Raw genomic sequence first — 132,078 nt, forward strand, 5'->3', positions numbered from 1 at the left:
TTCATATCGCTATATAATATTTAGTTGTGTGATTTTATAACTGTATATTGCGAAGAGAATATATGATAATTTATTAATACCAACTAAGTAGAAATTAAAAGACATAAAATAAATGTTCATTATCTTTTCCCTTATACAAGTATTAATGAAACTTGCAATTGCCCACGCTACAGTAGTAAAACATTAACCAAACACTTATTTACACAAGTTTAGTTGTTATAAAAACATACTACATTTTTTGAGAGTATTGTCGGAATAAAAAATATGTTTTATATAGTAAGTGTCCTCTGGTTACAAATATTGTTTATTAGTTTTTCACTGTGTAGCTGCAATGTTTCTCTGTAGGCGAAAACACTAAACTTCTCCAGGGCGTAAATGGTATCGTATAACAACTTAATAACGTAAATTTGTTTTACTGATTTTGTCTTTCATAGAAATTTGTCGACGTCATATTTCTGTAGCCAATAAAAATTCGAAGAGAGTTATGACGTTAAAGAGCGATGTTACAAAGGCCCGTGAGGCGGCATGACTGCAGTGACTGGGATGGAAAGAGAGTAACGAAATTGACGGTAATTATTGTAACCTAGCTATCGTGACGAAAGTTTTCTCGTTATAGAATTTGTCTCCGTATCGAGATTAAACACGCACAGACGTTTTAGGTCAACAATTGTTGGTAATTCTAAATATGGCAAGAGTGATATTTCTTTTAGCTTCTCTGTTAGTTCTGGTATCGGCTGGACCTACCGATAGGAAGACGGAAACTCCGGGCGATCTAAAACCGGTGAACGATGCCGCTGTGTGTACTGACGTGCGGCAGATATTTGTTTCAAAACAGATAGGCATTTCTCGTCAAGTGCCGGATAGTGAAATTAAAGGTAACGAAAAAATAACAACAAAAAATCTTCTATTTTAATATTTATTAAGTGCGATTTCAAAATGGTGCAGAAATAGGAAGCAATATAAAGGAAAATAATTGGTAATTTGTTTGTTTAGATACGTTTCTAAGGTCAACGTTAATCTCCGAAAACAATCTCGCCATTTTGTTCATCAAAGTCGTACGGTAAATTCTTATTTGGTGGACACATGGAAATGTTCTCTTACTTTATACCTTCCTTTGTTTGAGACAACAAATATCCATTATTACATTTAGTTAAAGTGTATGTGTTACCGTTCGTAGATTTGAACATGTATAATCTTTTTCACATTAAGTATCGTAGCATCGTGTTTGATGTTTCATAATCAACATGATATTCCAGGACAGAGTAACAAATTATTTCTCGTAGGATAATTCCTTATTCTAGAATTGAATATATATTATGTGACGTTAATGATTCACCACGTTCAAAATAAGGGTTTGATTAACATCAGTGTTAATGTGTATTGTGGTAATTACAGGGGACAATCTGGAACTTTGCCCCTCCAACAGGTCATGTTGTACCAAAGATATGGAGGAAAGCTACAAAAGGGCAGTGAAAGTAGATTTTCAGCATAGCCTACAGAGTAGCAGTTCATATCTCAAGACCCTGATGTCGGCCAGCAGTGATCAGTTTCTAGGTTAGTTACAGTTTTTGTTTCAATTGTTTTATCCAATTGCGAAACAATGCCAACATCACGTGATAACTATCTGTTACCTATCCGTTACTGGGTAGATAAACACTAATTCAACAAGTATATATCTAGTTTGTTGATACTGATATGTTATCACGTGAAAATACTACAAAAGTGAGTTATGTGGTACACAAAATCATTATACTTTGACACACATAAACACATCAGTTTTATGTAAGCGAACGAGTTTTTGAACTGGACAACATACTCAAAAAAATAAAGCATAACTTGTTCTATATATCGTTTTAGATTATTCCTTTTTGTTATATTCCTGATTTCTTTTATCGTTTTCATTAACAAATATTTTACCAAAGTGTGTGAACACACAGAGTGAGGTCTGAAAACCGAGACTGGTTTTCTGTTATCTTTCTGTCCGATGCTCCTCGTTGCAATATTTTATTTATTTGTATCATTCAATTTAAAACAATTTTCTTAGTTTGTATAACGATGTGTGACTGGATGACTTCCCACCGTTTCAGTATAGCATATCATCTTACCTGTCACATGGCCAGGTGGGTTAAGACGTTCAACTCGTAATCTGAGGATCGCGGGCTCGAATCCCCGTCGCACCAAACATGCTCGCCCTTTCAGCCGTGGGGCGTTAGAATGTGTCAGTCAATCCCACTATTCGTTGGTAAAAGAGTAGCCCAAGAGTTGGCGGTGGGTGGTGATGACTAGCTGCCTTCCCTCTAGTCTTACAATGCGAAATTATGGACGGCTAGCGCAAATAGTCCTCGAGTAGCTTTTGCGCGAAATTAAAAACAAACAAACAAACTTGTTACACATGACAGGCGCGTTTCCACAAAAAAGCGAAAAATATTTAGGTCGTATCACTTTACCTATCAATTGAATGTAAGTTTTGTCTGTTTAAATTTCTAAACCGTGTAAATTATTTTCGTTTTTTTTTTTTTTTATACAAGTAAACGAGGTATGCTTCTGTTTTGCTTACGTTTAGATGTTGTTACAGATTTTGAAAGATATTTATTGTGCGTGTGCAGACTGGCTGTGGTGATTACACGTGAAAAACGTGTGCACGTTTAGCAGTACTTTTCACGGTTTCATTGACGAAAGCTGATATATAACGCTTGAAATCTCCCACTCGTCGCACTTCCCCAGACCCCGTTTCAAGCCCATACCCTCCTGGCCAAATTCTCTAGCTGACCACAGTAAGTTCGGCCTGCGTACTATTTGTATCTTGTCCATTGCAAATTTATTGTACACAACAGAACATTTCGTTGTTTGACCAAAACCGGTCCGAGTAGACAGCCTGTGTTAATAACCACACAGCCGTGTGGGGATCTTACTTAATGTTCTTCGGCAGATATTTTCACGATGATTAACATGTTGTAAAGAAACTGAAATACTAGGATATTCGAATTTTATCAAATGATTATGTTAGTTTCATTGTAACTCTTATAAACTCAAATTACACTGATATATTGTGACTGATGTTTTATATGTAAAGATATAATATAAAACGAATAAATTGTCAGTTCTAGCTCACTGTTGATGTTTTTACTCTGTTTTTTATTTGTAAAAACTATATTTTTCGAGTAATTTGATTTTTTATTCGTTTTCCCCTCTTTAATATTCAGTGCACTTCATATTATAAGTTGTCTTCCGGGAGTGAAATGTGTGTATACGTATCTCAATGCAGATTGTTGTTTTTCTGAGAAAATAGACAAATGGTCCCTGTTCAATTAGTGTGAAAGTGACCTCTCGTGACGGATTTAGTGATGATTACACTACGTTGTCCCCCAAGAGCAGAAGTTGTCTTCAGGTGTGTCGGCCTGAAGCGCTTCACGTGCTTGCAGGATGGAGATGTCCATCTCTTTGTAGTCTGCCCGCCCCGTGGTTCTGGTAAGTTCTTTGGCAAGCGCAGGGGCACTACCCCCCAGGTTAACACTGATGGTGGGCGCAATTTCAAGTATGTGTATACATTGTTGGTTTTCTTTAGTTAAAGTGAATCAATTCCAAACCTCGAGGGAATTCAAAAGAACATGTTGTGTCGACTTACATTTTATTTGACATCTCTGTTAACCGCATGCCCTTATGATAGACCTGTAGGCATACATGTTATAAAGTTCTTTCTCTTGTGATTAAAATCATTAGATATATTGCTACATAGTTATAGGTTTGAATGAATTGAAAAGTCCCGCCTTCCTTTTGTGAATTCACTTACTTAGCTCCTTGAAATACAATGTTATTATTAGACCAAAGCAACACTGCAGCGGACTCGTATATAGTATTTTTAACTTACTACTGCAGTAGCCCTCTGGTGGATCAGTTCCAAGTCAGGTCTTATAATTCTAAAAATCGGGTTTTAATAGCCATAGTTGGCGCATCATACATAGATAACCCATTTTATAACTTTGTTTAATTATAAACAAAGATACTGTAGTAACCAGAATATTAAAGTTTTAAGTTAATTTGTCGGTATATGAAGATGTGTTATCTGTTACAACGTAACAACCAACGAAGCATCTGATAATATATGATTACTTTGCTTTTGTGAAATGTACATATATATATATATATATATTTAAACCCGATTAGGTTTTATAGTAGAGATTTCTATCATGAATTATATTCAGATTACGGAAGCTAGTATTCGTAATTGTTGTATTCACCTCTTAATTAACCAGGCTGTGGTTGGTTCGTTCTTACCGTTTCTACGAAATGATTGATGTGATTGTGGGTGAAGAGGACGAAGGGTGGGTGGATTACCTTGGCTCCTTAGCTTTGCGGTTATAAGTTGTTTTCGTTATTTGGCGGCACGACTCATTTCCCGTAAGTTACGGGCCCACTCAACGGGGATAAGTTTTACCATTACCGTCAAAGGTTCAATCGTCTTGCTTGGTTTGTGTGTAGGCGGTCTGTAGTGCTCACAATTTACGATAAGTAGTCTTTGAAGGTGAAGAAAAACAAAAACGGGAAATATATCGACAAAACGCATCTCTTTTTTTAAAAAAATCGTCTTGATATATGAAGAATAATTAGTATTTTTGTGGCAATCTCTTCCATGTGTGTTCTTCGTCACCAGAAGAAAATTTGTAATTCACGGATGGTTGAAAACGGTTTTAAAAACAAGAGTACACCCATTAAGTAGCAAAATTGTAATACTGGAGAAACAGAACTTGAGTAAATAATTGAAATATAATAATATAACGTATAATTTTTACATAAAGAAATTTCAAGAGCATTATAAGACATGGAGTAAGGTTAAGACTTGTTAGTGTTGGAAAGACGTGATGTCAGGTATTAGATTTTATGACATCTGTTTATATTCAACACATTGGATCTTTTTTTCCTTCAAAGAAGCACATATCTCTCATTATATTATATTATTATATTACTTATTTATTGTTTGGGAAATCCTGTTTTTGCTTTGAAGTTGGGGCCCGGCATGGCCTAGTGCGTAAGGCGTGCGACTCGTAATCCGAGGGTCGCGGGTTCGCGCCCGCGTCGCGCTAAACATGCTCGCCCTCCCAGCCGTGGGGGTGTATAATGTGACGGTCAATCCCACTATTCGTTGGTAAAGAGTAGCCCAAGAGTTGGCGGTGGGTGGTGATGACTAGCTGCCTTCCCTCTAGTCTTACACTGCTAAATTAGGGACGGCTAGCACAGATAGCCCTCGAGTAGCTTTGTGCGAAATTCCCAAACAAACCAAAAGCTTTGAAGTTCGGCATTACAAAACTAATGTTCTTATAAAATACACATGGTTGGTGTACAACATCTTGAACCAAAGTTTATTATGTTAAACAACATTTTTCTCAATTAATTTAGTCGACAAAATAGTAGCGTTGTTATTCAGTGCCTATTAAATATGAATCTATTTTTAACATGAAATTTACCTACGTATGACGTGTTCGAGACATGAATCTTGGGATGTGAAGGCAGCTGGAAGAACTACATGATTATATAAGTACTTATGAACAGCTGAGAACATTATTCTTAATTTTATAATGTGATTGAAAAGACGAATTTTTCAATATGTTTTAAAATGTTTTTATTTGTGAATACAGTTTTTGTTACCGTGTAATCAGCATTCGTTTTGAGGTTTCAATGGCACTCATACAACCGGTTTGGTAGAGCTTCTGTTATAGGCCTTTCTCGCATACATTTGTCTTGTATTAAGAATTCGCAAAAGACCACGTGATTTGAGACAGTTGCCTGCTCGACGCAACCTGTTCGCGAGCTGACACGCTAACAAAAACTTGTCTCGTGCTATCTAAACGACAGCATTGTTGAACGTAGTTGTTGAACAAAGACGACTGAATGCATCACTGACACACTGCGGTAAGAGTGATCCGAAAGTAAATGATTCTGTGAAACTTTCAATGACGTCAGCACCACAACAGTTGTTTGTAAATACATTGTATTTGAGAGGCTATTGAAATAACGTTTTCTCGTACGGTTTTGAAGAAAAGACTACACATTCTTTTTAGAACAAATAATATTGCATTATTTTCATTTTTTGAACGTGGAAGGTGATGTGAAGGTGTTACTATAAGCTGTTCTTTCATATAACAATATATATCTAAAACAAGTTGTGAATATACCTCTATTTCGTGACAACTAAACTGTGGCGCTACTTACTGGGTAACCAGCTGTGATTACAAGAATCATGTTTGAGTTCCGTTGTCACGAGAAAAACTCTCCTCATTCACGGACCTTCAGTACGCTATAAAAGTGAAAGTGAAATTCCGCTATTTGGCCAGACAAGAGCAGGCTAAGAGTTTGCGGTGGGTGTTATTGACTAGTTGCCTTCTCTTTGTTCGAATTTAATGGCAGCTGTCTAAAAGTAACCTTTGTAAGGCTTTGTGCACCAATTCAAAATTACGAAAAAAAACAAACCAACCACAATTACAAATAAATAAAAAAGATTTTGTTCACATAAAAAATAATTAAAACATTAAGTTCAGAGTTCAACATATAACAGCTTACTCTACGAGTAACCTAATTTTTTTTTATGAAAGTACGTGACTATTCAAGAACTCTAACGCGGAGAAATGGGGAAGGGGGCTAAATGGTGATTTAAAAGATACATTTAAAAGCAGCCATTTACGACTCTGGTGTAATGAGGTACTTGACCAAACAACTTTTCAAACTATTATCAGTTCAGTCTTGGACCGAGATAATAATCTCAGTTCTGAAACACGGAGAAGGGGGCGCTGTTTTCCGCTACATTCAAACTCGATGTAAACAGCTACTAGTAAACCGAGGCCAAGTTGAGTGATGACTGAAGTTATCAATTTAACAAAATAAAGTTTAAAAATCCTTATTACATTTGTACAACTGTGACTTTAATAAAGCCTTAGAAGTAAAAACGACGTAGATGTAATAGGGTATTATCGTTGGTTTGGTATGTTATGTATTTTTAAAGATATATAGGCAGATAATGTTGTATAAATGCTGATTTGGTAAGTTTCAGCAGAACGTATTTTAAGTTTATGAATATTCTAAAAAAAGCTGATCATACCGTGTTGTGTTAGCGTTCATAGTGCCTAACTTCGTTCTGTGTTCTATAGAGAGCTAACTTTACTGAGTCTTCTAAAACGATTGTTTTATGTATTCTTTTATAGATTGGTTTATGCTTATACAGTGAAGGTTCATGTTAGTGGGTAAGTATTAGGTTGAGGAATAATTCGTGAGCGTTTTTAAATAATTTCATTCAAGCATTACATGCAAGACTATACAATACTTCAATGCATGAACACATTACACCCAAAACATTTATTATGATACTTTATTTCATGTAATACCTAGGTATATAGTATGCATTGTTTTAAACGAAATTGCAAGAAATTAAATGCGAAAAGCAGATGGTGTCGAAAATGCTCGACTTTGTCCACTTGACATTCCATTTAATGAGCTGAAAATGAAAGCAAAAATTAAATACATGAAAATCAAACACACCATCTATTAGAGCAAAAAATTATTTACCAAATGACATGAAATATTTTGCGAAAGCGTTTCATTTATGAATATATTTTTTTAACTTGAAAAAACGCTCACGAATTATTCCTCAACCCAATATTTTCTATCAGGAATAGTCCTGTAACTGACGTAAAAGAGCTAACTTGTTTAGGGTTTGTTTGTTTTTCAACTGAGGTAGTTTTTATTTGACACTGTTTAAAATGGATCCAGCTGCGATGGTAAAGAGTGATGCACTTCGAAACAGCGTTTATCTGCTAGTCAGTTTTTATGTGACTATTTAAAATGGGTTCCATTATGCTGATAATAGTCCTCAACTGGTCATGGGTACGGGTTTAGTGGTTAACTATATTTTCATAGTACAGAAGCTTCAGATGAAGAAGGAAACGAACAGTATTAGATATCTAGATTGAAAGTTAGACTGTTGTTACATAGAGATAAATATCAACAAAGAACTAAAGAAACATCTCTAACAAGTTATATTCAGTTATACACGATAACACTGTTAGAGTTGTTAGAACTGATTTGTATTAAAAGTGTAATTCTGAAGTTTTGAAACTGTTAAATAAGTTTACTATGTTTTTACATGTTTTTACAGAAAATTTTATAAACTGGTGCATGAAGGAATTTCACTTTTACTGAGTTGAAAAACAAAGGGATTGTAGAGAGAACGTGACAGTGTAAAATAATCTTAATTTATTTCAAAAACAATCCGTAACAAGAGCGTAGGTCGAATATGTAGTAATCACACTAAAGATCTGATGATACTCTCTAGATATATTGTTCTAGATCGAAAAAGCATAACATTGTATCTAAGATTATAGAAGTTTATGCCTTTTAATGCGCATGCGCTAACATGTATTTCACTGTTGGTCTTCCCAATAAAAAAATAATGGATGATATGTCCCTAAGGTATCACCTATCTCAACAATTAAAAGATCTTTTATCTTATTTTGCACAGTACGTTCACTTTATAACAACCTTTTCATTAGCAAACTGAAAGCGACGTCGGAGTGAAACGACCCAGACCGATAGGTAGCTGGAGTAAAAGGAATTTAGCCGTATTCTTCGACATTGTTCTATTATATGTGCAAACATTTTTGTATACCGTTGGTGAACATGAAATGTCTGCTTTCTGGCTAAAGAAGACGAGAAGTTCGAAGCATGTGTTGTATATCACAGTTGTACAACTCAGTTTGAAGTCATTACTAGAGACCCATAAAAAAAAAGATGTCTCGTAAACGAGACAGTGTAAATCATAGTTCATTTGATACAGTTACCAAGCAACTTCTGTTGCACCTGGACGTGTGTTATGCATTGAGTATAATTATTAGGTACTTATAAGTATTTGGTACAAGGTTCATAGAAATCTTTCAGAAGTTGCTAACCTGTGTGGTTAAGATAGGTTGGTAATGTTTTATTTGTTTCTTGGATAACTGAAGTAAACGGATCCAATCATTTACAATTTTTACATCAATATTACAAAGTTTCGAATAACATTTTTTAGGTACGAAAAGGAAACCTTGAATATGGCGGTTTTGTACTTTTGAGATATCTTAAATCATTATGTGTTAAATTTGATATTTTAAAGTATTAAATCGAATGAAATGTTGGTTTGATGATATTTTTACCAAACATGGTATTTTTGGTATTGACCACTGCCACAAACCGATGACTGATGTCTGATATTAATTAACTATTTAACCTGTTAGGATGTGGTGTCTCAAGAACTACTTGTCGTAGAATTAAGCATTGGATTTGATTTCTTTTGAGTTTCGCTCAAAACCACGAGGACTAGCTGACTAGCCGTTCTTAATGTAGCAGTGTTAGACTATAGTGAAGGCAGCTAATTAACACCACCCACCGCCAACTGTTGGGCTGCTCTTTTACCATCGAATAGTGGGATTGACTGTTGGATATGCGTTCCCGCAGCCCTCAAATTGCGAGTCGATCGCCCTCATTACCAGGCCATGCGAAAAAGTAGCCTCTGGTGGGACAGTGGTAAGCATTCGAGTTTAAAATACTAAAATCAGGGATTGAATTCCCCTCGGTGGACAAAACAGACAGTCCAACATGGATTTGCTATAAGAAACACAGACGAAAGAGTTTCCTTTCACAGAAATGTTATGTTCCACGCCAGAACCGTTTTGCTTTGAAAGACTATTTGTATAATTCGTTACAAATGAGGCCAGCCTGACCAGGTGGTTAGGGTACTCTACAACACCAAACAAGCTCGCCCTTTCAGCCAAGCTAAATTACGGACGGCCAGCGTTGCTTTGCGCGAAATAAAAAACAACAACACAACAACAATCATCACAAGTGGCATTTTTTGCGAAAATTTTATTAATTTTATGAATAAGTTTTAAAGATGACTAAGTAAAATAACCACGAATTCTTAGACGTCTCTGTGGTATGAAATAAAATAGTGTAATAACTTATCATTGGTGGACGCGAGATTAATTTGTTAGCTTAAAGAACAAACACAAAATGGAGTAGTTAGTTGTATTAGGTTCGAAAATGTAACGCTGACTGATTCTACACCTTTACAGATATTGTGGTTCATAGTTAACCTGTTGGGAACTTGCACGCTCTTTCTATATCTGACAGAGGTTCCATGTTATTAACCTACTGTGTTCTTCTAACAATACTTGTATTTATCCTCTCTACTCCTTGCGTAACGCGCACCAGTTATCGACACTTAGCATGAATGACCACGAAATACGTGAAGTTCAACTGCGTTCTGAATAAAGGGGCAATACTACAAATACAAAGTATAGCACAAACTAACGTAGCTCAGAACTTGTAGAACCAGTCCCTAAAGCGAAAGCTAAGTAATTAAATAACTATACTTGAATGTAGAAGTAACATCGTGTGTCTTTTTAGAAAATTAACGTGCTGAGCGTCTGAATTAAGTGTAATGAAAAGTTAGAAAGATCCTCATCGAAGAATAACTTCTTTTGATGTCTTGACAGAGAGACTTGCTGTTTTATCGTGTCTTTTTCTTCTAACAAGTTTCAATGGACCACCATTCCTTCATTTATCGGCAGATTGACTTAAAACTTGGATGATACTTTGGCTCAATACACTCGGACACCTTTTTTATTTTTGTATTTAGGCCTAATTGAGGATTTTATGAGGTCAAAAGTGATAGAACTATTTTGGGATCCCATACGGTCATATTTACAGGAATCAAGATGAAAACTGGAACAGATATAAATTTTCATGCGTCCAACACACTGACATATAAAAACATTTGAATTGCCCATTTTGAGTTTTATAGGAGGTCAGAGCTCACAAAAAAGCACAATTTTGGGGTTTGGGGTCAACTACTTCGTCCTATTTTGATCAATTTAAAGAGGGTTTGGTACAAATATACTGTTATACGATTTCCACACATGGACTTATCCATTTTTAGTAATTATAGAGGTGCCAATATTCTAGAAAATTCCTAGTTTTAGGGTATTTCGCCCAATTTACAATATAATTTTTTTACAATTCCTTTACGTATATCTACAGATATTTGGGATATGCCATTTTTGGTCATTTTAGGGAGGGTCAAAATGTTAAATGAACACAAAATTTTAGAAGTTTGGTTAACTTACTTTGTGACCAGTTTACATGGAATTTAGTAAATGTTTGGTTTTCTTTTTTGAATTTCGCGCAAAGCTACACGAGGGCCATCTGCGCTAACCGTCCCTACTTTAGCAGCGTAAGGCTAGAGGAAGGTAGCTAGTCATCACCACCCACCGCCAACTCTTGGGCTACTCTTTTAACAACGAATAATGGTATTGACCGTCACTGTATATCGCCCCCACGGCTCAAAGGGCGAGCATGTCTGGTGTGACCGGAATTCGGACCCGCGACCCTCTGATAATGAGTTGAACGTCTTAACCCACCTGGCCAGAATTTAGTAAAGAGATACCTTTTAAAGGTCCCAAACAGAGATATAAAGAATTATAGAATTTTTATCTTTTGCTCAGTTTTTTAGTGAGGAAAGTAAAATATGAGATTTTCGTGAACTATTCGTGTTTATGTCAACCAACTTACCTGCAATTTGGTACAAAGCTACTTTCTTGTAGGTACCAAGAGGTGATGTATACAGTTTTCTATTTTCTTTTCTTCTTGGCGGTTTTTCTGGTGTCAGAATTGGCCATGTTAAGATTGCGTAGCGGAAACATGTTACATCCGTCTCTTTAATTAATCTGATTAACATTTTCCTTTAAATACGGTTTGAAAACAGATGTTAAAAATTAAGTTTGTTTATTATCTCATTTGGTGCTTCTCCTGAAACATGTGATTTCCACTAAGTTTGTTTATCAACCCATTAGCAGCTCCACCTGTGTTTTCTTTTCAAAAATATAATTTTAATAAGAAACAAGTCAGTTTATCAGCTCATTAGTTGCTTCGTTTTTTTTTCCTTTAGAAACTTCATATTTCTGTATCTTGCAGGAAACCTAGTCTGTATTTAAAATGATGAATATTAAAATGTGGGCTCCTGTATTGAAAATAATGAATAGTAAAAGTTTAACTTAAGGGGCCTAACCAAATTACTTGGTTACGTTATCAACACAATGCTGATAGATTGTGTTAACAGCTCCTTCAAGCAACGTGTACAATGTACAGAAAGTTCATTATAGTCCACACTGCATTTTTCTGTTTTTCCTACCTATACCAACGTTAGTCGAAGAATTGAATTTTAGTTCCTAAGTTTTCTTTGTAGCTTTCACTCGTCTCAGAAGCAGCGGATATTAATAACATTTCAATCCAAGTTTAGTAAATTCAAGCGAATTTGTAGAATCATATGGACAACGAATTTGTATCTCTTGTATTTTAATACAGCGTATGTAATAGAGTTATAAAAAAGCATTGTTATTATTGTTTCTTTTTCGCCATTGAAGATTTTGTACTTTCTCGAACTTGGCATAATTGCGCAGTATCAAATCTTGCCAGGCTCGTGATGGTGTCTGAAGTGATATAATGATCCTAAATGTTTCGCTGATCAAGCACTGTATTTTCAAAAACCGTAGAAAATGCCTGAAAAGTTGCAGTGATAAACAGAATCGTACCAAGCTATATTCGGTCAAAAATATCGTTTAAAACAAAACTGATAATTGACATTCCGAAGGTCGTTACAAATTAATAATTAATCAACTAAAACTAACGCACAAGCTCACATGACCGCGTTCTTTAGGCCTACGTTTTTGAAGAAACAATTGAATGAAATACAAGGAGCAAGCAAAAGTTTCGGTTTTCATTTGATTAAACAAGCTTTTTATCCGTAAATTATACTAGTCATTTATGACGAATAAAAAGAGTTGTTTTGGGCAAATAGTGGAATTGTTGTAAGCCGATAAGGGCTTGGTGAGAAATAGCTCAGAAATTGTCTTCGTCTTTGAAATATTGATTTATAATTCACTTGGCGTCACTATCTACTGACAGCCTTGACTTATTGTCAGGTTCAGCGAGTAGGCACATTTTCATTAACGTCTTTGTTGCTGACTGAACAGTCAATCTTCGTTAACTATGACACAAGCAATATTATTCATGTTAATGTTTTTTTTTAACATTAGTGCTTAAAAGAACTCTGAATTTTTATAGTCTGAGAATCGTTAGACTACTAGAAAAGTGTGGCTAAATGGTCGATTGGTTATTCTATGCTTAAAATGTATGGTGTGGAGAGTATGAAGCAGATTTTGTTTCAGTTTACGTTATACTTAACGTTTTTATACAATGTCCGTATTAAGTTAGTAGTGTTCATATTGATATCAACGCGGATAGATTTGTTTGTTTGTTTTGAATTTCGCTCTAAGCTACGCGAGGGCTATCTGCGCTAGTCATCCATAATTTGCAGTGTAAGACTAGAGAGAAGTGAGCTTGTCATCACCACCCACCTCACCTTTTGGGCTGCTCTTTTACCAATGAATAGTGGAATTGATTGTTACATTAAAAGCCCCCATGGCTGAAAGGGCAAGAACGTTTAGTGCCATGGGAATTCGAAATCGCGACCCTTAGATTACGAACTAGCACTCTAACCACTTGGCAGACCTACTTAGAAAGGTACATTCACAAGTAGTTCTCATTACTAATGCGTATTAAAATACTGGTGGATGTATTATGGTGCTGTAGTTTGTGGTTGTTCCACCCTATGCATCATTAACCCTAGAGACAAACAGTTAACGGCCAGTGGCGGAAAAAAAATAAAATAAAAAACATTCAATGGAAAATAAGACAATCGGGGAAAAAAGGTTAAAAAATTTATACAAACAATTAAAAACTAAAAAAAAGAAGTCATGATTTAAGAAAGGTACAAATTAAAGAAGTCATGATTTAAGAAAGGTATAAATTAAAGAAGTCATGATTTAAGAAAGGTACAAATTAAAGAAGTCATGATTTAAGAAAAGTATAAATTAAAGTTCGAAATAAGCATTTTACTTTTTATCATCACTTGTGTGGGTTAACTCTGTAAGAGAGAATCACAAAAAGAGGTAAAAAAGCAAAAAAAATTCCATATTTTACGGATTAGAAAACTATAAAAACAGATCGTTTATTAAGTGAATTGGTTTACATGGTTTCAATAACTGGCTTAGGCTTAGTTGTTACTGATACCGTTGTCCAAACTGCTTTAGTTGACTTTTTAACCTGTCTGTATAACTTTTGTATTTTTGCGATTGACATTTTTTTCATTGTTCTTTTTTTTTTTTATCCTTGTATTTATTAATAACCTAGATTCGTTGGTGGCAATCACAATCTTAATAGAAAATAAACGTGTGGAATACGCTAACTAGGGTACTCACATTCCTGTTAGTCTGACCAACCCAAAATTATAACATGAACTAATGGTATCGTCTTCTCCCATCTATCGTAGTCTTACTTAACCTGAAGTTGCAGCGTGCACTTGAGCTAACACAATGAAAACTCTGGACTCGCAAGTTCATAGTTCGTCACACTAACAAATAAGTCACGCTCTATTCCCATTACAGACCGTTATGGATACTCTACGGAATATAAAACTAATTGATTTATCAATTGAATTTCATACTTGGAGAGCAATAGATTTTATCAAAATTAATTACTTGAATAATGTATTTTTCTACATTGTGTGCTCTTCAAACTTATCTTAATCACCTTGAAATCGCCCCCTTCATATCGGACGATCGTTGGATTTTTATTAGACGTAATTTAAAGGATTCGTTGTGTTTCTCGGGAGAACCTTTGAGGAGAAGCAATAGAAAGTTCACACCAGTTTTACTAAATTGCTGATCTTCAACAGTAATTTCCGCTCAGTTTCAGTTCAATGTTTATACTTCAAACGCGAACACTTAAAGCTACCGAGGTTCGTAATTATAATATAATTTCCAGGTTAGGTTGCCGTGAGGGTCATGAAAACACAGGGGTGATTCTTGGCTGCAGAGATAATGACAACAAAAATGTTGTGATGAATATAAAATGGTTTTTAAATTACCTTGGTGTAACTTCTGTCAGAGGGCCACCCTTCTGGGGTTAAGTCCGAGGTCTTGGTCTTCTGACACACACACAAACATATGTAATAATCCAAGGATAAAAAAAAATATCGTTGAAACACTATTTATTATTTCAGTTAAGAGTTTGATGCATTCTTTTATTTTCAAATAATTGTTTTACAGTTATCTCTATTCCATTGCATGGACGATTGCTTGAATCTTTAACTTTTGAGTCCGGCCCGGCATAACCATGTGGTTAAGACGCTCTACTAGTAATTTGAGGGTCGCGGGTTCGAATCCCCATCACACCAAAGATACTCGCCCTTTCAGCCGTGGGGGCATTATAATGTGACGGTCAATCCCGCTGTTCGTTGGTGAAAGAGTAGCCCAAGAATTTGGCAGTGGGTGGTGGTGACTAGCAGCCTTCCCTCTAGTCTTACACTACAAAATTAAGGACGGCTAGCGCAGATAGCCTTCGTGCAGCTTTGCGCGAAATTCAGAATAAGCAAATAAACATATTTGAGTCACAATGACAGTTCGTTACGGTGGGTGAAGGATAGAAATTATAACCGTCTAAACAACTGATGCAAATAAAAGGTATTTGATACCACGATAGTAGTAGATAAAGATATTTATAATCGGCGAATAAGTCATTTGCAGAGAAAATGGTTTTAATAAACTATAAAACGTTACAGGTGAACACAAGTGTTTAAATGAACAGCGGTGACAACAAATGGGGGGGGGTTGTAATGGGAAAGTTATGCTTCGATGTTGAAAGAAATAGATTTATAATTGTATACGAAGAAATGCTTATATCAAATTAAATAAACATAGGTCAACCATTAAGATTATTTCATGCTGTTCTCATCCAGTCATGTCGCTCTTTTCTCGTAAGGCGGCACAATGAAAACGTAACTGGGAGTTGTTTATTAAGCTTTTTAATTGAAACATTTATTTAATATGACATCTAAATTCATTTTATGTGAAGTATTGGGAGGCTCTTGTATGGTGAAACCTGTTTCAATCATTATGTGAAGTGTCAGAAGGCTCTCATTGTATGGTGAAACCTGCTTTCGACATTATGTGAAGTGTCGGTAGGATTTCGTTGCATGGTGAAACCTGTTTTTGACATTATATGAAGTGTCGGGAGGCTCTCGTTGTATGATGAAACCCGTTTTCGACATTATATGAAGTGTCGGGAGGCTCTCGTTGTATGATGAAACCCGTTTTCGACATTATATGAAGTGTCTGGAGGCTCTCGTTGTATGATGAAACCCGTTTTCGACATTATATGAAGTGTCTGGAGGCTCTCGTTGTATGATGAAACCCGTTTTCGACATTATATGAAGTGTCGGGAGGCTCTCGTTGTATGATGAAACCCGTTTTCGACATTATATGAAGTGTTGGGAGGTTCTCATTGTATGGTGAAACTCGTTTTCGACATTATATGAAGTGTTGGGAGGCTCTCGTTGTATGATGAAACCTGTTTTCGACATTATGTGAAGTGTCGGGAGGCTCTCGTTGTATGGTGAAACCTGCTTTAGACGTGAGATGTATCACGGTGTTTGGAAGTTGTTTCTTTACGATAAGTTTATTTTAAACTAGAGGGCACTCAGTAGAGTCCATACCCCAGTAGAGTCCATACCTCAGTAGAGCCCATACCTGACTAGAGTCCATACCCCAGTGGAATCCATACCTTAGTAGAGCCCATACCTCAGTAGAGCCCATACCTGACTAGAGTCCATACCCCAGTGGAGTCCATACCCCAGTGGAATCCATACCTCCGCTAAACAGCGTTGATCATATTCGACTTTCAAAAAAATACGGATATGTGTCTGTACGTCCGTCGTTATCAACGGATATGAACCGTTCACGAAACGACAATTTGGAATAATATTATATACACGTTCACCATGACTTATTAAAATCCGGTTATTATAGAGCAAAAATAATGAGAAACATCGGTCCACTGTTAAGGGATATATATATATATATTTATGTGTGTGTACATCAACTTTCGTCTGAATCCATTTAGCCGTTTTCGATAAATCTTACCAATAAATCCACAAACATACAGGTGTAAAAATATCTTCTAGTCCATTTTCGCTGGTCCACAGCTGGTACAGCGTTAAGTCTACGGATTTACAACGCTAAAATCAGGGTTTCGATTCCCTTCGGTGGACTCAGCAGATAGCCTGATGTGGATTTGCTATAAGAAAAACATACACAAACACATTAAACTCGTTTTAATTAACTACATGTTAACTATTGTTTGTACTATGAATGCTGTTGAGTAATATAAACTATATATGATAAGTAACATGAATTTCCTGTAGTGTTCAAAACACAGACAGGCTATTGTGTAGCTTTATACTTAAATGCAAAAGGAAAAAAGAAAATCAAAATTTTTGCGCCGCGGTTTCTTACAAACTACACATACCGGTACGAAGTAAAACAAAAATATGTTGTTCTATTGTGACTACGTCTAGGTAGTGTGCGTCGTCTATTTCATTTTTAACGGTGAATACAAGCAACCCGTGTGGAACACAATACTTTTTCAAACAATTAAGATCAGTTGCAAGATCAGGCGTTACGACCGATAGAAAGGGCCGAATAAAACAACGGCATACTTTATAAACATTTGAAAACATTTCTTTCTTAATTGCATTGATAAAAAAAGTCAAAACAAGATTATTACTTTAATAGAGTTAGGGTTAGAGAGAATATTCTTGTACATGTATCTGATGTTTGAAAATTTTGAAAATAACTTGAATTTATTTATTTATATTTTGAAAACTTAAATGCCAAAACACCGTTATTAGAGAATTGCGATTTAGAAACGTCCTTTTTCATGAATGCGTTGGATTGATTTTTTTTTCTGGAGATATTGTACTAAATGCGCATAAACCTTAGACATGAGGATTAGTTCGATTAATCTATTTGTTCCATAGCGTAACGTCAATCAGAAAAGCAGACCTTTGAAACGTTGGGATTTTCTTGTTCGTGTTTCGTTATTAAGTAGTACAAAGCATTTTCTAGTCGTAATTTTTGTTCCGGTTTGTTCATATTTAGTGTACTTTTGAATTTTCAGTTACAAAATGCACGATTAGATAAAACATAAAAACAATGTGAAGGCAGAAGGCCCGGAATGGCCAGTTGGTTAAGGCGTTCGACTTGCAATCTGAGGGTCGCGGATTCGAATCCCCGTCGCACCAAACATGTTCGCCCTTTCAGCCATGTGGGCGTCATAATGTTACAGTTAATCCCACTATTCGTTGGTAAAAGAGTAGTCCAAGAGTTGGCGGTGGGTGGTGATGACTAGCTGCCTTCCCTCTAGTCTTACACTGCTAAATGAGGGACGGCAACGCAGATAGCTCTCGCGTAGCTTTGCGCCAAATTCAAAAACAAACAAGCGAAGGCAGAAAATGAGCTTTAAATTTATCGAACCATATGTAATTATTAGTATCCTGCCTGATGTAACCATATGTAATTATTAGTATCCTGCCTGATGTAACCATATGTAATTATTAGTATCCTGCCTGATGTAACCATATGTAATTATTAGTATCCTGCCTGATGTAACCATATGTAATTATTAGTATCCTGCCTGATGTAACCATATGTAATTATTAGTATCCTGCCTGATGTAACCATATGTAATTATTAGTATCCTGCCTGATGCATGTTCTTAAGGCACTGGTAGATTGTTTTGCTCCAGTTAGATAATGAACATTTCCATTTGACCATCCATAAAAAATACAGTGTCTTAAATTATTTATCTCGTAATGATGCAGACCTGGGAATGAATGTGCAGTCTACAGTTAGCTTTTTTTATGTTCTTTCCATTTTTTTATGTATCGTTTACGTACAAACGAAATATATACTATGAAAAATGCTTGTATAGTTGATACAAAATTGCATCATTATTTATAGGCATACAATGTATCAGACTTAGAAAACTAGCATAATCCAGGAGTAAGTTACCATTCTTCTGTACAGTATTGTTGTATTAACTATTAGTTACATACACAATGTTTTTACATGTATTATGTTTACAGATGCCACAGTTATTCAAAATAAACCAATTAACGCTGGGAATATTTTGTATATTGAAGACGATTATACCTACAGAAACAAAAATCAAAGACAGGTTTTATTGATTAAAAGATACCTTTGATTTCTAATTACCCAAGTCACCGTAGTCGTATTGTACAGTAAATTTATACAAGTAACCATTTGCGGTTCCGTCGAAAAGTGGCCATTTTATACAAGTGGCCAACTTAACAATGAAAAACAATCCCTTTTGCAATTAGTTGATTTCGTAATTTCTAATTAAGCTACCATGAAAGAGTGTTTACTTTTTGTATATTCTGTATTAACAAAATAATGCAACACATATACAGTGGAGCGCCATTAAGCCGCGGACCAGTAAACCGCGAAATCGCTTAAGCCGCTGTAGCAAGTCTTGTCCCAAAATTTTTGATGTATTAAATCTACTACCTGGCTTTTTAAAGTTTCTCACACTCTTCTTGTCTTTATAACTTCAAGGGGATATTTAAAAAGGATTTGCTTTAATTTGGGAAATAAATAAAATATATTACAATAGAAATCGACCGTTAATCTACCTTATTCGCTCTCTATGTCAGCTTTATGGAGGCCGCCATTGTTATCGAATCATACCTCTCCATACATTAAAGTTAATCCGCGGTAAATACGGGAAAAAAGTGATCAATAATTAAAGTATTATTTTTAATTCGATAATCCGATATTTTTATGGAATTGTATAAATATTGGCCACAAACCCAATAGAAATCACTTCAGTTTCTGAATTAATAGTGAGCATATATTGACATGGCGGCCCGCATGTAACAAGGGAAGACAAAATTTTACAGGGAAAAGCGAACCATTGCAATGCATTGGTCGTTTGTGTTAAAACGGCACTTGTCAATTGTATCTGAATAGTCTATACATTAATATTATAATGATCACGCAATAGCCCAGAATGGCGGAGCTGTTGGCGACTTCGGCTTTTCAGTCACAAAGGTTTAAGCCGCGGCTAAGCAGGTTGACCCCAAATATCGCGGCTTAACGGCGCTCCACTGTACTATAGAAAAAAAAAGTTAGTTTAGGCTTATAAAGAAATGCTAAATAATTTGTATTATGTGTTACATAGATTACTGTATCTCTTTTTTGCTGGAATAAAAGATATTCACTTGTTTTAGATTGCCTAGTTTTAGTTTTTGCTGGAGTTTACTGTGACTTCTTATTTGTATACCTATTCAAAAATGTATCCATCGTTCTTGGGTGGTAGACGGAAATAGACCACTGAAGGGAGTTTATACCTTAGGTACAGAGCTAGTTAAATTATAACAGTTACAGGACATTGTTTTATTAAATATCTTAGTATATAAACTTTAATGGTTATTTTGACCGACTTCGTAAATACAATACAATATTTTACATATATTATCACATCCCACAACAAAATCGACAAACGCCTCTTGCTGAGAGACGGAGTTAAAGAGGATTGACTATGTGTAAAATCACAGGATAAGTATAATTTAGATGGCCATGATTAGGCTAGACAGTTATAGTGTTTGCATATCATATGTAAAGTAATAAGATTTTGACGGTTCCGTGAAAACATGGTTAGATTAGGCAAGAGGGAAGTGGCCTGCCTACTCGTACAGAGGTGGCTAACTTCACATGTTTTGCTATATGTTAAAACAAGATCATGCAGAATTATTTTTACGCGATTCAGCGTCAGGTTCCCAGTATCTTAATGTATCGATAAATGTCTGTAAATAACGTTACGGTCGCTCTCCAACTATCTTATTCCTTTTATTACATTAAGTTTATTGTATAGTAAGATAAGTTGTTCTACTGACGAGGAAGATTCGTTCATTTTGCTTTCTTCAACGGCAATTAAAACGCAATGTGTTTAGTGAAGTAATAGTTTTTTTCCGTTTTGATATATACATTTGTTATGAAGTTTCTTGCTCAGTATGAATACCCCTTATCACAGAAGAATTATTTACTGTGGACATACAAATGAGAACAGAAAATAGACGAAATCGAAGTTACCGTAAATTGTCACCAGAGGGTGGTATCAGCTAATTGTGGATTATTTCATGTCAGCCATGGTCTGTAACATTGGGACGATGAGAGAGACAACTGAAAGAAGCTTTCCATTATTTAGTATGCGTTTATATGGAACTCCAGATTTCTTTTTGGGAAGGGAGAACATACTTAATATCAGTTCTCTATTGTGGAGCGCCTCTTACGTTGATAAATAACATCCGGCAGGCCTGGTGATTAAGGTGTTTGGCTCATAATTGGAGGGCAACGGTTTCGAATCCCCCTTAGTCGTGGGGACGTTATACTGTAATGGTAAATCCCATTATTCATTGGTGCCCCCTATGGCACAACGGCATGTCTTCGGACTTACAACGCTGGAATCCGGGTTTTGATACCGGTGGTGGGCAAATCATAGACAGCTTATTGTATAGCTTTGTGCTTAACTTCAAAACAACAATTATTCGTTGGTAAAAGAGTAGTCTTAAAAGTTGACGATTGGTGATGTTGACTAGATTTATTCTCTCTAGTCTTTCACTGCTAAAATAGTGACGTCTAGTACAGATAGCACTCGTGTAGACTTGCGCAAAATTCCAAACAAACCAACCCAAATCATCGGGCAACAAAATATGTTAAATATTGGAAACTTCGTTCAGATGTCTGTTACGTGAACCCAACGATGTAGGTCATCGTTAACACGAATTGTGACTATTCCAGTAACTAACAATCTAATCCCCAGTAGTTTCTTGGTATATTTGCCAATAATTCTTGCTCTGTAGCGAAAAATATTTATTTTACTGATGTTTTAACACGGAAACAAGAGCTTATAAGAACTCCTGGGTGTGTGCTGAAGAAACAATTCCAGTTGATATGAAGTGATCTTTTCGCCTATACGCATCAACTCCTTCCTGTAGAAAGCTGTATTTAAATATTCTATGTTTAAATAAAAAGATTGATTTATCTAAGAGAAGTTGTCAATCACGTAACAGCTCCTTCGAACTTCAAGTATCTAAGGTCAGTCTTCAGAAATATAAACAAAGCATCGAATTACTCCAGTTTTAACTCTTGTATCAGTTAGTTAAACTTTAGAGTTTAAAAAGAAACATGTATATTAAAAACTATGATATATAATAATAAGTATGTATAAATTAGTAGAGGATTATCGTCGAGGTGGGTGGTCGACAAAGTAGCAACATAGCTGGGTGGTCCAGCAAGTAGCAACATGTGGTTGCCATGATCTCACCTCGAGTGGAATCGAAAAATCAGCAGTAGTTCTATGTAAAGTTCGACACTGAATTGTGGTTATGTAACTTAAAGGTTAAAATATTTTCTGCTCCTTCGAGAAGTCCTTTCTTTCTTTAAACTCAGAGCCGGGAAGGACTGAAGCAGTTCATGAATGTAACAAGTCGTGCGAACAGCACGTGTCAGAGTAAATGCACACAAGAAAGCCTTATCTTCCTAGTATGGTACCTCTGTTGGGAGGGGGGGAGACAATTATTTTCTAGAAGTCGATTGACATTATTGAAGTGTTAAAAAAATGACTGCATATACAGCAAAGGTCTGTGAATCAAATTATATGGCACAAAGACAGGGACTTAAACGTATACATAAACTGATTCAGGGGAACCAGGAGGAAGAAAATATATCTATATAGAACAGTGTACAAACTTTCATAAGACGACAACAAAAGCGATTACAAATACCAAGTACAGGTAAGTAATTTAAGACCTTTAATTATCTGTATTTTTTGTTTTATAAAAAAACGAACAACATATTTTCGTAGCTTTAAAACTTTTTTGATTGGGCTCGGTATGGACAGGTGGTTAAGGCGTTCGACTCGTAATCTGAGTGTCGCGGATTCGAATCCCCGTCGCACCAAATATGGTCGTCCTTTCAGCCGTGGGGGCATTGTAACGTGACGGTAAATTCCACTATTCGTTGGTAAAAGGATAGCCCTAGAGTTGCCAGTAGGTGATGACGACTAACTCTCTTCCACTGCTAAATTAGGGATGGCTAATGCAGATAGCCCTCGTGAAGCTTTGCGTGAAATTCAAAAGCAAACAAACAAACAAATCTTTCGATTGATATGAAGCTTCGTGGTAAATCGTAAATTCATATTTATTAACACACGCTATAGCATTATCTATATGCAGCATTAAAACGGGTGACATATTTAATGTGTTAAATCATCTGTGTTCTGTTGTGTGTTTAAACATGCTACATTCTAAACCAGTGGTTCCCAACCAGGGGTGCGAGATAACATTTATTTTGGCCACCTTCATCTTTATTCTTAAATAAATAATTACTGTTAGGAGTGCAAAAACATTAAAATTATTTAGGGGTGCGGGGCATAAAAAAGGTTGGGAACTACTGTTCTAAACAATCCATTTTAACTAGTAGCTTATGTGCAGAGGGTTCACCGAACTTTACTTGAGCGATTTGTATGTGCTAGCTAATACAATGACGTGCCATCGCAACTACAAGTCATGACGCCATGGGCATCATGTTTTGTCTTATTCGACAGTGCACTAACGAGGTTGGTAGAATTGAAAACAAATATATATAGACATCGTTAAACGGTGTAGACCTGAGCTAAATGACACAGCAGTTAGAAGAAGAAAACCAGTGTTCTCCAGTGAAGTGGAAAATTCGCATACCAGAACGTTTAGGAGAGCAATTAGCTCCAAAACCACCAATCCGGAACAAAACCTTCACTCGCAAAACGAACGTTGTAGTTACAGAACCTAAACCCTCAACCAAAAAAAAACATTTACGGTGAAGCTGGGCATATATATCTGCTGGTGCATTTGTAATATAACAAACAAGGAGTTCACTTTGACAAAGGTTTATAAGGTTTAACCGCACTTAAGATATGAAGGGCTTTTCTTTTATAACAAGTATGGAAGAACAGTGATCTCAAGCCATCACATATCGGTTGACACTGATGCAATTTCACCGGATCAAAGGTCAGTTTAAGCACGGTCTTTGAAGCCAGTGTCCACGTACAGTAAAAGGGTTTGTGGATACGTGTGGTCTAAGTCTGACCTTACTGTCCTTTGCATAAGCTCATTACAATGGGAAGTGCAGTAAAGAACACTACTGTGTCATCATGGCTGTTAAGACAGCGCGCGATCGAAAGGCAGCAAGGGACCTAGAACACAGTACTTACAAATAGCTTGTTAACTTTAGTCACTCTTTCATTACGTAGTTATTACAGTCTTGATACGCATAACAAGACTTCATGTACATAGTTATTACAGTAGTCTTGATACACATAACAAGACTTCATGTACGTAGTTATTACAGTCTTGATACACATAACAAGACTTCATGTACGTAGTTATTACAGTTGTCTTGATACACATAACAAGACTTCATGTACGTAGTTATTACAGTAGTCTTGATACACATAACAAGACTTCATGTACGTAGTTATTACAGTAGTCTTGATACACATAACAAGACTTCATGTACGTAGTTATTACAGTAGTCTTGATACACATAACAAGACTTCATGTACGTAGTTATTACAGTAGTCTTGATACACATAACAAGACTTCATGTACGTAGTTATTACAGTAGTCTTGATACACATAACAAGACTTCATGTACGTAGTTATTACAGTAATCTTGATACACATAACAAGACTTCATGTACGTAGTTATTACAGTAGTCTTGATACACATAACAAGACTTCATGTACGTAGTTATTACAGTAGTCTTGATACACATAACAAGACTTCATGTACGTAGTTATTACAGTAGTCTTGATACACATAACAAGACTTCATGTACGTAGTTATTACAGTAGTCTTGATACACATAACAAGACTTCATGTACGTTGTTATTACAGTAGTCTTGATACACATAACAAGACTTCATGTACGTAGTTATTACAGTAGTCTTGATACAAATAACAAGACATCATGTACGTAGTTATTACAGTAGTATTGATACACATAACAAGACTTCATGTACGTATTATTACAGTAGTCTTGATACACATAACAAGACTTCATGTACGTAGTTATTACAGTAGTCTTGATACAAATAACAAGACTTCATGTACGTAGTTATTACAGTAGTCTTGATACAAATAACAAGACTTCATGTACGTAGTTATTACAGTAGTCTTGATACACATAACAAGACTTCATGTACGTAGTTATTACAGTAGTCTTGATACACATAACAAGACTTCATGTACGTAGTTATTACAGTAGTCTTGATACACATAACAAGACTTCATGTACGTAGTTATTACAGTCTTGATACACATAACAAGACTTCATGTACGTAGTTATTACAGTAGTCTTGATACACATAACAAGACTTCATGTACGTAGTTATTACAGTAGTCTTGATACACATAACAAGACTTCATGTACGTAGTTATTACAGTAGTCTTGATACAAATAACAAGACTTCATGTACGTAGTTATTGCAGTAGTCTTGATACACATAACAAGACTTCATGTACGTAGTTATTACAGTAGTCTTGATACACATAACAAGACTTCATGTACGTAGTTATTACAGTCTTGATATACATAACAAGGCTTCATGTACGTAGTTATTACAGTCTTGATACACATAACAAGACTTCATGTACGTAGTTATTACAGTCTTGATACACATAACAAGACTTCATGTACGTAGTTATTACAGTCTTGATACACATAACAAGAATTCTTTACAAACTCATGTTTCAAAGAATATTAGTTAGCAGGAATACTCACTACATTTAACAAATCAGATTTCGAAAATATGTTTTTATTTTACTGCTTTGAGTCAGACATACTTAAAGAGTTCATTGGCATCTGAGTTAGAGGGGGTGGAGCATGTGACCACGGGAATAAATTCAATGAGAAAATTAATGTTCTAGACACTTTAAAAAGTGTTTGTATACATATACCTTTTCAATTACAATAACTTAAACAAGGATTACGGACGAGCCTAAGATAAAGCTGGCATGTTCGTATTCTGTGCCATATGTTGATAATGCTTGTATATGCGCTTGTTCTTTCACAAACTAGTATGTTTGGGAAGGAAAACAATGAAAAACAGCAGTGCGAAATTATTTCTTATATTAAGTAAGAAATTCAATTTTCAAATAAAAAACATGGCCAGGCCTTAGTCTATGCGGGTTATCAACAATTTTGACACATTTCTTTTTACCCCGTTACATGAAACATGCCCGCCCTTTCAGCCTTGGGGGCGTTATAATTAAACGATCAATCCGCCATTCGCTGGTAAAAGAGTAGCCCAAGAGTTAGCGGTAGGTGGCGATGACTAGCTGTCTTCCCTCTAGTCTTACAGAGCTAAATTAGTGACGGCTAGTGCAAACTGCCCTCGTGTAGCTTTTCGCGAAATTAAAGAAAACACAAAAACATTCTATCTTCCGTCTAACAGAGATACTGATTTACCTTTTCGAATACGTAAAGCAAATAATGTTGATTTTAATTAAGCACAAAGCTACACAATGAGATATTTGTGCTCCGTCCACCACGGGTATCGTAACCCGGTTTTAACGTTATAAGTCCACAGACTTATCGCTGTGCCATCGGGGGGAAGGGAGGGGACGCAAATAATATTACCAATACGAATAATCTAGGCTATAAATGGCGTTCAAAAGCTATGTTAACATCACACCTGATATGTCTGCTGACGACTTAGAGCATCTAACATCTGCTTTCAGCTTATGTTATTTACTTCTCTAGTATAAGATGATGATGAGTAAAATCTCATGTTTTTTGCACATTGTAGTTGGTGTTTTTGTTGAGCAGGATCAGAGGTTTTGAACACTGTTGAATATGTAAATAAGTATGAATACTTTGCTGCTATATTTGCTCAGATACAGCACCTAATTCTTTCCAAACCGCCATTCGTACTATTGCAAATATAAACAGTATTTTCAAAACATTTTTCTTAATAACCCCTTCTGTTAGTATACTAATCTGGCGCTATCAATGGTTTTTGTTGTTGTATTTTTAATATCATGTTCGGCAGATGGTTATAATTCGGGATCTTACATAAGTCGCAAAAATCAAACCTATACATTACTTTAGTATCTACTTCAAAGCTACAGTTCTTTTCAAGTTGTGTGCCGCAAACATTAAAAAACTCGTGTATCTGAATAAACAATATGAATTACTGGAATACCGATTTTGCAATTTATTAAATAACATAAAATAGGTCATGTGGATTCGGTTTACAAGGCGGCATTACCACTGCTTTCCTCCTTGAACTCTAGGGGGCTTTATGAACAGCTGTTGATCGCTTAACTGATGAAACGCAATATGCTTCTGAGTTAACTAGAACTTGACATATGCGGTAGTGTTATTTTCATGTGTTTAAGAGTATATCACATCGGTGTAACGCAATACCAAATGGTAAGGGTAGATGTTGGAAGATATGGGTGCGGACTTCTTCAACAGTCTCTTAGTGGAATACTGGAGTGAGTGAGGTGGTCGTAAACGGGTTTTTGGTGATCTGTTTGTTTATAACTTTCGCGCAAAGCTACAAAATGTCTGCTTAGATCATTAGCGGCAATTTGTCGGTGTCCGTACTCACAGAAAAAACCAACCAGAAACAACTCAGCCACAGTGTTCTTTGTAGTTAATACTTAAATTAGTGAACTCAAATCACAAATATAACGACTTATTCTGGGAACCATTTTTAAAATGAACCGAATGTTTCTTGATGTATATACGATTATGATATAAATACTAACTATCGTTTTAATGAATGTAACGAACTTAGTAAACATCGTGTGCAACATAGATATAGTTTTGTTTGTTTTGAATTTCGCGCAGAACTTCCCTTGGTTACCTGTGCTAGTCGTTCATCATGAGATTAGCTAGAGAGGAGGCAGCTAGTGTGTATCAGCCGCCGCCAAATTTCAGGTTACTTTTTTTACCAGTCGTCTTTATACCACGCTGAATGAACGGGCATATTCGGGGATGAAACTTAAACCCGCAACCCTCCCTAACCACTAGGCCACTTAGATGATGCTTACTTTTAAAGATTTTATATCATACGAGCATTGAAAACGGGAAAACTCAAACATAACTTTTGCCTTCTCATATATACACAACTGCAATTGTATCACTATTGTTCATAAGCAGTAGTTCACTTAATTGTTTGAACCGGTTATATTGTTTTCAAACTGTGCCAGTATTCTGTTAATCCTCTTTAAAACTAATGGTTCGTGGTAATCCAAATCTTGATTTATTTTTGTTGGAACGATACTTTGTGTTAAACAGAATGGTTTTAAATTAGCGTTTTCTGTTGGTTATTGAAGTTTAAATCACGATAAGTTTTAACATGTAAATTTTGTTATGATAGGAATTTGTAAAAAAAAAAAAAAAGGTTTTAAAAGTTTGGACGTGTGGTGTTTCGAGATTATGGATGTAAAAAAACCCAATCATCGCAGTAATGAGATTCACGATCTACATGTCAAGTAAAAAGCTGGCTGGTTTGTTATCACGTAAATAAAATGAGCAAGAAGCGGCGTTAAAATAAACGCAAGCATTTGTTAAATGTTAAAACAAAAGCAGACCGTGGCGGTTAAGCAAACCTCTTAGATTTGAACAATAACAATTCCAAAACAAAATCTTGAACTGATCGTTTTTTTTATTGTTTTGTTTTTCAGTTATTTACTAAAAATGAAAACCGTAAACTGGAATATTCGAGACAACATAAACGGTGTACTAAAATGGTCAAATACAGCAGCTTTGAAATATGTCTTAAGCAGTTTCTGATTTAAGACTAATCTTTTGAAAAGCGCGAAAATTGCACTTATGACTCGCACACACTCACCATAGCTGGTCAATCAAACATAAATTTTTAGGAATTTGCTGGTATTTCCGCCTGATGTGACAGTTTTATAACAGCCCTTACACTGCACGACGTTTCCTATACAATACCACTATCCCATAAAATACTAACCTTGACAGAGTTCCTCCATGGTGTGCAAATGCCTAGAGCTACTTGCACACTTAACTAAGACCGAATTTATTTATTTATGAACTACAACTAAGTAACATTAAATTTTTTGAACGATATTAAATTTAAAGACAGCGTAATCTGTAATATTTGCACACCACACCATTACAATGGGAAATATTTCATTTACTTAGATAAAATATATGCGTGTTCTTCGACATTTTGGAGCTTAAAAGCTTGCACCACTCCTCGTCGTCCTGGAACTTTTAAGCTCTTGTTAAGCATTTTATTGCTGTCTGAAGGGGTGGGAAACATCGGTCGTCAGGTGCTACAATAGTTTCCCCAACCGTAAATAGTTTAGCTTCAAGCCACTGAGAGAAAATAAACAAATGCTTATATCTCCATATTGAGGATCATCTTTTGAGAGCTTTTTTAATTAGCAGAACACAATCTGTCAAATCTTTGTAGGAAAACTGACATATAAAAACGGAAACTGCCCGATATTGTTGTCATAATCGTTTGTTTTTTTTTTTTGGGGGGGGGGGAGGACTGGCATGGCCAGTCGGAAGGTCGTGGGATCGAATCCCCGTCACACCAAACATGCTCGCCCTTTCAGCTGTAGGGGCGTCATAATGTGCTAAGTTACGGAAGGCTAGCGCAAAATTCAAAAACAAACATAATCTTTTTAGTGGTAAATGCGGGTTTAACTCGACCACACTGAGGAACTTGTGGACAGAGCTGGATAAATTATCATTAAAAATGTATCTTTCCACCTTAACTTTTAAGCTAGTTTTTCGAAGATAAAAGTGAACAACAGTATCAAGTTTGTTTCCGATTTTCTGAAATAGTGAAAAGTCATACTGATGTTATGGGTTTCGAGAGTGTAGAAGTACAGGAAATTTGACGTTGGCTCTCCTTTTATAGGTGTTTAAGCTGATTGCAGAGGCGTAATTTTTACAAAGGACTTGGGAGGGGAGGGGCAAAAAGGGCTGACTTTAGACGGCCCCCTCAATTTAGCTTGGGAACCCTACCTATACTATAGCGTATTTGCGTATATCATATGTTAATCAGACTTGACGTGAAATTTGTTTTGGAAACTGTAATTTGGGTCCCATTTCCAGTGAAGTCTATAGCTGATTGTATCATTTATTATTTTATTTCTTCACCTAGGTTTTTATATGTGTGTGGTATAACAAAAAAAACCAAAAAAAACGTAGAGTAATTACCGAAAAATTTGACTCTCTGAACTTGTAACTGTACTCAAGCATTAAAAGGGTAAAATTATTGGTTCGTTTTTATATTACTAGTAATCTCATATGTGATTTTCGAGAAATTAGGCTTAAAATGTCCAATGTAATTCTAGCATTGACGTTTAGGGTGAGAAGAAATTTAATTACAGTTAAACATGTTTTCAGGCTGCCTGGGTTTCTTTAACGGAAACATATTACAGGTCAAGAAAGTAATTTCCGCTGTCAGTTTGGTAGCTCTAGCCGCTGGCCGACATATTTCAGCCACCCCTTGGGTAAAAATGCAACATGCAACAGAATTGTTCACGCTGTTACGAATCGAAAGCGACTAGCCAAATAACAAACTTTTCCTCCTGGCGGTGAAGAATGATGACTATTTTACGAGACGTCATTCGTTTACTTATTTTATGGCCGTTGTTCAAATAGTTTTGTTGCACTAGAAGGTTGTTGGGCCTTTTACGGGCCTTTCTTTAACCCACATACTTGCATACAAACAGCAGTTAATACTTGTTCGGAAATATTGGCCAAGTCATGACAGCTATCTATCGCACGTCAAGGTTGCTGGTCAGCAGGAGGCCCTGGTGACCTGCTGACATTTATATCCCAAATTTTTAACCATCATATGTTTTAAAACGCAGATGCACGTGCTCATGTGAAGAATTTTGTCGAATGTCTTATATTTAAACTGTAGTGCCGAAATTCGTAGTGCTATGCCTAATACACAGATTTATAATTATAACTTCTGTTATCCAGAGACTGATGATAGACGCCATCGTTTGTGTGTTCTACCATTCAATACCATTATCCTGTTTTCCAATGCAACATTTTTGTTGTTTTCTGCTTTGTATTGCAGTGTCTCTACTGTCCTTGTTCCGTATTCCGGTGGTAAGTCTGTAGGCTTACGACGCTAAAATTCGGATTTTGATACCTATTGTGGGCAGAACACAACCCATTGTTTAGCTTTAACAAAAATCATGTTTTTGAATACAGCATCTCTCTCTTGTCCATATTTTTAAAGTCTGCTTATACATATAACTTATCACTTTGTAATGAGTATATTTCGTATCTGAGGCCATCTTATTATTAACTTCCCTGCATTAGATATAAACGTTATTAGGCGTCGTAGTAGTCTGTCTCTATTGGCAAAATTACTAATTCTAACAGGATAATCCGGATATAGTTTATCCTAAATGATGTAGTGAATCGATGTGTTATAATATTCTGGTTATTTATGTTATTACACAACAAGTTTTATTTAATTTCTGTCTGCAAAATGACACGATTAACGGCTATGAGGGGGAAAAGGTTCCCCTGATATGCAAAGCTTACAGAAGTGTCAGTGCTATTTCTTGCCAACACATGTCGACGTAATTAAAATATGAGGAAAAAACAACAGCTAATGACTGACTATATAAGATGCGAAATGATGGATGCTTGCAAGTAAAGAAAATTCGAAAACTTTGAAGTTTTCTTTTTATATTTGATATGCAGTGAAACCAAATCTCCATACGGTTTTGTTGCTTAGCTTTTGAAAATTGTCTTGTTTCTAAAGGTTCTGAGAGTTTTATGTAACCTCTGTATAGATGCATACATATAATGTTCACACAATTTATGATGAATGTATAGTTTATCTCCTTCCTCACGTATTTTAATAATTTTTAATGTAAAGTTAAAACTAGCTTATCTGCGGTTTGTTGAGCACAGATAACCCATTGTGTAGCTTTGTGGTTAATAACAAACAATCAAATTAATTTTAGATATAACAAAAACTTGTAAATTTATTCTAAAAGGTTAACTTTCCACCACATGGCTGCGTACTGTGGCATATATTTGGTCTGATTTGATGTTTATATTTCGAAATACTAGTTTATTTGCCTAAGGATCTGTATCCAAATAGTTCTGTACGCTCTCGATCAAGATCACAGGGTGTAAACTGTGTATTTTGGCTCTTTCCCAAAGCAAATAGTCTCACCAACTAAATTACTTCAGACATGTTGGTTAGGCTAAGTAAATACGATGAAAAATGGTTTGATTAAGAAGTTGAATATATGTTTTAATAAGTTTTAACTGTGTTAAAAGTTGACATAAACTGAGCGGAAACTAATGAATAAGTAATATTGGAAGTGATAAATCTTTCGGGATATGTTGAATGGTTTTGAACGAAAGTTTAATCCCCTGAAGTAATTTCATACTGTCTTGTGACTATACTCTGTGATAAATGGAATATATTTAGCGGTACAATGAAATTGACATATATGCGTTGTAAGGAGTTTCACACGCTGTAGTGGACATTGGAAACAGTATACATCCTGATGAATTAACGGTTCAACAAAACTTAACAGTTCCTGCAAAATCAGGGACTTGGTAGTGACTGCTATCTGATTAAACAATATAAGTCAAGTAATAAATAAAGTAGTGACTAATGTAGTTCAACAGTGACAGGAAAACCGTTGTATTCCAAGTGAAATAATAGTTACGGTCAAATAGTTTGCCGTATTAATTGCTGTTGCAAATTTTAACATCAAATAGTTTGCCTTATTAGTTATTGTGACAGGATTTGAAATCAGATAGTTTGCCTTAGTGATCAGTGCTTCAAGGCTTAACAGGTTGGATTGAACTTGAGTGAAATACAGATAAGCAAAACACATCAGACTTCTGTATTACTGGTTTAATTTACACAGTAATGTCATTTTCTACGTTTTTAATCTTTAGAATTCTGTGTTTGATGCAGCTGAAATACGATTATTTGGTTTCTTTATATGGAATTAATATTTTATTTAAGCAGATAAACCAAATGTGATGTAATGTCTGTTTCATATTAATTTAATTATTAGTTATTGAGATGAGGCCTAATACGCCTCATATGTGGTTCGCCCAACTTCTACGACGGATTTTAAAGGTTCTACTTCACAGCTCTTAACTATGTATCGTACATTCATTAAAATCATCTTCCAGCAAAATGTTGCATTGAAGGTGATTTTAGCATGTATCGCTGTGTTTGATCGACTGCTTGTTTTTTGACGAAGAGTATAATTCGAGTGGGCTGGTAATCAACCTCCGCCAGTTGTGGTGCTCTGTTTGCACGTGGAGCATACACACCCACGTGAGGGCGTGCTTTCGAGTGTGTAAAGAAAGGTGTAATTAGTGACGGTACCTGTCTGGCGGAGTGCATCGCTAGCAGACTTTCACTCGACAAAATTGAATGTGAAACCAGAGACGGTGCAACGTAGTAGAGGGAGAGATATATAACCATCTTTTGTCTGTTAGTTTATAGTTTTGTTTCTCACGTGTCACGGAAGTATGTTTGACACTGTATGTTTAAATCATTTATCACACGCACACGTGCTTAGTTTCATATAATGAAAAATTTGAATAACGTAGGAAGATTATATAATGAATTGACGCAGCTTTTAATTTAATGTAGAAAGAAGAAGATAAATTAATTCAATTAATAGTTTCTGGAATTGTAATTATTACATGTTTAATATAGATTGTTAAGAACGGATAGAACGCTCTGCTTTATAGTTTTATCATGTCGAGAGTGTAATAATAACGAATCATTTCTCCTGTTACCATCTTTTTATTTATACATTTAAAAAGCTCAGGCTTTATAACGCCTGTTTTCCTTCATATCCAACTAGATCGAAGGTCAGGGAATTTCTGAATGATAGTGATACTTACTCAATCGTGGGATATTATTATTAGATAGTCTTTAACCCTCCCGAGTGGATTAGTGGCAATTTAGTAGGCTTATAACACTAAAAATCGTGTTTAGATACCAGCGGTGGTAAGAGCACAGATAAGTCCATTGCATAGCTTTGTGCTTTACGAGAATCTTTTTAATCTATGATATTTTTGTTTATTTTTTAATTTCGTGCAAAGCTACACGAGGGCTATCTGCGCTAGCCGCCCCTAATTTAGTAGTGTAAGACTAGAGGGAAGGCAGCTTGTTATCACCACCCACCGCCAACTCTTGGGCTACTCTTTTACCATCGAATAGTGGGATTCGCTGTAACATTATAACACCCCCACGGATGAAAGGGCGAGCATGTTTGGTGTGATATGGTTTGGAAGCCGTGACCCTCGGATTACGAGTCAAGTGCCTTAACCACCTGGCCATGCCATGCTCTATGACATAGAAATGAGATGGATTGAATCTGCAAAACTACGATTACCTGATTATTCTCGATTTCTAACAGGGAAGTTGTATGATTAGTTTTAGTCCCTCACATTGAAGTAATTAATTAAATATCTGTTGTTGGAATAAGCTAGTTGGTATGGTTCTTTTATAAGAAATTTAGCTCTGGAAATTGGGTATCTTTTAAGTGTGTGTGTGTTTTTTTTTTATCTCCAGCATTGAAGTCGGGGTGTGTGTACTTTGAGTGTTTTTATTACAGCAAAACGACATCGGCCTAACTACTGTGTCTACCGAAAGGAATCGAATCGCTGATTTTAGTGTTGTAAATCCTTAAATTTACCATATCCCTAGAGGGGGGCTGAAGTCGGAGAACCGACTAGAATGTTATGCATCCAGCGCCCATTGTTTACCATCATATCATCAAACAAAACCCGAGGGAATTCAGCAGTGAATACAAAGAATGCTCAAAAAATATAATTGGTTGAAATTCAATCACTTGGTGACAAAGAAAAGTTAGTGCGTTTTTTCTTCTCTGCAGCGGTTAAAGAACACAATGTTTTTTTCTCTCTCTGTGTATATGTGTGTGTGATGAACAGACTGTAACTTTGTAAAAGTTGGTTTGGATACATCAAGAACTAACTACTCAGTATGCATATAAATAATTAGTTTTATTGACACAGTAAGAAACTCGCTACTGCTTCGTTCAATTTATGAAGAATGGGGTTCTTGTACGTGTAAGCTCTTTTTTTAGAAAACTGTTTTTCGTTTTTTCAGAAGTTTTTTTGTAATAAAAAAAAGAAGAAAAGAAAAAGTTCTAAAGATTTCGACAACAGACACTGAGGGCGCTCCAAAAAGCCGGTTCCAAACTAATGAATTCCGGATGTTCAGAAGAGTTGTTTTTGTATGTTGGAAACATGTAATTACGTGTCATTAAATGATGGAATCACTCCTTTGGTGTTGTACATTTCAACTGGGGCCGTTCGTAACGGAATATTGCCTACAAAGTTGATTGAATTTAATAAACATTTTGGATTCACCTCTACTATTCAAAGCAGTTGAAGTAATCCGGTTTCCAGCAGTAACAAAGACAGAAAACCTCACGGCGATATATATGTAGACGGCCATCACTTTCACTGACCAATCCTACTACAAATGTTAGCACGTGACCTTGTATTTCTTCCTATTATTGGTTGAGTCAGGTTTAACCAAAATGTTTCTTTAATAGTTTAAATAATGATAAAACGTAAAGAAGCTTTATGATGCCGTAATGCGTGACTGGAATTTTTATTGTTTATTTTGTAGAAGGCAGATGAAATTGGCCGAGGAAGGAAAGTGTCATTGCAGAATGATGTGTTAAAATACGCAGATTTTTTATTTTGAAAATATTTGTTTAAGTTCCAGTGACGATTATGTGTTTTAAGTTTATTTGTAATATATTAGATTTGAAGCATTTATTGTAGTGTAAAAGTAAACAACGTTTCGGTCTCTTTTTTGGGGCCTTCAGCAAGTCGTCGTCCAATATAATACTCCGAGAAAATGTAGCCAATAAACGCTTCAAATCGTATGCATTTTGCTGCGCCTAAAGCTATTATAAAATAAGGATATAATTGTTTTATTTTCAGAAAAATTTCAAGAGATGACAAGGCTTGCAGAAAACAACACACACATATTATTTTCTCAGACGTATAAAAAAATGGAATCTGTTGCTAGGTTACCAACTGAGCAACTTTTTGCTGACCTTCTGGCATACTTAAAGGGTAAGGATATAACTGTTGGACAACGTTTGGACTCCTTCTTTGCATCTCTTTTTCCCGTTGTCTACCATCACATCATCAACCCAAACCTGAGAGAATTCAGTAATGATTATAAGGAATGCCTAAAGGAACACGTGGCTGAAATTCAACCGTTTGGTGATAAAGCAAAGTTAGTTTCTCTCCAGATAGTACGCTCCCTTGATGTTGCTCGTATTCTTTTACAAGCTTTGAACCTTGGTGTAGAAATAATCAACACAACGGAACACATGGACTTTGGGCAAGAGTGTAATAAGGCCCTAGTCAAGTTGACTTATTGCGCGCACTGCCAGCGACTGGTCTCAGTTAAACCTTGTAGTGGATTCTGCCTAAATGTGGGTCATGGATGTTTAGCCAACATAGCTGAACTGGACAAACCATGGAGCGATTACGTGGGAGCGCTTCATAGACTGACAAGTGGAATGAGTGAGTCCTCCAACATTGAAAAAGTCATGAATCTCTTAGACGCTAAAATTTCAGAAGCCATCATGCATGCGATGGATAATGGACCGGAAGTAACGAAAAAGGTAGGTTGTGTTTTTATGACTTTTTTTTTGTCGTGAATTTAATTGTTTAAACAAATCAGTTGTAGATGAATGATTTTACTAAGGGAAAAAGAAAGAAAGACAAAATTTATTTACTTAAAACCCCTCTGCGAACTTACAACGCTATAAACCAGATATCGATACCAGTGGTGGGCAGATAATATATATCCCATTGTGTAGCTTTCTGCTTAATTGCAAAACAACAATAAAAACAGTTATCTACTCAATAATATTTTGTATTACATAGTTGCTTTAGGATTGGAAATTTCGTATGGAAAGTTAAAATACGTTGAAACACCCTGGTTCAAATGACCTTAAGAAAGTATGTAACTGTATCGAAAATAGCAATGTAACTTCAAAGTTTATTATGAAATAAACTTAACTGAAACGTAAATACACGGTTATCAATTAATAGATATGTGTAACTTGACCTAACATTCTCTGTTAACCAAGAGTTAACAAGTTGTATTGTTTATCTGTGCAATGGATTACACAGGATTATGTGTACAGCGTTAACCCGAAGTGGACAAGGTGTGGCGTTATCGTGAAAAAGAGTGTTAATACATTGTTAGCAAGTCGTGCTATTATACGTGCAAAGAAAGTTAATTAGCTCAGAATTGAAAAGATGTAACATTATCCGTGTTGTCGGTTTGTGCCAAAGTCAATCTATGTTCCGGTTTCTTTCATTTTTGTGTTTTGTGAAACACGAAGAAGATTAATGAACAAGTTAATTAAAAGGAAATGACCCATGGTGTAGTCTCCAACATTCGGCGCCTTCATTCTTTGGCCACAAAATAATGTTATTTCTATGTCTCATTTTTCTTACAAGTTATTGTTTTGATGTGACACAAGAAAATTACATGACGTTTAGAAGCGACAGGCGTATTAACATGGTTAATTTTAAAATTATAAACAACACGGGAAAGTTAACACTAATTCTCAGTTTAAATTAACTCATTTTTCTAATTGTCATATGTTAAACCATACTGCAGTAGGTTGACCAATTTTCTCTAAAGTTTGACTCCGCTTTCATATATGTGTTGCTGAAAGAGTTTTTGTAATTAAGATAGTCACTTAAGTATGCTGTCATTCAGTGACTACCATTATGTCATGCTAATATTATGTGCCGTGATTTAGTGACTACCATTATGTCATGTTAATATTATGTGCTGTCATTCAGTGACTACCATTATGTCATGTTAATATTATGTGCCGTGATTCAGTGACTACCATTATGTCATGTAAATATTATGTGCTGTGATTCAGTGACTACCATTATGTCATGTTAATATTATGTGCTGTCATTCACTGACTACCATTATGTCATGTTAATATTATGTGCCGTGATTCAGTGACTACCATTATGTCATGTTAATATTATGTGCCGTGATTCAGTGACTACCATTATGTCATGTTATTCCGTGATTCAGTGACTACCATTATGTCATGTTAATATTATGTGCCGTGATTCAGTGACTACCATTATGTCATGTTAATATTATGTGCCGTGATTCAGTGACTAACATTATGCCATGTTAATATTATGTGCCGTGATTCAGTGACTACCATTGTCATCTTAACATTATGTGCTGTGATTCAGTAACTAATGTTACACCACGTTAATATTAAGTGTTGTGATTCAGTATCAACAATATGTGCCGTGATTCAGTAACTAATGTTACACCACGTTAACATTATGTGTTGTGATTCAGTATCCAACATTATGTCATGTTAACATTGTGCTTTGAGTTAGTATCCAACATTATGTCATGTTAACATTGTGCTTTGAGTCAGTATCCAACATTGTGTCATGTTAACATTGTGCTTTGAGTCAGTATCCAACATTGTGTCATGTTAACATTGTGCTTTGAGTCAGTATCCAACATTGTCGTGTTAACATTGTGTGCCATGAGTCAGTGTTCAACATTATACCATGTTAAAACTGTGTGCCATGACTGAGTATCCAACATTATGTCGTGTTAAAACTGTGTGCCATCACTCAGTGTTTAGAATTATATGATGTTATTATCTCGTTCATTTCATAATTTTACTGTTAGAATATCTACAAATTTATCTATTTCAGTTTGAACTACTTTAAAGGTATCAATAAGACTGCCTGACTTTTTGCAGTTGATAGCTACTTTGTGGAGTGAGTTATGAAATTTGACACTTTCAGCTTGAAATAAGAGGAAGTGGTTGCGTCTAATGATAAGATAATCTTGACATAAACGACTTTCAATTCATGTTGTGGGTGAAAAATAAAAAAAAACATTAGTACTTCCTTAAGCACAAACAATCCCAACCGATTCGGACGACCGCCGGTTCGGTGTGAAGCAGCCGAACTGGAGAACTCCAGTCCCGTTTTTTTTGTTTTTTTTTTGTCTTCCTAGAATTTGACATTTCATCTGGCGACGTCGTTGAATGCATAACCTTAAAACTGAGACAGTCAGACATCACAACTAAAGCATATAGTCTATAAAAACCCACACAACAACCTCTATCTACTCATGTATCTCATGTCTGTAGAAACCGTCAATGTAAAACTTTTTTTTATTCTCGTAGCTGATGATTTAGTAATAAGCCGCCATGTAGTTCTTTAAAAGCAAACAAATTTCGGTAAATTATTTTTATTATTTCTCCTCTTTGCACAATGAGGAAGAAATGAGGTTCTTTCTGCTTTTCAGCTCTTCAGTTACATAGCAACGTATTTATATAATTTTTGTTGCTCACCAGGTAGCGCACTGTTTGGTTGGGTGACATTACACGTATAAGAGTTTTAATTATTGTCGTATATTTTGATAATCCTACATAAGGTCATTTCTATAGCCAATATCAAGTTTTTTTTACACTGTCGTGTGTGCTGGATGTGGCCCGGCATGACCCAGTGATTAAGGCATTCGACTTGTAATCTGAGGGTCGTAGGTTCGAGGCCCGGTCACACCGAACATGCTCGCCCTTTCATCCGTGGGGGTGATATAATGTGACGGTCAATCCCATTATTAGTCGGTAAAAGAGTAGCCCAAGAGTTGGCGGTGGATGGTGATGACTAGCTGCCTTCCCTCTAGTCTTATACTGCTAAATTAAGGACGGTTAGCGCAGACAGCCCTCGTGTAGCTTTGCACGAACTTCAAGCCATACTTATGCTGGATAGACAGAACTGATTCATTGTAGTAGTCATTTTACATCGTAACAAATGACTTTTTTGTAACTTGTAGGAATATTTTTACACTTCAGATAATACTGAAACAAACATAAAAGCATTTGGAAAACTTTCTTTTTTTCCCCCCTGGTTAGACTATAGCATAAGTAGCATGGGAGGGCAATTTAATTGAGTGCAAGCTAAAAGTAAATAAGGAATGTTTAATATAGAAGAGGATTTGGTTTGCTCTTTGCTTAAAGCTATACGAAGAATATTTGCGCTAGCCATCCCTAATTTAGAGGTGTAAGACTAGAGGAAAAGTCGACATCACCAACTTCTAATTTTTGGGCTACTCTTTTACCAACGAATATTTGGATTAAACGTAACATTATAACGCCCCCACGGCTGAAAGCATGTTTGGTGTGAAACAGGTTCGAAGCTGCGGCTCTCAGATTACGAGTCGAGTGCCCTAACCACTTGGCCATGGAAGGGCTATAAAATATTCACAATAAATACAAACCTGCAATGTGATTCATATAGAACATGTCCTAGCGCTAATAAAAAGTATGATACGCCTTACATACATGAAAAAAATGTTCGATTTCTTTGCCCTGATAGCAACATATTTTTCCCTTCTCTAAATATCGATATTCGTGGTTTTATCATGTAAAGACTTTTAACAACAGAAAAGTTACTTGTATCGTCACCAAACTAACAACGTTATTACGACGCCCTTTCAGTTTGTGTTACAAATTTTAATTTTAAACTAATTTATTATTCTTGTCTTCCAACTGGATGTGTTAGTCCCGTGAGACAGATAAAACTGTTGATGTGATAACGTCGAAGCTTATGACATAAATCCCAAAACTTTATTCGTGACTTTATTTTCTTAACTAACACTTAATATATGGCGTATGTGTGTGTGGAACGCTTGCTGAAATACGTAGATTCAGAACCATTAAGTAATAAAATGAAATATTGCAGCCACGTGATAAGTAACGGAACCTTTGGTGGAATTAATGTATGGGTTATATACCCGTACTTTAAATCAAGTATTTTTTGTCTATAGCTACACATTCAATAAAAACACCAGTAAGTTACAGCATTGTTTTACTTAACACGTTATTCTGTTTGTGAACCCCGAATATCACTTACTGAACGACCTACTATTACAAAGAAACATTTATTAATATTTAGTCATATGAATAATCTTGGATATGAGTTACGACTCCTGGTGGTGTGCCAAAAACAAAATATGGTCTTAAAAGGTATACCTTATATTGATGCAGTTTGTGTTTTTGTATTTATGCAAGCATGCCCAACTAATTCCTTCCACAGTTCTGGAGCTAACAGGATCAAACGTCATAGGCGTCTCGGAGCACTCTTAACTACACGGCAAAATCTTTCTACCAGTAAGGGTTAAATACCCTTGAAAGATAATCTAGGTACGGTGAAGGTTGACTATTAGGTTTTCAGGGTTATTCAAACTGAATGTGCCATCAGATTTTTCCCTTTCTTGTTCCAAGAGTGCAGTGTTTAGTTTTGTATTTATCTCTTATAATTTTCACAGTTTTGTAGCTAGCAGAACAAAACTTGCCATCGGACTTGGGGTGGTCTTGGTGTTGTCCTTATCTGTACGACATAATGGGGTAAGGGGATTCAGGCTATCTGAGCCAGAATATGGTAGGATTTGAATGTTATTGGCCCCCTTTGGAATTCTGGGGACGCCATGTTTGAACCTATCTTCATGCCCCTTCTGAAAAACTAGCACGATCAAATCTGTCACTTCTATCGATGTGCCACAGGCCTTAACCCTTAAACGGCAGCCATCATCAGTTAATGCTACTACTGACAACATTCTCGTTGTGTAAGGGTTAATTACCGAGCTAATCTTTGGTTAGACATCTCTTGGGGTACCATAGAAGCAAATGGGGATAACGGGGGAGCTAAATCGGTTTTTTGGATATCACGAGAAGCCCTTTGAACCTCACAGTGGAGTGCAGGAATTTCATTCCAGTTTAGGTTGTGTCTCATAAAGCAACGTGTTGAGCATGCACCCGAGTGCAGCTAAGGGTTTGAAACAACAAAAACTTACGAAGGATTAAAGTACAGTAAGACCCCGCTTTAAGCTGATTCGTTACAGAGATTTTGTTTCATTGAGAGATTTTTTTTTCACGACAAAGAAAAACAAAATTATGAAAGTCTATAACTCTTTGAACACTACTTTTCCAAACTAATTAATGGTAGTGGTGCACTTAATTATTTAATAAAATAATGACCAAAGAACATGAATGCAGACAATGCTCCGAAACTGTCACGATTTTTCTGTCGTTTCTAGCGACACAATATGAACCGTTAAAATGTCGTCCATCCACACAGTGCTGATATCGTGGGAAAGAAAATGTACTTAGGAAGAGATCTACAAGTCTCTGCATAATATAATATGTGATTTGATAAACCACAACCTTGCTTGTCTATTGATTTTAACTTATAGTCGTAAAGGTAAGAGAGAACAACATGTATTGACAAATCATGGGGGCCAGGCATGGCCAAGCGTGTTAAGGCGTGCGACTCGTAATCTGTGTGTTTTTCATTTAGCAAAGCCACAAAGGGCTATCTGCTCAGCCCACCGAGGGGAATCGAACCCCTGATTTTAGCGTTGTAAATCCGGAGACATACCGCTGTACTGGCGGGCGGCTCGTAATCTGAAGGTCGCGGTTTCGCATCCCGGTCGCGCCAAACATGCTCGCCCTTTCAGCTGTGGGGGCGTTATAATGTGACGGTTAATCCCACTATTCGTTGGTATAAGAGTAGCCCAAGAGTTGGCGGTGATGACTAGCTGCCTTCCCTCTAGTCTTACACTGCTAAAATAGGGACGGCTAGCACAGATAGCCCTCGAGTAGCTTTGTGCGAAATTCTAAAACAAACAGACAAATCATGGAAAACAGGATTTGATACGTGGGCGTAGCAGGTGGGGTTCGATTTTCTATTTGATGGTTCTGTAACCAAATAAGATTCTAATAATGTAATAAAAATTTGCTTTTTTTAATAGCGGTAACGATATTATAGTAAGTAATTTATTTTAAATTTACCAATACCTAAATAAAGCGCTTGTACAGCATTTACAGATAAGAAACTATATCTTCAGTTACGTGTATGTAATGTTGAAAAGATCATGTTTAGAGCTGATTTGTTTAAAGCTCTGCTCTCAGGAAACCTTTTTTATCGCTAAATGTGGTATTATTGTACATAATTATTTTCGTAGAAGTAGGTTGTTAAATCATCTATTTTGGTCTGCATGATTGTTTGTTTGTTTTGAATTTTGCGCAAAGCTACTCAAGGGCTATCTGCTCTAGCCGTCCCTAATTCAGCAGTGTAAGACTAGAGGGAAGGCAGCTAGTCATCACCACCCACCGCCAACGCTTGGACTACTCTTTTACCAACGATAGTGGGATTGACCGTCACATAAAAACGCCTCCACGGCAGAAAGGACGACCATATTTGTTGCGACGGGGATTCGAACGCCTTAACTCACCTGGCCATGCCGGACCTGGTCTGCATGAAATGTTGTACATAATTTCAGGGTTTATTGTTTTAAGCTGCCAAGGAAAGGCTATACATGTTGGCCAACAGAAAAGGCTATCAAATCATAAAGACTTTGTTTTTTTGCTGGATTTCGCGCTAAACTACTTTAAGGTTATTTACGCTAGCTGTCCCTAATTTAGCAATGTAAGACTAGAGGGAAGAGAGCTAGTCATCGCCACCCACCGCTAACTATTGGGCTTCTCTTTTACCAATGAAGAGTGGATCGAACATTACATTATAACGCCCCTACGGCTAAAAGGGCGAGCATGCTTGGTGTGACGGGGATTCGAATTTGCGACTCTCAGATTTTCAGTCGAGTGCACTAATCACCTAGTCATGCCGGGCCAGTTTGAAGGAACCCAAACTGCACATGCTTGTTCGTGTTGCTAGTATTACAGGAAATATGAAATTCATGGTTAAAAAACAACAACAAAATGTTTTAGATTGTATATGTGATGTTACAGTTGAGATATAGCTACATGTACAGAAGAAGAAATCTAGGCTTATGGGAAAGCTGACGTACGTGTATATACATACCACTTTAACATACCGTCATTTACTTGTTTTACCCCTTAAATTATCAGTTCCATATAACATAGCAGTTATGGGTTTTCAGGTAAAAAGTGCACACCATTTTGTAATCATATTGTTAGTTTACTTTCGGTTTGTATAATCGCTGACTTCCAAGCAGCGACACCTGACGGTGCTAAATAGAGCTCGCACCCGATATAAAAGTTTAATTTAAGAATAAGACTTTTACTTTAGATCTTAAAGCTTTGAGTCGTATTATATTTGATAATTCGGTGAATGATTGTCTCAGAATATTAAATAATAAACTGTGACGTCGGTGCTTTACACAGGTCTTTCTGTAACATTGCTTTACTTATTCCAATATATAAAATAGACATAGAGATAACTCGAGTTCTTAGAGTTGTTTCGTATCTTTAAGGGGCACTGACATGGCCTTGTGGTTAGTGTGTTCGGCTGCTGATCAGAACGTTCAATGTTCGAGCCACGATGTATCGTTAAACACGCTCCTAAGATTTAATTGTAGCGGAGGTTATAACTGTGATAGCCAATCCTAATATTCGCTTAAAAATAGGCGTGTAAGAGACGGGTGCTACTAACTGATTGCTTTCCTTCTGTTCAGCAGTTTAAAAAATCTAAATCCCAAAAGTATATATATTTGATATACTCTTGATTTTACTGAAATGCAATGTGCTTGATCTCAAACAAATGTTATGACCAAGGGAGTAACGAATCACAACGAATTAACAATAACTAACTCATTTCACTATGAAACTAAGGTTTGTGTTTGACGTGAGTTTAGGTTCGCTTGCTCATTAAATAAAGAAAAAAACATTTAAAAAAAAGGAAGTGTAAAAATGGCTGATATTAACCCTTCATAAACAGTGCAAACAAGATAGTAGGAGTAGCATTTGCACCACCCTTACATAATAATAGCACATAGTAGAATGTTAACACAAAAATATAGAATAAAGTAAACTTAGTTGTGATTAAATAGTTATATATATATATATATATACTGTAATACGTTAGTTACTTCCTGTTCAAATGCCATTCCTGCTCCTGCTGTCTTGCTTGTATTGTTTTTGAAGGACTAATGTTATCTATTACCACATTCACTTCCTTTTTTGGAAGGTATTTTTCTTTATTTATTTCTTTTTTAATGCAGTGTTTCGATACGCATAGGAAGGTTACATTTATAACCAGGTTCTTCATACAGTGAGGTTCCAACTGTAATATTTATTGTTTATCTATTACTAGCTGGTAATTCCTGTTTCATCCTGTACTTCATTTTTTAAATGAATACCATATTTATGTAAAAAAACTAACTTTAAGGGGTAATGATAACATCGTTTACACTATAATTATAAATTTTTTAAACATTACTACTGATTAATACTTATATAAGTGGATACTCTGTTTGAAACTGTGTCACCTCAGTGAATTTGATTGACAATACTGATTTGGTTTTGAGTTATTATGTAACAAAAAAGTATAAGAAAGAAGAACAAGTTATTCAAACTTTTTGTTATGATATTTACAGACGTTACCAGAACTTCTGACTTAATTACTACATAGATATTATTATGAAAGGAAACAATTACGAACTATTGAAAAGATATTTAAAATGTCTTAATAAATAATCAATGCTACCATTTGTCTGATAAAATTGTCCAAGAAATGAACAAGACAAACTTTAAAAAAAAGTTCTGTTTTATCTTGTTTTTGTAACAAATGAATCCTAAACAACACGAAGTTTGAAAACAGCTATTTGTAGGGTAATAAATTTATTTCTTACAACATTTCGTCTCTGACAGTGAGACATGATCACGTACAACAGCAAACCAATGAATTATGACGTTGGTTTTACTGGCATCTTTAACAGTTCAATTTTATTCTTGACATAAAGAAACGTTGATTTGTATAAACGTTGTTCTGTTTATCAACCTGCGGTGTCACATAGTTGACGTGAAAACCGCAACCAAAACCGGCATTCACCTTTCCTACATCCAGCGTTTCTGTTTAGCACGTGACTGTGTCCAGGTAGGGAATTTCCCACCATTGGCCACCCGGAGAAAGCTCCATTCTTGACATACCACCCGGAGGGAACCGTATGTCTGCCGGATGGCATGTTTCAACTAGTCGGTGTTTGCCCGCCACCTCCTTTATTCCATTTTTTTTTTTATACTACACTCTCCACAAGGGCTCGTGACTGAATCCTCACAACCGTCGTGTTGGGTGGGAGTTTTGGGAGGGGCACTTTGCCGCAGCGATGAAATTTTTAACCAAATTAGGACTCAGATCGAAGCCTGCAAAAAGTGGCTTCCGCTGAAAATACGAGAAGAGCGAAAGTTTCTTTGTGAGTGGATTATAAAGTTTTCGGTGTAAGTAGTGCTTGGAAAAATTATGTGTTTCTTAAGATCAACTTAGATCCTTGAATGCATGTGAATATACACTGTGTTTGTAAAAACGAGTACAAATATTTGAAAATTCACAATAATTAACTGAACCATTTAAAATTGAGGAATGTACGAAAGTAAATCTCGGAGGGTGTAAAACTTGTAAATGTTTAAAATTTTTGAATTTCGCGCATAGCTACACGAGGGCTTTATGCGCTAGGCGTCCCTAATTTAGCAGTGTAAGACTACAGGGAAGGCAGCTAGTCATCATCACCCGCCCCCAACTCTTGGGCTACTCTTTTACCAACGAATAGTGGGATTGATCATACCACTATAACGCCCTCGCCACCGAAAGGGTGACCATGTTTTGTGTGACTGGGATTCAAACTAGAGATACTCAAATTACGTGTCGAGTGCCCTAATCATCTGGCCATAGCGGATCTGAATCTTCAGTTTTTCAACTTTAAATACACGTATCATCGAAAAGTAACCCTAAACGAAGCACTTTACTAAAACTTTTTAACGCACTTTGTTGTGATATTTTATAGTTTGCGTTTCAGTCACGATTACACTGTTAATGTTTTTACACACACGCATAATTGTGTTATGGCGCTTATGAATATTAATAAAAACATAATGGAAGTTAATTTTATACATTTTGTTTTTGAAAGCATTTGTTTAAAGTTTCTTTAAAGTTGGAGCACTGCAAGTCAAGATAATAAACAAATAACTAAACACAATAATAAATAATACAAAATGAAAGTTTGAAAAGTAGCTGTATTATTATTATTTATTGTTTAAACACGAGAATGCTATCCACTTAATAGAAGCGAAAATATTTTTGTGAAAGAATCCACCTGGCCCGGTATGGCCAGATGGGTTAAGGCGTGCGCTTCGTAATCTAAGGGTCGTGGGTTCGCATCCCCATCGCACCAAACATGCTCGCCTTTTCAGCTGTGGGGGTGTTACAATGTTACGCTCAATCCCACTATTCGTTGATGAAAGAGTAGCCCAAGAGTTGGCGGTGGCTGGTGATGACTAGCTGCCTTCCCTCTAGTCTTACACTGCTAAATTAGGGACGGCTAGCATAGGTAGCCCTCGAGTAGCTTTGCGCGAAATTAAACAAACAAACAAACAAGAATCCACTTCATTAAAAAGTGCAATAATAAACCGAGCCAGAAACGTAACTAACATGAATATCTTGATACAGCTGTGGCAAAGATTGTTGTGAACAAACCGGACTAGTGTAATTATCGAATTTTAGGTTGGTTGACTACATTTGCACAACAAAATTATATGTTTGTTGTTGTTTTTTAGAGCAAAGCTACCTTGAACTAACTGCTGTGTTCACCGCGGGGGTATCGAACTCTGGACTTTTGCGCTGAAAGTTGTAGACCTGTCGCTGTTCCACTGGCGGGTCAAAAACAAGGATCTAAAGGTGAAGAGTTCTAATAAAACCTGCTCATTTTTAAACATTCGCACGCAAATGTACTTGTAATGCTTCACTTAGGCTTCGTAGCACCATTTCATCGTATAAGTTATATTTCGGCGCAGTGTTAGAAAGGTTAGAGAATACAGTGGTTTCTTTATATTGCTCCAGTAATAAATTTCAAAACGTGTATCATTACTGCTCTTACATTGTTCTTCTGTTATAGTACTTCTTTGTTATGTTCATTCGCACTATTTCTTCTCACGAATTGTAATATTAAAAATTGGGTTTCGAAACACATCTCTCATGAGCATTGTGTAGCTTTACTCTCAACAACAATTAATTATAAGGAGATAAAATGTAATTTTTACAGGATGACCTTTTTAACCATCCAACCACCCCAGTAAGAAATGTGTAAGTACTTTACAGTATCGTGTTGAGATTACTATTGCAATGTTAAAAAAGAAAGAACCTCCTAGTGGAATAGCGGTACAGATAGCCCTTTGTGTAGCTTTATGCTCAAATACAAACAAACAAAAAGAAGAGTTTATTTATGTCTTCGGGAACTGAATTACTAATAACTGGAAGGGCTCGTTTAATATATTAACAGTATTTCAAGAAGTACAGAAGCTCATTTCAAATATTCGTGCAAATGTAATCGAGGACTAACTGTGCTAGTCTTCCCTAATTTTAAAATGATAAGTTAGAGCTTGCTTGTTTTATGAATTTCGTGTAAAGCTACACAAGGGCTATTTGCTCTAGCCGTCCCTAATTTAACACACCGCCAACTCTTAGACTACTCTTTTACCAACGAATAGTGGAAATTACCGTCACATAATAACGTCACCACGGCTGAAGGAGCGAGCATATTTGGTGTGACGAGGATTCGAACTTGCGACTCTCAGAAGTCTAGTCTGAGCCTAGTGGGGATGCAGGTGGTTACCATCAACCACTGTCAACTCTAGTACTGCTCTAATCGAATAATGAAATTTGAGCTTCATTTTCATAACACATCTATGCCACAAAAATACAGATAGCAATTTTGATGTAATGGGGTACGAACCATAGACCCTCGGATCTACAGTTCTGCACGTTAAGCACTGAGTCGGAACAGAAACAAAACTTTTGTTCTGGCCTTACATGGCCAGGTGATTAGGGTGCTCGACTCGCAATCTGTAGGTAGTGGGTTGGAATCCCCGTCCCACCAAATATGTTAGCCCTTTCGACCGTGGGGCTTTATAAAGTGACGGTCAATCCCGCTGTTCGTCAATAAAAGAGTAGTCAAATGGGTGGTGATTACTAGCTGCCTTCCCTCCAGTCTCACACTGCCAAATTAGGAACGGCTAGTGGGGTAGCCCTTGTGTAGCTTTGAGCGAAATTCAAATCAAACCAAATTTTGTCCTACAACGCTGTTGTTAGCTATTACACAAAGAAACAAAGGCTTTATTTTAAGATACCATGTTGACTCCTACAAGAGCAAATGTGTTGATCTAAAATGCTGTCGTTAGGCGCTACACAAAGACGCTGTGGTGGCTAATACTTGTTTGTTTGTTTGTGGAATTTCGCACAAAGCTACTCGAGGGCTATCTGTGCTAGCCGTCCCTAATTTAGCAGTGTAAGACGAGAGGGAAGGCAGCTAGTCATCACCGCCCACCGCCAACACTGGGGTATTCTTTTACCAACGAAAAGTGGGATTTACCGTCACATTATAACGCCCCCACGGCTGGGAGGGCAAGCATGTTTAGCGCGACGCGGGCGCGAACCCGCGACCCTCGGATTACGAGTCGCACGCCTTACGCGCTTGGCCATGCCAGGCCCCGGTGGCTAATACAAACGTCCAAGCAAAATTTTAATATATTTTATCGGAACTTGAAAAAATAAAGTAAATTGATTTTGACATAAGTAAAAACTAAGACATTTGAGTAACAATTACGGATAAAAGTTTTCTTTGAGAAAAAAGTGACCATTTTGACCGCGCATCCCTGAGGTTAGAATGAATGACCATTTATTCAGAATAAGAACATCAGCAACTGTAGTGGGTGTTGCTTGGGTGGTCTTTTTCTGCTGTTATAAAATAGAGAGGCGGTGTTGAAACTTGCATGGATTTGGAATAATACATTAGTTAATAACTTTATGTTCAGATATAATACCTATGTACTTCTCATTTTGCCACCAATCCTTATTCAACGAAAACCATTCGTTGTATCGTCATGTTGGTGGAACTATTCGTGAAGAAGATAGATTTTAGAAGTTAATGTACCGCTAGCCTAACGATTTCCTTTTACTGAATAATTTAAAATATATCACTGACGTTTGCCTCTGTATCAAGTTATAGTTTCAATAATATATGAGACAGTTTTAAGAGCTCCAATGTTATTACTGTTCTAGTTTTGAACTTTGATTTATAATCCTTAAGCCATGTTATTATACTTTTCTAAAGATGTAAATAAAGTCAGTCGTCGAGGGTAATTAACTTCAGTAACATTATTATTTTTTCGAAGACTGGTGCCAGGATGATTTTTTTTATCCAACATTAACTCTGGTCTTACATGTTTTATAAGACGTGTCACAACGATAAGTTTTTTCGTTGTACATAATACTCTGTATAAATATTAAATGTGACTTTTGAAATTGTATTTTATATCATGAGCATTCCTTCAAAATCCAGTTTATATGACATCTCATTCGGGCTTAAAGGGTGTTGGATATCAGCTGTGCTTGAAAACTAAGAAATTGTGGTACTTCTACTTGTCAAACTTTGACATAGGATCATAGTACTCGTCGTTTGGAATGATTTGATGAGCATATCGGAATGCTGTCGTTTACTAGATAAAGTTAAGATAAAATCTGAATTATCAAAGTATTTATTATTTTTCTTTTTAAAGTATGTGTAGTTCGAACTGGTGTATTTCAGAAATATCATGAGTGAAAGCATTAATTTACAAACGATAAAGATATTTATTACTTTTCCTACATTCTCATCAAGCCTGGCATGGTCAGGTGGTTAGTGCACTCGACTCGTAATCTGAGGGTCACGGGTTCGAATCCCCGTCCCACCGAACATGCTCGTCCTTTCAGCTGTAGGAGCATTATAATGTTACAATCAGTCCCAATATTTGTTGGTAAAAGAGTAGCCCAAGAGTTGGCGGTGGGTAGTGATGACTAGCTGCTTTCCCTTTAGTCCGTCACTGTTAAATTAGGGGTAGCTAGCACAGATAGCCCTCGTGTAGCTTTGCGCGAAACTCAAACAAATTAAACCATTTTCGTCGAGGGTTTAAAGTTACTGGATGTTAGGAATGCGACACTAGAAAAAGCAGTACTCGCCCGTACTGCAAATTGTTTCTGCCTTATTAGCATTTTCTTCGTTGCCAAAGGGAGATTAGAGAATTGGATCAGTGTCAATTGACCTTGTCTCGACTTGATGCAAGGGACACTTGTCTGGGAACGACGCAGACAAGGAGTCCATATTTACCTGTTAGCTTGACTTAGCTAGGGAGTCAACATCAATTTTCTGCTTGATCGAGCCAAACAGCTTTAGAACAGGAATCGCTAAGAATACTGAAATATTATCTCATCAGATATTGCTGGTGGCAAGTTGATGTCTTATCTAATCCGCCATTGGTAACTGCGCGGTATTTTGTCCATGTCTTATCTTATTTTTTAGTGGTTTGATGATACCATGCTTTGAGGTCTATTTCGCTAGTGTTGCATATTATTGCTCTAATCACCTGGCATGTTTTAAAGTATCTTTTGTTACATTATTCGTAACATGTTAATGTTCTGCAAATTGCTAGTACTGTTCATATTTTGGTTTTAGAAATATTTTCGTTTTAAGTTAGCATTTCCCTTTTTCGCTTGCAGAGATTTTTTTTATTAACGTGGTAAAATATAGTTACGTACCAAACCATTTTGTGTTCTGTTGAAACATATTACAATCATTGTATAACTTCAAAACTATAAAGATGAAGCAACAACATGAAGCAACGACCAGAGATTCAACTTTAACAACTTGGTGACAAAAGGTTAAAACACCTACTGAAATTAGTTCTAGTTTTACGTTTTCAATTAAAATACTTAAATAACAGCAGCTGAGCCATTTAGAAGGTGCCTTAAAATACTTATTGTCATTCGATGTATCAATACTTTATTTTTTAAGATCTTGTTAATTGTCAGTGATATTCACTATCATTAAAATTCAAACATTACCGATAACAGTAGAATTACGTTTTTATATGGTTACAGTCCCTACTGATTGATTTAACGAAATTTGTTCTTAGTTAGCACATCCCACGAATATTATTCATGAACTTCACTTGCCAGATAAGATATATTTGGAAGGATGTTCCGGTTATCTTGCACATCAGATAAGACCAGCAGTTGGCGACATTTCGTTATTGGTGGCAACAGTGAAACGTTACTTTCTCGTTCCCAGCATCCTGAAGTCTCCATTACGGTTTCCTCATTGCTAATGTCTTGTGAAGTTTACTAGCAATAGTGATATTAAATCACACCTTTGAAGCTAGGAAGTATTCATACAGTAAATTCTTAGGTAAGCGGCGCTAAAGGTACTGAAGTTTATTCATTAAACATCTGGAAATTACCCTATTTACTGTTCCCACGATATCGTAGCGCCCCCTACAGTGATTACGTATGACCTCAGTGTCACTGCGTGACCTGCTCACGTTGTCTAGGGGTAGTCGAGGGAGAAAAACGAAAAGTCATCCCTCAGGCCGTTGTAGAAAAAACAAAGTAACTTGTGGAAATAGGTTTAAATGGTGAGTGCATCAAGTGGGTGGGATTTCTCTGATTGAAGTGGTTATCAGGTAAGATGATGGTATTATAACGGCCTCAGCCATAGATAACAATCTCAAGTCATTGAAAATAATCCCATTCGATAACTTGAACTTAAAACGTTTTCATTGGGAATCTAAATATTATACACGGAGGTTTTTTTTACGATAACTTTAAAAGTTGTCTTATATAATTGATACGAGTTGTGAATATGTTTTTATGCATAGGGGTGGTATTCAGTATTTTAAATCACCAAAATATATTTTAAACAATAAAGGAATTAATACAAAATTATTATTAAGTGAAAATGGCTGAGTTGGTTGAAATTATAGCTTTTGCTGATTTTAGGATTGCAGCTGGTTCTTTGCTTTTCAGACAGCACCAGAGTACTCATTTGGGTGCCTACTATGTCTAGTACCGTTGGACACTCAACAGCATTGCTGGGGCTCTGCCGATTATTATCACAAAATTTATTTAAAGTAATATTTTGGGTAAGCATTCCTACACATTGTGTACACACCCATGAGTAACAACAACAACACCCTACGGATAACTTTCCCTATATATATATATATACACATGGCTGAAGGAGCCGCACCTATTACAATTTCTCAATCTCTTGTCCAGCACCACAGTAAGAAATTTGAGGGCCCGGGTGCGAGAAGGTATTGGAGAGGGGAATTGAAACAAGAAACTAATGTTCTACTGATTCTCGCACATTTTTTACGGTTCCAGAAGTATGCCGGTTCACATTCACTCCTGGCATCCCCTACTGGTATAGCCCCGCTCCTGTCCTTAATTTCAACACATCTATTCTGAATTTTCTCCTGAATCCAAAACGTTCTCAGATGTTGTTACTAAGGGGTGTGTATCCTCTATGTATCTGTTTACCAAGAATAATTTATGATGCGTACTCTCGATTGCACAAAAACAAAAGTCACCATGTTTCCCGTTTCTGTTTGCATTCCAAAATGTGTAGTCTGATATTTTGTGTGCCAAACAAAGTGTCCAAATGTTTCTATACATTACGTGACGAAGAAGTTTGGAATATTTACATACAGTATCTAACTAAGAAATTTACGATGTTGAAGTGCTCTGTTGCATTAAATAAGATGAGCGTTGGGAAATTTAGTAAATATATGTTCTGGTAAGTTAATAACAAATAATTTTGTAATATTTAGGGTCTTAATGTTCTAATACTTTAATTAATGAAGAATATTGTGATATTTAGCGTCGAAATGCTTTGATATATTACGTAATAAAGAATTAAGATTGTTCAAGAAGATTTTTTTTAATACGTTACATGATAAAAATTGGTAAGATGTTTGGTAATAGTGTACACGACGTTCAACGATTCTCCGGAAGTATTATACAGGATTAGTCAGGACTGGTTAGTCTGTGAAGTGTATGCTGTTTTTTGCACAGAACAGTTATTACCTTCGTGACATTATTACACAGGTTATTATCCTTTCTCGAAATAAAGCCTGATCCGATTACATCCACAAAAGTCACACGTTCGGTCTACCGCAACGGATATACAGTAATTGTAAATACGCTCCTTGGAAGCTCGGTAAGGTCTGCATTTTATTAATTAATAATGCCCACCCCACTCACATCATAACTTCTATCACAGGGAACATGTTCAGTTATGTTCCATTCAAGTCACGGGTTCGATTCCGTAACCGAATGTTATATTGTGACGTTCAACCTTACTTTTCATGGAAAGAGCAGCCCAAGAGTGACGGTAGACGGTTTTGGCTAGATGCCTTCTGCTGGCCTGTTACTTCAAAATTAAGGACGAATAACACAGCCAGTACTTGAGTAGTTGTACGGGTAATTCAGCAAACAAACTTTTCGACCTTAAGTTGCGTGTATGAAGACTGGTATTTAGAGTGTAGTGGCTGACAAACAAACATTTCCACCTGTAATTGTGTTTATAAGGACTTATTGACAGTTTGTTGGCTGATAATTTCACTAGTTCCTGTGTTGAAGTCCACGTCAAACTCAAGGGCAGTAATATGTCAATTCATAAAGACACTACCAGGCTGTTTAATACGTTTACACAGAACAGTTTTCCAATAGCTTAACCGTAAACTTCTCACGACGAACTCAGATACAATGAAATGTGTCGTCATATCTTGTCATTTAAAGGCTAGATAAAGTTAGCTTGCTTATGTGTATGTTCGGTGTCCATCGTTTGAATAAGAAAAATAAACAGTTCACCAGTAGTGTGTCTTTTTAATGTAGTATATATAAGAACAAACCTGAATTTTTTGCTGCAAGTGATAAAAATAGGCGAAAAGCTACGGTACGAATAGAGTGAGAACAATATTTCTGGGTGTGTTTAGGGTGGGGTTGAGAGAAGGAGTTAAAAAAGAAAAACTAGTCAAGGGGACCAGATAAGACTTCCTGTAGCGTAGTTTAGAACACAGTGTTTGTGGACAGTAGAATGGGCGTGGAAGGGCTAACCATATGGTTTGGTCGTCACCTGTATGGTAAGAGGTGGGGCACTATTGAGGTCGTTAGCTCTTTTGGAAGGGAACGTTCTCTTGTTGTTTGCACGGGTGGATTTTTTACGGTCGTGATTGAAAAAAATGTATGAATCAAGAATGATTTAAGTTATATTTTCCTTTCCACAGTTTTCTCGTATATAATAAATGGTAATTTTGAAAGTTTTCCTGATGTGTGTATTATCTAATAATAAGTATTATTATTATTGTGTATATGAACGATCACATTCAGAGGTGGGTGCTATAGCTTGTCCTTATTATGTCAGTAGTGTTGATATTTGAAGAGAAACTTTTGCTTAGCTTACCAGTATGATTCTTGAAAGAGGTGACAGCTGTGCTTACAAAGTAATACTATACTTTGATAATTAGGTTGGTTGCAATTAACACGTAGTGTATTTTGTCTCGTTATGACAGAATAATAAGGCTTACGAGCAAAACACTTTTCATCGAATGAACGCTTTACCTTTATTAAGACGTTTAGTAAAATTATAATTTGTTCGACATATCAACATGTTCTGATGAGGACAAGCTTCTTAGCCGAAAGTTTTGTTGAATTTTTATTAAAAATAGTTGTTTCTACAAAAGCTGTTGTCTTTTTAATTTTTTTCAGAATAATTCGAAATATCGGGGGTTGATTAACAAATGTTAATGTTTTGAGTGATCCCTCTATAAATATAATACTTTCCCTGTAGATGGATCTTCACCAAATTTGGTATGGAGGTCGTTGGATCTTTGAGCAGATACATACAAATTTTGCATTTTGTGTCTTGTAGTTTTTATGAGCGTTTTATTTTGCAATTATATACAATGGAAACAACTTTTTATCTCCTAAGATAACCTTTCACTAATCAAGAATTTACATAATTTCTCTCCAGGGGATGGGTACTCCAGGTAGTTATAAATAATGTTCGATGTGTTTGTATCAAATAGAAATCAGTGTTTCTTTGTATCTCTGAAATTTTATAACCTTATTCCATAATACCATTTACCTGCAGCAAAGCAAACCTCACATTAAGAGTTGTTTGAGATTTGCTGAAGACGTTTCTATATTTTCTAATTCAATTTTCAGAAAGTATTCAATGAATTATAATTTCAATCAGCGCTTTAACGTCAACTCTTTACTTTTATATAAATTTAAAAACATTAGTAGTGATACAGTATCTTTATATATCATTCATTATTAATTTAGATTAAAATATAATTTTAACAAAAAAATTCCATTTGTATTATCTCTGTTTAGGTTAAAAACGTTTGTGGGCACCCGAAACGGTCCACGAGATCTTCATCAGAAGTTACCGATTCTGAACAAGAAACAAATGGACGAATAGTAACTTCGAGATCGGTTGTTTCCACGTGGCACGTTCATCTCCAAAATTTTGTCAAGAAGTTGTCAGAATCTAAAGGATTCTACGCTAAACTAGCCGATGACATATGTAACGATCAAACTCTAGCTGCGAAAGGAGAATCAAACTGCTGGAATGGAAAGGAACTTGGAACGTGAGTAAACGACATGTTTGAAAGTGTACTGCTTACGAGATTAAACATTTGTAAATGGAACAGTATTTTGAGGGAAGAAAACACTTTTTAAACTCCATTGACTTTTCAGTTAACAACAAAAAGTTGTAAGTAAATAGAGAATACTCTCAGTTAATATGTTTTACTGACGACAAACAAATATACACGTCTGGCCAAGCGCCAGTGTGTAAAGCAAAACTAGTGAATACTAATTACTTATGGTAAAACTACGAGCCTGACAATTAACCTTTGGCGTTCCTTAAGGTCAAACCAGTCTGGAGTAATAATTCATAATGACGTTGAATCCTGATAAAGACGTGTGTATATCTAGCAGTGAAATGTAGTTAGTTGTTTTGTGTGATTTATTTTATTATTTGAGAAAGTTAAGTCAACTTTCAGGAACAGAAGGTTTTACTGATATTTCTTGTTAAAAGATCTATGTTTAGTCACATTATGGAAATCACTTCGTCACATTTATTGCAAAAATAACGATATTTTTCATTGTTTCAACAAAAACTGACGAGTGGTAGTTGTACCATTAAATTACAGTAAGTTGATTTATGTATTGTTTGGAAGTAAGTACACAGTGGGCTATCCAAACTGCAGAAATTACAATAAGACTGATAACAGTTGTTAACAATTGTTTCTTTATGGCTCAATACGGATCTACAGTAAGAAACATACAAATTTATGTCCCCCTATCTGGTAGTTCAGAGGTAAGTCTGAAGGCTTATAAGACTAAAAATCGGGTATCGATACCCATGGTGGGCAGAATACAACTAGCCTACTGTATAGGTTCGTGTTTATCAACAAATAAGCAAACCACTGATTCACGAACATAAAGTGTTATTTACCATAACAAATGAACAATTTATTTATCTTGAAAGAACAATAGAAGGAATTAGTTTGACGATGCGTCTGCTTACGATATAACAACAACAGACGGAAAGAAGTATTTAGTTGGGAGTACTTAGTGTGAAATAATAACTTGGAGTACATAATCTAAGAAAATAATACTTAACCTGAAACAATAATAGCTGACAGTTCTTAGCCTGACACAATAATAGCTCTCAGTTCTCACTCTGAAACGATAATAGTTCACAGTACTTTGTCTGAGACAGTAAAAAGCTGACAGTTCTTACTCTGACACAATAATAGCTGTCAGTTTTTAATCTGAGACAATAACAGCTGACAGTACTTAGTCTGAGACAATAATAGCTGGTAGGCTTGAGTTGAGACAATAATACGTGGAAGTACTTAGTCTAATACAATAATAGCTGACAGTATTTAGTTAGAGACAGTAAGAGCTGAGACTCTAGAACAGTAGTAGCTAGCAGTACTTAGTCTGAGACAGTAGTAGCTGAGAGTACTTAGTCTAGAACAATAATGTATGGGAGCACTTAGCCTGAATCAATAATAAACAGTATTCAATACTACACTTTTAATATTACTAATTTCTTTCCAGTAGAGAAAATTCGCTTTACTATTAAGGAAAAAATAAATTTATATTATGTGCAATAAAAAATTATCGCAATTTCGTAGTACAGCACAGTTTGTTTATTGTTGAAGCTTTAGTTTTTCTTTTTGTCGGTTTATTTCAGTCATCTATTCTTTCGAAAAGAGAACAGTTTCTTACTAAGTAAAAAGGCCAGTACTAAAATTGTTTTTATAGTGTGTGTGTATATATATATGAAACACTATATAAATATCAGTTGTTTTTAATAATTGATTCTCTATATCTCCATATAAAATATTAGTTAACCTTATTGTGGGAAGAAAGCGTGTATGCTCTTGGCTAAAATGATAACCAGCTAATTTGTTATTTGTGTGTAAAGGGAATGAAGTGTTTCCATCGTATTATACCCCAGAGGGGGAGCTTCTGTTCGTTCTTTCTTCCTTTTTATGCAATAGAAAAGGACGAGGGTTGCGAAGGAAGATAACAAAGGACTCAACATGTGGTTCTTGACCCACGTAACTAGGAATGTGTCGGCAAGAGACAGGAGCTTACATCTTTTCTATCAACCTCCGTTTATCTGATAGCCCACACTTAAACTACAACACGCACTTTCGGCTCTGTAAATAGCCCAGTCATCGTAATTCTTGTAAGTGGGGTCTGTGTTTCTTCATGTAATTTTAGTGAAGTGTTCCAACACGCGATACTTCTGCAGTTCTTTACTGTAAGATAAAGGAGGCAATTTTGATAAACCGAACTTTGCACTCGCCACGCTCGTGCTGGATGTGTGTTTATGAATCAAGCAGGTAAAACAACAGATGGCTAATACATTATGGGCTATTTATCCTTTATAGAGATGATGGTATAGGAGTACCAACTATGGTAGCAAGCTATGGAATGTCAACCAGGTGGCTGGTAGTTTATTATAGAACACTACCGTTTGTTTTTTGTTATGAAATGGGTGAACAGTTTGAAAGCTACACTTAAACAAAACAGGTTTTCTATTGTGTAAAGGTCTTGTACTGAAAATGCAAAAGTGTACCGTGATACCATATATATCGGAGTATATGTTGCTTTCGAAACAGCTGTATTTGTGGATAACGAATGTGACTTAAAAGCTGTGAACTATTTTTATTCGTTTATGTTAAGAACATTTAAGCTGGTGAAGATCATTGTATTTCAGTTCCTTTGTTGATGATGTTTTCAAACCTACGTTTTTATTAGTTTTCAGTTGTAATTAGTTCCAGAATGGGTTCATGGTACGTTAGTTTTGTATTTTTACAAAACGCTGTACTAGAAACGTTATCTGTTGGCCCGACATGGCCAAGTGGTTAGGGCGCTTGACTCGCAATCGGGAGGTTGCGGGTTCGAGTCCTCCTCACACCAATATGTTCGCCCTTTCAGTTGTGGGTACGTTATAATGAATCGATCAATCCCACCATCTATTGTAGCCCAAGAGTTGGTGGTGGTGAGTAGCTGCCTTCCCTCTAGTCTTACACTGCTAAATTAGGAATGGCTAGCGCAGATAGCGCTCGTGTAGCTTTACGCGAAATTCAAAACAAACTAAACTTATCCCATACATGTCATTTAATGTAGGGGGAGAAAGTAGATAGCATCTATTTAAGTCTGGGTTATAGATTGTATCTACTTATTTTAATGTAGCTTCTTTTTATAAATACATTTCAATCAAAACTGCCTTCTCTCTCTCTTTCGCTACATATTTTTGTAACAGAGCAGGAACCAGCTAGTTTAGAATATAAAAAAGGAAAGCATAGAAAGGCGAGTACGAAAGCGTTTTAAGAAAAACGATTGAAATAACACTCACGTTTTTTATTTTATTTTTTCACTTGAGAAATTATAATATTTCCAGAACGACTTTGGTCGTGTTTTAATTTGATGTTTAGAATTCATTACTGGATTAAAATATTGTAACATAGTATTTTTAATATGTGTGATGTTTAGAGGTTCTTTGTTAATTTAACTGTTGTTTGTTTGTTATTATTTTGCAATATATAACACAGTTTAAATAATTGGATGTACTACATGCTGTAGTGGTTAATGCATGAGTCTGGGGATGAGATACGTTTCGGACTCGTAGCATCGACCAGGAACTATGTGCATGTATAGAGAATATGAATTGATGTTTCAGGATGTTGTCAGTTTGGTTTGTGTTCATAAAAGTAAGTGAAATCATTTGGAATAATCCCTTTTTTAAACCTAGATACTGCGAAATCGACATAGACGTCACTGTGTTACTGCTGAACTGTACATTTTGTGGTGATGCAAAATATTTTTTGGGGAAAATTGTGCTGTGTTTTTAAGTAATAAGATGTGACGTCATCTCCGGTCTCATGTGACACATTCGTGCCCAGTTATGTGGGTTCTAATAATTATAAAACAAAATGTTGCGAACCCTTTCAGACGGCCCTTTAGATGGATACGATTAAATACTTGAGATGTGAAACTGATACCTCTGTTTTGGACGCGCATCGTTCTCTTCATTCATTATCTAAGCCTAAAGTTTCTTCATGCGCTTCACTGTTTTTTTAACCGTTCTCATATACTTTCAACTGATAGCCATCAAGAACACGTTTATGTTTTACACGTTTTTGTATTTAAACAAATGGCGCTTTGTATGAGAAAAAATTAAATGCTTAAACACAAAGAATTAAAGGTTTATTTGGTTATGATAATTTGTTAAAATGGTTCTAAATGTACATATTTTTATATCAGTGTAAGCGATTATGAATGCAGGTAAACATATACGAAACTATCTGCAGTTACATAAATTTTCTACACAAAAATTCTTAATTTCGAAGCATTTTCTGGTGCTTTACAATTAACTAAAATATTCGGAGAGCGTAAAAATTAATGTGCTGTAAGTGTGAATAGATTAGACTTAATTCATGTACTCAAAAAAATGAAGTTAGGATGGCTTAGTAGAGGTATGCTTGGGTTATGATTGTTTCACGAAACAGAAAAATACATAAATGAACTTAAAATATATGTAAAATATAGTGTAAGAAAGTTTGACATTGATATAATGTATGTATACAGAGGTGCAGAAAGTAAATTAAGATAGGGGCTAAAGTGTATTTGAACAAGAGAAGCGAGGGGATGTGCGACATCGGTACACTAATCACGCCTGGGACCCAGGGCTCGCCCTATTGTCCTGTTTTTTTTCAATTTCGCGCAAAGTTACACGAGGGCTATCTGCGCTAGCCATCCCTAATTTAGCAGTGCAAGACTAGAGGGAAGGCAGCTAGTCATCACCACCCACCGCCAACTCTTGGGCTACTCTTTTACCAACGAATTGTGGGAGATTGACTGAATGTAAGGCTCGGCATGACCAGGTAGTTAAGGCGCTCGGCTCGTGATCCTAAGGTCGTGGGTTTGAATCTCCGTTACACTAAATATGCTCACCCTTTCAGCCATCGGGGCGTTATTATGTGGCGGTCAATCCTACTGTTCGTTGGTAAAAGAGTAGTCCAAGAGTTGGCGGTTGGTGGTAATGACTAGCAGTTTTCCCTCTAGTCTTACACTGCTAAATTAGGGACAGCTAGCGCAGATAGCTCTCATTTAGCTTAGCGCCAAATTTGAAAACAAACGAAAAACAAATTTTATGTAATGAAGAGGAAGGTCGACTTTGTAAGCCCTTAGACGAAGAATCTACTGAAATAGGAGAGGAAAACTCTTACTCAACTTAAATGATTTACTAACTCAGTTTCTGTAAAGTGCCTACAGTTCATTAGAAAAAACTTTGTAAGGTTTATGAAACGATGTGTGATGATTGGTATAGAAAGTAGTTCGGTAACTTGTGAACTGATGTTATGTAACGTATAACAGCAATGGTACTAGTGTTTTAAAACGAAGATCCAAACTATATATTACTGTTATGGGTAGACATTTTTGAAATTATTGTAATCATATCAAAATTCAAATAGGTATTGCTAGACTTAACCGGTTTGTCAGGTTTTATGTATGGGCTGGATTATTTACAGAAGGTGTCTGTGACTTCTTGGCGATAAATGTGAACAATAAGCAAACAGCACACAGCTCGCTTGATTTAAAATAATGTATTAAAAATAAGTCAAACGTACATACAATTGTTACACTGTTAGCTCTATTTGGAGCTTTAAATAATTGTATCTTTCATCAAAATCCACACAGTCTGGTTCAATTACTTGAGAATACAACTAACAAGACACATCCTTCTTCTATACTCCATTATTACAATATAATTTGTGATAAGTTTCTTTTAAAAATCTTCACCATGCGCTTTTTTTCGCTAAATTCACAATCACGCGGTCTAGATCTATCTGATTAATTTCTGATGCACAAATATAATTCTTACGTATATATTGCGAACCGTGGCTACTGCCAAATTGTTTGTTTGTCTCTTGTTTGGAAAGCTGCACACGCAGGCAAAGCTCAACATTTACTTTTGAATTGATGGGAAAACAGGCTTGTATAATAATTATGCCAAATTTTATTTCACAAGAAGAATATCATACACTAAAGTGTTATCAATTAATCACCTTATCATTCATATCTCAAAATGTGGCATGACTTAAAAGAATAAAATTGTAGGTTTATCGTACGTTACTGTTTAGTGGCTCTGAGCACAACTGAAATGATCAACAATTAATTTTAGCAGTGGGCAGTATACGAAGGTTAGAGCTTTGGCTCTAAGAGAAATCAAGAGTACAATACAGTTAACCTTTTTAAAGTTCATGAAATAATTTAAATTGATAGATTAATTTAAACTTTTCCCGTCACCGGCGATGGGTACTTTTGCTAGTGACACAATAATACTAAATCAAAACAATGAGAAAATTTTAGAAGGTTCTGGTAACATGACGCAAGAATATAACAATCATTAATTCATAATTATTGAACTATATACCATATAATGTGTAAATATTGACGAAAACAGACCTGCGATAAACCATCCTATCGCTTCTAAAAATAACTAAATTTAACACTTGCGCTATATTACTATCTGAATCATAGCCCTCACATTGAACTTAAAGGGGACACAGTTGTGAATTTAGTGTAAATAAATAAAAGACCTGTTAAGGCATTGTTTTAAGCAACAGTAATCTGTGCTTTAATCTGCACAGTAAAATAATAACAACAACAACAACAAAAAGATTAGGAATTGTTTTCCGTGAAAGTTGTAGTAATATTATCCACAAATAAAGAACCTGTTAAGGTACTATTGCACATAAAGTTGTGAAATGATTGTACACACCTAAAAAGTGATTAGACATTATTGTGCTTAGCAGTGTCTGCAAACTTATACCACTAGAAACCGTGGTGGGCAGAGCACAGATAGCCGTTGGTGTAACTTTTTTCTTGATGGCAAACCAACAACAGTGCTTAGCATCATCGTGAGATCATTGTACGTAATTAACATTTGGATTGAATATTGTTCTACGTAACAGTTTTGGAATAATTGTACATAAAAGTATTTTAACAATTGTGGAATTATTTGCATGCGTGTACACAGTATTGTTATAAGTTACAATTGTAGAAATGTTGTTGCAGAATTAAAAGCCCGGTTGAGAATTTTTAGTACGTAACAAATGTTTGAAGTTTTCTAAAGGTGACTTTGAGACATACTAGTTCAAACTTCATTAGCAAGCAGGTTGAAATGACATCTGAATAGACTTAAAATAAGGGTATGTAGAATGTTACGATAAATTGTTTGAGGTGAATTATGGTGTTATCGGCTAAAGTACACAGCAGTTAAGCCTCATTAATCATTGTTATAGACAACAGCTTGATAAATAACAGTTACGGAGACTTGAATAGTCACAAGTTAACCCCAAGGCCTCCGAGGGCTGACGTAGTTCCTCCCAGTGCCTTTAAATTTAAGAGTACTTTTGTATCTGCAACAACGTTTCAGTTATTCAGAAAGCGGTTCAGTTATAAATGGAAGCTTTGCGTAACCAGATGTAGCCGGTATCTGTGACCCTGCCAGGTGATTATAACGGTATTCTGGAAAGACTTTAATGGGATATTTTTCACTAACCTTTCTACGTTATTGATATCTGGTGCAATCTGCCTTTACTTAGTAGAGTTTGGGTTAACTGCCTTCACGGTTTCTACGATTTGGTAAGAAAAGTTTAATAGGACTTGTTCGTTTTGTGAATAGTGTCATTCGAAACTTTCATCATGTAGTTCTCTCGCTAAGAAGTTCCAAATGGTATGATGGGTCAGACTGCATGCACCATAATAAGCGTATAAAATGGCTAGTTAGTTCATTGACCTATCCTGTATTCTTGTCCAACCTACTTTTCAGTAGATTTCAGGAAGGTTTGTCTCGCTCAGTGTGTTTTGTCGATATAGCATTTTTAAAAGGATGGTTAGTGTCAACGTAATTATTGAAATTAGATAATTTTTGTGCTTCCGGCGTTTTTCTTAAACACGTGTTCCGTAATTTATTCTAGTTTTACTCTCAACTGTTATCTTATCTACTTTTGTCCGTTAATCATTTTGTTATCTGTACTTTGGGTAACGATTTTTCGGTTTTCTGGAATCCGTGAAATTTACACGAAGTTATGTGAAAATTTATTCTACCGTAATATCATCCTTTTGATTTTGTATAACAATCTGTTATTGATTCTTGCGAATTGTTGGACAGTGGCCAGTTTACTGTCTTGCAACTTTAAAATCAAATATTCTATTCCGCGCGGTGGAGTAGCAGATAGCTCTTACGTGGCTTTGCTGTATAACAAACACACATACACTCTTACGTAAGAAAATTTTGTATGTGTACGAGCAAGGCCGACTCATTTAGAAACTATTGATAAGAAGTGTCTTAAAAACCCTCTAGTTAATTCAACATTGTACAGCGGCAAGTCTACGGATTTACAACGCTAAAATCAGGGGCTCGATTCCCATCGGTGGACTCAGCAGATAGCCCGAGATGGCTTTGCTAAATGAAAACACACACACACACACACACACACACACATTCAACATTTTCGAATGTATATTTCTGTAAGATAAAAACTCCAAACAGATGAAAATTTGATAATTCCAGACACAGTTCTTGGAACCGTTTAATTTTCAAACGATAAGAAACTTTTAATCAGTTAACAGTTTTAAATCTTAGTGTTTTGATGCCAGAGAAATGAAGTCACGACATACCTACTTACGAAATAATAAAAACAAAACCACTTACATGAAAACTATAAACAAACGTCTATATGGTTATATAAATAAAGCTTAGCTATTGGGCTATATATCGAAAGGTCTGAGGTTTGAGCTGCATAAGACGCTGAACGCGCTCTGCACGTTCAAATAAAGGATATTATATTCGTAATCATCAGTATCGTTTTAAAAGTAGCCACACAGATGGATGTTCTTACTTTATTTAGGAGTTATGAATTAGGGATGGTTAACCTAAATTTCGAGAACGCTGATCCATACTACATTGTCTGTGTGTCGCATAATATGTAGTCCATAACTTTTTTATTTACATTTTCTCCCCACTGAGTCGAATAATCAAACCAATTTAATCGGAGAAGCAAGGTAAACTTAGCTGCTCAGTAGCAATGTTACTATGTTGGAGAAAGAACAACATCGTTATACACGGTGTTCGGAAAGTCACTGTGCACTTATATATTTACTAACAGAAAAACTGCACAGTGACTTTCCGAACACCCTGTATTATAACAAACAGATAAGGCCATTCAAGTAGCTTTAATTTTTAAAGCTAATGTATTGGTCTAAGTACATCCCGATTAAAATATTGTCAGTATAGATAATTCTTTCTTCCGTTTTATGTAATCTGATTTCAGTAATCTCTGAATTAATACACTACATAGAAAATTCTAAATTTCCCCTTCTATGAAATTTCATTTATCAGATTTACACCGCTAAAATTAGGGGCTCGATTCCCCTCAGTGGACTCAGCAGATAGCCCAATGTGGCTTTGCTATAAGAAAACACACAAACACATTTATCTGTTTTCATTCTAGTTGAAATTTATACTCTGTCTTCGAAAGCATCTTGTATTCTCACTCTCTGTTTCTAGCCCTAGCGCGGCTCAGTGGTAGTTAGTGGGCCGTACAGTGGATCCAATAATTTTTGGTTCGTATCCTGTTATATCAGACAAACAAAAACATCGGGTTCCTCACTCTAGGGCTATGAGTGCATTTTAATACTTACGGTGAAATTTCACCATCCTGTTAAAGTAACCTCTAAGTTCGCTGGTAGGAGGTTCGTTTGTATGTTTGCTTTTAATCTTGCGTTAATCGTCCCTAATTTGCAGTGTAAAACGAGAGAGAAAGCAGTTAGTCATCACCACCCACAGCCAACTCTTGGAATACTCTTTTAACAACGAATAGTGGGATTGACCATCACGTCATATCTGCCCCCATGGTTGTAAAGGCGAACATGTTTGGTGTAACGGGTATTCGAACACGCGACCCTCAAATTACGAGTCGAGCTCCCTGACCACTTGGCCATGCTGGGTCAGGTAGGAGGTTGTCTAGCTGTTTTCACTCTAGTACAATGTTTTTGAAATTGGGTTTTGATGACCATTAGGGGTCAACGAGCTATACCCGAAATTTCATAAAATCACTTTAAAATATGATTTACACAATAAAAATATTTATCTTAAAATTAAACTTATATGAATTAATACATTTAATTGTAGGATATCATGTTTACTGAATGTTTTCAAAACAACAAAAAAACATCGATAGGCGTGGAGCTTCGAGAAAAAATAAAATAAAAGTGATTCTCTGGTTATTAGTCAATCACTTTAAAACTAGGGAAATTTAACAAACAACTCTCCTTGTTTATGAAATCTGATTTCAGAATTGTTGGAATCAGTACACTGCCTTCATTACGTTCTTCCTTCTGTCTAATAAAATATGGATTTAGACTTATTAGAATTAATACAGTTATATTTTGAGGGAATGTTACCTATTTCGTCTTCCATCCTTTCGCTCTCTAGCATCTAATTTTAATATTGTTGGAATAGAACTTTTGCTTGCTTTAGTTGGAGAGTATTACTTTTCCGTACTGTTCATTTCTCTCTCTCTCTCTGTTTTATTTTATAATATGAATTGGCTATTTAAAACATAAATCAATAGCCTGAGTATCTTCTAGCCAATAGAATCAAAGTAAATCCATAACGGTGGTGACCGGTTAATCGACGCTGGTGATGTTGTTCTGCATGCTGTCAAAATTCCTTTATCGAAACCTTGCACTGTCCCAGACCTGCTTTCCCTCTCTCTTGCTACTGTCTATGTTTAGCCATTTCGGAATACCTTGGTAATGACAGTTAAGTTCGACACGGTGGGCAGCCCGCCAACACAGAGCATACCAACCACCAGTATATATGAGTGGGCTAAAAAGGTGTCTCTGGTCCTAGCATATAAAAGTAGAGGCAGTCACTTGAATACTAGTGGAAAGAAGATTTCCGAGAATATGCGTGTTAAATGGTATGTGTATGGCAATGTTTGACGAGAACCTTACATAAGAGCATTTATATATCAAAATAAACTTCGTTAAGGTTTTCTTAATTAATATAAATAAATATAACGAGTTACACACTAATTATATTCTTCGTATTTGAACTCTCGAAAAGGGCAAGCGTGTTTTAAAAAATCTTTTTTGTAGTAATATCACAAATCGTATTTTGAGAGAATTTTTTTTTATTCGCACGAGATTTTCGTAAACGGACGGGAATACTCTCACAAAATTCCTTTTGTCTATAAACTTAGCTCTCTACTTATTTTTCTTAAAAAAATATGCTTTTGTTTACTTTGTTTTTATCTAATTTCCAGTAAATCATTATATATATCTATAACTCCATATTGCAGCTTTAACTTACAATGTACGTTAAACTACGCATCATATGATAAAGAATGAAGCCAGAATCACGACTGACTAGTGAATTTAAAAACATGCCAATGAACTTCATTCACAGACTTAAATATACCTTTCTGTTGGAGAAACGGGGATGATAAACATTTTTTTATACATTACCAAACACCCCGAACCACGTCCTCATTATCTTTAAATGGAGAGGAGAGGGCTACTACCCCTTGACATAATATTAACTTTGACTTAACTACACCTCTACAGTGTAACAGAAATTGCACTATTTGTTCATTCGCTTTTGATTCTTTCTTTTATAGTCTTCTTACAGACTCAGTCTGACTGACAACATAAGTTTCAAACTTCTTCAAAAACGTCCTTAGCAATCTTTTAATTATTGGTTTTGTCTACATGTGTATGTAATGCATTTTTTTTTTCAAGGGGGAAATAAAAGATTAGCGCAGACGTCCAGCGCAAGTTCATTGTTCTTTAACTCGACAGTGTACATCTGACGGCTTTATTACTCTGTTTGAAGCTTCAGTTGTCAACCGCCTTGAGATGCGTGTGTTTTTCTTGTAGCAAAGCCACACTGGGCTATCTGCTGAGCCCACCGAGGGGAATCAAACCCCGGATTTTAACGTTGTAAATCCAGAGACATACCGCTGTACTAGCGATCCATTGACTAAACTGAAATTTTTAGTCTAAATATTTGAACGATTGTTCAAATACACACACACACACACACACACACATATATATGTCTTGAAATATTTTTCATTTGGGTTTTCATGAGTTAATATCTGTTCAGAGTATATTCTGACATTCATATATTCACCAAGAACTGGGTATCTACTATTTTGTTGTAGTTGGAAATAACTGAAATCAGACATTCACTCATCTGATGACGCTCTGACTAAATAAGGGAAGTTGGCTGTCTGCCACGAATGTATAACATGTTAGAGAAGAAAATAAATATAAAAATAAACCGGAAAATCATTACTTACGAATACTGTATAAAACACTTCGTAGAAGAAAAGCTGGGTCATGGGTAACAGAGGTTAAAACTTTTAAATAAATTTGATCCATAACTGATCTTATTGGATGGAACAAAGTAGGCTGATTGAACTTTGAAACTACCGTGTTTCTCCGAACATAAGACAGGGCTTATATTAATTTTTCACTCCAAAATATGACACTAGGGCTTATTTTCGGGGGATGTCTTATTTTGATATATTAAAAAAATGAAGTTACAAAGTAAAACTATTAAACTAACCATTTAAAATAAACTATTATTAAACTATTAAACTAACTGATTAATACTTAAACAAACTAATTAACTAACTATTAAACTAATTAATAAATTATTTTTTTTAATTTATTTCCTTTTCCTGCCACTCTTAACTAGGGCTTATTTTAAGGGTAAGGCTTATATTAAAACTATCCCCAAAAATCACACTAGGTCTTATTTTATGGGTAGGTCTTATTATCGGAGAAACACGGTAGTTGTATAGATAGTAAAGTCACATCTTATTTTTTTCTGTTGAATGCATAGGAAAACGTTTAATGTACTGAAAAATGTTAAACTCTTTGCTGTTCTATTATTTTTATGAGAAAGTCATATCTAGTACTAAAAATACCCTCCGATCGCTTATTTTACAAAATAGATTCTTATCTAATCCAATGATAAGAAACTGGCAAGCTGGGGTCAAATCTGAACAGTTTTATTTAATACGCTAGTAATTTGCAGATAAGGTATATGAAGTTATTGGTACCTCCATCACACGTCGAAATATTTATACGAAAATAAATAATAAACACGTTTCAACACTTTGTTCGCATAAGAATGAACACAAAAAGAATAAACTTAGATCATATTTATTACTGTCTTGTTAGAAAAATTTCAAAAGAACTGTAAATCGTATATTTATAAGCTTTTGTAATTTGCGAAAGGTGTCTAGGCTTTCGATATATACTACCGCAATGTGACACCTCATTTCGAATACTTCCTACCACTTATAAACTGGTAACTATTTTTTGTTAACGTGCTGTATTTAATATTAATTAATATAATAATTATTCTATGCCACTACCTAAAATAAAAATATGGTGGATCAAAGTTTTGAAATAGTTTTGGTGGCTACTAGTTAAAAGTTTGTGGTTTTAGAACGATAAATTTCAAAAGAACTGTAAATACTTATACTTATCTAAATTTTACTGCAGTTGTGTCTGTTAGGCCTAGCTTTGAATTAGAAGAAACATTGCCAAAACATTAATTTTCACTTATAAGTACAAATATATTTTAATTGGTAATAGAATGATCGCAATAAAACACATGTATTTCTAACTTGGCTTTCATTTAATCGAGATTTTGTTTTCGCTGAATTCTGTTTTACTACATTCAGCTCCAGATAACTCTGCATGGTAAGCTTGAGAATTTATAAAACCACAATTCGACGTTCGATCCCTGTGATGGGCATAGCACAGGTGGCCAGGTGTAAACTTTGCATCTAGAAACAGCCACACAAGTCATTATACTTATTCTATTGTAAATCGAGTTGTTTAGAACATGGTCATAGCTAAGGTATAACTTGCAGAATGAAGAATATTCGAATTTTTCGTGAAATAGTACAAACGTTATTCACACCAAATGAATGTGTGACTAACTATATTTTTATGTCTACGGATATCGACTAAATTGATAAGCCTCGTTCAAATAATAACTCGGAAATGGCGTTGCAGAAACACAATAATTCAGTATAAAGGCCTGAAATTTACTTTTCTAATTGAAATAATAACTAGTGTATGAATAAACGCCCTCACTTTTTTGTATGTGACTTTGTTCTGTGAAACTTAATTATATTTTCAAGAATAAACTGAAAAAAATAGTCAGCTAAGCGAGTATCTTTTACCGACATTATTATTACATATCTAAAAAGTTATAACGAATTGTTTGTTTTTGAATTTCGCACAAAGCTATTCGAGGGCTATCTGTGCTAGGTGACCCTAATTTAGCAGTGTGAGACTAGAGGGAAGGCAGCTAGTCATCACCACCCACCGCCAACTCTTGGGCTACTCTTTTACCAACTCTTTTACCACGGCTGAAAGGGCGAGCATGTTTGGCGCGACGGGGATGCGAACCCGCGACCCTCAGATTACGAGTCGCACGTCTTAACAAGCTTGGCCATGCCGGGCCATAACAAATAGTAGACGGAAGTATATGATTGAAGAAAGGCATAGCACGTATACAAAACTAATTTACTTTCATTTCACATTTGTGAATAACGGTCAAGATAATTCTCTTTTACGATAAAAAAGTAAATATTTCATAAATGAACCTATTTTGAAGTTTCTTTCTGTGTTTTGTCTTTTACGGTGATTTGGGGGACACATGTAGACTCGCAAGTATCTGAAGTTTGTATGCATCCGCGTATTAAAAGAAAATAATACAATGTCAGAAAGTTTAACGAAATAACTGAAAACATCAGTGCACTTCCCCAGCAGCTTTTGTTTAAGCCTTTATTTGTGCTTAGTTCTTGAACACAAAGGATAAAGATTTTCAGCGCTTAATACGTTCCCGGGCACTTTTTTCATGTATGTTAACCACTTGTCTGTACAGTATTATCGCACAAGGCTAAGAATCATCGTATGTTTCCCAAACCCACTCACTCTGTGAGAAGTAAGCCGGCCAAATAGCTTTTTATCTACTGTCGGCGGTCGTGATGCACTGACGAACTGTCAATAATAATAGATTTAGGCTCTTCCGATATCATATGTATTATTTACAAAAAGTAGTGAGTTCGCATATAAATCTAAACGTTAAGAACTGACGATATTTTAGAAATAAGTGCAGCTTTAGTGCAAGATGTAAATACAGAACGCCCACAGTGTGTTTTAGATAGAGAACAAAATTCTACTGCAACAATAGCTGTAAAGATTTAGATCTCGTTCTGTTTTGAACGTAAAGGTAATCACGAAAATGGTCAGTATTGCTAGCACCATCCGGTACAGAATGTGGTGATTCATATTCTCGACCTCAGGGATTGACGTTTTATTTAAGGATAAAATACATTAGTTTTAAAAGTAGGTTAGCGTGTCTGTTGCGTTTCTAGTTGTTCATATTACTGTTTCTAATAAATGCATGTTTAACTACGAATTTGTTGGTGTTGTAAGCTGTGTTTTTTCATTTAATACGTTTGTATCGAATTGCTATTTGGCAATAAGATGGTTGTCGTCACTTTATGAGCGCGTGCCCTGACGTCAGGGATTTTCTCTTAAAGCTCTTTCCAACAGTAGTGGCATTATAAAACAGTGAATTAATTTGTTTGTTTGAGGTTAAGCACAAAGCAACACATGGAGTTATCTGCGCTCTGTCCATCACGGGTATTGAAACCCGGATTCAAGTGTTGTAAGTCCAAAGACATACCGTAGTGCCACTGGAAGTATGAATTAATTAACTGAGTTTTGGAACATTAAATTCATACTCTCGAAGAAATAACGTGTAGTGGACAGCGGGCGAAGTTATAAAGTATTTGTTGTATTAGCATCAACTGAAATTTAGGTTTACCGTTAATGAACATTAAGCTAACTTGAAAGTCCAAGAACTAAAACTCTATCGTTGTCATTAAGTATGCTGAACTGTGTTTTCTTCCCTTTTCCGAATAGTACAAGAAACTGTTACAAGATTTGTGTTATAATACAACTTTGAAGAAAAACGAAAGCGTAAACTTCAAGATGTGGCAGCTCTCGTCTCAGGATCGAAATAATCATTTTCATAAAGATCACGTGACATTATTAATCTAAATGTGGCCTTAGTTTTAAACTTGGAACCAATATAATGTCTGATAGACGTTTATATGGAGGTTTTAGTATTTTTCTTCAAACTTAATTAGTTAGATACACTTTAAATATTTAAACGAGTCCACAGTGTCTTATTTTACACGTTTTAAGTTCCTAAGCGATCATTAATATGAATTGGGGGGTTAGAGGAGGGGAAACTCGTGGAAATGTGTTGAAAAAGTTTTCCTACTAGGCTATCATGGATTGCGTCAATGTCTACGACACCATAACGGTTTCCTGTCATTTGGAAATAGTTTGTGAAACCTGTAGGATTTAAAGGCAACGTCCGGTCTGGTAATTTCCGGTCCCGTAGTTCCTGCGTTAATATGGTTGTTGACATCCATCTGTTAGTGAACAAAATCCGACGAGGAGAAATAGATCACATTGTTGTAGTATAAAGTTAAAGAGTTAAGTAGACAACAAACGTTAAATTTTATTATTAACATAAAGCAATAAATGTTGAGTAAATCACAAACAAAGATTAATAAGCGTGTTTTCTTTCAAATATCAAACTTCATATTAGGGTATTGAATTATATAAATTACGGTTTTCTTACAAATAACATTTTCATAAATGTATGAGACTGTTAAAAAAAACTTCCTAAGTTAAAGAAGTGTCACTGTACTTGTAGTACATAAAACCCAACTTTATCCGTGCCTTTCTCAAAAGCAAGCACGTTTTAAGGAATCTAGCTGACCGAGCGTGTCTGTTACACAATAGAAACTGACCTATCTTCTCCTTTCAACAATTAATATTCTCACAGACAGGATCCGGGTATTCAAACTGTAATAATGAAGGCTTATCATTTGAGCGTGTAACACCAAACAGGAGTATTCAGAAGAATACTCAATACGTTTTAATATGAAGTTAATTCTACGAGTAATGGACTTTGTATTAAACAATACTGTATTTGTGTTAGCTCTAGAATTACCTTTATGAAACTCATAATCACATTATTATTGATTACCTATGCACCAAAATATTTGTGGTTCCATGTCGTTTTTGGTCATAATATCCATAATATGAGTTACGCAAATATTTAAACATAAATAGCATGAACATTACAATTCCATTCATAATTCCTGGTATACCTATGTATATTTTACATATTTTTGGGGGATAGTTCTGTACAGCGAAAACTGTGACTGGTAAAACAATATAATTACTTGGTATTATATAATACCTGGACCACACTTAATGAACGGTATATAAACATGCTGATAGGTTGAGGTTGAAGACAAACAATACGTGTTATAATTCATGTAAGTCAGTAAATTTAGTGCTATAGTTTATAGTGCCAGAATTTGCAACATATGTGACTTCACCATCACACTAATGGCTCCCCAGTGGCACAGCAGCACGTCTTCTGCGGTCGTACAACGCTAAAAACCGGGTTTTGATACCCGTGAAGGGCAGAGCACAGATAGCTGTTTGTGTAGCTTTGGGCTTAATTACAAATAAACAAGCAAAATTACACTAAAAAATTCATATTTCCTTTTTATTTATTTTGGATTTCGAAAACAGGAGTGTTCTGTAAGCACTGTACACCCGCTCTACATCTGAGTAATAGCATGTTGTAACAGTTTCATATTGTAGATGGAATAATGAACAAACTTACTGGTTTAATGTTCTAAATTTTTTAGTTTTTTTTAGAAAGCATCATAAAATAAAATATAATTACAATTCACTTACTTAGTTCACGTCATTATAATTGTTATTCGGAAAAACTGACAATGTAACAGCGCCTAGATCCTAATATATCCTAGCTGGCTTCAAGAGCCCTGGTACTGAGCGGAAAAACAAAAACAAAAAACTTAACCCTAAACTCTGACTTGTGACTTAAATAAAAGTTGTAATAATTGCAATTTGCGTAATCAGTCTAGTTCAGACAACAATATGAACGTTAATTATATAAAATAGCAACAACATTAATTAGAAACCATAACATGTGTACAAAGCACAGTTTTGTGTCCTTTTTAGAAACGTTAGTACGGTTGTATTTTGAATTTTGCGCAAAGCTTCACGAGGGTTATATGCGCTAGCTGTCTAATTTAGCAGTATAAGACTAGATGGAATGCAGCTAGTCACAACCACCCACGGCCAACTCATGGGCTACTCTTTTTTTTTACCAACGAATGGTGGGATTGACTGTAACATTATAACGCTCCGACGGCTGAAAGGGCGAGCATGTTTGGTGTATTAGGGATTCGAACCCGCGAACTTCATATTACAAGTCCAGTGCCTTAACCACCTGGCCATGCCGGCCCGTTTCTCAGCCATTATGAAATATTGGAGTTCTTTTGACAACAGGGTGTTGTAAGTAAAGTAATCCACAACACTGCCCTTGCTGATTTATTTGATTTTACAATTCCCGTAAAGCTACACAAGAGCTATCTGCGCATAGCCCTCGCTAATTTTGTATTTGCACCATAAAGGAAAAGCAGCTAATCGACAGCATCCATCGCTAGATCTTGAGTTAAATTTGTGTGACCGAATAGTGGAATTGACTGTCACTTTCATAGTGCACGCAATGTCCCAAAGTTCAAAATGAGTTGTTTTTTTTTGCGAGAACGGGACACAAACCACGAACCCTTGGACTCACAGGCGAGACGCATTAATTTACACAATATGGTCTAATAGTTTATCATAACTAGTATAGGAATATGAAAACCTGATAGTTATATCAGTGGGGAAAAATAACTTTTATTTTGTTTTTGTATGTGTAAAATATCGCAGTCGGACATCGCTTCTTTATGTTGTAGCGTAAATAGTGTTTCAAACTCTTTATTTCGTCAAAAAACATGCCATATTCCACTTATTTATATTTTTAATGTCTCTGCGGTTGAAACTTCGTGTATTAAATTTCAAAAGAGAAAATGTTAGTGTTGATATATTTATTGGTTAGTAATAGAACTAGGCTTAGGGTTCTCTGACCTGTCTGTACGTTCATCCCACTTGAGGTGCCATTCAGATTGTACATTTCAGTTACTCATAGTACGAGTTTGTAATATTAGCAAAACTGTAATGATATAATCATGTCTTTTATAATTGGCCAATTTTGTTATTTAGTAAAATTTTTTTTTTTCTGGAAATGACCTGTGGTCGAAAATAAAAAGATAGATTTGTAAACCAACAGCAGACGGATGCAGTCGCTCATGATTTACTCATATCAATTAGACGTAATGGACTTCCTTATTTGCCGCTTTTTTAAAGCACTCCTTAAAATTCGTTTTGCAGACAGTAAGAGCATTTTGATAACTAATTTGTCTGTCATATGATCTGGTTTCCCAGCTGGCCTAATGATTCTTGGTATACAACGATCGGTCACATCGGCACTCAATACGAAGATATGGTGAAGTTTACGTTCACTCATGGTATAGTAATGCGCAAAATTTCTTATCACACGTGTGTATGTTAACGAATGATCCAACATTTATGTAAGTGATTTTCAATATTCGGGATGCTATTTTACAGTCGTTTTGTGTTATCAATAAAATAGTAAAACCCTTTTTTTTTTTTTATCGAAACGGAGGAAAATGTGTATTGAAAACTATATTTGAATTTCAAGATCAAGGTATTGAGCCAAAGAAACTTTTACAGGTGTCATTTGTGCTTTGAGTCTGCATTCCTTACGTGCCAACCTTTCCTCGAGATTCACGTGCTCTGTGGTTCACGCTTTAAGGAGGGGCAGACGCAGACGTAACCAACCACTTACTAAGGCGTCTAGTTGTCTGGCCAGGGCTTGCCATCCCCACTTACCCCACAGATTTATAGATATGTAAGATTTGAATGCCATACTTGTGACGTCACGGTTTCCGGTGATCTATCACAGGAGAACTCTAATGTCCCCTTAATTATTTTTTTTTCCATATCCGCAACGATATTGACAAAATCCGTTTGGCTTGCATTTTTAAAGTGAAGAACGTATGTTCCGACAGACTTTTTTTTTTTGCATATCTTAGTTTCCTTGACCCCTCCACTTCTTAACGTTATTAGATTAGTCTCACTAAAGATTACAAGCACAAAAGTACTAATTCTTTCCAGACTTATGAACTTCAAAAAAGATCACAAACACATTATTTACATGATACTCAAAACGTTTAGTATGTTTCTGTTTTATTCATTCTTGCCTAGTCTGCTATTTTATTAAAATATGTAATAAATAGAACTGGAAACCACAAACAACAATATACAGAATGTAATCATTGTATCATAAAGAGTGATGAATTTCGAATATTTTGTATCCAGGTTTTTGCTCTGCAAGATTTAATTATCACGTTAAAGTGAGGTAATTATTTTTATACAATTGTTTAATGAAACAGACTTATCAGGGGAACAGATATTATCCCCGCAGAGATCATTAACCTACTTGCACTAACCCTACAGAACAATATCTCATTCCTAAAGGCCCGGCATGTCCAGGTGGTTAAGGCACTCGACTCGTAATCCGAGGGTCGCGAGTTCGAATCCCCGTCACACCAAACATGCTCGCCCTTTCAACCGTGGGGACGTTATAATGGAACGGTCAGTCCCACTATTCGTTGGTAAAAGAGAAGCCCAAGAGTTTGGCAGTGGGTGGTGGTGACTAGCTGCCTTCCCTCTAGTCTTACACTACTAAATTAGGTACGGATAGCCTAGATGGCCCTCGTGCAGCTTTGCGCGAAATTCAGAACAAACCAAAACCAAACTCATGGCTAAAATGGATAATGGGACATTATCCCCATGGTCAAAAATTAGTCATTTTTATTGAATAATAATATACAATAAATACATTTAATAACTTTTGCAAATAAAACCCAATTACTGTTGGTAACTCTGAAGAAACAACTATTCAGGCCTTATGTTTGTACTATTTGTTTTTTTTTTTTTTAATTTCGCGCAAAGCTACACGAGAGCTATCTGCAATAGCCGTCCTTAGTTTCGCAGTGCAAGACCAGATGGAAGGCAGCTAGTCATCACCTTTCACCGCCAACTCTTGGGCTACTCTTTTACCAACGAATAGTGAGATTGACCGTAACATTATAACGCTTCCACGGCTGAAAGGGCGAGCATGTTTGGTGTAACGGGATTCGAACCCGCGACCCTCAGATTGTTTGTACTGAAGAGTCGCTTGCGATGCTACGAAACTGGTGAAATGAAGAACATTTAATAATTTAGGTATACGAACCCAACCTAAAGTTGATACCACACACACAAAGGATTGGAAAGATGTACTGTACAACTGATGCTGTACGTTTAGTACAAAAGAACATATTACTAAGTTGTAACATAAAACCATTTTTTAAAATATTCAATGGAAATTACATTAATAAAACAGCTACAGTTTCTGAAAACTCTTGATTTGATGATAACTATTGTTTAACTTTGCTTTTTTCCCATCTTTTAACTAGGAAATTGTCCTATTATACACTTGAGGCATGTGATATTGTCGTGGAGGGTTAATTTGAATATGAATAATGTTCTATTACGCACTTTTAGTGTAATGTCCCTCCAAGACAGTATAGATGGGGATAACGTCCTACAATCGCCGTTTCAATAATAATAATAAAACTCTGCGCGATAGATTAGCGCATATTTTTCTTTTTTAATTTCGCACAAAGCTACATGAGGGCTATCTGCGCTAAGCTCCCTAATTTATCAGTGTAAGACTAGAGGGAAGGCAGCTAGTCATCACCACCCACCGTCGAGTCTTGGGCTACTCTTTTACCAGCGAATAGTGGGATTGACCGTCACATTATAACGCCACCACGGCTGAAAGGTCGAGCATGTTTAGTGGGAAAGGGATTTGAACCCGTGACCTCCAAACTGCGAGTCGAACGCGCTAACCGTCTGGCCCTGTTGGACCTCTTAGGTTTTTAACGATTGTCTAGTTTTGTTTGAGCACACAGTCATCTAATACAAAAATTACCTATGCAAGCTATTACAACGTTTACAAAAGCTATCCTATTGTTGAAATTAAAGATATTTGTCACTTTCTCTTTCTGTCGAAAATGTAGCAGAAGATATTAGTTAGTATATTGGGTGTTATTTCCATAAGGGTTTGTATCTAACAGTGACACCTTTCAAATTTAACGCAGTATGTTTTCACGTCTTTAACGGTTCGTGATACAAGCTGTTTTATAAAACATTTAGGCTTAAGTCGAACTAACCCATGTTAGCTTTGTAGCACTATTTTTAATATTTTAAATTACCGTTTTTAAATATATTTCAAAGCCTAGTAGCTACAGAAGGTAGAATAGTTGTCTCATGTATTCTATTATATCTGACATTTTTTTTAGAATTCTTTAAAATATTATTGTCAAATGTTATTATTTTTCTAACAAAGATTTTTTTACTCAAAATACCCCTCCCCCAACTCGTATTGTTGTATAATCTTTGAATCATTTAAGTCTGCATAAATGAAAATATTTAAATTTATTGTTTCCTTGGGCGCAAGAGTACCAGTATTAAATAGTTGGTATAACAGTTTTTATCAATCCAGTTTCTTGATTATGTGTAGTTGGTATTTAGTGATCTAGTAGTAGCTATTTAACGGCGTAGGTCGCGAAGGAAACAAAAGGGAAAAGATGTACTGTTGATAATCTATCCATTAATATTTCATGGCCCACATTCTTTCAAGATCAAAATGTTTGGAATCCCAGCTCTAGATACAATCTAGTAATCCCCCCCACCACCACGGTCTCCCTTGGGCTGGCCAGGTCCGGTCCCTCAGGGGCATTCTGACCCTGGCATGCCCTGCACCACGTCAAGAATTCTGTACAAACAGACCTGACTGGGCAGTGTGCAAATGTAGAAAGAATTTTGGTGGAAAACGCCCATTGTAAAGTTGACACATTGTACAAGTGAACAGGAATTTTGTCTGATTGATTATCTGTGGCACTAGCACTGGAAGATTAACACTTATTGTGCACTTTTACATTCGTCTTACCTTTATCACGTGGTATTAGCTCTAGAAGTAGTTCCTAGAACTTTCAAGTGGAAACGAGAAATTTCTTAACTTTTCTAATCCTAACCATATTCCCTGGTTTGTGCTTCAGTAATAGTTGGTTGTTAATATTTCCTCATTAATGTATGGTTTTTACTATAGTGCATGACAGTGGTTCCACTAGTTTCACTGGTTAAATATGTTTATATATTAGTATTTAATTATTGTGACTTTTAGAAACCTTCTCTTGGTCCAACTACTTAGTTAAAATTAACGTATTGCATATATATATATATAAATTATATGAGATGATTTTTTAAACCGTTATGTGACTAGATAATGTTTCACGTTATATTTATACTAGCAGTTAATTGGGTATTTTTTTTTTAGTATTATGGTTTGAATTTCATGCGAAGCTACGCGAGGGCTATCTGCGCTAGCCATTCTTAATTTAGCAGTGTAAGAAATGGATGGAAGGCAGCTAGTCATCAACACTCACCGCCAACTCTTTGGCTTCACGAACTGTGGGATTGACCATAAAATTATAACGCCTCCACGGCTGAAAGAACGAGCAAGTTTTGTGGGACTGGAATTCGAACTCGCGACCCTCTGATTTCGAGTCGACCGCCTAGACCAGAGGCGTAGATTTTTTTCACCAGATGGGGGGGGATGATTTTTGCAACCACTTATGTGGACTGTTCAATTTACAAATTGGTGATCTCTGATTACGTGAACCTGAAAGCTGTAAACATGCAGTCACAGAGTAATTTTGTTGCCACGATTTTTGCATGTATACTTAGGCCTACTGACTGATACTTACGAACTATCGCTTAGATCGAAAAGCTTAGAAGCACACCTATATTAAAGATGTACATTTCAGCTACTAAAAAGCCTACATCTAGGCCTAATTATGTAATTCGATTGGTAAGAACACGAGAATCACAAGAACAAACACACAATTTGTAGGCCTGTGATGTAATAAAACAATTCAACAGACCAAACTGTAGGGGGGTGATGATTGTATGCACCATACCCCCCACCTAAAATGAAGGGGGAAAGTATCCCACCCATCCTCCAGGATCTGCGCCCCTGGCCTTGACCACCTGGTCATGCCGGACTTTAGTATTATGCCTTTTTACCTGATTTCGAGCTCTTAGTACTGCTTTGATTTTGTAAAAGAGAGAATTAAATGATTTCATTTTTATGACTATTTTATACATATTTTGTAAATATGAGCTGTAAGCATAAGTTTTTAACTGTTAATTTAAGTATGGTTTATCGTAAACTACGCCAAAAACTAGTAGCTACATTAACACTACGGTTTCCAGTCTTGGCGAAATGAGTAAGATATTCAGATTTCAGAATTAAATTATTTTTCTCTTTCTTTGCCAGCCTCTATAAAAAGTTTCATTAGTGCCAAAACTACAGATGTTTGAGAAATAACTTTGGAAGACACAGAAGTCCAGAAACAGACAAATTATTTGTTCCTTTATGACTATGCTATCAAGGTTATCACCTGTCGTTCTTGATTCTGAACTGCCGATAACATGGAATGCAACTTGATGGCAGCACCCACCGCCAACTCTTAGGATACTCTTCATCAAAGAATAGTGGGATTCGTGTAACATTAGAATGCTCTAAAGCTGATAGGGTAATCATGTTATTCGGCTGGTTTCGATCCGGCAACTCGTAGATTGCGGGTTGTCGAACGCTCTTACTTACAGGCAAAGCTGCTCCAGTGTAGACAGATGACGTGTTGTTTGTTTGTTTTTAGGAATTTCGCGCAAAGCTACAAGAGGGCTAGCTGTCCCTAATTTAGCAGTGTAAGACTAGACGGATGGCAACTAGTCATCACCACACACCGCCAACTCTTGGGCCACTCTTTTACCAACGAATAGTGGGATTGACCGTCATATTATAACGCTCCCACGCTGAAAGGGCGAGCATATTTGGTGTGACGGGGATTCAAACCCATGACCCTCAGATTACGAGTCGAACACCTTAACACATCTGATTATGCAGGGCCTCAGATAACTTAATTGAGAACAGTGTATTACACATAGCGTTATCATATTAGATGTTATGTCACAACTGTAAAACATAAGGAAAACTGAAATTTTATAATGTTATAGCATGTAGAAGAGCTTGAAACGTGTATTGTTGTAATGGTTATAACTTGTACCGTAAAATTACGTGTTGGTCGGAAACCTGATAAATAAGGAGGCTGCAGATATGTATCGTTACGCTATGAACTTCTTTCTTTCAGGTGTCTTATCATCTACATTTATTTGGTCCACAGACTGTACATCATAGTTTTTGAAAACTATGACTTTAATTTTCTAGATATAGAGATTTTATTTATACAAAAGAGAAATACATCATGTGGTTCGGGATTAGATCTTTGACAGTAAGACTTTTTTTTTTTTTGCATTTGCATTTGCGGAGCACTCTGTGGCGCCAGTCACCTTGAGTGTCTGGCTTGACGCCATATATACACTGTGGGGTTCAGGTTCGGCGCCATCAAACTATCAATAAACCATGTCAGGTAGGCTTGAGTGATCATGTATGTCGACGTATAATCCGACAGATTAAAAAACTGATCTAGTGAAAGGGATAGAAATAGATGGTTTGTAAGTGACGAAGGGTTTCAACCATTTTTAGTATTTTTTTACGTCCTATCTTGAAGCCGTCCACGTTTCTGGAAATAATTTGTCATGGACATCCACACCATAGATAGTAAATAAAATTTAAAACACATCAGAAGTAATGCTTGCAATTAACTGCTTAGAGATAGAGAGAAAAGGAATGCGGTTGCAAAAATTTTAATGGCCAATATGTATTTAACTCAGTTTGGTTTGATTTTTTCTGTTGTGAAATTCCCTGATCTTTTGGCTTGAATAATGCGTGTCTTTGTTTTTTGTTTTTTTTGTATGGGTTTAGGTTTTCTGGTAAATATAAGAGACTTATTGATCACTCCCTTTTATATCGATCGCCGCATGAGGTCGTTAGTGTTACACGCGCTATTGACAGACAAGGGTTAGATCGTCCGTCACCTGTGATTTTACACGCCACTAGTTGTCCTAGCGTTAAGTCACTGTGTTGTTATCCGTTCCATCTTGCTTTACGCGTTTCGTTAAATAATGACGGTTTGATTGTGAAAAACACGCTACAATATCTTTCAAATATGAATGTAAGTCAAGTTTGTATCTAAAACTCTTAATGATGTAACTTGTATTATCAGGGTCGAACTTTTATTCGTTCACCATTATCGTCTGCATTTCGGTTCATAGTTATCTTTATCACTAATTTCACATAATGGGTTGTTTTAATTATTTATTTTTGCACAAGTGGAGCGTTTTTTTGCCTTTCTTCGATGTCTGTCTCGTAATGATATGCTAGCGTGCCTAATTAGAAAATCCGGGAACACAAAGTTTTCCCGAATAGGGCAATGTGCATATGATATATTGCTAAATTTTGAAGTGTGCGGTGGAATACCAGACCCCAGCTCGTGCTGTCTGGAAGTGTCATTCACTCTGTTACTCCATCACTTCTTCTTTTTTTTTAACAAATTGTTTTAAACTTGAATGTTTTGGTTTAACCTTTTTTTTTTTAAATGGCGCTGTCAAGAACGATTATAATCTGTGTAATATACAGGTATAGTCAATGGCTATTTAAAACAAAACCCGAGAAAAATAACAGAGAAAGAAAAATAGTTAATGTACGTTTTATACATGTGCTTGCACAAAGGCATAAATGCTGTTGAAAGTCTGGTTTCTATTATCTAACACATGTATTGAATAATCATGTTTACTTGATGTAACAAATAGCTACCTTTGTTAACAAGCCTTGTTTTAGCCTCTACTTCTTTATATGATGCACTACTGGTGCCATAGCAATCTGTTTAGTACGTGAATCATTTACTTTAGATAAAGAAGTTAGAAGTATCTATCAGGTATACAGGGAGGAGGACGATGGGTATGGAGGGATGAGAAAAATCACCAAAAATGAAGATCATTTTTATTTTTTTGTAATCACAAAATATTTGGCCTGGCACGGCCAGGTGGGTTAAGGCGTTCCACTCGTAATCCGAGGGTCGCAGGTTCGAATCTCCGTTGCACCAAACATGCTCCCCCTTTCAGCCGTGTGAGCGTTATAATGTTGGTAAAAGAATAGCCCAAGAGTGGCGGTGGGTGGACTGGCTGCCTTCCCTCTAGTCTTACACTGCTAAATTAGGGACGGCTAGCGCAGATAGCTCTCGTGTAGCTGTGTACAAAATAAAAACAAAACAAAAACCAAAAATTCATATCGCATGTAACGGGTTATTGACTCTTGAAATAAAGTACTACTTTCGGCTGTTTATATAAATAACCAAAATTATTTTACCAGTATCACTACACTTCCGTGATCTGTTTATAGGTGAGTATAAAAAATTAGTGTTCTTAGTATATACGTTATACATCTACTACAATCGCAGTTAGGTAATAATTTTATTACCACAATTAAAAGGCAGTCTTTGTAATTTATGTAACAGATTTTTTTCTGCTCTTAAGAGGTACAGTGGTATATCTGCTGATTATACCAATAGAAACCAGGTTTCGATACCCGTGGCGGACAGAACAAATAACCCAATGTGTAACTTTGCGCTTAACAACAGACAACAATAACTTTTTTCTTCCATTTTTTATAATTATTTGTTAGCAAAATTACACATTATTTTTTGTATTTAAGTACATTAGTCCTAGCTGGGACACTGGACTTACAGTGAGATGATCATAGCGAGTTCGAATCCTACTATCGAACATGCTCTCCCTTAAAGTTGTGAGGGCGTCATAATGTTACGATAATTTAATTTGTTCGTTGGTAAACAATAGCTCTTCCTTCTAGTTTATCACTTCTAAATTATGGACGAATAGTACAGGTAACCCTAGAGTAGATTTTGTGCCAAGTGCAACAAACAAAAATAATGTTTGAAAAATTCATCATTTCAAATTTATCATTTTCTCAGGAACAATAACGACACAATCGGTTTTTTCGCAGGATACTGCAAAGACGAAACATTTAAGTAAAAGTAGAAGACAACTTTTATTTTAATACGATGTATGACGTTACTGATTGTGTTTAATTTGTCTTCGAAAATGTTTACTGTCGTTCGAAATACAGTGGTTCCTTGCCGTGTTTCTAGAGGGTATGTGTGGCGGTGTTTTTTTATATAGCAAAGCTACATCGGGCTATTTGCTGAGTCCACCGAGAGGAATCGAAACCCTGATTTTAGCGTTATAGATCTGTGATTTACCAACGAGGTACTTTTTAGAGGGAGAAACGATAAGTCACTTGCTTCAGTTTTCTTGTGCCGTGGAGATGTACGCAATATAATGGAATATGTAATCCTGATAATAAAATCTAGTGACACAAAAAAAATGTATAGTTTGTTGTTTTTTGGACAATGCTTATTTTTTTTTGTCTTTTTAAAATTTTCCATTTATTATATAAAATTAAGGACGAGGCGTACCTGGACTATGATTTCAAGAATTCTTGGTTCCTTTCTTATTGCCACAGATACGCTCTTTACGCTTTTGGACCGTGAATGTACTGTTTGGGTGACGATCAAATCGCTGTATTCGATTAGAAAAAAAGTAGTCCAAGTAGTGGTGGCAGGTGCTGTTCATTAGCTATATTCCCTCAGGTTTATCGGTTCGTAATTAGTGAAGTTAATATTAGATATTTCTTATGTAGCTTTGCTTCAAAAATTCTTTTAAAAACCAAACAACAAAATCTCAAATAAATAACAACAAAGACTTCACAAATCTTTGCACGCGCGCGTATTTGTGGTCGCTTAAGCCTCCTACTTAACAAGTCAAAAAAATCCCACGAGGTTGAGTTAATGAGGTTCTGGTATCTTTAATCCCTTCTTTAGGGTATCGTACATCTGAGCCACTGTGACTCCTGATGTTTGATTGTTTATCTCTGGTAGCCCTAACACCCGCTTGAAGGTTTCACAACACTTTATTTGGCATGTCTTTATTGTGGCATTGTGTGTCTGTGTTAGGTGTAACCTTTATCTTGAGGCATTACACAACCTGAGCCACGTGACCCCGATATTTAATAGTGTATAGCCACCCCACTGCTTAAGTTTTCACAACAAACCTTCATGAATCTATTGTGTAACGTTTTGTAGACTACCAGTAACGTATTAAACCTTTAGTCTTTCACAGTCTGTATGTTATATGGTTTAATACGTTTGATCTTTTACAGTCTGTATGTTATATGGTTTAATATGTTTGATCTTTCACGGTCTGTATGTTATATGGTTTAATATGTTTGATCTTTCACGGTCTGTATATAACATGAACCCCTATGTTTTAAATACATACATATGTCTTTTTAGAAATGTAGGATGATTCATTTTTATCTTTTTGGTTACCATGTGGTGTAACACTGGTTTGTACGTCTAACTTTAAAATATCCAAAGTTAGGAGGTATATTAACGTAGCATAGTTTACAGTTCTTTTGTTTTGGTAAGTTAGAAACATGTTTACTTGACAATGATAATGATACAACATAGTATGTCTCTAAAATCAGTTATTTATTTTAATATAGCTTAATGTAAAAGTTATTTACTTGTATCCATATTCCATTTCAAAAAACATCCTCCGCTCACGGTAAATGGTGTGTGGTTTTCTTCTGTGTTCACCGAGAGGAATCGAACTCTTCATTTTAACGTTGTAAATCCGCAGACTTACTGCTGTCAGCGGGAGATCGCTGTAAAGGAGAAGCATGTCATACTCGACTTCAAGCATAAGTGGTATTAGTAGTACGTAACTTACCCTTAGTAGTACGTAACTTACCCTTTACGTGACGTTATGTTTTGGCTCCTCCTTAGAGCTGTACCTAACGTGTTTTTCTACTATAATAAAAACCAAGAAAATGAGTTGCACCAATGACCACCAAATGCAACTACACTGTCATAAGAACTTTGAAAATGTAAACATAAAAGTAGGATATTTCAACTGTTAGACAAAACCTCAATCATTTTAAAAATATAGCGCATTTTTATTTTATGACAAAAAAAACACGCTCTTAACATTTATATTCTTAAGAAAAAATTCAAATCAGTTTACCGGTCTTGGTCTATTGATGGGTTTTGATTATTTATGGGGATAGTAAATAGCAAACTCTCAATTCACAGCGACATAATGGCTATGAGCACTTTAGTCTAGTGACTTGGTGCATGGCCTGTAGAGAAAAAAAATGTTTAAAAATTACATGTAACTTGAAGGGTTAGCTAGTTTTCTATGTGAATCTTACCGACAGGATGTGTAAACAGCTTGATAAAAACAACCGACTTTAATCTTGTGTCTCTTTATAGCTAGACATAATGTGAAGTACTGGAATCATATAGTTAATTATGTAATGGTACAAACTAATTTATTCTATTTTTTTTATGTTAACATTTTACTACACTGTGTGCCTCTACTGTTATGTCCTCCACCCCAGTGGGTTGGAACTGGAAAGTGATAAGGACTCTCATATTCCACTTGAAGAAAGGAGGAGTAGAGTCCAGTGTGATGTCATTATTTGAGACAGTGTAATGGGTAACTACGATAGCCTAGTCATTATTTGAGACAGTGTAATGGGTAACTACGATAGCCTACTTTGAAAAACAGACCATTATATACTAACTTAGTATATAATGAAGTACAGTATTTTCGAATAAAATAATTTTTTTCGCTAAATTTTAGCGTCTAAAACCAGACAATTAATACTTCCCACAGTGACTGACAGCTTTACGTTTCATGACTGAAAATTACGACTGTAAAAAATACCCGATAATTACTAAAATAACTTTTTCCATCAAAATTATCTTTCAGAAATATATTTTTTGTCCTATTTTTCTTCTTAATTTTGGTCCTGCATTTGTTTTTTTATTATTTTTTGCTCAACAAGCGAGCTGGTTATTATTATCTAAAAAATACAATAAACTAAGCAGATCTGGTTTCAATAGAGCTAATTATCAAAATAGTTTTTTGTTGTTAAACCTTTTTCCAAGTGATAGTATCTTCAGCTTATAGCGATTCATCTTCAAGCGTATGTAACTTTAAAAAATGCTCTAAATAAAATAAATGTAACAGCGATTTTTACATATGAATTCACTGCAACCAAGACTGTATTGTTATTTATGCCTTGACTGTATGGACAGTCTCAACAAGACATTACGGCATTTATATACGAATAGCTAGTGTCAGCATGATACTGTAGTTTTCATTTCAGTATCTTACTATAATGGACTTAACGTGTGTATATGTATCTATGTATATGACCGAAATAATAATTGCAATGTAGCGCCGTCTAATGAATGACACTAAAATGTTTCACTTTGAAGATTCAGACAACTGGAAAAACAACCATAGTATGTGGAACAACCATTTGTTTATAATAGAACATAGTTTTAATTAAAAGTACTTTCCTGACAACAATAACACGACTTTGACTACAACTGTACGTGAGGATTTGATTACATGTTGATGTAATTTTGAGAAAATGTTCACTTTTACTCAGTTGTTTTTTTCAGTGAGTTATTAATGGTATGATAAATAACTATTAGCAAAAAAAAAAGACAATCGTAGGGCGGTGTTTCTGCTAGTATTAACAATATCAATATCCTGTGTTTATACGAGAGTAGATACTGTCAGTAACGTTGTGGTTTGTATTTCTGTATAGGTGCAATGTCAAAGTATTAATGTCAACGTTGTTTACTAGTAGACACTATCAGCATGACATTGTAAGTTTTATTTCAGTATACGTCAACATTATTCATGGTGCGTACACAAGAATAGATACTGTCAGCGTGACGTCGCACTTTTTATACGTGCCTCTAAGAAATTGACTATACAGTCGTTCTATTTGTAGTGTCTTAGTCTGATGCTAATGGTTTCAATTGTCTTCGTAATATTTCTTTAATACCAATCGTAAAATGTAAATTCTGTAGTAACTTTCGTACTATCCTGTTTTATCAGTATTATGTGCTATATGTAAGGTCAATAATATTTTGGTGTGTTTATACACCGTAGACACTGTCGTACACACATCCTTTATAATATTTTCATTTACAGCTACAACTAATGATTCCGCTTGTTTTTTAATTAATGTCTTTATTTACCTTTGTTTTAAATATAGGTGATTTTCGAAATTATTAGTGTTTTAGTTTTCCACGAAGTGAGCCTGGCATGATCAGATGGTTAGGGTACTCGACTCCTAATCTGAGGATCGCAGGCTCGAATCCCAGGTGCACCAAATATGCTCGCCGTGGGGGCGTTATAATGTGAAGGTCAATCCCACTATTCGTTGGTAAAAGAGTAGCCCAAGAGTTGACGGTGGGTGGTGTTGACAAGCTGCCTTCCCTCTAGTCTTACATTACTAAATTGGGAAAAGCTAGCACCGATAGCCCTCGTGTAGCTTTGCGCGAATTTAAACACAACAACAACAAAATTTCCACGAAATGATTATATATGTTTGTATAAATTTCAATGAGTGAAATCAATCATGTCTAATTAACGTATGTATTAGAATTGAATACTCTATGCTTTTTTGAGATAGGTTCGAGGTAGTTAGATGTCGCTAGTTTTTAAGATATCTTGTTAAATAAAGAGTATTTTGTAAAGCACTTCAGACTAATTTATTATTTTCATTTTTAAGCAGGCAAAAAATTAAATAGCACTTCACAGGAAACTAGCTTTTATTTAAAACGTTAATTTTTTATGCTGAACTCATCATAAGTAACAGATGTAATAAAATCGTAATTGAGTTAATTTTAGTACGTGATTCAACCATATAGAATTTGTATTTTTTGAGTCTATACGTGGTGGTTAAATTCATGAAAAGTCTTATCTCTCGATCGCTAGAATTAGACAGAAACTTAGATCATGATATTTTCATGCTGACATTTCTTCTAATTCGTTTTGGGGGACGAGGTACTGAAGTGTCTTAGGGCAATCAGACATTATATGTCTCATCGAACACTTTATGTACAATATTTTGCCTCTTATCAAGTGAAATCAGACAAGTTGCTTTTAGAACTTCGAAAAACAACACAAATCGAATGGTTTGCATCTGATCAGATTTCCACTTTACTCGTGTACGGACTAATTTTTTGCTTCTCTACTGGTTAGGCTTCAATTACCGAATTTATTCTGTTGACTAGCCTTATTCACTTCATAAACATCCAGATCAACTGGTTTTAATAGGTGATTAATTAATTTTGTTTCTTTTCGTATTTCTGTGAATCTAATGGATGTTAAGAATGTTTATAAATTCAAAGCCTCTTTCGAGTTTAAGTGATGATTAAAATAAGGTATTTGGGTATTTTTCTGACAGAATTCGAACATTGATTTACGAACATTTAGTTACTTAGTGGACATTTTGTTACTGCAATATTGTTACTAGGACAACTTTTGACGGGCGTGTTGTTGTTACATCATTCTTGTGACATGACAGTTGTTGTTACGAATGCTGATTTTGTGACATGTAGTTTCAAAATATAAAATTGATATAATAAAAATATAATAAAAAATAATAACAGATCGTTGATTGTACAGTCAATTGGAGGCCATCCCAAAATTAGGGAAACCTTATCATCAAACTTAGAGATTTTGACTTTTATGTGGGATAAAATTTGTCAAAACTGAGAACTTTTAACACTTATGAGAACATTTTTAGGGACAAGATAGTGCGTTCCGATAAATGAATTGGGTGTTGGTGAATCTAGTAAGAAAATTCACTAATCACAAAGAATGCATGAAACGAAACATTTCATAATGCTCTGACTGTAAACTGAATGTTGGAATAAAATGGTTTTCGTGATAAAAAGTACATGTCACAATCTGTCTGTAACGAAATGTCCCACACTAATTTTGAGCATTTCCCATGCAGAGTGGTAGACGTTAGGTTTAATCTATGATTACTTCACCGGACCTGTACAGAAAAATATTCATGGTTTACATTGATAATTTTGAAAGTCATTCATGAATAACAATAATAAAAAAAGAAAGAAAAAATAATGACCAGATATGGAAACAAACAAGTGACGTCACAGTTCTGTTAAACGATAGATTTATATTCTACTATCTATGACCTATGGTGGCTTAGCGGTAAGATACGAGGTGCCACATCTGTTATACGTATTCTAGGTGATTACCATATAAATCTAAAACCAAATACTAAGTGATGTAAAATAAGATACGAAGTACTACATCTGTTATACGTATTCCAGGTGATTACTGTATAAATCTAAACCCAAGTACTAAAAATAAGATACGAGGCACCACATCTGTGATGTGTATTCCAGATGATTACTATATAAAGCTAGAACCAAGTACTAAAAATAAGATACGAAGTACTACATCTGTGATACGTATTCCAGATGATTACTATATAAATCAAGAAATATGAAAACAACGTCATTACTTAATTGACGATTTGAAGGCTTCATTTTATGTTTCTTTCTGTCGATGGAACAAAATTCCGAATTGAATCTCAAGAAGACTGAATCATTCGTTATTTGCATCATATTAACAAAGAGACAACAAGGAGTCAATACTTCTAATTATTGAAACTGAATAGAAGAAAGAGCATAAATCTTATTTAGGTAAACTAGTTGGTAAAGCTCGTTGTTGTGATAGAGACTTTGTTCTCAGTTGTCCGTTTCATTTTGCACACGTATAGATGGTACAAATGTTCAATTTGCTCCAGTCATATTATTAAGCTGGTGTAATGTGCCTTGTGCTTGTGGGTTTATCTGTAAAAACAGAACAATGCGACCTGTATTATTGATCAAATATAGCACAACTTACTGCTTACAATACTTACATTTTCAGTTGTTTGTTGTTGTTTTTTTTCGTGAAATTTCCATCCTTACTGGTTGTTATATCCGGTATATAGATTTAATGTCCTCTGGCTTTTAAAGTTGCACGGATGAAAACAGTGTTCCTGGTTTTTCTTCGTAAGTTGTTCGAACTTTCGGAATTTACAGTTTTATAGTTTTCTGTTTTATTACGACAAAACTGAATGAGTACATGTTACTAATATAAAACCAGTGGTTAGGTTAATAAATATCACATAATCTTGAGTAAGATCACGTCAAGTATGCAGTAGGCTGTTTTTGGTGTTAATATACCAGCAGTTATGTATGCGAGTCACTCGCTCACTATTAATTTATTGGCTTCAAACTAAGACATAAAAGTTATCATTGGTTATTATAAAGAATGTATATTGAGAGCAGTCACGTAATCTGAAAGGAATGAGCTGTTTAGCACTTATAGTATTCGTGTGGTTTCATTTAATGGTTCTTTAAATCTGTTATAAGCCTGCTTAATGGACTAGAATTGGATAGTTATATTTCGGTAAAATTTAAGTTGTTGTGAAACTTTCAGTGTGAAAACTTAATCCACCAATGGATCAACATTATGTTTGGTGGACTTATAATGCTAAAATCCAGGGTTCGATTCCCGTGGTGGAGAGAGTGCAGGTAACCTCTTTTGTTGTAAATCTACGTTAAAATAAACAAATTACTTTACTATATTTCACCTTCTGTTATATATCCATGTTGGAGAGTCGAAGGTAACAGCCACTGTGTGGCTTTACACTTAACAACAAACAAAGCAGTTATGGTCATGTTTGAAAAATAACCATAAAAAAGGGAGAAAATACAGAAGGCAATTCTTTAAATGTAAATGAAAAAATATTTACTTTTTTGTATCAGATAAAAATATTTCTTAGCCATCAAGTCTTCTTCTATCCTTCAACTTGCTAACTCGCACAACGACACATGTCCTATATTATCCCGTACAAGCAAATTGATGTGGTACTGAAATACGATAAATCTTTGCTTCTGTTAGAGGCTTACTTACTTCTGCACAAAATTATACAGATTTTTTTTTCTCAGACTAGTCAATTTTTTATGGGATTTTAACAATAAAAATCGTTCTTTTATTTGCTCAACTCAGAACTCTAGCGTGAGAAAGGAAAATTAAGTTGCGTATAGCTAGACATTTACCAACTTTAACGGCCATTTCAGAAATTTCGCGGATAATTTTCCATCACTCGCTTATGTGGCGGAACAAAATTGTAGGTAGTTATAACAGTTAGGCGGGGTAAAAAAGAAAATAAAGTAATTTATTAATACCAGTAGTATTATACAGGTGGCAGCATGAAGATGGTAATACATGCCCTGTTTTTTTATTAAAATGTTTTGTTGTTTTTTTGTAGCAAGGAGAGCCTTTTGTTATTGTAACACATTGCTGTATTCGATTACCTAATGTTTTTGGTACTCAACGCATATATTATGTTTACTAACCTATTTTTAATACTTTATTCGTGTTTGATATAATAGAAGAAATAATCAGAACATCTACATATGAAAATAAAATAATATTGGATAATCATAAGGCAGTAGAAAATGAGTGGTGATGATGAACCACAAGCATTGGCGTAATTAGGTAGGAGTTAGAGGGAACTCAGCCCCAGGGCCCATTGATAATTTTAGATAATTTTATTCTATGTAAAATTAGATGGGATGTAGGACCCACAAAATTATTAGCACCTAGGCCCACACAATCTTAATTCCAACACTGACCACAATACCCCACTGCAAACATAAGTGTGTACTGTTGTATGGGCACCACTGTCTTTGATTTGCATGCAACCATTTGTATAGAAATGCTGCTAAAGTAATGAATAATAGGTCTCGTGAAAGCTTGCATGAGTAGCGGAAATGTTGGTGTGAAATTAGGAGGCGCATCATGCTGTTAAAATATGTCGTGGAGGATGCAATGATGATTCTTATTTGATATCTGTGGAAATGTTAGCGCTATTGTACTAACGTGTGTTTTCAAATAAGACTTATAACTCATCCTCTAAAATATCCAGATCGCAGTTCGGGTATGGTCTAGTGGTAAAAGGTTCCAGGTTCGAGTCATGATGCTTTTTAATGTTCTCTGCATTTTCAGTTGCATAAAAGTGGCGGTGAATCATGTTATTCGATTTAAAAAATGGATGTTTGCTGACTGGCTGCCATCCTTCTGACCAGCAGTTCAAAATTAGGGACTGAAATGCCTGAATCTCAGGATCTTTGGCCCTCCCATTTGTTATACTTCCATGCACGCATAAGGTGTCTTTCAGGTTGTTATAACACTCTGCTCTGTATACGTTGTAGGAAAGTCGGTGAGTTCGTGAAAAACGCTACTGAAATTTGAGTTAAAAGTTCTTGCTAAATAAAGTACAATGAAACAAATACTGAGGCTTTGTGAAAAACAATTCTATAAGGATTTGATTCGGAATAGCTCTTTGAAGTACATTTCAATTCTTGGGCCAGTAGACTAATTAACACACTTCAGTGAATTCTGAACCGAAGAAGCTAGTAAAAATTAACACACTAGGTAGTTAACTGGGAGAACTCTACGAAGGAAAGTCCAGTAACGGTTTCTGTCGGGATATTGATGAAGTGTAGACAGATGAGTTGAAAGACGTTTAATAAACACAAGTTGAATAAAGATTGCATTATAACATTGCAAAACACATTGATAACAATTTCAATTCGAAAATGTTTGATAAAAAAATATGATTATTCAGAGATATGAGTTGAAAAGCTTTAGTAAGCATGACTTGACTGTATTGAGATACGAGCTGGATAAACTTTAGTAAAACGTAACTATATGGGGATATGAGTTGGAAAACCGTAGCAAAAATGACTATATAGGGAAATGAGTTGAAAAACCATAGTAAATGCGACTCTATGGGGAAATAAGTTAAGAGGACCTTAGCAAAAATGAGTATATGGGGTTGCGAGTTGTAAAAACCATAGTAAACACCACAACTGTGTAAGAATATGAGTTAGAGAACTTGAGAAACATGACTGAATGAGAATTGGAATCTGAAAGGTTTCTGGTGAAACAGTTACACACTAGTAAGATAAGGGATCAAATCTGGTAAAACACAAGTACGTACGGCTTTGCTTAAAACTTGACTTAATACGAATTTAGGTCAAAATACTTTAATAAAACAATTGGAAATACAAGAAATCTGGCGCCAGCATCTAACACAATACAAAATAAAACGAGTAATAGGCAGAAATATTGAAAACTCTCGGGGTAGTTTTATTGCTCTATATTTATGGGTATGTACCCTCTCTTATGCGTGTTATTCCTATGACTAGATAAGCTCTTTGAAGTTATCCGTCCAATAATTTCTCATTTGGATTAATAAAAGCCCACGTAACTCAACAACAAGTAACTTACTTTACACGTACACAGAAGCCGATAAATAAAACGTGCGTGGTCGATGGTGTGCAGACACGTTTACTCGTGTCTTCGATGTTCCAAAGTGCCCTAGGGAAAAGGGAAATTTAGCAGTGAACTTTTTAGAGAAAGTAGACGACGCACGTGCTCAGACAGAGCAACGGCCGTGCCAAGGTCCCACATGTGTCCCCAGATGAGGTGCGAGGCCTGGTATAGTTTGCACACTGTTTTTAATTGAGTCATAGAAGTGTTCTTTGTTGTCCTTAGTGTGATTAATATACACAGGGGTGTGAGAACTGGAACACGATCGTCCTCAGGGCACATTTGTCTTTAGAAATATGTACTATTCCTTAAATAATTTTTGAAGACAAGAAGATAGCCTATGTAGGAAAGAGAAATCGTATATCAAGAAGGAGCCAGAATCAGTTCATATACATATATATTTAATATATAATTTGACTTTCGTGGCATTATAACTAACCTCAGAGTCATGCCTTATCAATAACTATATAGTATTTACACTGCTTCAATTTCTGAACAATTGTGTTGGTGACGCTTAAAAGTTGTCTGATAAGTGTACTTCGTAAGTTAGCTTGTAAAACAGAGGTAATAATTATACAAATATAACCGTACGGTCTAAGCTCGTGAAAGGTGCATTAGTAGTGGCTTGGTGTTGATTCGGGAAAACTGTGTTCATAGTAGATTATTCCGAGTTTCGTCTAAGTACATGAAAGCTGTTTAACTAAATACAGAATCATGAAATTTGCGTTTAGAGTACCTTGACGTAGGCTTGTGAAAATTGCGATAATATAGGTTGGCTTAAACACCTAGGCTTCGTGAAAATTGTTTAGCATTAGCATGGCCTAATTGCATTTACAGTAGCTTGGACTAGGTTTTCGAAAACTGCGTTAACTGTAGGTTGGTCTAAGTTCGTGAAACCTGCCTTTAACAGTAGTCTGATTTCGAGAATAACTAAAAATCAAAACATCGTGTGGTATTTTCAGTATGAAGTTACGGTTATTTTCAAAATCGATAAAAATTACTGTTAAAATTAACGTAGATTATTCGTTTATCTCTGTGGCCTAGTCAAACCTTATTAATTATTAGATTATCAAATTTCATTGTGAAATATGTTTCGATTTTACTTAGCAGTTTTGAGAGAAGTGCCAATAAGTTTGTTTGTGTTTGAAGTTAAACACAAAGCCACACACTTGCCTATCAGTACTCTGCCACCATAGGTATTGAAACCCGCTTTCTAGCGTTGTAAGTCTGAGGACACACCACTGTGCCACTGGGAGACTCCAGTAAATATATTCAGAACCCTTACAGAAGGGGAAGGAAATGGTTTAGCCAAACATGTTTTTCGTTGTTTTTTTCAAATCTGAAGATTATAATCGTTTTTTTTTGTTTTGTTTGATGGGTTTTTTGTTCAACGAACATAATTTCCACCAAACATATAGTGTACCCAGACTAGGGATTTAAGTTTCGCTATCCGTTACTGCAGAAATGTGCTCTGCAGTTTGGAGTTGTGGACGCACTATAATTCGATTCGACAAGATTAGCCCAAGAGCTTATCAATTGAAAATGACGGATAGCAACGCCGAGATAACCTTGGTGTATCTTTATACGAAATTCAGAAACTAACAAACAAATAGTGTATGCACAAACAAAGTGTATACTCACAAATAAATGAACTTGTCTCATCGCATAACCTTACTTAAAGATTGGGGTATTCTGCTTTCTGGATAACTGTGCTTGTGTGTGTATATATACGTGTGTGAGGTTACCATGGAAACCTGTCACACACGCATACACAGATCTAGGGTTGGTAACGAATCAAATTTGAAATAAATATTGAGACACTAAATATACCAAAGGCGTAAACTTGTTTTTGTTGATAAAATTAAATATAATTAATTGTTGCTATGGTAACAAAGAGTTGTGAGTACGAAGTATTATTGTCGTAATGTTATCTAATCAGTAGTTAATTCGATAAGGTAATATGTTCACGAAATCGTTCAGAAGAAGGGTTACTATTCTTACGTAAACGTTATGAAAAACATGCTTGCGATAAAATAATGTTCATGGCTTTACGGCCAATGTGAGTCTATTTGTTAATATGATGCAATTAAACACTAATAATGAGAGAGAGTAGGATATTTTTTTTTAGTTTTCTGTGGAAAGATAACTAAAACTATTTTATTAAAGTTTTAATTGTTTTATACTCGCGATTTTGTGAAACGATTGCAGATAAACAGACCTAAAGATATACACAAGATTGTTTTTGTTTAGATCAAAGTGTGACGCGGCATGGCCAGCTGGGTTAAAACGTTTGACTCATAATCTGTGGGTCGCGGGTTCGAATCCCGGTCGCACCAAACATGCTCGCCTTTTCAGCTATGGAGACGTTATAATGTGACGGTCAATCCCACTATTCGTTGATAAAAGAGTAGCCCAAGAGTTGACGGTGGGTGGTGTTGACAAGCTGCCTTCCCTCTAGTCTTACATTACTAAATTAAGGACGGCTAGCACAGATAGCCCTCGAGTGGCTTTGTGCGAAATTCAAAAACAAACAGATCAGAGTGTGTGTGTGTTTTCTCACAACGAAGCCGCATTGGGCTATCTGCTGAGTTCACCGAGGGGAATCGAGCCACTAATTTTAGCGTTGTAAATCCGTAGCCTTTTTAGATTAGAAGGCTAATAGAAATTTTGTTGGTCAACAGAGAAAAGGCTTTCTAGGTTTAAGTGCATTAAATGCTCGGCTTGTTTGTTGTTTTTATTTTTTAATTTCGCACAAAGCTACTCGAGGGCTATCTGTGCTAGCCGTCCCTAATTTAGCAGTGTAAGACTAGAGGGAAGACAGCTAGTCATCACCACCCACCGCCAACTGTTGGCCTACTCTTTTACCAACGAATAGTGGGATTGACCGTAACATCATAACGCCCCCACGGCTGAAAGGGCGAGCATGTTAGGCGCGATGAGAAATGCTCTGCCGCTCAAGAAACTAGGTTCTGTTGATCAACAGACTAAAGGCCCAGTCTGGTCAAGTGGGTTAAGGTGTTCAACTCGTAATCTGAGGGTCGCAGGTTCGAATCCCCTTTGCACCAAACATGCTCGCCCTTTCAGCCCTGGGGGCGTTATAATGTGACGGTCAATCCCATTACTCATTGGCAAAGGAGTAAACCAAGAGTTAGCGGTGGTTGGTGATGACTAGTCTTACAGTGCTAAATTAGGGACGGCCAGCGCAGATAGCCCTCGTGTAGCTTTGCGCGAAATTAAAAAAAACAACAACAAATAACAAACAAACAACAGACTAAAACTTTGGAATCACTTACTAATTCAAGGCCCTGTAGGTCGGTCATCAGACTAGATTATGTTGGTCGATAGACTAAAACTTTGTAATCACTTATTAATTAAAGGCCCTGTAGGTCATCAGGCTAAAGCTCCGCAGACTAATGTTGCTGTGAGTTAGTTGGCAATAGAGGTCTGGTAATCCATACATTGAAGATTTTGTAGATTGATAAATTGTTTAATATAACATGAGGTATAAATAATTCTTATTGAGCTATACGAGCACATAAGGTTGGTCGTGGTCCAGTTATTAGCCTGAAACTGATGTACCTTGATTCGCGTCCCATTGTCGCATAAACGGGCTCTACACACTGGGGTTGTGAGTGCGGTATAGAGTAATGGTGAAACTACTCTATTTGACCAGACAATAGTATTTCATAGAATGGCGATGGGTACTGTTAATTAGCTGCCTTTTCTTTAGCCTGTTGGTTCAAAATTAGAGACGTCAACCGCAGGTGACCAACTTCCTGTACAGCTTTACATAAAACTAAAAATAAGTAAGGTCTTAGTTCTCCTGGTCATTGCTTACATTAATTTTTGAAAGTTTATGAAAATTCTGTTTAATACGACATATTTTATTGTTGAACAGTTAACAAACTTATATAAATTGTTCACAAAAGGAGTGAGAAGGTTTTTTTTTTTCTCTTTGTTTGGACCCCCGCTAGTACAGCGGTATGTCTCCGGATTTACAACGCTGAAATCAGGGGTTCGATTCCCCTCGGTGGGTTGAGCAGATAGCCCGATGTGGCTTTGCTATAAGAAAAACACACACACAAACTCTTTGTTTGATCATGTGAACTTACCTTAAAAGATTCACTATGAGCGTGATTAAACTAGATTTATCTTAGTCTGAAATGTTCGTCTTCGTGAAGGTTATTTCGTGAAATTCCTTTAGACGGGGTGTTTGTCGTCGACATGATTAATTTCTATCTTCTTGTATGTGTATACTACTGTAAGTATAGAGAAAACAAACGCGCTCCAAACTTTGCAACACCTGTGGTAGTTCTTGTGCTATTTTAGCGCATGCTTGTTTATTCATTGTCAGTCATGTTTTCTTATGAAGGATAATATATTCCACATCTTGTTAACAGATTTTTAAAGGTATCTGTTTCTGGACATGATACATGACCACCGAAAGTACATTAAAAGAATAATAATGTAAAAAAAATGTTCTATTATAATGATACATCAACTGGACCCATATTAAAAAAATTTGATACATTTTACAACAAGGATAAAAATATTACATTAAATCACTTATTATTCGAAAATCTAAAATTAAAAGTTGCACATCAAGGCAAGGAATAAAAATTGATAATAATAGTTAAACAGGTTTGAATAATTCATAACGTACCACTACAACATTCAAAATGACTTATTTTACATTTAAGCTGTTTTGTAAGACACGTGCCACTTAAACATAGTTTAGCATACAGTGGCTCCATCTACCATAAATATTTGTTATGTTAACAGACTAAATATTATTAGAGTGAAAAGAAGCAAAATATTTCAGTTTATTCTAAGATATAAAAAAGCAGTACTTCAGGAACAATTTGAAAGAAGGAATGTGTATTATCGTAAACATTTTTATTTGATGATTTTTTTATTGAGCAACGTTTTAAACTTCATTCATCTAGTTTTTATATCTTAAGATATAAAACTTGCCTGCTGTGTTTATTATGTGCAGCATGTGTTCAATCAATAGTGCAGTTATATTAATTCATTTTTTACACATTATTTTCAGGTATAAGAAAACAATAGCTGGAATTGGTGTTGCAGCACAGAAGTACAATCCAGAAATTACTCCAGCTGGAACAGGAGAAGCAGTGGTCACCACTCTAGTTGACAAGCTGGTGCACATGAGAGAGGTAAGAGTGACTATTTGTTAAGTTGACGTGAATGTGAGAGAGGTAAGAGTGACTATTTGTTAAGTTGACGTGAATGTGAGAGAGGTAAGAGTGACTATTTGTTAAGTTGACGTGAATGGGAGAAGTGGTAAAGAGTGACTATTTTGTTAAGTTGATATGAATGTGAGAAGTGGTAAAGAATGACTATTTGTGAAGTTGATGTGAATGTGAGAGAGGTAAGAGTGACTAGTTGTTAAGTTGATGTGAATATGAGAAGCGGTAACGAGTGACTATTTGTTAAGTTTACGTGAATGTGAGAAGTGGTAAAGAGTGACTATTTTGTTAAGTTGATATGAATGTGAGAAGTCGTAAAGAATGACTATTTGTTAAGTTGATGTGAACGTGATAAGTGGTAAAGAGTGACTATTTGTTAAGTTGATGTGAACGTGGTAAGTGGTAAAGAGTGACTATTTTGTTTAGTTGATGTGAATGTAAGTGGGAAAGAGTGATTATTTTTTAAGTTGACGTGAATGTGAGAGAGGAAAGAGTGACTATTTTTTAAGTTGACGTGAATGTGAGAGAGGTAAAGAGTGACTATTTTAAGTTGACGTGAATGTAAGTGGTAAAGTGACTAAGAGTGACTAGTTGTTAAGTTGATGTGAATATGAGAAGTGGTAAAAAGTGACTATTTATTAAGTTGATATGAATGTGAGAGAGGTAAGAGTGACTATTTTGTTAAGTTGATATGAATGTGAGAGAGGTAAGAGTGACTATTTGTTAAGTTGATGTGAATATGAGAGTGGTAAAAAGTGACTATTTGTTAAGTTGATATGAATGTGAGAGAGGTAAGGGTGATTGTTTATTTGAATATGAGAAGTGGTAAAGAGTAGTAATGCGTTACATCGTGAATAAAGTACATATTTTGAATTGTAGACCAACATCCGATCTTTCAGTTATAAACAGTCCATGTGCTTCATATGGCGAGTCACGTGATCAATATTTATCTTATTATTTAGCTAATAATTTCTTTTTTCGAACTTGCTTATGACCATACGTTGTTCAGAGTAACCATAGAATGGTTGAGTTCAAGAACGTATAAAGGAGAAGTTAACGTATATATTTTTTCTTCAGTTACTGGACAGTAAGGTGGATTCTGTCCCAGAATCGGACTCCTTGTTCATCCAGGAACCCGGTAGTGGCAGCGGCTTCTATTATAACACCGTCGTCGATGACGAAGACTACTATGACTATTATGAGATGAATGGTTCGGGAAGTGGCGACATACGGGGTACGTTAGATTATGGGTCAGGCAGCGGTGATGACAGCCCCGAAATCACAACTCCCTCTTCTACGGGAGAAGACACTGGGGGTATGTTTGGTTTCACGTACACGGAAGAACTGGCCGTCCTTTTCTGTCGCCTGGATTTCGGAGCTTATGCATTCTCGTCATCCTGTTTTGCTTCCTTACTAATCTTTTTTCGCATCCAATGCCGTTTTTGTTAACACTAAATCCTAATGCTATAAATTTGTTGCTGAGATGATAGTTGCGTTGTGAGAGTTAAAAAAATATAAACCCGTTATGTGGTTTTACCTACATGTTCGTATTATTGCAGAAGTCTAGTTGTATGGAAGCAAATAGTTTTTATCTGCTGGCGACATTCATTAATTTAGTTTTACTGGACGATTAGATTGTGATCCAATTAACTTTAGAATGGTGACTTTTGCTTAATATTTTAAAATATTGTTTTTCTTCTCATTATTAAAATTTTATTTTGTGACAAGTGAACTATCTAGACGTCTATCCTTATATTACCGCTGTATTTAGTATATGTGTATGTATATATATATATTAATCTTATAAAGAACAGTGTAGAGAAGTGACCAGAAAATTGGGTGATGTGGTGCGGTTTCAATGTAAAATATAGAAGCAGTAGTAATCAGTGGTAGTAACTTAGAGGTCCTATACCCAGAACGCCATGGATTCAGGAGCAAATTGACGTACAGGTAGTTTTGTAAAATATATTTAACAAAATGATTGTATCTATATGGGCATTATTGTTCCGACACCATACTTTATTCATTTAGGTGAATGGCTTCATCACACGAGTTCCCCCGAAGGGTGGCGCCACCATGTTGTAATATGCTTTGCCCAACTTGAAAGATAACTCAAATATTGTTGTTATTAGCTTTTGTGTGCATAGAGTTACTTGTATATTTTAGTCGATATTGTGTGTTTTTGATAATTCTTATCAATATTCCTTGGTAATCTACAGGAAAATTAGTTACTTTTGGAAAATATAATGTGGAGGTACTGGAAATATCAAACTATCATTTATTAAAACACAATACGGAACACTCACTGTCATAAAGACATTGAATGTTTCTTTTCTAGTTGTAGTATTGATTTCGATAAAACATCATTTCAACATAACAGGCAAACACGCCCTCCAGCACCTCTTTAAGAATTAGATCAGGTGTATTATGTAATAGTAATTGTATACAAATTATATTAGGTTAATAAACGCTACAGTATTATTTAAGTAGTCTTATAAGAACATGACGTACAATAAATGGGAAAACTTAATTTTTCGTAGGAGTTGTAAAAGCATGTTACTGGCGCCATCTGTTACCAAATATTGACTATATAAGCTTTTCTAATCTTATAAAAACTGTTGTATGCTATAAGAGACATTAAACATTCATGTGGTCTTGAGCTTGTTATCGCTTGTGTGTAACCACAGCTAAGCACTTTTTATCTGCTTGCTAGTTATATATATTAACCAACATGTTGCGTAACATTTAGTCTGTGTGTGGGTGTCAATATACATTTATTAAGATATACTGTTTAATACATTTATTAAGATATACTGTTTAATACATTTATTAAGATATACTGTTTTATACATTTATTAAGATATACTGTTTAATGTTTTCTGCATCTGAAATAATTTTTGTAAAATATTTTTACTATTATGTACAAAATTATGATTATGTAAGTTATAAAGTTTAATTTATTATTTAATAGTTCATGAATAGGTCAAATATAAGTGTCATTTTGTGTTTTACTTAGTTTAATCAAAGAATTAATAATATTTATTTTCTTCTAGCTACTGATAAAGAACCAGATCTTCACTTCCCTAATAAAGGTACCATAGAAGTTCCCAAGACAAAAGATGAAGGCAGTGCTTCTGGAAGAGCTAGCTGTAATATTTCTGCTGTTTTCTGTAGTTTGGTAGTCTTGGTTACACTACAATTTCTGTCTCCTCTTTGAGGACAAAGGTCACCAAAATATGTGCCATTTGGAAGTAAAGAAAGGCTGAGGCAGTGTTATACATTTTATTAAGTGTGATCGAGTCTTGCAGGACTGTACTTTTATTTTGAATGACTTAATGCAAACGAAATGTGTCTTGCCTTGCCAGAAATAATGTTTTTGTGAGTTGTTACATGAAAATGAAACTTTCCTTAAAAGAAAAAGTAACAAAAAACAGATTCATAAAAAAATCCAGTTTTTCCCTTAAGTTTGATTTCTTTACAGAGAACTACAGCTGATTTGTTTTTTATTAACTTCTGTCTATATTTTTTAACATTTCAAGTGCCATTTTCTGTTTGTATGTCTATAACTTTTAACTGTTCATGATGCAAGTATTGCAAAATATTGAGCAGATTACAACCAATACTTGTGTTCTTATGATGATACATACTTGATATTTATGATTGTGTGGGAAGGTCAATAACTGTTGTGTTTGGGAAGTATAAGATAAAATAACTTGAGTCAAGTGATAAAAAGTTAGAACGATCATTGTGACATTCGTGTCATTTCTTATTTAGCCGTGGAGTCATCCCTGCCAGTAGAATTCAGGCTAGCGTAAGATCTTTATTAATATTGCTTTATTTAATGAGATTAATTTGTGTAATGTTTCCAGAGTGTGGGCATTGGCAAATGCCTATCTTGGATATTTGGTACTTTTATACTAATTAGGCCTCAAAGCTAATAAATCTCCTGTTATATATTTGACTTATATAAACAGTTTACTTAAGACATACAACAGCTACTGATAAAGGAAAATCATATTTTATATGCAGCTTCTCAATGTTTAAATTGTTTTATTGAAATGTCAATTGTTAAAGAGAAATGTAGTCTATAAGTTCCACCACTGTAAAATGATATCATCAGATGCTACTTGTAAAATACATGTTAAAAAACTATTGAAGCAGTAACTCATCAGCATTTTAGGATGACTTATGCTGATATATCAGTTGTTAAAGTACAATAGTTGTATCCATATTCATAGTAATTTTATGAAACATAAGTTGTTGAAAATAAAGCAAAATTGTTTTTCTATCAGTAACATTGCAAAGTTCATGGTAATTTAAAGGGATGAAACCACAGGAAGAAAAAACAAATCATATATATAACTCTTGGTTTTTATGATGACTGAGTAGACTCCTGTCCTAACAAATTAAAAAAACTATTCCAAATGGCGAATTTCCACCTATAGGGCAGGTCCAATGTTTAGAAGTAATGATAAGGACATGTATTTTTATACAAACATTCAAACCTGCTCTAATTGACTGATTAGGGATTAAAGAAAACTGTTAGGGCAAGAAGTTTTGGTAACAAAGTTCTCCCCAACATCAGTTTTCTTTGAAGTAATACCTAAAGCAGACTGAGGGTAAACGCTGTCTTATATAAATATTATTTTCTACTGCTAGTGTAGTTCACTCATATTTTTGGGATATGTAGTCTCATTGGAGAAGAATCCTTTTAAACTTCTGAAATAAATGAGATATTTAGGAAATACAATTATTAATTGGCATATTGACTTTTTGTTTTATGAAACTCTTTAATCAGGACTAGTAACCTAAATCCTAATTTCAATCTTTGGAGAAGAAATTTCTTGAATTGAACATAGGATTAAAAAGTACAATAATTTATCTTTCAAACATAAAAAGATTTAACCATGCTCTGGTTAAAGACGTATAGCTTTTCTGGCTGGAGACGGTCTTCAATGCTTGTGAGAATTGTTTAGATCTTGTATGATGTGGTCAGACGATTCAAAACAAGTATTACATAAGTAGATTTTCAGTTTGAGTTATTGAAAAGTAATGATGAGAAATTCAGTCCTGGAGGTGACTGAAAGACAGTATTTATTTTAGTTAGGAACAAAATATTGGATACGAGAACAAATGATGAATCATGTATGTTTAGAAATGTTTGGTTAATATAAAACTAGGCTAAATATGTTAAATTTTGTTTCATAAGTCTGAGTTGTGTTTTACTCCTAAGGTTTTATTATTTTATATATTTAAACATAAACAGTTGGGACTCTAAGCCTGTGTTAAATGTTCACACAACTTAATACAAGGGTTAAGTGGGTCAAATAAATCACAAATACTGTTGTTTTTGTTTTCTATTTGTGATAAACTGAATGTTTTTACAGAAACCACAAAAGTAAGAAATTTATGCAAACATCCTTAAATCCATGGAATGAAAGATAATATTAGGAATACCAAGATCTGATGAATGTAATATGGTGTTACCACAGGAATCTTATTAGCTGTATGATCTTAAAAGATATTACAAAAAGTATGGAATGAATGATAATGCTATAATATAAATCCCACAATCAACAGGATGAAACGATGTTATTATTAGAATTTAAGATCCATGGAAAGAAGTGGAATGTTATTGTAAGAGCTTTATGATCCCTGAAGTGAAATAGGACATTATAATAAAATATTTAAGATAAATACAATGAAATAATAAATAGATGCATAAGTCCTAAGATTTATGGTATCAAATAGAATGTCATCGAAGAACCTTAAAATAATTAAAATAAAATAGAATTTCAAAATAAAATTCACAAATTCAGTACAGTTGAATTGGATTTTATTCCAGAAATGTTAACATACATTAAATAACAGGGGATGTTACTATTGTAACCCAAAGATCTTTGAAATAAAGCAAGATTTATTATATATTCCTTGGTATTTATAAAAGGAAGCAGTAGTTTGTTATAAGATTTCTAACATCCATGCTATTGTAAAAAAACAACAACAACGTTTTCATAATAATTTTTTTGTAAATTAATATAAGGAACCTTAAAAAAAATACGTACTTTAATCTGTAAATACTAAGGCAGACTTAATAGAACTTTACAGTGACTGATGGTTAGATGAAAAGAATTAGTTTTAAGTACAGTACACTACAATTTAGTGTCTGTTTAACATGACCATAAGGTAGGTGTTGAGTTGAGTGATAATCTTTGTACAGATATTGTATGATAAAATAATGAAACAAATCATATTGTTTGTAATAGTGTAAAGGAGAAATGATAAGTTCATTCATGAACTGATAGGAAAAAACAAATTAACTTTCTATGTGCTGTCATGTATATTAGGTGAAGTAAGACAATTACTAACTTCCTAATCTTGAATCCTATTTTATGCATTGTGAAAATATGGTGGATTAAAAAACATTTTCTTTGAATTTCTTACTTGTATAGATCTATATTACACACACACAAAAACACCAATTTGTTTTTGTGAAATAAATTTTGGTAAATTATAAACGAGATAGATTAACTAGCGGTAACATTGTTCGTTTGAGGAACTAATAAAAATATTTCAGTGGTTTATTTAGACTTACCTGTAACTAAAAACATCCAACTACAGATTTGAAACAGTTGAATATGTGTTAAGAAACAAAAACAGTTTGTTAAATGGATGCTATAGTGTGAATAGAAGGTTAATTATGTCCCATAATATCTTTTATGTAAGAGAATTGGGAAAGATCTGTAATGTTACAGGTAATTGCAAAAGATAAAACGAATACACGTGTTAATGGTATACAACAAAACAAAAGGCAAAATATTATTGTATTATACATCTTTTGTAATCTTTCTTTTACGCAAAATTCGATAAAAGAGAATTAGTCAAAAGATGTATTGATTTTTTGTCATCCTTTATTACGTGATGAAGGATGTAATTTGACAACACTTCCGATAGATTTCTTTAAGTCTATCTTACGGCAAAACCAGAGAAAGCGAGTAAAGCAGGTTATATGGTAATGTAATTTTAAAATAAGTGTGTAAAAGAGATGTTCTAACTTTGTTCAGCTAGCTTTAGGTGATTTATTACAACATTGCTTATTATATAATCCAGATGAATTAATAACGAAATAATTACTGACAGTCATCATAAATACCTGGAAAATGTATTATACAAAAAATGATAGGGGTGTCTTAGAAAAACATGTGGTTCACGTATCCCTTCTCACGTGATTGTTATATAACTTAGTTGATAAATAGATTTGCTATGTATATATATATAGAAGAAAGCTGACATAATAGTGTCGAGAACTGAGATGGTATTTATGCCGTAGTTGTTGATATAAATTCGTAATTTAGTTCTTTAAATTTTTTATGCATTTTTGTTTTCGTATGATATATTTCGCTAAACAAATTTGCTGCAAAGGTATTTAATTTTTATTGCCACAAAAACTAGCAATTTCAGAGTTTTAACCACTCGTTTACACGGTCTTTCATTGTTCGTGAATTAACATTAGGTCTGATGTTATTTACTGGCATATGTTTCATTTGGTTATATTGTCGAGCGTTTACGCTTGATGACTGTTCAACTTGGCGTTTGTGATTAGTTGGCAAGAGAGTAGAGAATCTATGCATTGATTCATGTTGTCGTGCCTTATCTAGTGTAATAGAAGTTAACAAACTTGTCTGAACTGTAGAATAGTGTCTTATTAACCACATGGAGGAGACTTAAAGTTAATTAATCTTCTGCAACATTGCCTTTGACTATTATAACAAGGCGTAAATCTACTGTCTGCGTTGAATGAAGTTAGAAGGGACTACGCGACGGCAAGATGTAACTTCTAAATTGTCTTGAGAATTTGTGATATGCAGAGATAGAGTTGTCTTTCGATTTGAAAATAAAAACATTTGAATACAACCTTACACACTTTTTAAGCTTTCTTAATCTCAAATTAATTTAATTACCTGTTTAAAGTATATTGGTTTTCCTTAGGGTGTTTGTTTTGTATTCTTCATTAGAACAAAACTTTACTAGTTTTGTCATTCCATGTTTTTTTGTTTTTTTTTTACTTACGGCGCGATTAAAAACTTTACTAGAGAATTGTAACTTATAACTGTGATTTCTTTATCTTGTATGTATGTGTGTGTGTGTTATTAAGTTAGAAAAACTTAGGGTATACAAATCAGTAAACATGTACATAAGAAAGTGGTTGCACATGGAAGAAAGTAACATGTGTGTATCGATAAAACAAGTTTCATTCGCGCCACAGCCGCTGGAAACTACTCGTTCACAAAAGTGCTAGTCCGATTTCCTTTTTCGATGTTTTTCGTCCTTGTCCGAAATCTGTGGCCTAGAGTAACAAAATACCTGTTGTTTAATGACTACGAATAAGTGATTAGGAACGAAGATGAGCATCAAGTGCTATATGTTAGTTTGTGAGCTGTAAAGGTATGGAAATATGTAAAATATGTTACAGCTTCTGTTTTCATGTGGACTCGAGGCGACAGAGTTGTGGGTTGAGAGAAAATAAACTGATTTTGTTTTTATTTTTATATGATGCAGTAAGGTTCTTCAGTCTTAATTACTGGCCCCCTTTTTGTAGTTGTCTTACAATTATGAGAAAGCAAAAATAAGCAACAAGTTAATTGTATATGTTTTCAATATTATTATTGTAAGTAAGCTAACCTATCCTGTATCGGTTTTCGTATCATTATTAGAAATTAAATAAACTGTTTTGGCAGCAAACGTTTGAGTAATTCTATTAATTGTCATAGTCTGGGTAAACATTACACAAATTTAATTGTTATTAAAACTAATCTTAATACGCTATGAAAATGCGTGTGTGTGTATTTTTCTTATAGCAAAGCCACATCGGGTTATCTGCTGAGCCCACCGAGGGGAATCAAACCCCTGATTTTAGCGTTGTAAATCTGTAAACTTATCGCTGTACTAGCGGGGGGGTATGAAAATGGTTGTTTTAGTCATAAAATGCATTTAAATTTATCTTGTGAATCATGTTTTGGCGACAGTATAATATTCTGACTCTTGGAGAGAGGGTCAGGTGTTTAGGGCGTGTTACATATCATAAGTTTAAACAGCCTTAAACTGAATTAAATTACAATGTAGATGTAGTAGTTAAATAAACGTAGATATTTACCTAGTTTATGATTCTTGCCAACAAGTTTGTTTTGTTTTTAATTTCGCGCAAAGCTACACAAGGGCTATCTGCGTTAGCCGTCCCTAATTTAGCAGTGTAAGACTACAGGGAAGGCAGCTAGTCATCGCCATCAGCCACTAACTCTTGGGCTAATCTTTTACCAACGAAAAGTGGGATTGACCGTTACATTATAACGCCCCCACGTATGAAAGGGCCAGCATGTTTGGTGTGACGGGGATTCGAACCCGCGACCCACAAATTGCGACTCGAGCGTCCCTATCTACCTGGCCATGCCGGGCCAACACAGATGGTACCAACAGATAAGTTCTCTAGTAGAGCGTTTTGTAAGAATACAAAACTAACGTACCATGAACCCATTCTGGAACTAATTAAAATTGAAGACTAACAGAAACGTAAGTTTGAAAACATCATTAATAAAAGAAACTGAAATACAGTGATTTTCACCACCTAGAATGTTTTTAAACGGATACAAGTAGTTCAGTTTCACGGATTTATCTTGTGGGTAACATTCTTTATTTATAAATACAGTTATTTCGAAATAAACATCTACCACTCGGCCATACCCGTCCTTTGGCAATAGAGTAGTGGCAAATTCACTTTGCAGTTGTAGCCTGCTCTCTGTTTGACTAATCTTTACTGCTGAAGTGTGTTACGTATTATAATTTATTTCGAACGAGCCTCCAGTTTATTATGTTAAGTATTAACATTTCAAACAGCCTGAGCTGAGTTAAATTCTGATTTTGATTTATAAATTAATTAAATGTCAGTATGTATCAGGTTTACGATATTTTCTAACAAGATTAATACACACAATTTTCTTTTTTAATACAAACATATTTTAATATACAAGCAATAACACAATTTATAGTAGTGGTTATTACAAATAGTGATTTATATACGTACATTCTACAAACTTACAAATTTCCATGGTAAAAAGAGTAGTCCAAAAGTTGGTGGTGGGTGCTAATGACCTTCCCTCTAGCCTTACACTACTAAATTAGAAACGGCTAGCGCAAATAGCCCTCTTGTTACTTTGGGCGAAATACTGAAACCCTAACGTAAGTATAGCCCTAATCTATAAATCAACATTGGCAATTACTAACATAAACTTCGAAAGCACAAATGAGTGCATAGCCATAGATGTAATTATTACAAATAACTTAAAAATTACAATTGCAGGAATCTACTGTGCACCCAGTAGAATCTTAGACACAAAATTAAGAAATAACACAGTAAACCATAACAAAAAACTACATTGTGATATGGGATCTCAATTCTAAATACACAAATTTTGGATGTCGAACGACAACAACAAATGGATCTCGTTTACTAAAATTCATAAACAATATAGACTCTGTACTTTTAAATGATTCAAAGCTAAATCTTTGGTGCACACAAACAAATTCAGAAAAAAAATATTTGGTATCTGATTTAAGTTTGAAATGTTTAGAATTTCATGCTGGGGACATACAGAGTGACCATTATCTTATTTGATGGGCCTTTTATCTCGCACCCAAATTGTTTGTTTGTTTTGGAATTTCGCACAAAGCTACTCGAGGGCTATCTGTGCTAGCCGTCCCTAATTTAGCAGTGTAAGACTAGAGGGAAGGCAGCTAGTCATCACCACCCACCGCCAACTCTTGGGCTACTCTTTTACCAACGAATAGTGGGATTGACCGTCACATTATAACGCCCCCACGGTTGGGAGGGCGAGCATGTTTGGCGCGACTCGGGCGCGAACCCGTGACCCTCAGATTACGAAGCGCACGCCTTAACGCGCTAGGCCATGCCAGGCCCCCGCACCCAAATAGAACAAACCAATACCTTAAACAAAATTTAAATATAATAAAGCAGATTGTTAACGATACAAACCAAAACTAGATTAATTATTACCAACTTCAAACATAACAAGTGTCTCGTGTCCAAAAGACATAGATGATTATTGTCAAGTAATAACTAAATTATTACCAGCTTCAGAGATAACAAGTGTCTTGTGTCCACAATATATATATGACTATTGTCAAGTAATAACTAAATTATTACCAGCCTCAGAGATAACAAGTGCCCCGTGTCCTAAGACACAAATGATTATTGTCAAATAATAACTGAATGCATCACTAAAGGAACAGAATTAGCTATTTCAAAACAATAAAATCACACAACAATACACACATGGAAAACACATAAAAACATATTAAATATGATTAAATAAAGACGCAGATGACGAAGGAGATACATAAACACTAGATATATATCATTGAAACCAGAGATAAATGCACTGCGTAACAAAATTAGAAACGAAATAAAAAATAACCAAAACAAGAAAACTGGAATACTTATTACAAAGGAAGGACATAACCAGGAAAAGGTCACACAAAACAAAAAAAAAAACATCAAAAGCCTATGGAACACTAGTCCAAGATAACAAAACAGCACATACTAACACGCAAAAAGCGAAATTATATAAATAACGTCTACATAGTCTTTTCAAACACAAAATTAGCTGTTAAGCGAGGTTCTTGAAATTGCAGTTGGCAAACATACGCCAGTGTTTTTATAAAACATATGTTATTAATTCTTACTCTCGAGAATCTACAAATGGAGGGAATAGGTGGAAATTTCGCACTAGACATTTAACAGTATAAGTTACACGTATTTTTAAATGCATATTTAACTAAAACAAACGTCGATATTAAAATAAATATATAATAGTAAATTCTTTATGAAAGTAGTTGATCTTCATCTTATGGACAAAGCCTGGATACAGGAGGAAAGCAAATGAATTGAGATTGTTTCCTACTCATGATAGCTGACTTGGGTTAGCCACTGTACAAGTGCTAACTTCGAGCTTCTGAGGATTGTCTCTTCTTTGGGTTCTTTTTCTAGATAAATACTTAGTTCCAGTAATGCTTAACTTAAAAAGTAGCATCCTGTAGTTGTTACTGCATCTGACCAGTACGCTAATATTCAGCGTTTTCACATTTTAAGTACACTTTACACTAAAGTAAGGTGAAAAAATATTCAGCTGTGTATTTAATTTTGTGTTATAATAATTTAATTCATATATCATATGATATTTAACCTATTATCAGTGAAATAAAATACCGATAATTTCACTTACTTGTAAATATTTTGATTCAATCCAATCAGAATCTCCTTAACTACCCTTATAAGAAAACCCAGGTAAAACGTTTTCAGGTGTTAAGGGTGTTTCTTTGTCACTTTACTCGTCCATGCAAATTCATTCTTTGTCAAATATTTTAATGTTGACATGAATGATTTTCTTATGATTTTTACTGGATCTTCAAATAATGTCTTCCATGTGTGTAATTAGTTAACTTCATACGATAAATTCATGACAACCAGACCAAATTATTTATTTCTTTTCACGTGCTGCTTAGATGTGTTTTTTATTGAATTATTTGTGTTATTATTCAGTATTCATGAATGATTTTATTTGTGGAACCACTCATGTACGTCACACATCATAACATCTACGAATAGCTTAAAAGATACTGCTTTTAGCTCATGTGCAATTACTTTAGTAACGTTATTTGACTACTTTCCACAGGTTATATCTTGATAACCCTGCAGTTCCATATGTTTTCATCAATGAATCATCATACTCAAAATCTTATTTTAAGGCATCACAAACTGGATAACAACTGCCAGAATTCAGATAAAATCAGACTTTTCCACTAAAATCTCATCAGACAGAATTAATATTTGTGACATACAGTATATGTCAATCCACACTTTGAGAAAACATAACTCCCCCTCTGGTGGCGGAAAATCCCACATCTGTGATATGTAGGAGAGAGTCTAACAAAAACTAGATAACATTATCTATAGGACTTTCATCAATCAATAAGATTAGGTGAGTAATTCCTTTGCAATGTTAAATAATATTTTGCCTCAAAAAATTATCCAGTAACTTGTAAAGCAGGCGTTGTAATGTCCTTTTCAGCTAAGTTTTTCAGCTAAGTACGAGGGCTGTTAAAAAAATACGCGGAATGACGTCATAAAACAAAATGTACTTTATTTAGAAGTTACAGGTCTGGAACCCCTTTAAAGTACTCTCCTCCCCAACGCACACACTTATCCCAACGGTGTTTCCACTTGTTGAAACAGTCCTGGTACGCTTCTTTTGTAATGTCCTCCAGCTCATTCGTCGCATTTGCCTTAATGTCGGGAATCGTCTCAAATCTTCTTCCTTTCAAGGGTCTTTTGAGTTTGGGGAACAAGAAAAAATCGCAAGGAGCAAGGTCACGTGAGTAGGGGGGTGGGGTGGGGAAGAACAGTGATCGAGTGTTTGGCCAAAAACTCACGAGTTCTGAGGCACAAATTTCGCAGCAACGCGGTGCATCTTCAATTTTCGGTCAAAATCTCGTAACAAGATCCAACTGATATCCCACACTCTTCAGCAAGCTCCCTGACAGTCAGACGTCGATTTGCCCGCACCAGGGTGTTGATTTTGTCGACGTGTGGGTCGTCAGTTGACGTGGAAGAACGTCCAGGACGCTCATCATCTTCAATGGACTGTCGACCATCCTTAAAACGTTCATGTCACTTGAAACATGCCGTACGCTTCATAGCAACATCACCGTAAGCCGTGTTAAGCATAGCAAAAGTTTCAGTCGCAGATTTTCCAAGTTTAACACAAAATTTCACAGCAAGTCGTTGCTCCTTCAGGTCATTCATTCTGAAATCCGCCAAACGAAAAAATCGCACTTCACTTAAAACCGCGTAGCTAATACACAAATAAAGATATCTGCAATCGGGAAATGGCGTCGTAATCAGCTGATCTGTGCGAACCTAGCGACACCAAGCGGATTCCCCTGGAATCAACTGGAGCCGCGCAATTCAAACAGTCCGCGTATTTTTTTAACAGAGGAAGAGGTCAAATGTACCTGACCCTCCTGGGTATTCAACAACATCAATACCCAAATACCGACACAGTGAAACTTGGAACAGACCTCGTAAATGCATTGCTATTGACTACCAAAAATTGAATGTCAGTCATTTCTCATTATCTTAGACAGAACATTATGTCTGCAGGTGGGGTAACTACCCCTGTTTTGTACAATTTAATAAGACAAATGCTCAACTTTATGGTTTTAGTTCTTTATTTTATTATAGCAATGTTGAGAATGTTTTCTCGCTGCTGGTAACTTTAATTGGCCTTTAGTGTACAACTGTTATGGTGACATATAAAATTAATTGTCTCAAAGTAATAGATGCTGATCTTTCAACTCTTGAACTTGAAATTTCAGTACGGTTTTTCTCTATAATTTAAATTGTGTGCTAAGTTACCTGAAGTTGAAAGATAGAAGATGTGTAATTTTAATGACCTGCGAAGTTCCTGTTATCGTTCTGTGATGTTAGATCAGCACCAGTTATCGACTGTCAAACTTCAATATTGAGAATCAGGTGTTAGATACTATCCCTGCTGCCCGGAGAACAGAGATTTACTATCTTCCACCAAAACCATCATCATGTAAAAGTATTGTTTCATCGTCCGGGAAAGAGCTGGATGAGAAAGGAATTCATCTGAAGAAACAAAAATATCTGAGGTAACCATGGAGAAAATGGTGTCAACATTTTTTTTTTTTTTTTTAAGAAAACAATCCTTTCAGGTTGTTATACTGATAGTTTCCATCACTCACAAACAATCCTTTCAGGTTGTTATACTGATAGTTTTCATCACTCACAAACAATCCTTTCAGGTTGTTATACTAATAGTTTCCATCACTCACAAACAATCCTTTCAGGTTGTTATACTAATAGTTTCCATCACTCACAAACAATCCTTTCAGGTTGTTATACTGATAGTTTCCATCACTCACAATATAATTAAGACTATTTGTCTAGACACATATCAAAGCTGAAAGAAACCATGCCCACGCATACAGTACTAAACATCACCTTCCAAACATAAGATTGTCTCTTCTGATTTCACCTACTGGATAGAAGCTGCCTATCTTTTAGTGTTAGTAGAAGAATCAGCCCTTAGAATTTCGATTATAAAGTAAGGACATTTAATATTAAAATACAAAAGAATACTTCATGACTGAATATTTCTAAGTATCTGCTCTATGTAGTTGTCTTTAAAAGTATTTACAATATTTGTAAAAGAGAGAGAACTTTTTGTTACACATTATGTAGAATAACAGATCAGTGTAGGCAAGGTAAAGTAATTGTTCAAACATTGAAACTTGGTAGGATACGTATATAATTACTAATCTGTGGTTTAATGGAATGAAAAATATTTTAAATATTGTATTAACTTTGTGTGTTTCCCACCCCAAATATAGGTGTATAAATGTGAATTACACGCATTGAATATGATTTAACGAGCAACATTCTTCAGTTTTGTTGTTGTATTTGTTTCTAGAAAGTATTACTTTAAATTCTAGCATTCAATGCTACAATTTGCTTGTTTTGAAGTGTAGTTACTGTAATACTAGGTCGTTTTTAGATATTATTGATGTTCGAGTTTAAAAACACGAGTTTTTTTCATTATCAAAACAATATATTATATAGGTGTCTACTTTTCTTCAAATTTTCAGCGGGACCAAGTCTGGAAGCTGTGGGTGTGTCTACATGAAATCATACTTCGTGACATCATGTTGTGGTGTCGGTTGTAGACACATACAGTGAGTTAGGATGGATTGAAAGGCGCGAGTTCTTTATGTATCCCCTTAAAGCTGGGGCAGCACTTCGGGATATTTGTACCATCCTGAAAGAAATATTGAAGCTTCAGTAGTCCCAGATGTAATCCAAAATTCGAAATACTGACAAAGCTGATGTGATATCAACAATATGTACTACCACTAAAGTAGAACAATAAAATAAATGTTCACTTATCAATCTACTTTGTTACAAAACTTAAGAATGGTGTAGAGATGGCAATGCCAAGAAATTGATAAACAACACAAGGACGAATACATAAAACCACAAAAATCACAACACAAGTAACCAGTAAGTATTGAATCAATTTTATAAACTTATAGTGATAAGAATTTCAGATTTGGTTGTATATAAAAGTTATTATTGGAAAGATTTGGCGAAGTGTGTAGTGATTTTTGTAATAATTTTGTGCATTCATTCATGCCTTGTTTCTGTACTTTATGGTATTACCATCCCTACATCATACTTAAGTTTTGCAAAAAAAGAAATTACTTGCTCCTTTCTTTTAAAAAAATACTGGAGTAGGTTGATAAATGTTCGTTTGTTTTGAATTTCGCACAAAGCTCCTCGAGGGCTATCTGTGCTAGCTGTCCCTCATTTAACAGTGTAAGACTAGAGGGAAGGCAGCTAGTCATCACCGCCAACTCTTGGGCTACTCTTTTACCAACGAATAGTGGGATTGACCGTCACATTATACACCCACACGGCTGAGAGGGCGAGCATGTTTAGCGCGACGCGGGCGCGAACCCGCACCCTCGGATTACGAGTCGCACGCCTTATGGGTTTGGCCATGCCAGTTGATAAATGAACATTTGTTTTGCTATTATATTTCTTACAATCCATCTGTGTAAGCATATTCTCTGTGAATATTGTGTTACTGACGAAATTTTTAGCAGATTATCCTACAATGTGTCTCATTAGAAAGATTGCTTTACTATCCTGTAAAGACAGTTTGCTTTATTATTCAACTAGCTAGAAAGATTGCTTTACTATCCTGTACTTCAGACAGTTTGCTTCATTATTCAGCTAGCTAGGAATGTTGCTTTATCATCGTGTAATTCAGACAGTTTGTTTCATTATTCAGCTAGCTACAGTTTGCTTATCAACTAACTGTTTAGACAGCTTGCCATGCAATCCACATATCTAAATAGATTGTCTATCATACCATGTGGATATCTTCGTATTTTCTGTAGATTGTGAACACCGCCTAACCGATAACAAAAAGATTTTATAAATAAATTACATTTCACCCTTGATTTATGTGTTATTGTTTTTTCCTGTTTAAGAAAGGATTTTTTTCTGACAGTTGGAGAAGATCAAATGTGTCAACGTATATAATTGGTCGTAAATTATTTTTAAAAGCCAGAACTTTATACATATCATAAATAAGATATCAGTCACAGTTTGAAACGAAATGATATTTTGTGACATGTGAAGCTAATATTTGATGTTCTTAGCAAGATGTTATTTTCATTCACTCCCTAAACGAACGTACTTTCATAAAAAGAAGTGAATGGGTAAAGAACTTTCATTCCAAAGTTACGATCGCTTCTCAAGTTATAGCACTCTACTAGTTGAAATAAACAGTTTTTAACCGTGAGAAAAACTTTTAATCTGTTTTCCATGATAGTCCACAAGTAGTTTTTTCTCTGATGATTAACACTTGTGTTCGTTTGGGAAACAGAAGTTATTTGATTAACTAAACAATAAATTCTTTCACAACCATGAATTCTAAGAAACCTATGTTTTCTTTATACCATTTAACTGCACGTGGTCGTCGAGTTACATAGTTTTAGACTCGTACGAAAAGGAATATATAGTTTGTGTTACACATATAGTTTTGGTCTTGCTGATATATTCGTAGTTTTGCAGTCTCACAAAAGTTCATGTATTTAAGTTATTCACTTATCATTAACTTGAAGAGAAATATGACAAAACGATTTTAATTTATCATTAAGAAATAAGTTTCAACAAGACATTTTTGTTGTTTCTTTTTATGGGCGTGCTTGGACAAGTGGTTCCAGGATGTGGATCAGGAGGTCCATCGTTTGCATTCTGTTACTGAAAAATAAAAGATAAAAAAATTCTTTGTTGTTAAGTGCAAAGTTGCGCCAGGGGCTTTCTATGTTGTGTTCACCGCGAGTACCGAAAACCAATATTACTGCGTTATAAACCCTTAGACTTATGATACGACAAAAATTAAACAAATAAATAAAAATCGAACTGTGAGATGCGTTGCAAGAGCGATGATCAAATTAAACTATTTCATTACAGCCCTTCAAAGGCTACCAGTGAGCTTTGTTAACTAACAATTAAAAATTACGTAGGCCTAGCGCAGATCACACTGGTGTAACTTTACATGAATATCCGAAATAATCAAACAATAAATTATTATTTTTCTAGAAACTGTTAAAAGAGTAACATAGTTGCTTAAAAGAGATTCATTGGGAGTAAATTATATATTTAATCAAAGTAAGTCTATGTGAAATGACATTAAATTAAATGTATTTAAAAACATATTATAAAGGAAACACATGTGATTTAAACACATATCAAACTAGCGCTAACTACGGAAAGTTTTAACCACATATTTTTTACTTTCTACTTCGACCAAAATTCTATGTATTAAATTACTGTTGCCTTAAAAACAATCCCTCGACCCGTAATCCGAGGGTCGCGAGTTCGAATACCCGTCACACCAAACATGCTCGCCCTTTAACCCGTGTGGGCGTTATAATGTGACAGTCAATCCCACTATTCGTTGGTAAAAGAGTAGCCCAAGAGTTGGCGGTGGGTAGTGATGACTAACTGCCTTCCCTCTAGTCTTACACTGGTAAATTATGGACGGCTAGCGCAGATAGCCCTGGTATAGCTTTGCGCGAAATTCAAAACAAACCAAAACTAAAAAAACAATCCACTAACTTGTAGATTCAGTACTTTATTCATGTTTGTTGCTGAATTATTACCGCATATGAGTATTATTGAAAATGTTTTTAACTGACCATGTTGCAAGTTTGTAAAGCAATCTACAAGAAGCAGCTTTGACAGTTAATAATTTAGAAGAATGGTTCTCAACCCTAGAGCGGAACGTGTCCTAGGGATCAGTGAGAATATTCAGGAAAAACAGATACTGGAAACGTTATTTACTGCAACGAGTAGTGTGACTGCAATCAGTACTCACATCCAATCACAGCTGATTTGTTTTTGCTTAAAGTAACGATTAAAAACATGTGTTATATATCTGTTTATTTCATTTTTGTCAGATGGAGCAGATGAATATGAGGTTATGTGGTTCATGTTCCATTACGACCAGAAAAACATAAAAATTTTCGCTTTGCACTTTGAGGCCATGAGTGCTTTATATATGTGATGGTCAAATTCCAATATCCGGTCTGAAAAAAGGTAGCCCAAGAGTTGATGGTAGGTGCTGTTGACTAGCTACCTTTTCTCTAGTATATAGCTTCACACTTACGAACAGCTTGTGCAAATGATGTTGGTGTTGTTTTGCGCAAAATGTTATGAACAGTCCGTTTCTCGAAGAGAAATGTAAATTAGTTACTCACTAGCAAAATCTAACAGCAATAGATATAGATGGCGTTTCTTTTTTATACATTAAAGGATTTGGTTTGTCTTGAATTTCGCGCAAAGCTACACGAGGGATATCTGCGCTAGCCGTCCCTAATTTAGCAGTGTGAGACTAGAGGGAAGGCAGCTAGTCATCACCACCCACCGCCAGCTCTTGTGCTATTCTTTTATCAAAGAATAGTGGGATTGACCGTTATATTATAGGGCCCCGACGGCTGAAAGGACAAGCATGTTTGGTGTGATGGGGATTCGAACCCGCCACCCTTAGATTACGAGTCGAGCGCCTTAATCACCTGGCCATGCTTGCCAACAAGATTGATACACACAGTTTCTTTTTTTAATATACAAACAATAACACACTTTTACATACAATAACGATTATTATAAATAATGGGGCCCGGCGTGGCCTGGTGGTTAAGGCACTCGATTCGTAATCCGAGAATCGCAGGTTCGAATCCCCTTTACACCAAACATGCTCGCCCTTTCAGCCGTGGGGACGCTATAATATGACAATAAATCCCACTATTCATTGGTAAAAGAGTAGCCCAAGAGTTGGCGGTGGGTGGTGATGACTAGCTGCCTTCCCTCTAGTTTTACACTGCTAAATTAGGGACGGCTAGCGCAGATAGCCCTCGAGTAGCTTTGCGCGAAATTCAAAACAAACAGACTAGCTGCCTTCCTGCAAGTCTTACACTCCTAAATTAGGAACGGCTAGCGCAGATATTCCCGTGTAGCTTTGCGCGAAATTCAGAAACAAACAATGCTAAATAATCTTCATAATAATGTAATATAATAAATAAATAAAAATAGAAATATTATGCAGATTAATATTTTTAACCAATACAGTTACTGAAATTAATTTTAAAGAAAGATTGGAATATAACTTTACTTACAAAACAAATAAAAACTGTGATACAACGTGGATAGATGGCGCTGCTAGAAGGTAAGAAGTTCAGTCTCATGCAAACTAAGTTGTAATATTGGTAGTTAGCACAAGTCATGAAGGAAAAAGTTGAATCACAATTAATATAAATTGTCTCAAAAGGAGTGTTATTATGGGAATTGCATCACAATAAATTCAACAACGACTAAGTAAAAAGTATTTGTGTGTGTGTGTGTGTGTCTGCTTACCGGTGGGACAGTGGTAAATCTAGGGACTTTGTTAAAATTCGAGGCTCGATTCCCCGCAGTTGACACAGCAGATAATTCAATGTAGATTTGCTCTAAAAACAAATACATTTTAAACTGATTTATAACGTTTAAAGAAGCAACAACTAATTATCGAGTACTTTAATATGAAATTCAGCCATAGCCTCACTTGATACAGGATAATAGAGTATTTCTTGTCCCCATTGCTACAGAAATAAAAATAAAATTTTGACATTAACTCCAAAATATGAAGTGTCAGTTTGTAGATATATAAATAGTTAAAGTTATTACATGTCTTGTATTTGATTTAGTTAGATTATTTGAATAAAAATTCAAAGCCCAAACTAAGGCTTCTAAGTCTTTTATTTTATCAATTTTAATGTAACAACAACATTTATAAAGTGTTTCCACGTAAACTTATTGTTGCCATAAAAAATGGGCTACATGAGTTTGGAAGTTGTGTACATATATGTATATATATCAATAATCATTGAGTTAATTATTTGATTGGTCAGGTAGAAATTCTTACATTCATATAACCGTCTTTATAACATAAAAACTGCTCTTTAGCAGTTGATAGTTATTTAGTACAGAGATATATAATGAATTATTTGTGTTCTGTCCACTACAAGGAATATAACATTGTATTTTAGCGTTTTAAGTCCGTTAACTAACTGCCGATCCATTAGGAGGCAAAAACTCTTGAGCTTTAGAATAAATTAATTTTCCTGTCTTAGTTTTGCAACGCGCAAGATGGGACACTTTTGTGTGTCACGCAGTATTATTAAACTAAAATAACTTTTGAACGGAAGTAATCAAACTTATTTATGGCTAACTTTAAGATCCTCCCCAAATTTTAGACGTCCTATTTATTTATTTATGGCATAAGAAAACTTGCTGAACAGCAATATTGTAAATTTTTGATATTATTTTATACAACCTTTTACAATAATGTACTAAGGATGTGGATTGAAAGTATTGAATATTATGTAGCTTTTCATGAAAACGTTTTAATTGTTAGGTTTAATAAAATTATTACTACAGGTCTAATTTTATTGTTGAATATCAGTTATTGTTTTATTTGATGATAAAAATTATTATCAAATTACATGCAACCATAGACACAAATATTTTACCCGTCTATAACTGAGGTTGTAGATATTTTTCAATCATATTTCTATTAAATGTTACACTAATTGATTGAGGATAACTATTTTAGTTACACTAGACTTTAAGGGAAAATATTTCAGATGGTTATATTAGACATAATTACTACGTTATATTCTTGTTTCATAATGTTCTGAATCTAATTAATAATTCTAACCAATTTACTTATGAAATTACATTTTATCTCGCCACCCAGTGGCTCAGCGGTATGTCTACGGACTTACAGCGCTAAAAACCGGGTTTCAATACCTGTGGTGGGCAGAGCACAGAGAGCCCATTGCGAAGCTTTGTGCTTAATTCAACACAACAACAACAACATTTTATCTTTTCGGGAAATTGTAATTAAAATAAGTGAGTTGAAAGACGGGAAATAAGATATTTTCTATAAGCTAACTGAGTGTGTGTAGGGCAAAGACACAAAAATTAAACAGTTTTTTCTTTGAATATTATTATACTTGAAAAATTACCAATAGAGACATTGATATTGCCAAATTTAATAGTAATCAGTTATCTAGAAGTGGTTAAAAAAAAAAAAGATCATTTGGAAAATATTTTTCTCATGAACTCACACAGTTCAAATTTTAATTGAACTTAAGAACTTTACCGATACAATATTAAATGGCCTAGCATGGCCAAGCGCGTAAGGCGTGCGACTCGTAATCCGAGGGTCGCGGGTTCGTGCCCGCGTCGCGCTAAACATGCTCGCCCTCCCAGCCGTGGGGGTGTATAGAATCTATTCGTTGGTAAATGACTAGCTGCCTTCCCTCTAGTCTTACACTACTAAATTAGGGACGGCTAGCACAGATAGCCCTCGAGTAGCTTTGTGCGAAATTCCAAAAACAAACAAACAATATTAAATAACGTTTACTCCATTTTGCAAGAACTTAAAATATTTTTGTTTTTTCTTGAAAATAAACCATAAACATTAATAGCTTGATTGGAAACATAATTCATTCCAAAAATAAATAAAGCATTAGCTTGTTTTGTTTGTTTTGGAATTTCGCACAAAGCAACTCGAGGGCTATCTGTGCTAGCCGTCCCTAATTTAGCAGTGTAAGACTAGAGGGAAGGCAACTAGTCATCACCACCCACCGCCAACTCTTGGGCTACTCTTTTACCAACGAATAGTGGGATTGACCGTCACATTATAACGCCCCCAAGGCTGGGGAGGGCGAGCATGTTTTGGCGACTATTCAGATTACGCCAAAGCATCAAGGTCTTATATTGAGGAAAGATATACATGTTTAAAATGTTTTAAGGTAATTTTTTTTATATAATTGATTCTGATTAATCATGAGAAAAAAATGTTAACGAAATAAATATCGGTATGTATCCAATTTATTATACTTACTAACAAGATTGATATACACAGTTTTTTAATATACAAAAAATAACACAATTTACAATAATGATTATTACAAATAATATACAAAAGTTTTACAAAAATACAAACAATGTCAAGTGTCTAACTGATCCGGAACTTGATATCTTATCGAGGGTTCACGATGAGTTTATTAATTTTCAGTTGATGTTATTACAATTTACTTAACAGGGAGCTAGCTAGCTCTGTATTCTTCACTGACTTCACGCTGAGTTATCCACCGCTGAAGTTACATAATGTTTTCGAAAATTACTAATGTTCGGTATGAATCCATTAAAGTTAAGTAGTTGTGATGTTCGAAAGCTGTAAACGTTCGTGGTCAAGCATCTGACGTTCGCAATTAATAACCGTGAATGACAGTTATAGCTTTTAAGGTTTATAGCACACCAAATACAGTTAACCAGTAATATATATATATACTGTATCTTGGCGCATTGATATATAAGGTCGTAAGAAGAGTTTCTAAATATTTCAGCTTACACAACAATATTTACGTACACATAAATATTACTGATTCTTAGACTCAAGAACTTTGCAATACAAATTTAACAGTATAAGTTATCTATAGTTCTAAATATAAATTTAACTTAAACCTTCAGAGATGTTGAAATAGATAATATAATAGTACGTCCATTACATACGGCTTTTAAGTAACACTTTGCCTTTATAAATTACATACAGGGAATCATATTTTAAATCCTAAATCTGTAAGTCAATACTTTAAAATCAATTCTAAATGAAAAATTGGATGAATTTCGTTAGTTAATTTTCCCATTCTAACGAATCTTCATTAATTTTCCAGTTTAATCACAAACAAAATAAGAATCGGGAAAATTGTTAGATTTGGTAAAACTAAACGTAAGAACTAAATCAGAGTTAAAGATCAACATTACAACAAGAATTCTTTCCAGCTTAAAATTTCTGTAATTCAGGTTTATTTAATTTAATCAATTTTGATATGTGGATATTTTTATGCATTGCTGTTATAAACTTACTTTCCTATAATGTTAGTGGTTCAGGGAAAAAAAAAAAAGATTATTCAATTTTAGGTCTCTTGTTGCAGAAATAGTGTCTGAAAGTGAAGCTTTATTTGATTGTAAAGGAGCTTCAGGTCTATTACCTCGTTTAATTTCCTTTTTATATATGGTTAATTTTTTATTTTTTTTAAAATAAAAGTAATAGAAACATATTTCAATTTTTAATTTTAAACTGACGAATATCTCTTATAGTATGAAATACATTCCATCAAAATAATTACAATCTACTCATATATGAAAAATATTTCTTTAACTGGAAAGTGAATTCTTTGTTTATAGTATTATCACTGTTTGAAGTGAGCATTCGCTGTTTTTTCTCTTTGTGCATATGCACTTATATCGTTACTTTTGCAACTGAAATATACCACAAGAAAGCCTGTAATGACGATCATATACAGGTTACTTTAATTTGCCAGATAGTCAATAATACTAAAATTAACCTTTGAATATAATTCTGAGAACCTTTTTCACTATTAAGTGCTGCTATCTGTCGTCAGTTTTGTTTATTAATGTTTGGTGGATGTTGTTGAACGTTAAAGTTATATTTATAATGTTTATATTACTTTAAAATATATTGTTAATTAATTTATTTTTAATTTTACTTGGTTACACACTTTTGCATTATTTATTGCTTGTACTCAAAACATAGTTGAAATATTCATGTAACAGTAACCCATATTTTTTAAAGTTTATAATACTTTTTCAAAGCAAGATTTGGTCACATCATTGTTAAACAAGTTTAAAATACCACTTACTTTTCAACTTATTAAACTATATTATAACTTCTACCCGAGGAGTTGCAAAGAATTTTCATTAAAAATGACAGTTAATGGTGATTAACTTTAAGGCCAACAGACGAAACAGATAAAGTTTCTTCGATTAATCGCAATGCAGTTTTTTAAATCCTTATACCCAGAATGTTTAGTTAGGTACTAAAGCATTGAAGCAGGACCGTTATATACGAGGCTTAATGAATATGCTTATAACGCTTGTAGTTAGTGGTATTTAAGAAATTTAATATTATATATTAAATATGCCTAGTCATATAAATGAACAAAATATGTTGTGTTTTAATTAAAATCGATTTTGTAAAGTAAATAAATACAAATAAACTTATGTCTTATTTAATAAGAGGTATGTTTCAGCAAATATAAAAGCTTAAAACAAAATTAAGAAAAAAAACACACATTCACTTTCAGTGTATTGAGAAAATTATCAAAGAGAGAACAAGCATAATTTATAAGAGTGTAAATAATAACTACAGTATTTGTATTTTGTTTGTTTGTTATAGATATGAATGTAACGTTTGCTTGGACTACGTTTCATTTAATATTTTTATTAGTAGATGGCAGCATATATGTAAAATTGAGCGAGATAGTAACCTCATTTTGATGATACGTCGTAATATCGGAATTTTTGTTCTCGCTTAAAACCAATGATAATACAAAAGGTGAAGGTAAAATAGAATGCAAGCTGTTACCCGAATCGCAATCATTAAGATTGCGGGGTGTTGATAATACCTTTCAAATTCATGTAAACAAACTTTTAGGAAAAATCTTCACTGGTATTTAGCGTCAGGTTAACTGAAACTGCATAATTATATTTTTATCTTTATATATAAACAAAAATCGAGGCCTGGAAGTTGAGGAATAATGTTTTAAGGCACATTTCGTACAACAACAAACCAGCTAAAACCCACAAGTAAATGATACTTTTGTTGACCAATATACGTACTAGTCATCAATTCACATCAATAACATATTACATTTGATACTATTGTGTTCTAAACTGTTCACGCTTTCATTAAAAATTCCTCATTTACCCTGAATGCAGCAGAAACCCAACAAATAAAGGTTTTAATTCTATCCATATTTGAGCGGAAAATTATTTTGCATTCCACCTTTCCTTATGGCCTTTGTATCGTATCGTGGAACTTTATCATAACAAATGTTCTGAAATCTTCACAAGGGCGATAAAAATTATTCTCGAATGTTTTATGCCCCTTAATGTCTTGACACTGTCGCGTTGTTTATGATGATTTTAAACTTTCCAAAGGAAGAACGTTTATTTTAAGCATCTTGAACATCAACTATTCTGACGATGTTAATTATAAAAAAAAAAAAATTATATAGAGGTGAAAATTTATTATTTGAAAACTCTGTGTTTAATGTCTGAAAATCTGTAATGTTGATTGTTATAAATATTAATTCTGATTTTCTGAAAATCCTGTTGGCTTAATGTCTGAACTTTTATTATGCTGGCTGCTATGAAACTTAATACTCATATATTGAAAACTGTATGCTTTGGAACCTTTTTAATACTGATTGCTTTTAACTTTAATAGTCGTTTACCCTTGAACAACATAGAGATCAGATACCAGAATTAGTATAAATGCCTAGGCACTGCTATGTTGTGAGATATCAAAATTTGACCGCTAACCTCGAGGAAGTAAAACTGCCTGTAGAATTACTGTTTTTTTTCCACTTAAAATAACTATATGCACAGAAAACTTACATTCATTGAATCAGCTGCCATCTTGACTTTTAACTTTATAAAACACAAAAGGCTAACTGCCGTAAGAGATGGGTAGAAACTAGCATCAACTAAAACTTAATAGTTGTTGTCGTACATAAGGCGTTGTTCAAGTAACTGATGATTTAAACAACGTCTTGACCATTACAATGTCTGTGGTATCTCAGATAGCCAGATGAACCATGGTACGTTGGGTAAAAGGCCTTCATCAACACTGGACATAGCTGATACTGTGTGGTTGACATATTATTACATTCTACTTTAATTTCGTAAACCCTTATATTGAGTAAGGATCATAGATACTGACAAAAAGAGGTTTTGTAAGTATTTCAAAACGTTTTTATCCACTAAAGATTACCAATGACACACTGTCGATGGAAAGAATAATGTATTGTGGAGGTACTGTAAAATTACATTGTCATTCAAGATAGTATAATATACATAGATAATGTTGTAATAAGTTTAACTGTACCTTTTATCTAAATAAACAACAACACGTGTCACTAACACATTGTAAGAACCCACTACCAATCAAACAGGATGAAATATTTTGTTGCAGACAATAAGAAAAGTATTTAAAAATTAGTTAAACTGAATGAAACAGTGCTTTGCGATCACATAGTTACAAAGCAGTCTCAATGAGAGAAAATCACATATTTTGTTACAGAATATACAGCAATACATTGTCAAACAAAGAAAAATACACCTTGTTGCAGAGAATGCAACAGTACGCTGTCAAACAAAATATACATATTGTTGTAGAAAATGTAACAGTACGCTGTCAAACAAAACGACAACAAAAATACCATGGCCAAGCGCGTAAAGCGTGCGACTCGTAATCCGAGGGTCGCGGGTTCGCGCCCGCGTCGCGCTAAACATGCTCGCCCTCCCATCCGTGGGGCTGTATAATGTTACAATCAATCTCACTATTCGTTGGTAAAAGAGTAGCCCAAGCGTTGGCGGTGGGTAGTGATGACTAGCTGCCTTCCCTCTAGTTTTACACTGCAAAATTAGGGACGGCTAGCACAGATAGCCCTCGAGTAGCTTTGTGCGAAATTCCAAAACAAAAAATACATATTGTTGTAGGAAATGTAACAGTACGTTGTGAAACAAAAAATACAAACATTTTATTATATAAAATGCAACACTACACTACCAAATAAAGAAGACGATACGTTTTGTTACAAATAGTGTAACAGTAAACTGCCAGTTAATCCAAATGCATGGAAAGATGTATAAAACATATTTGTCTCACTAAATTTAGATATTTTCTATCATATCATAATTGTAGGTGTAAGGAAAGTAATTTCAGTTTCAAAGGTTATCAAAGGTTACGTGATGTAAATTAAACATCACACGAACTTTTAAATTTTACAGTTTGAATAATCAACAGTATCCTTACATTTTAACTGAGATGTAAAAGTTAATATAAAACAAAACCAAAGATTAATACACAAAACAGTTTCTCAAAGCCTTAAAAATAAAACATAAATAGTTTTTGTTGTTTTTTACTTTCAATAATTTAACATCTCTTAGATATCACGTGTACTTGTTTTTGAAAAAGTGCAGCTTGCATACTGTTCTTTTCAGCTGCATAATATTTTTTTCAAACGTCATCTATTACATTTTGTCTTCTATTTGTAGTGCCAAACACGTTGTTATTCTTTCCATATATATATGGCCTGTCTTTACTTTATTGACTCTGTTTCCAGTTGGTCGTGGTTTGTTCTTTCTTTTTAAGCGAACATTCTTACTAGTTTGTACTGTTTAGATACTGGCTATATATGCTGTTTATATTCGACCCACGAGTTGAGTTGGCTAGTCAGTATACTCTTCATTATCAATCATCAAAAGATTTATATGGAGGGAAAATAAACAACAGGGGGGAGAAACGAAAATGAAATGAACAGAAGTATTGTAGGCAGTGAGTAATCTAATGATCTTGGAGTGTAATGCACTAAAGCACAGGTCACGAAACGTAACAAAGACATTAAAACCCCGAGCTAATAAATTTTGTGTTCAACATTTATGGGCAGAACAAACAGACAACATCTTCTAAGGGAGTCTGTGTTGGCTTTTTTTATTTCTGAGTACAACTAACTGGGATTTAATACAGCCTATATCATGGGGATATAGAAAAGATAAAAGTGCTTTAGAAACAAATAACTCACCCTTAGAATATAACTTCAGCATACAACTTACAGATAATGCCTCAAACTTTTAAACTTTATTAAGACGTGATATAAATTGTGTAGGTTTATTTCGACTTAGTTTTTACACAACTTTACAACTGGTTTATATACATATATATATATATATATGACATTTTTGGAAGAATTTATGTGTACGACACCTTCCAACCATCACAAAATAAACAATACGCTAAATATATTTTCAGTTTTATAGGTGGCGCTATTATCGTTGCTATGTCGTTTCGAAAAGAAGTTTAAATTTTCACGTTATGGTATTGGTTTATTGTTTTTTTTTTGTTTTTTTAAGGCAAAATTATGAACTAGAAATGCTAAAACTTTTATCTTCAGTTACATAAGCGAACATACTTTTTAATGCACTTCAGGACTCAAAATCGTTATAAGAGATTGACTAAACTTATATCTCATAAAATAATATTTGCTTAGCTTTCAAATTTCTTTATGTATTTTAGGATACAATATATAATATAATACAGTAATATTTATAAAAAACGTCCAATTTTTTCTAACAAACGCTACAAATCTACATTCAGAACGTCGCATTCAGTTTACGGTAATAAATTGATTTTACGGTTTTGCTTCTAAATATTTTATAGTGAATGTCTGCAAATAACCATATAATATAAATGTATCAATTTAAACAAGTTTTATAACATAAATAAAAAAATTACTTAATTACTCTATTTTTGGAAATAATTGTTGTTGTTTTGAATTAAGCACAAAGCTACACAATGGGCTATCTGTGCTGTGCCCACCACGGGTATCGAATCCCGGTTTTTAGTGTTGTAAGTCCGCAGACATACTGCTGAGCTAATTGCCTGTCTTATTAAACACTACATACTATAGTTTTCACTAATTTATGAAATGAATACAAAACAGAAAAAAAGAAGGTTTGTTTGTTTGTTTTTGCTGTTAAGCACAAAGCTACATTATGGGCTGTTTGTGCTGTGCTCACAACTGGTATCGAAACCTAGCTTTCAGAGATATAAGCCTTAAAATTACCGTTCAGTCTCTGATGTGATAAAAAGGGAAAATGACGTGTAATTAAGATTCTGCGTTTTTACTTTTAGGCAACTACGCCCCCGACACTGTAATTTTATTGCAGGTTTTAGGCGACTACGTTCTTCATGCTGGAACTTTGTTGCAAGTTTTAAGCGACTACGCCCCCGACACTGTAACGTTGTTGTAGATTTTGTGTGGTTGGTCAAACGTATACTTGGGACAAACCGAAACGCAGTAATCAGCTTTTGTAATTTTTTATTTAATATTTCTAACAGTCAATTTGTTTTCTTCTATTTCAATAAAAGTTATTAGTTATTAAACACTCTGTTAATTTAAATATAGTAAATCGTACTTTATTTGAATGAGGTGTTTCTACTAATGTAGCGGTGAGTACGCCGGAAATGAGAGTCGTGATTACGTGGGATATGTGTTTGACACTCTCACTTAGCTCACGAATGACGCGGGATATGTGTTTGACACTCTCACTTAGCTCACGAATGACGCGGGATACGTGTTTGACACTCTCACTTAGCTCACGAATGCCAAAACCATGCTACAAACTAAGACAAGACTGGTTTTCATAAAGTTTTCATAGGAGTCGTTTCTTAGTAAGAGATGTTAACAGGTAGGTCTTCCTGAGACGCTTTTGACATGGTGAATCCAAATATTGTTGTTACCAAGCTGTACGTTATCTTTCTGACTCCCAAAATTACAAATCGAAATGGTCGTCAACATTTAAGCGACACAAATGAATTACATTAACACTTTTTATATTATTATTAAAGCAACAGTTTTTAACATAATTTGGATTCCTCCATATTTACTCGTTAATCTAATCCTTTTATCCGCGATATAAAATTAGATAATTATCAAAATCAATAAAAAAGTGAATAAACGTGTCCCTTGGCTATAAAGAATGTTGGCAGCTGTAGTATCTTCACTCACAATGAAACCAAGTGTGTGAAAATGTCTCCCTTAATTTGTAATGCAACAATTAGTAGTCAAAAAAGATGTCCTCGTGAGGGTGATAAAGGGACATAGGCATCTCATCATTGTGAGATAAATATATCAAATGTAAGATAGTTACGTGGTTATACTTGAAAAGGACTAAGGATGTTTGTCTTTCTCCATTGGACCGATCAGACAAAGATATGAGGTGAAATAACCCACCAATTTGAGCTTGGAGCTTTTTCTTTGAAATTTATAATGGACGACTGTTGTAGGACGAGTATATTTCAAGCTAACTTCTTTGTCAAGTTACAGTGTTAATTCAAAATTTCAAACAGCCACAAAACATCATTGTGGTTGGCTGAAATTTGAGGACTGCCTTGTAATCATAGCATTGCTATGTTGATATGTGAAATTTTAAGACCTGGTACCTTTCTCATCAGAGACATGATAAATTTGATTTAACAGGTGAGATTATGTTTATCTTCTACCCTTATAAGGTCGCTAACTCCAACTAACTGGTTTGGTTTGTTTTGAATTTCGCACAAAGCTACACGAGGGGTATCTGCGCTGGCCGTCCCTAATTTTGCAATGTAAGACTAGAGGGAAGGCAGCTAGTCATCATAACCCACCGCCAACTCTTGGACTACTCTTTTGCCAACGAATAGTGGGATTGACCGTCACATTACAACGCCCTCACGTCTGAAAGGGCAAGCATATTTGGTGTGACGAATATTTGCACCCGCGACCCTTGGATTACGAGTCGAATGCCTTAACCGTCTGGCTATACTGGGCCCCAACTAACTGAACAGTCATTCTGGGACCAAGTTCAACAACTCTCATTATTTATTCACTCATTTTGAATGTAGTTACAAAGATGACTTTGTTTGTGATGCACCTCTTGACAAAAGGTACAGTTGTTCCAGACCATATCTGTAGAGTTAATACAACTAGAATTCTT

At 35.1% G+C, this 132,078-nt stretch overlaps 1 protein-coding gene and 1 long non-coding RNA gene across 5 annotated transcripts; one reads left to right on the plus strand and one right to left on the minus strand.

Moving 5' to 3' along the window:
* The first annotated feature begins 685 nt into the window (after positions 1-685).
* On the plus strand, positions 686-108,983 carry LOC143232281 (glypican-5-like). Of its 4 annotated transcripts, none has more exons than XM_076467477.1 (7): positions 686-875; positions 1,396-1,554; positions 36,037-36,731; positions 56,371-56,627; positions 100,085-100,208; positions 101,319-101,556; positions 103,295-108,983. In XM_076467477.1, exons 1-7 carry the CDS (start codon positions 686-688, stop codon positions 103,456-103,458), a joined length of 1,827 nt encoding a protein of 608 aa, XP_076323592.1. In that variant the 3' UTR covers positions 103,459-108,983. The 4 variants fall into 4 exon arrangements, with proteins under 4 accessions (XP_076323592.1, XP_076323593.1, XP_076323595.1 ...); XM_076467478.1 differs by having other exon boundaries at positions 101,319-101,475; XM_076467480.1 differs by lacking the exons at positions 686-875; positions 1,396-1,554 and adding an exon at positions 21,979-22,094.
* LOC143232280 (uncharacterized) lies at positions 86,093-96,716 on the minus strand. Its single transcript, XR_013017474.1, has 3 exons — positions 96,673-96,716; positions 91,565-91,711; positions 86,093-86,461 (listed from the first exon to the last, which is right to left on the minus strand). It is a non-coding gene; the product is annotated as an uncharacterized LOC143232280 (long non-coding RNA).
* Positions 108,984-132,078: the final 23,095 nt, after the last annotated feature.

The sequence above is a fragment of the Tachypleus tridentatus genome, chromosome 11, assembly GCF_004210375.1.
Source record: "Tachypleus tridentatus isolate NWPU-2018 chromosome 11, ASM421037v1, whole genome shotgun sequence".
Lineage (NCBI taxonomy): Eukaryota > Metazoa > Arthropoda > Merostomata > Xiphosura > Limulidae > Tachypleus > Tachypleus tridentatus.

Bases quoted from the DNA above. Each gene is read 5' to 3' on its own strand.
- LOC143232281 (XM_076467477.1), top strand. From the start codon at position 686: ATGGCAAGAGTGATATTTCTTTTAGCTTCTCTGTTAGTTCTGGTATCG. The intron at 876-1,395 runs GTAACGAAAAAA...TGGTAATTACAG, and splicing joins GCCGGATAGTGAAATTAAAG to GGGACAATCTGGAACTTTGC. The intron at 101,557-103,294 runs GTATGTTTGGTT...ATTTTCTTCTAG, and splicing joins TACGGGAGAAGACACTGGGG to CTACTGATAAAGAACCAGAT.